Source organism: Mesoplodon mirus (genome assembly GCF_964341445.2).
Source record: "Mesoplodon mirus genome assembly, chromosome: 19".
Taxonomy (NCBI): Eukaryota; Metazoa; Chordata; class Mammalia; order Artiodactyla; family Ziphiidae; genus Mesoplodon; species Mesoplodon mirus.
This window is the reverse complement of record NC_138995.1, coordinates 59,570,975-59,693,971: the sequence shown is the minus strand read 5'-3', so window position 1 is coordinate 59,693,971 and position 122,997 is coordinate 59,570,975. Positions and strand designations below refer to the sequence as shown.

The window sequence follows — 122,997 nt, the reverse complement described above, 5'->3', positions numbered from 1 at the left end:
ATTACCACATGGTGATATTTCATGACCCCGCTTTCTAGAGAGCAGATCCAGCTCTTGCTTGGAGACAAGATTTGAATCTCATCTTCCTGTCTGTAGAGCGGGGGTCCCCACCCCCCGGGCTGTGGACGGTACCCATCCTCGGCCTGTTAGGAACCAGGTCGCACAGCAGGAGGTGAGTGGAGGGCGGGTGAGTGAACCAAGCTTCATCTGCTGCTCCCCACTGCTCCCCGTTTCTCTCATTACCGCCTGAACCATCCCCCCTCCCTGCGCCTGTCCATGGAAAAATTATCTTCCACGAAACCGGTCCCTGGTGCCAAAAAGGTTGGGAACCGCTGCTCTAGAGCATCTGGGTTTTTTTTTTTTTTTTTTAAATTGAAGTATAGGTGACTTACCATGTTGTGTTAGTTTCAGGTGTACAACAAAGAGATTCAGATTTATATATTCTTTTTCAGATTCTTTCCCTTTATAGGTTATTACAAAATACTGAGTAGAGTTCCCAGTGCTATACTGTAGGTCCTTGTTGGTTATCTATTTTATATAGAGAGTAGTGTGTATATGTTAATCTCAGACTCCCAATTAATCCCTCTCTCCTCCACCCACACCCTTTTCCCTTTGGTAACCATAAGTTTGTTTTCTGTGTCTGTGGCTCTGTTTGTTTTTAACGGTACACTCCAAATCCCCAACCTGCCTCCCACCCCACAAAAATATATACAGTGAGGGATAAAATGTGGATTGGAGGTAAGTATTGACTCGTCCACAAGGTCTGGGGCTCCTGTCTTATATGCCTCTGCCTCCTGAGTCCCCTTTATTTTTTTTATTCCGGACATAGTTTGACCTGGCTTTAGATGTGGCTGGATTTCAGGGTGCATATGATGGAAGGGCCTCTCTCTCTCCTTGCTTTTTGGTTGTGCTGTTGATGATTTGATTCAGCCTGGGTTTTGTTCTCAGATTCATACAGGTAGGAGCTGTGATGTCCACTTTGCAAATGAAGACACTGAGGCCTGCAGAGGTTAGGTAACTTTCCTTTAGAAACTGGAGTCTGGGCACATCTCACTGCCCCATGAGGTCCGGACCCTTGCAGCTGTGCATCTAGCTCAACGTCCCCTGGGGAACGTTGGTAGGGCGCCCTTTGCTGCTCATCCAGGGAATTACTGGGATCACTGCACAGATTTCCACTGCCCTGATCATCTTTTTTTTTTTTTTTTTTTTGGCAGCGCTGTGCTTATTTCCCCCGCTGGGGATTGAACCCACCACGGCAGTGAAAGCACTGAGTCCTAACCACTGGACCGCCAGGGAATATCCCAACTTTTTCTATTCATATTTTTTCACTATCAGCTGCTTCCTGATGCCTAGTTCCCACCCTATCACTCAGGGGCTAATCTATCTCAAGATTTATAGTCTCACTACATAGGTATGATAAATAGGAAATAATAACATTATTATTACTGTTATTATTAAGAGTGCTATTGTTTTTTTAATTTTTTAGTTATTTATTTTTGGCTGCGTTGTGTCTTCGTTGCTGCGCATGGGCATTCTCTAGCTGTGGCGAGCGGGGGCTAATCTTCGTTGCAGTGCGCGGGCTTCTCATTGCGGTGGCTTCTCTTGTTGCTCTAGGCACGCGGGCTCAGTAGTGGTAGCTCGCGGGCTCTAGAGCGCAGGCTCAGTATTGTGGCGCATGGGCTTAGTTGCTCTGCGGCATGTAGGTACCTTCCGGGACCAGGGCTCAAACCCGTGTCCCCTGCATTGGCAGGCGGATTCTTAACCACTGCACCACCAGGGAAGCCCCGCTATTGTTAATCTTAATCTTAATCTTATTACTATTTTCCCATTCCACTCCCTTCTTCTCTGGAAGCTGATAGGGGACCCTGACACTTACCCTCTCTATCCAGTTCTTACTGTACCCCCATGAGGATGTAGACCAAGAACGGCATTGCCGCGTTTCACAGCTCCATGGCTCCCCCTGGCGGTCGGATGCACTTGGGGTGATGGGGTTTGCCCAGGCTGGTCCACAAGGATGGGGGCTGGGGGTATTAGGACTCCACCTTGTTTACAGTTCCACAAAGATTCCGGGTTAATAGTCCTTGTGCTCTCCAGGCCTGATACATAGGTGGGAGTGGAAATTTATTAATGTCCATGCTGGCTACACCAAGCAGGACTTTGCCCTGGGCGGGGCTGTGACGTTTTGCTCTTCTGATAAGAAAGAACAAAGCTGGGCTCCAGAAAGCGATTAAGGTCTCTTCGAGACTGCTCCCCTGGCTGCCACCTGCTCCCAGGTGAGCCCTGGGGCTGGCTAAGGGGAGCTATACCTGGTATTAGCGTGTCTTTCCGGAGGGAATCAATTCCCCAACATCGGTCAGACTTCTCTGATTCCGGATGTTCAGGGGCTGATGATGTAGGAAATCTCATGCTCTTGACTAGGGTTCAGACAAGATGCTCCAAGTGATAGGGAATCCAGGATGGAATGGGCCAGGGCCAGCTCCGGCGTCTGCTTGAAGGCAGGGGAGTGAGTCTCTGGAGGCCGGGAGCTGTTCCAAGCCTGCAGTCACCTCCCGAGGGTCTCATTGCATTAAACTCTCAGGTTCGTGCGATGAACCGGAACTGGGCTCTGAATGAAACCGGTTCTATCTATCTTGGTTCCGACTCATCGGACCAGTCATCGCTGATCATGTACAGTCTGAATAAAAGGGAGGGACATTTCCCTGCAATAATTTGGCACAAAACTCTATCTAATGGGGCTGTTCCATGTCAGATGTCGCCAAAGAGGTCCGGTCAGAAGCTCTCTGTGAGAGAGGTTGCTGGTCTCCTCCTATTATCCCCCACTTCCCTTTAGTAATGAAGACCCCCTCCCCACCCCACCCCCCACCATGGACACCTGTTCCTTCCCACCCCTCTTGTATGTAACATTCAAGATGACCCGGGGCAGAATTCTGATAGCATCACAACGTGTGGGAGTTTGGTGAAACTCAACGTGAATCAAGGTAAGTGTGTTCCAGCAGGATAGGTGTTAGCTCTTCTCTAAATGTTTGATAGAATTCGCCTGTGAAGCCATCTGGTGGCATGGACATATATACACTACGAAACATAAAATAGATAGCTAGTGGGAAGCAGCCGCTAGCACAGGGAGATCAGCTCGGTGCTTTGTGACCACCTAGAGGGGTGGGATAGGGAGGGTGGGAGGGAGACGCAAGAGGGAAGAGATATGGGGATATATGTATATGTGTAACTGATTCACTTTGTTATAAAGCAGAAAATAATACACCATTGTAAAGCAATTATACTCCAATAAAGATGTTAAAAAATAAATAAATAAATAAATAAATAACTCATGTAGAAGGAAAAAAAAAGGTAAGTGTGTTCTAAGACTGAAAAAGTGGGGGGAGTGATAATGCCCCCCAGAAAGGCTATGCTTTTCATCCAAATCAGAACTTGCTTTGAACGCAGGAAGAAGGCAATGACATTCTAAGAAACACAAAAGACTGAAGAATTCTATGACATCCTTTCTTATCACATTAGTTCCCTGCCTTAGCCAACAGCTTACACTGAAAATGATGCCCTCGGAGGAAACGGAAAGACAGGGCCCCGGAGTTCTTCCCCTTCTCATCCTTCCTTTACTCATCAGGAAGCGGAAGGCAGAGCGCGTGGGCAGAACGTGCCTGTATCCGGAAGTGACATAAAAACAACGGAGGGCTTCCCTGGTGGCACAGTGGTTGAGAGTCCGCCTGCCAATGCAGGAGACGCGGGTTTGTGCCCCGGTCCGGGAAGATCCCACGTGCCGCTGAGTGGCTGGGCCTGTGAGCCATGGCCGCTGAGTCTGCGCGTCCGGAGCTTGTGCTCCGCAACGGGAGGGGCCACAACAGTGAGAGGCCCGCGTACCACAAAAAAACAAAAAACAAACAAACAAAAAAAAAACAGCTGAGGTAACAGGGAATGTTATGAACCTACTGTTTCCCCCCAACTAAATTCATATGTTGAAGTCCCAGTCAGGACCTTTAGAGACATCATTAAATCAAAATGAGGTCATTAGGGTGGGTCCTAGTCCAATGTGCCTGGTGCCCATATAAGAAGAGGAGATTAGGGCACGGTCACACCAAGAGGCAAGACCCTATGAAGACAGCAAGAAGACCGCCGTGCACAAGTCAAGGAGAGATGATGCCTCAGAAGGCACCAACCCTGCAGACACCTTGATCTTGGACTTCTAGCCTCCAGGACAATGAGGAAATAAATGTCTGTTGTTTAAACCACCCAGTCTGTGGTACTATGGTACGGCAGGCTGAGAAGACTAACACAAAACATTATTGTATAATACGTGCAGATTTCCAGTTTCAGAAGATGAAAAAGGTTTGGAGAGTGATGGTGGTGACGGTGCACGACAATGTGAATGTACTCAAGGCCACGGCACTGTATATCACTTAAAAATGGTTAAAAGAGTCAATTTTATGCTGCGTATACTTTGCCACACACACACAAATCTGAATTAGTGCAGTGCAGTGTTTCCACTATTCTGTTAAGAACAAAATACATACACCTGTACCACTGACAAATTAGGAATCGTGCAAACTCCAGGATTTCATAGATGAGTTAAATGTTCTTATATTCAAAACTGGCATTGCACAGTATAAAGACGAATGGTAAACTAATGCTAATAGTTTAAATTTTAATTTTTCTTGGAGCGACATTAAATAGAAAATATAAATTACCACGATGAGTCAAGAGAAGCACAGCAGAAAGAAAAGGAAAAGATTTATATTTTAGTACGCTTAATGACACCTTTCCCCTGATTTTTGAACAAGGAGCCTGTATTTTGATCTTGCACTGGGCCCCACAAATTATATAGCTGGACTTCCACCCATGTACATGTCTATTGATTGGGATTACTTTAAATCAATATGGAGAAAACTGACATCTTTCCAATCCTTAAACATGATATATTTTTTCATTCATTTGAATCGTCTTTAATTTCTCTCAGCAATGTTCTGTATTTTTCAGTGTGGAAGTATTGCATATATATATATATATATTTTAAAGCTGTTCCTTTATGGGTTTTGGTGCTATTATAAATGGGCTGGGGTCCACTTTTAGGACCAAGTTGATCTGCACTGAGGGTGGAAAATTTTACAGGAGTAAAATCTTATCAGAGCACCTGGCACCAAGTGTTTGCTGAACACAGGCTGGATCCCTGAGCTTTGAACAGAAAGGTCCTACTGGGAATTTCTCCTGACTCTGGAGAAAACCAGCATCAGACCTCAGTCCTTGCATGTTGGGTCCCTCCTGGAAATGCCCACCCACCTGGCCTTCACCTGCCTCTGTCTTTGAAAGCCGAACTCAAGAGGTGGCTTTAGTGCCTCATCCAGTTCTTTGATTTCTTTCCACCAAGGCTACTTTATGAAGTGATTGCTGTGATATATCCGTTTCTTCGCGTTGGTGCTATAGGTGAGTTTTGGGATCATGTTGTTTCATTCATCAGATGGACGTGTGATCACTTGGGAACCTTCCTCAGTCATTTGGTTTGTCTCTATAAGGGGGGAGATCATGAGCTGCTGCTTGACCCCCATCTCAACCCAGAAACCCACCTCTTACTCCCATTAACTTGTCCACCCTCAGTGCAGATCAACTTGACTAGATCTCTCTAAATTGGATCATATGAAGCAGCAACCATTTTGCTTTTAGGAACTTATCCCACAGACATACACACACACACATGTGAAAGTAGACACAGGATTATTCCTTGCAGTGTTTCTGTTAGTAGATTAAATGAATCCCATGATTTTCCGCTAACAGACAATACATACAAAATCAGAATCCATCCACGTGATGGAATACTCCACAGCCATGGAGAAGAAGGAGGCCAGTCTTACTACTGGTATCCATGACCTATTAGCTTTTAGGTGAAAAAACCAAGGCTCAGAGCAGCATATGGACCCTGGTTAGTTCCCGCGAGGGGACTGTGCTTCTGAGGACAGACTCTGCTGAGCATTTTGAATTTTGCGTGCTCAAAGGTACTTAAATAAACAATTGTGGGCTTCCCTGGTGGCGCAGTGGTTGAGAGTCCGCCTGCCGATGCAGGGGACACGGGTTCGTGCCCCGGTCTGGGAGGATCCCACATGCCTTGGAGTGGCTGGGCCCGTGAGCCATGGCCGCTGAGCCTGCGTGTCCGGAGCCTGTGCTCCGCAACGGGAGAGGCCACAACAGTGAGAGGCCCGCGTACCACAAAAAAAAAAAAAAAAAAGAAAGAAAGTTAGAGGTGCAGCCCTGAGAGAAGCCTGAGGCTTGGGTCCAGCTACTCCCTCTGAGCCCCCACCTGCTTTACCCCAACCCCCATCTCAGGAGGAGTGTCTCATCCCAGCCCTACCCAGGGACCTCTAAGGCCTTCCCCTGTGACCTCTCCTGGATCCTACCCGTTATCCATCACATACAAGGAGACCAGGTTAGACGTGAATTCCATTTCATTCTTCCTCTCTCTATCCTAAAAAAAGTATTTTCCATTGTCCCTCTCCTGTCATCTCTGATGTCCAGGGAGCAGTTGGTCTGGGGGTCCCCAAGGAGGAGGATTCAGCCCTGAGTTTCCTCCTGTAGTTTATGATCTGGATTGTCTGTGGCCACTGAAGCCTCCCAGTCTGTATCTTGGAACCAGTAGCCATGAACTGGGGCAGAGTCAGTCTAGCATCTCCTGGGACAGTAGGAGAGGGCACATGGACACACAGGCCCTCCTGCACCGTCACCAGCCCCTGCACCTGCAGCATGTTATCCTTCCTGGACTCCCTCTGGCCCTCGCCCCCTCCCTCTACCAGAGCAGGGCCACCAGCAGCAGCAGAAGCATGTCCGGGGTTGACCGTGCCAGGGTCCCCCAGGGAAAGTTTGTTTCTCGGGGTTCGTCTTTCAGAAACTAAATATTGCAAGATTTAGAGGAGGCCCCAGCAGGAAGATGTGGGTGAGGTCAGAACAGTGAGCCTCCTCAGAGGAGGAACTTCACAGCCAAAGACTGTTGACACCAGGAGAGCCCTTAGAGATCAACCACGCACCACCCCACGTCCACTCCTGGGGACACTGGACCAGGGAAGGTGAGGGACTTGCCCAAATTCACACCCCACGCTGGGCCTGAGCTCCATTTCCTGCCTCCCTGTCAATGCCCTTCCCCTCAGGGGCCATTTTCTGCAAAGTGAAAGTTGGTTCCTTCTGGCCAGACCCCTCGAGTCGCAGGGTGTAGTTTGTGGAGGTCGGTCCAGCCAGGGTGGGACGTAGGGACATGGGAGGTGGAGGGTGACCTCCCTCAGTGTCCAGGTGATGGGCATCCCCTCTCTGCTCATGAGGTCACACACCAGACCTAGACGCTGTCCCTTGAGTCACTGTCCAGTGGGGAGACAATAGATGTCCTAGCACCTGGAGCTGTGATGGGGGATGCACAGCGGGGTAGGGTGTCGCTGTCCCCACAGGGCTGGAAGTTGAGTGTCAGGAGGACTGGGTAGAAGGGAATCTCGGGCAGTGGAGTTGAGGATTCTGGGTATTAACACACATGGAAGACTTGGAGGGGAGGTGGGCTTTCAGGATGCCTGAGAAACAGAGCACGGTTCTCTGTACGGATTTCGAAAGGGATGGAAACTAGCCCATGTGTTGTGGCTGTCCAGGCGCCAGGATTATTTCTTCACTTCTGGTCTCTCTCATGACCACACTTCTCTTTATTACTCTGGAGTGTGGTGGGGTCTGTCAGCCTCTGGGGCTTTGCCCACGCAGGTTCTGCCCCCAGAAGTACAGGTGTGCAGGAGACCTGGAGCGAGGAACACCAGCCTGGCAGGTGCCCACCCTCGGGGATGGTGAGGATTTCATGAGAGGAGAGACATGCACTGAACTGACAGAAGATTATTTTTAACTGTGTGGCTGGGAGGAAGTGGTGGGAAGACATGGCAAGTGGTGACTCCTCAGAGCCACGCTGGGTTTTTTTGAAATATTATTGGGGAGAGATTTAAGACAACTTAAGTGATTCATCACAAAACGAACACCCTCCAAGAAATAGAACGCTGCCAGTCCCCCAGGATCTCCCTCTTGTTTCTCCTCCCCATTCCCACACCCCACTCCTTCAGTAAGCCTCTAGCCTCACTTTAGTGCTATTTGGTTCCTTGCTTTTCTCTGTGGTTTTAACATCTGAGCATGCTGCATTTAGTACTATGGCTTTACACTTGTTTTTCTTAAGACTTGGTATAAAGAGAGAAAACTGCCATCTGTTGTCTTCCATTCAGCTTCATGAATCTGCCCGTCCTATATCATCCCCTTCCTGGAACCATTACCCATAACACGGGGTAGCGTCGGTGCTGGGATAATTGAGAAGGGAAGGTGCAGGGTCTAAGCATGCATGGCACACGCACGCCATCACCAACTCCTGCATTTTCAGCTGGTATCTCATCCTGCAGCCCTATTCCCCTCCTGTGCTCCCCACCCACCCCTCCCCCGCACCCTGGCCAACTCACTGTCTCCTAGCAGGGGCAGTTACAGCATCTCTGTGCTCAGAGGGGCTGGGCTATGCCCAAACTATTTCCCATGGTCCTCAATTTGCAAAGAAAAGCAGAATAATTGGAGGAGAGACACAGGGAAGCCACAGAGAATCTAACAGTGTGCGAAAGAGGAACTTATGACCCCAGGACATCAGAGCTAGGAGGACTTTTAGCCCCACTTATTCAATTCTCAGAAGAATACACTAAGGTCCAGAGTGGGCAAGTGAATTGCCCAAATCACACAGGAGCGCTGTCTCATGCACCATTGACTGCACAGGGAGACACTTCATCAATCTTTGCCCAGGGTTCATTGGCTGGGTGATAAGAAGTGTATGTTAATATGAGAAGGAAGAATTGTCAACTCTTACAACGAGGCGAGGGAAGAAATTTCAGTCATTCATCAACCATCCACACTGTGCCTTTAGGTTTCTCGTAAAGATTCAGCTCTTGCTCTTGAGGAAAGCAGCATCTGACTGGGGGACAGGTTACCTGACAATTTCAGTGCCATAGGGTAAACGCCTGTGATGGGGGAAACAAAGGCAGGTGACGGGTGGGGCTCTTGTTCTTCTGGACTAGAAGGTGAGTTCCCAGAGAGGAATAGGCCAGGTAGACATAGTAGGACTTTCAGGCACTCACAGGGTGAGTGTGAATTCTGCAGCTGGTCCTGCACTCTCAGGCACTATGTTCTCAATCCCACTTACTCTCCCACTGTGCTGGGGATCCTTCACCAGCTGCCAAGTTCTGTGCTCTGTTTGTGACCACCCCCACCTCTGTCCCAGCCGGGGTCGGGCCTCTGCCCAAGACTTGCTCCTAGGGATCCTGGGGACCCCTGGGAAAGGGCGATGTCGCTGTCCGTGGTGCTGATTCAGAGTCGAGTGCTGACTCAAGATGTCTGCAGCTCTGGGGCAGAGGAGGGGGAGCTGATCACAAAGAACAGGGACCCTAGGTCTGTATTCAGGAGGGTCAATATGTCAGATGTGCTGGAAAGGGTCCAGGTCTACCTGGGAGGAAGCGCTCCGGGGAAAGGAAGACCTCTGTTTCTCCTCCTTGACCTTCTGGCAACCCTCAGGAATGTCCTATGGACATTCAACAACATAGGCTGTTGACACCGGCCCAAGCTCAGGGAAGGTGAAAGCTTTGTGCTACCCTTTTACAGATATGGTCCCATTTCATTTTCTGAACACCCCTGACAGAAAGGGGTAATCCCCCCAACAGATAGAGGGTGCAGGTGACAGACGGATGAGTAGCTGTAGGTACTAGTCTCCAAAGACCACTCCAAACGATCCTACCCCTGCCTTATGTAAACATGGCTATCCTTTTATTACATAATGGAATTTATTATGTCTTCCTCTTGAATCTGGATTAGGCCCATGACTGCTTTTCCCAATAAAATGTGGAGGACAAGACGTCCTGAGATTTGTATGACTCAGATATTAAGAAGGCCTGGCAGCTTCTGTTCCTGCCTCATGGATCCCTGGGTATCTGTGTAAGCAATCCAGGGGACTCTGATGGAAAGAGATGCTACACAGAGAAACCCTGAGGGGTTAGACCTTCATCCCCAGCCCCAGCAATCATTTCAACATGACTGCCTGAAAGAGCCCAAGGAAAAACTAGAAGTTGAGACTCAGGCCAGGAAGGCAGCCATATAACCTGGAGTGGTGAAAAGATAAGGTCTTCTTAACAGAAAAGGATTGGGGGACAAGAAGACCCTCTTATCAGTGGGCTGGGGTTCTCGTATTTTTCTATCTGCTTCCTAGTTCATCCTCAGGGATGCTTCTGCATGTCTGCCTGTCCTAATTGCTTAAGGGAATAGAGGACAGTGAGTCTACAGGAAAGACCATGGGGCCTAAGGTTGAGGACACTAATGGGGACCAGAGAGAGAAGGATTACAGGAGAGTATTGGGCCTTATGTAGAGAGATTGAGAAATGAAATGATAGGAACTCATCGGGGAGAGACCGTCAGTTTCAGCAAGTAATTATAATAACAGTGAGAAGTATTCATAATCCTCATTAACTGACTATTATATTTCAGGAAAAATGTTAAAATACGTTTTCTCATAAGACCTTACTAGGTATGATTTGTACTTATTAAATAGAATGTTTAGATCTAGGTTTTGGAGGGGCCAGCTGACTTTCCCTCATTCTTGAATGTTGATTGAACACCTACTCTATGCAAAGCACCATCCCACACATGAGGTTAAATGGAGTCACGGTATGGTCTATAACATCATCAACACCAGGTCCAGCTTCCCAGAGCCAACGACATTTGATTACCACCTTGGTAGACTTCCTTCTTTTTTTTCTGGGCATTCATTTTCTCTATTATATGTCCTATTGGAAGTATGATTTTATGTTGTTCTATTTTATTTTTCTGGGCAATTACCTAGTCTTCTAAATTCAATTCTCACTTTAAAAAAATATTTATTTATTTAGTTGCACCAGGTCTTAGATGTGGCAGGCAGGCTCCTTAGTTGTGGCATGCGAACTCTTATTTGAGGTACGCATGTGGGATCTAGTTCTCTGACCAGGGATCAAACCCCGGCCCCCTGCATTGGGAGCGCAAAGTCTTAACCACTGCACCACCAGGGAAGTCCCCTGTTTTTTTAAAAAAGAGGAAATGTGCTATATTTGATAAAACTTTCAAATGAGGTTGGGCATTTATTTTGCTTCCACTTTATCTTGAGGGAAAGTGCTTTTCTTTTCTTTTTTCTTTTTTTGGCTGTGCCATGCAGCATGTGGGATCTCAGTCCCCTGACTAGGGATCGAACCTGTGCCTCCTGCAGTGGAAGCGCAGAGTCTTAGCCTCTGGACCTCCAAGGGAAGTGCCCCAAAATGCTTTAAATTCACCACCTCTGGAGATTCATTTTACCAGTTCTTTCTAATTTGGCAACTGGAATAAACTTTCTAGAGCACAAACCACTCTTTGTAGGTGTTGTTAATTCAATTTGACTTCACATAAGCCCTTTAAGGCAGGTATTGCTATTATCATCCCCATTCTACAGATGAGCAAACAGACAGTGCATGGAAAGTGCTAAGCACACTGTCTAATAACTTCTGCTTGAATTTTCCCCCGATGCCCTGGCTAGCAGTGATTGAGGCTCAGCTTCCAGAGTTCCTAACACCCACGTCAAGCTTTGTCACCTGTATTAACTATGTCTCTCTCACCCCCACCAGGCAGAGGGCTCAGAGGACTGTGACTTTGCTTGTGTCACCAGAACCTAGCACAGGGCCAGCCTGGCACAAGGAGACCTCAGGAAATGTCCATTCAACAAATGAACCAACGAGCTAGTGATGACAAGAACTGGCCCTTGATGGTGACTTCATGGAGGCCATCTCATCTTAAACTAAGGCATCATGGCTCCCCTGTCATGAGGAAAACATGGCCTCCACAGTGCCTGTCAAGTCACTCGTGACATCACTCACCACAGACCCGCACACCCTGGGGCTGTGCACCTCTGTCTTGGGATCCCTGAGGCTCTGGTCCCTTCATCGTGAGGACCTTTGAGCACTAGTTTTGGGGGGATCTGGTTTGGGGACCCTGGGTCTCAGTTTCTGAGGCCCAGGATCTCTGGTCTTCTGCGTCTAAGAGATCTGAATCTTTGGTCTTCTTTGGCCCCCAGATTTCAGTTTCGAGGGCCTGGGGGGTGAAGTCTCCAGGTCTCTGGGCTTTGGTTGGGGAGAGTTGTCTCTGGAGTCCTGATTCTCTCGGCTGCTTGAAGTCTCAGGGGTCTGGGTCTCTGGGTCACAGGAACTCCGACTCTCTATGACACTTAGCCTAGGGACTAGTGAGTTTCAGGGATCTGAGTCTTTGGAATCCTCAGTCTCAGAAGTCAGAGGCTCTAGGGCTGACGCACGCGCAGAGACCTCAGCTTACACACACACTGCTCCCTCTCCCCACCCTACACGTCCACACGCACCATTACCACCCCTGCAGGCCATGCCTAGATCCATTCCGAACCCCCACCCTCAGGCTCTCTGCGCTGCGCATGCGCTGTCTCCGTTTACACCCACGACCAAACCCCGCACTCCCACCTTCAATTCCCACCCGCAGCCCCACCTCAAAGGGTGAAAATAATATGCTCTATAATCCTTCTAAAAGCCTATAATAATCCCACAAAAGCAGATAATCCGAATACAGCCATTTCGCCTTTTAAGCCTCCTGCATGGTAACAGATTACTACCACAGCGAACAGTACACGCCCCACCTCCCTGGCCCGTGCGCAGGCGCAGAAGGAAACAGGGCAGTGCATTTTGGGAGTGGTAGGCAGAGCGAAACAACGGGCCGCAGGGACTGCTGGGAGGTGAAGGCCGAGGGCCCAGTAACCACAGGTGCTTCGGGTGGAGCTGTTGCATGGGGTTCTGGGAGTCGTAGGCAAGACAGCCCCCAAGGCCTTGTGGTAGTCGTAGTCTCTGGAGCCACTTCCGTGCCGGAGTTTCGCGTGTTCGGCAGTTTGGACCGTCCAGCACCGCGTTCTACTCAGGTATTTCCTCACCAGCTGGTCGGCTCGTGAGCGCGCGCTCTTTGTTGCGGTGCCGTGTGAGGGTTGAGGGTCTCTCTGGGGGTGATGACACTCGCCTTTGATTTCCCAACGCTTGTATCCCAGAGGCCTTCTGACCGGGATCCCCACTTTGGGCACTGCGGTCCGGCCTCTTGCTCGCCCATCCCCTCCCCCAGGTTGCAATTCGACCATTTCCCTGCCCCCGCCTCCAACTGGGTACGTCCGGGAGGTCCCTACTCTGCCGTCCTTCCGACAAGGCTGCGATTCGGAGGCATCCCTGGGGGTCTGGGTCTCGTCTTCCGGGCGCATTTATTATTCCCTCAGCCTACAGATCTTTCCTGAGCACCGACCCTGTGCCAAATCCCGTGCGAGGCAGGGGAAGTCAGTGGTGGCCGAAGCAGACCCTGTCCCTGCCTTTAGTGAGCTCACAGTACAACGGGGGAGACAGGCCTATCACCATGAAGGATACCGCCATGATCCGGTTGGGATGGGGGCATACATGGGGCTCTGCGAGCCCAGAGGAGGCGCCTGACCCAGCCTGGGGTCTATAAAGTCTTCGAGGGGAAGATGCTTAACAGACACTTCAAATCTGACATGTCCAAGTGGAATTCTGGTCAGCGTCCCCTCTAAGTGGTCCCATCATCCTCCCAGGTGCTCAGGCCCAAACCTCCAAGTCATGCTTCTTTCCTCTTTCCTCATGGCCGCACCCTCCACCCCAATCCAACTCCTGTGCAAAGTCCCGTGGACCCTACCTTCAAAATAGATACAAAATCCCACCTTTTCTTGTCATTTCCACTGCCAGCACCCCAGTCCAGGCCACCATCATCTCACTGACTATTGCCATAGCCTCTTCCCTGGCCTCACTGCCGCTGATCCTGTCTGCCACGGCCTGTTCCCCACACGGCAGCCAAAGGGAAACTTTTAAAACCTAAGTCAGATCGTATCCCTTCTTCGCGCAAAACCCTCCCATGGCTCCCATCTCTCTCTGAATAAAATTAAAACTCTATCATGGGGCTTCCCTGGTGGCGCAGTGGTTGAGAATCCGCCTGCCGATGAAGGGGATACGGGTTCGTGCCCCGGTCCGGGAACATCCCACATGCCGCGGAGCAGCTAGGCCCGTGAGCCATGGCCGCTGAGCCTGCGCATCCGGAGCCTGTGCTCCACAATGGGAGAGGCCACAACAGTGAGAGGCCCGCGTACTGCAAAAAAAAAACAAAAACAAAAAACCTCTATCATGACTTATGAGCCTCTGACAATCTGCACAGACTCATCGCCTGCCAGGGTCTTCCTCACTCAGGAGGTAGACCCCTAGGACCGAGTGACCATAGATTTAGGGGGAGAAGAGAGATGAGTCCAGGGTGACTTTATGTCTTGTCCTGGGGAGGAGCTGGAAGGAAGTGGCAGTCCTCTCAGGAGACAGGGAACAGCTGGGCAAGAACAGGTTTCTCCCTGTGGGGAGCAGGGTGACTGGTCAGTTTGGGCGCCTAGGATCCCAGAGGACCAACGGGGATCCTCAGTGGGGCATTTGGAGGACCAGCCCGATGGACGTCATTATTCAGAGTCACCCACAAGGAAAATGAGCTGGGCAGGACCTGAGAACCATAAAGAGGGCTCTCCAAAAGAGACTGGAGGCTGAGCAGGAAGCAGACCAGGAGAGCGAGGGAGAATCACGTCAAAGCCGGGGGTGGGATGGGGGGGGTGGAAAGATTTCAAGGGGGCGTTGCTCAGCTGTGACGGATGTGCCGAATGGTCATGGCCAATGGGTCCTGAGGGCTGCTTACTGGGCCCAGTGGCAAGGAAGAGTACTTGGGCAGAGGGAAGAGCAGTGCTAACACTTTCCTGGGCAGGTGTTTCCTGGGGTGTTGGAGAGGAGAGGCCAGAGTGGCTGAAGGAGAGTGGAATGTGAGGTCAGAGACAAAGGGAGCCTCATCAGCCATAAGCTTTTACGAAAGTGAGATGAGATACATGGGAGAATGCAGAGAAGACACTGGGCAGGATCCCACTGGCTGTTTTGTGGAGAATTGTGTGTGTAGAGGAGGGGAGGGTGGGGCAGAGAGACCAAGGAGGAGCCTCCTGCAGTCAGAGACATGGCTCAGCTCAGACTAGGGTCGCAGTTGTGGAGATGCTAAGGAGTGTTGGGCTTCTGGATCCGTTTTGAAGCTACAAACAGGATTTGCTCCATTCTGGTTGGGCATATGGGGTTTGAGGTCTGAGGAGGATGCCCCAGGTGCATCTTCAGTGGCGCACTTGGAGGAAAGGCTGGGACTTGACATCGCAGTTGGGAGTCACCCACAGGGAGAATGAGAAGAAAGAGCAGGCTGGGTCCTGGACCACAAGGCTCCTGCCCTGAGTAGCTGGAGGGATGGAGCTGCCCTTTACCGCGAGAGAAGCAGGTTTGGGAAGGGGAATCAGGAGTCTAGGTTTTGAGATGCCTGTCAGACGTCTGGCTTGCACTGGTCCTTAATTGGTGTTACAGGCAGTAAGCATACAAGTCACATAAAATGATTCCACACATTGTGGTAAATCCTGGAAACAGGGTGGCCTGCTCAGGGGCTACTACACTAGTTCAGCCTGGAGATGATGGTGGCTTGGGGAGGAGGGGCTCAGTCTGGTGGGTTTTTATGGGTTCCCCAAGCAGGTGGGTCCAAGGAGAGAGGGTTGGAATTTTTGGCTGGGTGGGGAGGGATGAGGTGGGGGGGGGGGACAGAAATGAGTCAAAGCTGGGCTGATCCAGGTCTTGGTAAGGCCACAGAAGCTTTCGGGAGATTCTGAGACCACAGCAATCCTGGAGCACCCCCCCGCCCCCCAAACAGAAGCCGCCACAGTTGATCTCCTTGGAGGTACGACCCATGCTGCCTCTGTGTCTCCCTGGAGGAGATGACTGCCCTGCCCTTCAGAGGGTACAATCGGGACCAATGCCTGGAGACAGTATCCCACCCCCACCAAAGTGAAATCCAGTTGGTCTTTTCTGTTCATCCCCCTTCCCCTAACAGGGCTGCAGTTCCCTTGACTCCCTCTGTTCTTAGATCACTGACCCCTCCCAAGCTCTCTGAACAGCCCTGGAAGCCCAGGTCAGTGATAACCACCCTGTCCTCTGATCAGGGTTGTAAAAGGACTGGCCTCCCTGGAGACTGTGCAACCGGTCCTTAATAGGCACCTCCGTCCCTCCAAACAGAATGCGACCTAATTCTGGGTGTAACTTGCCTGTCTCTCCCCTTCCCCTCCACCTCTCCCAACCAGCTCCTTCTCTTCTTGGTGTGTAATGGGTGTAATCCAAGAAGCCTTCCTGGAGGCACTAGCTTCCTTAAACTAGAATACAGTTGACCCTTGAACAACGTGAGGTTGAACTGCGCTGGTCCCCTAATACTCTGATTTTTTTTTTCAATAAATACATACAGTACTACACCATCCGCAGTTTGGTTGAATCCGCGGATGCGGAACCAGGAAGGCCGACTGTAAAGTTATGCGGATTTTGGCCGCGTCCCTGGCCCCCGTGTTGTTCAAGGGTCAACTGTCTACGTATAACCCTCCCTTACTCTGGAAAAGGCGTACTCGGCCTTCACTAATCCTGGCAGAGACACTACGCAAGCAGCCTCTCTGTAGGCAAGGACTCCTGCAATCCGGAATCCACGTGTAACCCGCCTCCCCTCTCCACCCATCCAGGAGAAGCCGACCCCTCCCGCCTCGCCAGGAACCCGCGATGCCCGCCCCGCAGTGCGCCTCCTGCCACAAAGCGCGAGCCGCCCTCCGCCGTCCGCGCTCGGGCCAGGCGCTGTGCGCCACCTGCTTCTGCGCCACCTTCGAGGCCGAGGTGCTGCACACGGTGGTCGCGGGCCGCCTGCTGCCGCCCGGCGCCGTGGTGGCCGTGGGCGCCTCGGGCGGCAAGGACTCCACTGTGCTGGCGCACGTGCTGCGCGAGCTGGCCCCGCGCCTGGGCATCTCGCTGCACCTCGTGGCCGTGGACGAGGGCATCGGCGGCTACCGGGACGCGGCGCTGGCGGCCGTGCGGCGGCAAGCAGCACGCTGGGAGCTCCCGCTCACCGTCGTGGCCTACGCAGAGCTCTTCGGGGGCTGGACGATGGACGCCGTGGCCCGCAGCACGGCCGTCTCCGGCCGCAGCCGCTCCTGTTGCACCTTCTGCGGGGTGCTGCGACGCCGGGCACTAGAGGAAGGGGCGCGCCGCGTGGGAGCCACGCACGTCGTGACGGGTGAGCGCAGGCGCGGCACAGAGGGGCGTGGTGGGAGGAACGGGCGCATGCGCGGGCGAGGGGCGGACACTGTAAGGCCACTGAGGCGCATGACGCAGAGGTCGTAAAGGAGACTGCGTATATCCTAATTGGGAACTTTAAACAGGGAGGAGGGGATGTGTATGCACACTGAAGGTTCATAGTATGTGCGTGTCCTTAGGACGGGCATGGTAAGCTCTTGAGTCACTGCCATCAGCTTTGTACACACACGCTGGCAAATAGAGCGGTGACAGGGTACTCTCTAGGGGCTAGGGCTGTGGTTCTCTGCACTTTTTTTTTTATGACATTCATTGTGTCCCTTGTCACAAAAGGAGGGGTATGAAGGGGCATCTCCCATCAGAAGCATCTGTAGTCTGAACGCAACTGTGTCCTTTTCCCTATTCGCTTCTCCTCTCTGATAACACTTTCTCTGTACCAAACAAATAATTTGTACCAAATTGGTAATTACCAAATACCAATTATTTGTACCAAACAAATAATTGTTGACCATTTATTGTGTGCCAGATGCAAGCTATATGGCCTAGAACAAACTACCTAACCTTGGTTTCCTCTTTTATATAATGGGGATATTAATACTATCTAGGTCCTAGAGTTACTGGGAATTAGATGAATTATGGGAATTACGTATGAAGCACTTAGACAAGACACTGAGAAACAGTCAACATATAAATGTTTGCCGTTATGATGATGCACAAGACAGTCTCTGCTCCTGTCCGTTTCTCACATACGTAATTATAACCTGATTATAATTATTTCCTGTGCCACTAAGGAAAGTGACACAGGAGGACCTAGTGAAGGGAGAAACGGGGGGGGGGGTTAAGGAGGCGTTTCCTGAGTGAGCGGAGACCTGAAGCCGAGTGGGTAACTAGGTGAAGGACAAAAAGGGGGTGGGAGAGGTTCTGAGCAGAGGAAACAGCTTATGCAAAGGCCCTGAGGAGGGGAAGTATGGCCGACTTGTAAGACCGGTGTTTTACTATAGGCTCAAGTATAAGATGACAAGTTGCAGAATAAGTAGAGATTTAGCTTCAAATTTATGGTGACTGTTGTGTAAATATACACTTACTTTCTCCCTGGTCCTTCTAAATACCATAATCTGCATTCCCAGAGGCACTTGTGTCAACAGCCCACTTGAGCATCTCCATCAAATGCCATTTTGATGTCTGTGCAGTCTGAAGTACACTTTACTAAGACTGAAATTATATGTGTAGCGTAAAGCAGTTTTACTCACTACCTGAAAGGGCACCGAGCACAGAGCCTGGTTTGCAATACGAGGGGGGCAAATGAGGGCACCCCAAGTTGCTCCACGGGAGCCTGGAGTGTTCCCCTCTCTTTTCTCGCGGGGTCCACCCGCAGCCTCCCCCTGGCCGCCCCACGGTACCGCGGGGTCTTCTCCCGCGGACCCGCCGGCCCCCGCGCCCCCTCCTCACCGGCTCGCGTCTCTCCCCCAGGACACAACGCCGACGACATGGCGGAGACGGTGCTCATGAACTTCCTGCGGGGCGACGCGGGCCGGCTGGCGCGGGGCGGGGGCCTGGGCTCTCCGGGCGAGGGGGGCTCCCTGCCGCGCTGCCGCCCGCTGCAGCTGGCCTCGCAGAAGGAGGTGGTGCTGTACGCGCACTTCCGCCGCCTGGACTACTTCTCCGAGGAGTGCGTGTACGCGCCCGAGGCCTTCCGCGGCCACGCGCGCGACCTGCTCAAGCTGCTGGAGGCGGCGCGGCCGTCGGCGGTGCTGGACCTCGTGCACTCGGCCGAGCGCCTGGCGCTGGCCCCGGCCGCGCGGCCCCCGCCCCCCGGCGCCTGCTCCCGCTGCGGGGCGCTGGCCAGCCGCGCGCTGTGCCAGGCCTGCGCCCTCCTGGACGGCCTGAACCGCGGCCGGCCCCGCCTGGCCATCGGCAAGGGCCGCCGGGGGCTGGACGAGGAGGGGCCGCCGGGTCTCCGCGGGAGCCACAGCCGTCCGGACCCCCGACTTCGGAGCCCATCCCCGGCTTCTAGAGACTCCAGTTCTCCCCTGGGATCCGACGACGTGGGAGTGCGGGGCCGCCTGTAAATGACCCTGTGAAGGAACCCGAGTTACCTTAGCCCGGGCTTCGGCGTGAGGTTGGGAAGGGGTCAGAACCCCTTACCTGTGGTCCTGCAGAACCTGGGGCTCTGCGCTCCTGGGGCTGCGGAGGACTCCTGGGTGTCTGGGGGACCCCTGGGCCTCAGAGAGGAGAGAACTAAACAAGTTTCCATTCCTGAGCGAGTGGGAATTAAGGGGCTGCTTGCCTGTACCTCTGTGGGGCTCTGGGCATGCTCAGATAGTCCTAACCCTTCTTGAGCGCCTACTGTGTGCCTGATGTTTCATGTTTGCGTGTAGTGGGATAAGCAAAACCATGTAACTTGATGGGCACGTCAGGTACAGCAATCGTGATGCTTCTGTGTGAGCGCTGTGTACAGGGCAGGCGCTGGATCATCTCATTTCATCTGCACCACGATCTCATTGGCTGTAGCCTGAGCCTCATAACTGGCCTGAGGTCACCTCGCTGGAGCCCCAACTGGGGGCTCACACCCAGGTCTGCTTGGGGCTCCTCAAGACAGTGTATTTAGCCCTTACCCCTCACCCCCCGCCCACCACCACCTGAATCTCTGTGTGATGGGTGGGGAGCCGCTGGGTGAGCTCCCCAGCCCTCAGATTTCTGGAGGCAGAGCTGGGTGAACCTGGGTCAGTGACTTAACCTCTCTGGTCTTCCATTGCCTCCTCTGAGAATGGAATCAAAGCCTCCCACTGAAGCACTGTTGTGAATATTTGATAAAGCGCTCAATAAATGGTGTCCGACTTGGTTGTTCGTATTAAAGTTTGGCCCCCCGGGGGGCTCTGGGTTGCAGGGTTGCCTCCCTGCCGGTCCAGACAGGTGTGAGGCTCAGAAACTTCCTGCCTGACCCCTGGGGAGACTTGGTGTCCTCAGTCCCACCTCCAAGCTGTGCTGGGCTGGTTCCCTGTCAGGAGTGCCTTCCTTTCCCATCTTCCAGCTCACAACCTCCAGGGGCCTCCTGGAAGTGTCCCTGATTCTCTCCTCCCACCCTGCCCAGCCCGGGACATTAGGACTCTCCCAAACCCCAGCCCCTGGGTCCTGTCCTTCAGCCATCCACACTCTTTGGGGCTCGCTTTTCCTAATTAGATTGGGCTGGAGGGCAGGGACCAGAGGCCCCGCCTCCTCTGTGAGTTAATTGAGCATCAGGATAATTATTCATTTGACAAACGTTTATTGAGCACCTCATCTGTGGCCCATGTGCCAAGTGCTAGAATACTGCAGTGAGCAAAAGACAAAAGCCCCTGCCCCCATGAAGTTCACAATCTGGGGGAAAGACAATAAGTCAATAAAAATAAAATGTCAGATAGTGATTAATGCAACAAGTAAAAATAAAGCAGGATAAAGAGAGAGGGAGATAGCAAGAGCCAGTGTCCATAGGCGTCAGGGCAGGGCCTCTTTGAGGAGGTGGCATTTGAGCCGAGACCTGAATAAAGCAAAGGAGTGAATTATAAAGCCATCTTGGGGGAGAGCTTTCCAGGCAGAGGGAACTGCCGATGCAAAAGCCCAGAGGTGGGAATAAAGTTGGTAAGTCCAGGGAACAGCAAGGAAGTTGGTCAGGGCAGAGTGGGCAGGGAGAAGAGCAAGAGTTGAGATCAGGTGGTAGCCGGGGCTGGTCCTGCAACATCTCGCAGAGGCAGGAGCCCATCTCCGTTTTCTAAAAATCCCTGCAGCTGCGGTGGAGAGAACGGGCTCTAGGGGGCGCAAGATGATCACGGTCAATTGGAATGATTCTAGCGCACCAGGCACTGCGGAACGCTCCTTCCTTGCGTTTTGATCCCCAATTTTACAAAGGGTAAATTTTTGACTCAGAGGGGTGAAGTGACTTTCCCAAGGTCACACAGCAGCAAATCAGTGATGCAGCTAGGGCTCTTGAACCTTTTTGCTATGCCGCCTGCTGGAAGCAAGAGGACCTGGGCCCTTGTTGCAGGTCAGCCACTGATTCACCCTGTGGTTTGGGGCAAGGGACTTTTCTGTAACCGAGTTTCTCCCGTCACACCTTCACACCTTCACACCAGGAGGTGGGTGGTTGGTTAGATTTCTCTTGTGGTTTAGAGTAGCACTATCCAATAGGAATATAATGTGAGCCATATGTGTAATTTCAAAATTACGAGTAGCCATAATTTTTAAGGGGGGGAGGGGAAACTTTAATGTATTTTATTTGACCCACTACATCCAAAATATTACTATTTTAACATGTAATCAATATTTTAAAACCTTGAGGATGGGACTTCCTGGTGGCTCAGTGGTTAAGAATCCGCCTGCCAATGCAGGGGACACGGTTTTATCCCTGGTCTGGAAAGATCCCACATGCCGCGGAGCAAGTAAGTCTGTGTGCCACAGCTACTGAGCCTGCGCTCTAGAGCCTCCGAACTACAACTGCTGAAGCCCACGCGCCTAGAACCGGTGCTCCGCAACAAGAGAAGCCACAGAAATGAGAAGCCCGCGCACCACAAGGAAGAGTAGACCAGAGAAAGCCCGCGCCCAGCAACGAAGACCCAACACAGCCAAAAATAAATAAATTAATTAAAACCTTGAGGATATTTTACCTTTTTTTGGTACTAAGTTTTCAAAATCCGGTGTGTATGTTACACTTACAGCCCGTCTCTATTCAGATTCAACCACAGTTCTGTGGCAAACGTGACAAGAGGGCCTCAAGTGGGAGCTGAGGAAAATGCTGTTCTCAGCGCCAACCACAGGGGGATCACTGTGACCACACCTTGCATCGGGTGGCCATTGCCTGAAGAGCAAAGTCTTTCTTTCTGCTGCCTGGCTGGGGAGCTTTGCACTCTCCTCCCACCTCCCCACCGGTCCCCCTGGCCTGAGCCAGCCTCCAAGGGCGAGAGACACAGTCTGGCAGAAACCTGAAGGTCCCCTGTGAACACTGGAAACCTTCCATGACCTCAAGATCCATGTGTACATTCATTCATTCATTCATTCTGCAAATATTTATTGAGCACTCAATTTGTGACAGCAATGAGCAAAACAAAAACCTGCCCTCATGGGAGAGGCCCAAAAAGGAGGAAAATAAGTAGAATATGTAGTGTGTCAGATGGTGATACATTGATTAATCGGAGGATGGGAAGCATGCCACACATCTAAGTAGGGTGGATAGGGCAGCCCTCGAGGAGAAGATGACATTTGAGCAGAGACCCACACAAGGTGAGGCATGGGCTCTGCAGATTTGTGGGAAGGGCGATGCTGGCCAGGGAACAGCGTGTGCACACGCCAAGGGAGGCAGGCGAGTGGTGGAGCGGGTAAGTGGAGGAGAGAGGTAAGAGGGGCCAGACTGCACGGACGCAGCTGTGATTTTGAGGCAGAAGCCACGGAGATTTTGTAGCAGAGGAGAGATAGGGATCATCCCTTTATTCACAAAGCCAACTTTGCTGGCACCTCTCAGGAGCCAGGCCCTGCACGGGGCACTGGGGAAACAGCTGGGTCAGCCCCAGTCCCTGCCCTCAATGGGCTCTCTGTCTGATGGGGGAGGCGGCACGGACCGACACTGGCAAATCAAGACCCAAAGGGATACGTGTCACGGTGGAGGTTAGTAAGGGCACAGGGGAGCCCAGAGGTGGGGCGACCAACTTAGCGTGGGGCGTCATAGAACGCTTTCTGAAGGAGGTAGTGTTTAAACAAGGCCCCAGAAGATGAGTAAGAATGAGCACGGGGAAAAGGGTGGAGGAGGACAAGTGCACCTGCGGCCCAGAGAACAGCAGGTGGAAAGGCCTGCAGGGAAGGACACACTGTGAACCGGGCGGAATGGTTGCTTCTGGTGCAGGACGCCTGGGTAGGAGCTGGTGAGGGCGGCCAGCGTCCCCCCACCCCACCCCCAAGAGGGTCAGAATGCCATTGCACAAGACAGATTTCCCGCTGGGGTGATGGGGCACCAGGAAGGGTTTAGAGCAGACAGGCCTCGCCCCGGGTGTCAGAAAGAGCCTTCTGGGTCTGTGTCTAGGAGGACTGTGGGGTGGGGATGGAGGAGGGGGACTTAAAGGCCAGGAGGCCAGGAAGAAGCCAAAACCATAAGGGGGTGGGAACGGTGGGAACAGAGATGAGGGCTATTTAAGAAGTCTGGAAATCCTACTAAACTCTAGGGTGTGCTTTGTAAGTGTTAAGAGCTCCTGCCTAAACCCCCAAAACTGTAAATACAAGAGAAACCTCTCCTAGACAGGCTGAACAAAAATAAAGATGTTTGCCACTTAGGCAGACGGCCGTGGTGAACACGGGAGAGTCTTTCTGAGGGAGAAAGTCATGGCAAACAAGGAGGGTGGGGCACGGGTGTTGCCCAGGCAAGAAGCAAGCCTAGTCATCATGGAGCAGGGCTTTGGCTGAGGCGGAGGTCACGAGATTTTTGAGCAAAGGAGTGATAAGGAACATCCCTTTATTCACGAAGCCAACATTTGCTGGCACCTCCCAGGAGCCAGGCCCTGCACGGGGCACTGGGGAAACAGAGCTGGGTCAGCCCCAGCCCCTGCCCTCAGTGGGCTCTCTGTCTGGGAGCCCATGGGCCTTGGTGAAGGCAGCCCTTACCTAAACACAAGGGGTCCTTTATACTTATCGAATGTCTGTGAAAGGACCAGGACTGATGAGGCAGGAATCCCCACGCCTTAAGGTACCATCCCCTGGAGTCAGAAGCCTTCTTCCATGCAAGGATTTGGAACCTAATCTCAGAAAGATGGGCTTCTCCATCTTCCCCCCGTGTGTGCTCTCCCAGGCCTGGGTAATTAGAGATTCCTGTCAGGTCTGAAGATGTAGAGGTGTTGGGTGCAGAGATTCTGGGGAGAGGAAGGCTCTCAATAATCTCACTCTCATTCAGCCTGTTTTCATAGAGCCCCTGCACATGCCAGGTACCAGAGTGGGCTCCAGGGATTCAGCAGTGAACACCTTAGACAAGGTCCCTGCCCTCATGAAGCCTCAGTCTGAGTGAGAGAAATGTTTCTTCATTCCATACATGTTTACTGAGCACCTACTATGTGCCAGGGAACAGAAGCCAAGAAAGCAGGCAAAACCCCCTGCCCTGTCAGAGATGGCACTCAAGTTGTGGGAGATAGACTACACAGAAAAGGAGATAAATAAAACATGAGGGACATCCAATGGTGATAAATGCCATAGAGAAAAACCAGCAACAACAATAAAAAAGGAAGCAAACACATAAAGCAGTTATAGATTGAAAGGAGGCATAGAAAGGAAACCAACAAGGGGCTGAGATAGAAACTAGAAGGGAACGTCTACTCTAGAGAAGGTGATCAAGGGGAGAGTGGTGGGACGCGTGTCCCAGGCAGAGGGAACAGCAAAAAGACAGGCCCTGAGGTGGGAAGGCACCTACCATGTCAAGAAAGTCAAGGAAGTCCTGGGTGTTTGAGGCACAGTGCAGGACAGAATGGTGAGGCTGGAGAGGCGGACATAAAGGCAGACACAGAGTGCCTTGGAGGTGTTTAGGCTTTATTACAATTGCAGTGGGAAATCATAGATGGGCTTTAAGCAGCGTTTAATATGATACTCTTTTATATTTTAAGAACACATTGGCTGCCAAGTGGAGAATGAACTTAGTGTGGGGTAGGAGTGGGGGGAGGTGGGAACGGGGTTGAATGTGGAAGCAGGGAGACTAGCTTGGATGCTCTTGCACCTGTCCAGGTGAGACATAAGGGTAGCTTGGACAAGGGTGAGTGAGAGGAAGTAAGTGGGTGGATTTAGTGTCTATTTTGGCACTAAGGTGACATGAATTGCCCAAGTAGGAAGTGGGAGTGAGGGAGGGATGAAGGACCACTCCCAGCTTTTGACAGAAGCAACTGGGGAGAGGATGGTGGCACCACCAACAAAGGGAAATAAGAGATTGATGATGGAGAGGGAGGGAGGTGGGGCAGAGATGTTCGCTGGCTGTTGACGGGGCATCAGGGACACCCAGGTGTGTATGCAGAAGCTGCCTGGCATGTAGCAGATTCAGGTGCTGACTCAGAGCCATCTAAGAGATTACCCAGAGAGAGTCTGGGTAGTCAAAGAGACACATGAAATCAGCAGCAGAGGAGCATGGAGTCAGATGCACTGGGGTTCCAGTCCAAGCTCCACCACTTGCTTGTTGGGCAATTGGCCTCATTTCTCTCCGTTTCCGCATCTGTAGAATGGGTGTGATTGTGTGCACCTCACAGGGCCAATGGGGGAATTAAGCAAGACGTGACACTTAGGAGGTACTAGAGAAATTGCCAACCAAGAGCTGCTGGGGGACAGAAGACACAGGTGAGGGCCCGTTGGTTTTTTGTTTGTTTTGTTTTGGGGTTTTTTTTTGTTTGTTTTTTTTTGTTTTCGCAGCCTGCGGGATCTTAGTTCCCTGACCAGGGATCGAACCCATGCCCCCTGCAGTGGAAGGGTGGAGTCCTAACCACTGGACCGCCAGGAAATTCCCAAGGTGAGGGTCCATTTGCACACACCAGAAACATTCTTTGCACCAACTCTCAGACACTGGGGCTGTTCCAGAAGACGAGGATCCAGCAGAGAACTCCCCGCCCTCGATGGCATGGAGACAGATTTGGAGGCAGAATGGCATGGCATTTAACAGCCAGAGGACCCAGGTTCCAATCCCGGCAAATGCCATTTGCACAAGTGACTTCTGCCTGAGACCTGGTTTCCTCATCTCTACTGGGGTACTAACCCTAACCCTAACCCTAACCTCATAAAGCTCTTGTGAGGATTAAATGTGATAATGTATGGAAAGTCCTTGACAACCTGCCAGATTTGTATTATAAATGGAGATAAAGACAGGCATTTGCTGACAGGGAGTCAGGAGCCCCCAGGAACCCCCAGGAGAGAGGACCCCCTGGCTTCACAGTCCCTCAGCCTCCAGGTGGCCGGAGACCACCTCCCCCATCACCCATTCCCACAGGTATACCCTGGCCCCTATATCCATCAGAAGAGCTCCACCTCTAAAATCACAAAATCCCACATCCCACTCCCTGACCACAGCCTCCCATGCATCCAGAGCTCTGCCATACCTGTTCTTCCACCTCCAAGACACCCTGACCCTCTTTGTGCAGCCCTCCCTCCACCAAGGCCCTTCCTTCTGCACTTCCTTTACCCCTACCTTCCGCCCCTTTACCACACCCCCTCCCACTGTCCTTTGCTGGAGGAAAACAAAACAAAATCATCCAGCTGCTCAGAGGACGCCTCTTTAAATTCCTGATCACCAACCTCACCTGGGAACCTGCTTGCCATCCTCACCTCCCCAACCAGGTGCCCGTTGAGATGAGTTGGCCTGGGCCTCCTAGTCTCCCTGGCCCAGCCCTCCCTCCACTTCTGGCCACCCGACCCACACCCCACGTGCAAACTCCCCCACCCTTTCCTTCTTCCTTCCTGAGCAGGGGAAGAGGTGTCTTTCCTTTGGTCTGGGGCTAAACCCACCACTCGGCTGGGCAGTTGCACCATGCACACCTTTGTTTTCGGGCATCCCTGAGGTTGTTAAGAGCTCTCTGCCTGGGTCTGTATCATGGTGCCACCACTCAGCTTTGTGTAACCTTGGATGGGCGTCTCCACTTCTCCTTCTGCACGTGGAGAATAATAAGTGTACCTTTCTCACCAGACCCTGGGAAGGGTTGGATGAGTTAACTTACGAAAAATGTGTTAAAACAGTGTTGGACACACAAATTAGTGCTCAGATGGAACTGAGGCTCAGATCGCCTCGGAAGAGCATAGAGAGGATTCAGAGAGTCCAGGAGTTTGTACGCTTCCTCCTGCGCTTACCAGCTGGATGACCTTGGACAAGCCACTTCCCCCTTCCCCCAGCCTCCGTTTCTCAGACTGTAAAATGGGCCCAAGATAGTCCCTAGCCCATGGAGCCTGGACTTTCCACGACCTCACCACCCTCACTTCCTTCTATTTTCTTCCCTGGCTCATGCTGCACCAGCCACACTGGCCTCCTCACTGGTCCCCAGACACATCAGACCTCCTTCCACCTCAGGGCCTTTGCATGTGCTGCTCTCTCTGTCTGGAACAGTCTTCCCCCAGTATCCCTGACAATCTGCAGGTCTTTGCTCAAAGATCCCCTCAATCAGGCCTTCCCCGGACACTGACCTCCTCCCTGCTTTCTTATTCTTCTTAGCACTCATAACTTGTAATCGTGTACATTGTATTTATTTAACTTTCTTTTGCTTGGTTGCCTTTCCTTCCACAATGGAAGCATCAAGAGGGTAGGGATCTCCGTCTATTTTGTTTACTGCTATATCCTCAGCACTTACAACCATTCCTGATACCTAGTAGGTGCTCAAGAAATATTTGTTGAATGGAAGGAAGGATAGGGAGAAAGGGAGAGAGGAAGGGAGGGAGGGAAGGAGGAATGAAAGAAGCTAACCCACATAAAGAAGTTACCTGGATACACAAATTGTGGCGTATCCATACGGTGTTGTATGATCCAGCCTTAAAAAGGAAGGAAATTCTTGGGACTTCCCTGGTGGTCCAGTGGTTAAGAATCTGCGCTTCCACTGTAGAGGGTGCAGGTTCGATCCCTGGTCTGGAAAATAAGGTTCTGCATACCGCATGATGCAGTAAAACAAAGTATTAAAAAAAGGAAGGAAATTCTGACATGAACCTTGAGAATATTACGCTCAGGGAAATAAGCCAGACACACAAAACATAATCACACAATTACTACATGATGGCACTTATATGAAATACCTAGAGTAGTCAAATTCATAGAGACAGAAAGTAGGATGAAGGTTACCAGGGCCTGGGGGAGGGAGGATGGGAAGCCCGTGTTTCACGGGGACAGAGTTGCAGTTGGGGAAGATGAAAAGGGTTTGGAGTCGGATGGTGATGGTGGCACAACCAAGTGAATGTGCTTCATGCCATTTAAAAATGTTTTAAGGGGCTTCCCTGGTGGCGCAGTGATTAAGAATCCACCTGCCAATGCAGGGGACACGGGTATGATCCCTGATCCCGGAAGATCCCACATGCCGCGGAGCAACTAAGCCCGTGTGCCACAACTACTGAGCCTGCGTTCTAGAGCCCGTGGGCCACAACTACTGAAGCCCACGTGCCTAGAGCCCATGCTCTGCAACAAGAGAAGCCACTGCAGTGAGAAGACCGTGCACCGCAACGGAGAGTAGCCCCTGCTCACCGCAACTAGAGAAAAGCCCGAGCACATCAATGAAGGCCCAACGCAGCCAAATATAAATAAATAAATAAATAAATAATTTGTTTTAAAAAATGTTTTAAATGGTAAGCTTTATGTTATGTATTTATTATATTTATGTATTTATTATATTATGTATGTATTATACTTCACCACAGTAAAAAATTTTATTTTTAAAAAAGTTTTGAACATTAAAAAAAAAGCAGAAAGAAGAACATAACACAGCACCTGGCTGAACCAAGACCTCAGTAGACGTGTGGGTTTTGTTTTTGGTTTTGTTTTTTGACAATTTAAAGCTGGAAATTCATTTTTTTTAACTTTTAATTTTGTATTGGAGTATAGTTGATTAAAAGTGTTGTATTACAATGTTCATTGCAGCTCTATTTACAATAGCCAGGACATGGAAGCAACCTAAGTGTCCATCGTCAGATGAATGGATAAAGAAGATGTGACACATATATACAATGGAATATTACTCAGCCATAAAAAGAAACGAAATTGAATTATTTGTAGTGAGGTGGATGGACCTAGAGTCTGTCATACAGAGTGAAGTAAGTCAGAAAGAGAAAAACAAATACCGTAAGCTAACACATATATATGGAATCTAAAAAAAAAAAAAAAAAAAAAAAGGTCATGAAGAACCTAGGGGCAGGATGGGAATAAAGATGCAGACCTACTAGAGAATGGACTTGAGGACACGGGGAGGGGGAAGGGTAAGCTGGGACAAAGTGAGAGAGTGGCATGGACCAAATGTAAAACAGATAGCTAGTGGGAAGCAGCCGCATAGCACAGGGAGGTCAGCTGGGTGCTTTGTGACCACCTAGAGGGGTGGGATAGGGAGGGTGGGAGGGAGGGAGATGCAAGAGGGAAGAGATACGGGGATATACGTATATGTATAACTGATTTACTTTGTTATAAAGCAGAAACTAACACACCATTGTAAAGCAATTATACTCCAATAAAGATGTTTAAAACAAACAAACAACAACAAAAAAGTTATGTTAGTTTAAGGTGTACAGCAAAGTGACCCAGTTATACATATACATGTATTTTCAAATTCTTTTCCCATTTAGGTCGTTTTATAATATTGAGCCGCGGTACCCAGCTTAGACAGACCGCCCTCTGGAAACACTGTCCCCGCCCCTGGGGCTTCATCAGGCCCTTCAACACTGCCACCCCACCCCACACCACACCCCCATTAGAGCACACATCACACCAGCCTGAGTTTCCTGTTGCCTTTAAGGCCTTTCCTGCCAGACGTGAGTTTCTTGAAGGCAAGGACTGTGGCCATATGTTCCTTCATTCATTCATCATCAAATATTTTTTGAGGACCCCTGTCATGGCAAACAGTACTGTGGCGGGTGGAGTAGGGAGCAAGGCAGCCCAGAGTGGAGTCTGACGGGAGGGGAATGAATAGCCTGGCAGTGACCCTGAGGGAACTGGGGGCTGGGACGGGGAGGATAAGGCAGTTAACTGAGCACTCCCTGGGGTTTGCCGGGGCCTTCTGCTTAAGCCAAGTGCTCTTTCTAGGAAGAGGGAGATCTCAGGGTTACCTAGGCCTTCTAGCTCAGCAGAGGGTCCCCATGAGTCCCCCAAATCACAGCCTTCTGCTCAAATGGAGGGGGGCAGGGCTTGTGCTTACCAGGAATTTGCTTTGTTGTTAATTCTTTATTTTGAAATGATAGACTCACAGGAAGTTGCACAGAGAGTACAGAGTCCCAATACCCTTCCCCCAGCTTCCCCCAGTCGTGACAGCTCAGATAACTGCAGTCCAAAATCAGAGTCGGGAAATTGACGAGGGTACCATGCTACTGACCAGACTACAGGTCTCATTCGGTGTTCATTGTTTACGCGCATGTATTTGCCTGTGCACGTATGTGCACGTGTGTTTCTGTGTAATTTTATCCCAAGTGTAGATCCGCGTTACCACAATGGCATCAAGATGCAGAACTGAACGCTCACAGAGCGGCTGCCTGTGCCACCCCACGCCTTCAGAGGGGTTTCTGTTTGTGCATCTCGCCCTTCTGGTTTACCAGGGCCTGAGCCAAGACCTTCAGTTCAAAGCAGCGACGCCCCTCAGCAGAGCCAGTTCACGGGAAACAGACACGCACAGGGGGCTAGGTGGGCATGTGGATTCAGAGGCACAGAGGGACTCCCTAGGGGTAGAGACCAGCCCAGGGGGAAAGGGGAGGAAAGTGGTTTGGCAGCAAGCGCCGGGGTTGGTGAGGGAGGGAGAGCGCAGAGACGTGGCCTCCTGAGTCGCTGCATGATGGTCCAGATGGGCTGCCCAAGCTCAGAGACAGATGCAGTCATTAGGGAATTTAAGAGGCTGGGGGAGGGGCTGAGGCCAGCGAGCCCTGCCCAAAGTTAGGATGAGTCCCCCAAACCCAGGCCCTCCTCTGTCTGCCTGCAACCATTCCCCACCTCATCACTCTGTCTCTCCTGCTCTCTCTGGGTCCCTGTCCCCTTCTCTGGGTCCCTGTCTCCCTCTCTCTGGGTCCCTGTCCCCCTCTCTCTGGGTCCCTGTCCCCCTCTCCCTGGGTCCCTGTCCCCCTTCTCTGGGTCCCTGTCCCCCTTCTCTGGGTCCCTGTCCCCCTCTCCCTGGGTCCCTGTCCCCCTCTCTCTGGGTCCCTGTCCCCCTCTCTCTGGGTCCCTGTCCCCCTCTCCCTGGGTCCCTGTCCCCCTTCTCTGGGTCCCTGTCCCCCTCTCTCTGGGTCCCTGTCCCCCTCTATCTGGGTCTCTGTCCCCCTCTCTCTAGGTCCCTGTCCCCCTTCTCTGGGTCCCTGTCCTCCTCTCTCTGGGTCCCTGTCCCCCTCTCTCTAACTCCTGGTCCCCCTCTCTCCGGGTCTCTGTCCCCCTCTCTCTGGGTCCCTGTATCCCACTCTCCCCTGACCTCTCTGCAGAGCCTGAGTTGGGGGGCACAAGTTCTGCCCTGAGCCCCCGCCCTCACTCCCTGCCGGGGCCCTTGCTCCCCCACCTTTCAGGACTGTGAGGACCACAAAGTGAGAAAGCCTAGGAGACAGGACCACCTGGCACCAGTTGCCTCCAGCATCTCCAGTCTCCTGCCAGCTCCCGCCCCCACCCCCTTCTCTCTTCCTCTGCGGCTGTGTGTCCTCTGTGTCCCCTCTCCGTCCATCTCCCCATTGTCCTCTGCCTGGGCCTGCATCTCCGCCGCACTGTTCCCCGTATCACCACTTCCTTACTTGTCATCTCTTGGCCTCCTTTCCTCATCACCGCTATTATTCTGTACGGGTGCGTTTGGAGTTGGGGTGCCTCTGCCTCTTTCCTCTCTCTCCACTTTTTTCTCTTTCTCTGTGTTTCTATTCTGCCTTCCCTTCTTCCCTCTGTTTTTCTGTTTCTGTCTCTCACTTTTCCACCCTCACCTCTCCATGAGTGTCTGTCCCTGGGCCCTGCCCCCATCTGTTTTGTCTTTTTCTATCTGCCTCCCTTCCCCACCTGTATTCATCTCCTGCTCTTTCTCCACCTCCCTAAATTCTCTCTACCTCTGACTCTTCTCTCTCTGGCCTGTATTTCTCTTACTCTTTCTCTGCCTCTCTACCTTCATATGCTACTTCTCTCACATTTCCTAGACTCTCTCTCCTCCCATGGCAGCCCCTCTCTCCGCCTCTGTCCCTCCCTCTCTCAGACCCTCTCCCACCCCCACCCCGTCCACCCAGCCCTGGGGTCCCCCTCCCTGGATTCCTTCCAGATTACAACACCTTCACCTACCAGGCAGGCAGGTTCTCATTAACAATTGTGACTACTTCTCTGGTGAGAAGAGAGAGGGAAGAGATGGGACATGGATCCTGGAATGGGTCGTAGGCAATTAAAAAAAAAAAAAAAAAAGCCAGAAGGGTGGAGGAGAAGCGCCATCTACTCAGACCAGAGATAAAAGGCCTCCGTGAGTGACAAGGAAGCAAGACATCTTCCCCACTCCTCCAGACAGGAGACATCAAGGCAGGACCTGAACCCTTCTCAGCATCCTCTCTCCAGCCACCAAGGAGCCCCCGGACCCTGCCCTCCTGGTCTCTGGCCTCTATTCTGTCCCTCATCCATGTCCCTAAGGGTCTTAGTCTCCATCTAAGACGCTCTCTCTGCCTCTGACCTATAACTTCTGGGTCTCTCGCAGCCTCCTTAACCCTCACTTTCTCTCTGCATCGGCCAGAATCCAGCTCCCGACCCTCAGAATGTTCCTCCTGCTGACAGCACTTCAGATCTTGGCTGTAGGTAAGACAGCAGTGGGGCCTGGACTCTGAGAAGAGATGGGGAAGGGTCCTGGGGACCCGATGTGCTCACAGATGACCTGGTGAGAAGGGGCAGGGAGTCATCTGGGGACCATGGCTGAGGAGCGTGCTGGAGGGGGCGCCTAAGTTCTAAGTTGTGGAGGTATTAGGAGATTGCAGGGTCCAGGGGGTGGTAGGAGGTGGGGAGAAATAAAAGAGGAATTGAGCAGAACTATCAGGTCTTGACTGGGTCTTATTAGAAAGGACAGCAGGACACTTCTTGATTGTGTTAGGGAAGAACTAATACGGGAAAGACAACGTGTTGCCAGAAATGATGGTGGGAATGACGGTGGGGTGGTGAGGTCCTGGCAGGGAGGTTGGTGTGGCACGCAGAGTGGGTGTGGGGAGAGATCGTGGATCCTGGGGGGTCACATTGAGTGAGAAGTTTGCGGAAGGGACAGGGAGCTCCCTGAAGGTGTTGGAGGATTACTGGCTGGAATTGTGCTGTATTGTGAAAAGTGATGACAGAAAGTATTCATGGAAAAGCAGAGTCAAGCATAGTAGCTGTATCAGGACCCTGGATGAGGTGGCCCTGGGATCCAATAATAGATACTATGGAGGTGCCTGGGCATGAGGCGGTGTCAGAAAACTCCCTAGTTATGTTGGGACAATAATGGGGGCAGTGTTGGGCATATCTCATACAGAGTGGGGTAGATAAAGGTGGGTGGTTTAAGGATTAGGCAAAAAAGGGGGGATTTGTGGATTCCAGATGTCCTAGAGAGTTGGGGGTAGATGGTGAGCATTTGTTCATCTACTTTCCCCACTCCACCTCACCCTTGCCTTCTCCTAGCCATGGCACAGAACCAAGGGAACAAGATAATTGGTGGCTACAGATGCATCCGGAACTCCCAACCATGGCAGGCAGCCCTACTGGCAGGTCCCTGCCGTAGTTTTCTCTGTGGAGGGTCCCTGCTGTCCGACCAATGGGTCATCACTGCTGCTCACTGTGCCCGTCCGTGAGTGACCCCCTCTTTATTCTTCTGCCAAGTGAATTCCAGAGTCTAGCCCTGTGTAGAACCCAGTGTAGTAGCTGGACCCTGGTTTGGGGTCTAGATAAGAGCTTAGAACAACAGACCCGGCTCAGAACATGGAACCCAGCCATAAATCTTGAACTCAGTTTAGATTCTAAAAGCAGATCACCCATTTAGAACCCATACACAAGCTTAGAGTCCCACACAGAATCTAGAATCTAACACATAACCTGAGATCCATCCAGAGGCCAAGCTCTACATAGAGACTAAGATTAGGGTCTGTTCCAGAGTAGTGGTTGAATTCTGCACACAGTCTACCTTCAGAAATTCAGGACCCCCCTCAGAACACTGCCTGGAATCCAGAGTCAGGTTCAGAACCCACAGTCCAGCCATAAATCCAGAAACCTGCTTACAGCTCAGAGCATAAGATAAAGACAGAAGCTGAAGCTTGTTCTAGATCCAGCATTTAATCCAGAGTCTAGTCTACAGCTCCTCTCTGAGCAGCCTAGAACACAGACCTCAACCCGCCATCTACATCCCAGAATGAAGACCATGATCTAAAGCTTCATATCGAACCCAGAGCCCTTCTCAGATTCTAGACTGAAACCTGGACCTCAGACCCCAGACTAGAAGTCAAAGTCCAGATAAAAGCTCATCCAGTGCCCATAAACCAGATCTAATGCCAAAAACTAAAGTTCAGTGTAGAACCTAGGGCCCAGAGTCTAGAATGGAAACCAACATCTAGAACATGGGATCCTGACCATAACCTGGAGCTCCATCTAGAACCCAGGGCCTGGCCTGAGGTCAAGGGCTCAGACCAGAGTCTAGAACCTAGAGCCCAGGCTATCACCTGTAATTTGATCTAAGACAGAACCCAACCTAGAATCAAGAATGCAGACCAGTGTTTAGAGCCCTGAGCCCAGCTGGAGCACAGAGCTCAAACCGTTGTCTACAACCCAGGTCATAAACCAGAGCTTAATCAAGAACCCAGAACTCAACCTAGAAACTGGAGCTCACACCGGCATCTAGAAGTACGCTATCATCCAGATTCAATCTAGAACACAGCTCCTAGCTTAGAGTCAAAAGTGCAGGATGTTTAGAGTCCAAAGGCCAGGCTAGAACTGGAATGGAGCCTCCCTGAAGCAATGGAGTAACTGGAATGGATACTCCAGAATATCAATTCTGATCTAGAGCCTAGAGCCACAGCCCAGAGTCTCACTTAGAACTCAGAGTATTGATCCAGGTGCAGACCCTAGGACAGAGCCAAGACCGTTCTCAACCAACCATCACCTTATACCCAAGTCAGAAGGCAAAGTGCAGCCCACAAGGGGAAGGGGAGAATGGTAAGATTGGGTCCAGAGACAAAGCCCAGGCTGGGGGAAAGTGTACAGGATGCCAGGAAACACTCAGCCTGCAGTTAGAGGAAGGGTTAGACTTGAGGAAAACTCATCACCAGGGAAGGGAGCATCCCTGGAGGGTGGGGAGAGGTCTCCAGGTCAGATCCTGAGCAGCGCTACTCTCGGGGGTCGTGGGCCAGGATCCTTCGAGTAGCCCTGGGCAAGCACAACCTGAGGATTTGGGAGGGCACACAGCAGGTGCTGCGTGTGGTCCGCCAGGTGCCACACCCCCAGTACAACTCCCGGACCATCGAAAACGACCTGATGCTGCTGCAGCTGGAGCGGCCTGCTCGACTGTGGAGGGCAGTGAAGCCCATCACCATGGCCAGCTCCTGTGCCAGCGCAGGGACTCCCTGCCTTGTGTCGGGCTGGGGCACAATATCCAGTCCCACAGGTGAGAGTCCTGCATCAGGAAAGAGAGTCTGAGTCCTGTGTCTGAGGGAGGAAGGGCTAGGGGCCTGGACCCCTGCGTCTGAAGGGGGAGGGCCTGGGGTCTGGATCCTGGGTCTGAGGGAGGAGGGGCTGGAGGCCTGGATCCTGGGTCTGAGGGGGGAGGGGCTGGAGGCCTGGATCCTGGGTCTGAGGGGGGAGGGGCTGGAGGCCTGGATCCTGGGTCTGAGGGGGGAGGGGCTGGGGGTCTGGATCCTGGGTCTGAGGGGGGAGGGCCTGGGGTCTGGATCCTGGGTCTGAGGGAGGAGGGGCCGGGGGCCTGGACCCCTGGGTCTGAGGGAGGAGGGGCTCAGGCCCTGACTCCTGGGTCTTGTTGGAGGGTAGACTCCATTGTAACCCCTCAGTGCCCCTGCAGCCAGGTTCCCTAACTTTCTGCAATGCGTGAACATCAGCATCTCCTCGGATCAGGAGTGTCAGTCGGCCTATTCTGGAGCCGTCACTGCTGGCATGGTCTGTGCAGGGGTCCCCCAAGGTGGGAAGGACTCTTGTCAGGTGAGGCCCAGGGAAAGCATGGGCAGGGGGATTGTTTGGAGCAGAGACTTAGGTACAAAAGGACCACAGGAACATGACGATCAGGGGAGCCCCACCCCTCCACACACACAGAGAACGAGAGAGGTTGTAATAGCCAGGCTGCCTCCACGCTGTTCGCCCTTGGGTATTGGACCTCAGTTTTCTCATCTGTCCCATGGGGGTAGCAGGTCTTAGTCGGTGGAATGAGATGAGATAGTCCATGGAAAGAGCACAGAGCTCTGATCACCACTGTCATTGCCATCATCACATACGGGTACCTGGAAAGCCGGGCTTAGGTCCTCTAGAGATCTTAATCCATCCCTGAGCAATGGCTCCAGAGACAGGGGATGTGGAAACACACACATAGTTTTCTAGAGACAGAGCTAAGATGAAGAGGGGCCCAAGGGACAGAGACAGAGTGGGAACCAGTGACCCCAACGCCCAGGGGCTGAGATCTCCAGAGCCCCTGCCCAGGGGTCTCAGCCCACCCCCATCCCATCTTTGCCTCTCGGGTTCTCCATGCCCACGGCTCTGGCCATCTCTCTGTGGATGTCTCCATCTCTGTCTCTCCCCCTCAGGGTGACTCCGGGGGACCCCTGGTGTGCAGAGGAGAGCTCCAGGGCCTCGTGTCCTGGGGGATGGAGAACTGTGCCCAGCCTGGTTACCCCGGCGTCTATACCAACCTGTGCAAGTACCAAACCTGGATCCAGGAGACCATACAGAGCAGACCATAGCCGATATTACAGAATATCACCTGCCCACATGCTCCCCAAAACCCTGCTCTTCTTTCCCAGAGCAGTTCCTTCAGGGGTTCTCTCTGCACCCCACAACATCCCCGTCATTATTCAAGGTGCCCCTGAGACACACAGAGCAGGAGCGTGAAGGCAAAGGTGCTGCACTGGCACCATATTCCAAAGAAGACAATTTTCAAGACTCATAGTGTCTGTAAAAACCAGACTAATAAAACTTTAACAATCCTAAATTCCATTCTCCATTCATTTAGTTCACCCAACAGATATGCACACAGAGGTCCAATCATGCCCAGCCAGGAGCCAAGCTCCAAAGTGCATGGTGTCCCCTGGGGGTCTGCCCCCTCACCATCCACTGTACTTGGTGTGGTAGAAGGAAGCACCCCAGCCTTGCGCTGCGACCCTGAGCAGGGACTGCTGAGGTCCCGGACAGGGAGGGCAAAGACCTACCTTGTTTCCTGGAAGACACTATGGAAGTGAAGAGATGCTCTTTTCCCTGATCAGATCTCAGGTGAGGAGAGTTGAGTTAATCACACTCAGGTCCTGACAGAGCTCTGCTCTCGTTTTACTTATTTCCATTTGTCATCCCTGGCTCTGGTTGCCCTCCCTCCCCAAAGGCATCAACACAGATGGCCTTGAATACCCTGTATCCTTGGAACACATGCATTGTCACATTGTGTTGCTTCTAATTTACACAAAATCATTGTGTTATGAATCTCATTCTTACTTTCATTCAAGAACGATTATTTATCGGGCACCTACTGTGTGCAAGGCATTGGTCTACTTATTGTGCACCTACTATGCACCAGGCATTGGTCTATTTACTGGGTACCTACTATGCGCCAGGCATGGTTCTAGGTACTGGAGGTAGGGCTGCGAATGAGCCAGACAAATCTAAATGCTTCTCGTCACAGAGCTTGCATTCTAGCAGGAGGTCACAGACAAGAAACAGTAAACATAATTTAAAAGCAAAGTAGAGTCCCTATGAATAAAAAAAATCATTAAACTTGGGCTGGGTGGCAGCTCTTTTGCATGTGCCAGAGCCAGTTCATACCAGCCCATAAGAGCCTCTTGGCAAATTTTCAGGAATTTTGAGAGCCAGTTGCTAAACACAGCCATTATTAAAAATTAAATTACATAAACTTACAATTAAGTAATTTATACTTTTTAAAAGTCAATACTCAAAACTCATCAATTCCTAATTATTTTTACTGATATCTCTGCTTGGAGGCTGTTTATGTCTGTCACATTCCATCTGTAATGGTGAGCATCTGGGCATCCCTTCCCGATTCCATGTCCATCTTCTCGTGGTTCTGTGCCTGGGTACCGCAGAGCTCAGATACGGTTCACCTGCCACATGTGTTCACCTCCTCTGTTGGGGAAAGCCCAGGATCAGAGAGTTCTGAGGTGGCAGGTCTGGAACCCGCCTCACTACAATAGCTCAAAAGCTTGGTGGGGTGAGGGCTTCCCTGGTGGCGCAGTGGTTGAGAGTCCGCCTGCCGATACAGAGGACACGGGTTCGTTCCCCAGTCTGGGAAGATCCCACATGCCGCGGAGCAGCTGGGCCCCTGAGCCATGGCTGCTGAGCCTGCGCGTCCGGAGCCTGTGCTCCGCAACGGGAGAGGCCACAACAGTGAGAGGCCCGTGTACTGCAAAAAAAAAAAAAAAAAAATTGCTGGGGTGAATATAGCCAATATTTTATAAAACTATAAATGGAGCATAACCTTTAAAAATTGTGAATCACTATATTGTATACCTGGAAATTATATAATATTTTACAGCAACTATACTTCAATTAAGAAAAAGAAAAAAGAGGTGAAAACAAGATTGCTGGGGGGACTTCCCTGGTGGCACAGTGGTTAAAAATCTGCCTGCCAATTCAGGAGACACGGATTCGATGCCTGATCTGGGAAGATCCTACATGCCGCAGAGCAACGAAGCCCCAGGGCCACAACTACTGAGCCTGAGCTCTAGAGCCACGATCTACAACTATTGAAGCCCACATGCCTAGAGCCCGTGCTTTGCAACAAGAGAAGCCACGGCAATGAGAAGCCCATGCACCGCAATGAAGAGTAGCCCCTGTTCGCCACAACTAGAGAAAGCCCGGGCGCAGCAACAAAGACCCAATGCAGCATTAAAAAAACAAAAAGAAGATTGCTGGGAAGTGGAGACTGCACCTTTTGTCATGGTGATACAGACACACCTTGGCTCTCCTGTGTGGCAACCTCACGAGCTCTGTGGAGGAAAGGAGTTGAAAGCAGCTGTGTACTTGAGTAGCTCTGAGCCCCCAGAGAGATGAAGACACGGACCATCCTGTAATTCTTGGCCTGCATCCTACTATAAAGCTAAGTAAAAATAGTTTAGATTAAAGTAATCTTTAATCTGATTTCCAACTCATATTCCCAGCTGTGATGGTTACGTACCCTATTTTATTTCTTCTTAGATGCACATCCCTCTCCCATTTTTACAACCTCCGTAAGTGGGAGGCATCTTATAATTAGCTGATGGTGTTATGTCTTAGCATTATGCCCTAATTTCATCGATGGCTCCTTTTTCTTTCTCAGTGGTATACAAAATAATAGTGCCAGTACAACTGAGGCATTTTAGATTGATGAAATGGGGTATGCAGGCAGGTGGGTGTGGGTGAGGAGTCAGGGTTCAGTATTAAATAGGCGATCTTATTCCACCAAAGATGGTGTGACGTTATTTCACACCAAAATACTGTGTTAACAGCCTATACATGTTACTGTCTGCCCATCTGGTTTATTACTGCTCACTGCCACGGTGTTGGTGTTTTCTCAACCTGTGTTGTCCAAGATGGTAACCACTAGCCACATGTGGTCATTTAATTTTTTTTTTTTTCTTTTGCGGTACGCGGGCCTCTCACCGTTGTGGCCTCTCCCATTGCGGAGCACAGGCTCCGGACGCGCAGGCTCAGCGGCCATGGCTCACGGGCCCAGCCACTCTGCAGCATGTGAGATCTTCCCGGACCAGGGCACGAACCCGTGTCCCCTGCATTGGCAGGCGGACCCCCAACCACTGCGCCACCAGGGAAGCCCCTGGTCATTTAATTTTTAAACTAAAATTATCTACATTGAATATGCATTACAATTCCATTCCTCAGTCACACTCGCCACATTTCTGATGCTCTATAACCGTGTGTGGCTGGTGGCTGCCATATTGGACAGCACAGATAAATAGATTTCCATCATTGCAGAAAGTTCTGTTGGATAGGACTGCTTGAGTCTATACCCTTGCTCCTAGTGTGGTCCAGGGGACAGCAGTATCAGAATTATCTGGGGCTTATTAGAAGTCAGAGTCTTGGATCCCACCCCAGACCAACTGAACCGGAATCTGCATTTTAACAAGACCCCCAGGGGACTCAATGCTTATTAGAGTTTGAGAAGCACCACTCCATGGTATACATCCACCAGGTTTAAGGACCCAGTCCCCCAGTGATGGACACCTAGTTTCCTTCTACTACCCAAGCAATACTGCAATGACCATTTGGGGTCAGGCCCCTTATATAACTATAGAAGACTTCTCTGGAATATCACAGGAGCAGGAACACTGGGCCAAAAGCCTTACTTTTAATCAATTTCACCAAGTACTGGCAAGTTTTTGCCCGGATAAGAAGGATTCATATCTCTCCACACCCTCAAAAATGCCTGAAGTTCATTCATTCATTCAGCAAATATTTACTGAATCCTATTATGTGCCAGTTACTGCTCTAGGAACAAAGCAGCTAATATTGTTGCCCTCGGGGAACTCACTTCTGGAGGTGAGGCAAACAAGGGACAAATAAATGAGTAAAACATGAAATATTGGGAATTCCCTGGCAGTCCAGTGGTTAGGACCCAGCACTTTCACTGCCATGGCCCAGGTTCGATCCCTGGTCGGGGAACTAAGATCCTGCAAGCCTCACGGCACTGCCAAAAACAAAACAAAACAAAACAAAAAAAAACCATTAGGGGCCTCCCTGGTGGCGCAGTGGTTGAGAGTCCGCCTGCCGATGCAGGGGATACGGGTTCGTGCCCCGGTCTGGGAGGATCCCGTATGCCGCGGAGCGGCTGGGCCCGTGAGCCATGGCCGCTGGGCCTGCGCATCCGGAGCCTGTGCTCCGCAACGGGAGAGGCCACAACAGTGAGAGGCCCGCATACCGCAAAAAAAAAAAAAAAAAACCCATTAAATATTACAGATGGGAGTAAGTGCTTTGGAGAAAAATAAAGCAGAGTAAGGGGATAGACAATGTCAGAGGAAGGTTATAATTTTAAGTGGGTTATACAGTGGGTGGTTAACTCAGCAGGGCTATGTTGTCCAAACCCTGCACATTACAAAAAAAAAGTTAGGCCCTTGCCTAACATCTGGGAGATAACCTCTAAACCTTTGTAATATTCTGCCTCATAACAGTGTCTTTCTTTACCTGGGGACCTTGGGCCACGCCAGATAGTCTATCCTAATAGGATGATTTGTGATGGAGGTCTTGGAGCATATTTGACCTGAGGAGGAGCTGGAGACTAAGGTCAGCCATGCAGGCAGACAGCCATGTGCCTATGTGACTGACCCCCAATAAAAAACATAGACACCAAGGCTCAGGTGGACTTTCCTGGTGGGCAATCCTTTGTACATGTTGTCACACATTGTTGCTGGGCAAAGTAAGTGCTGTCTATACGACTTCTCTGGGAGAGGACAACTGGAAGCTCGTGCCTGGTCTCTCCTGGACTTGGCCCCCTGTGTCTTTTTACTTTGCTGTAATAAACCAAAATCATGAGTGCAGGAGCTTTTCCGAGTTCTGTGAGCCCTTCTAGTGATTCCCTGAACCCATCTCAGGGATCTCCAACTACAATGGTCAAGGAAGTCTTCATGGAGAGGATGATAAGAATGGAAGAGGGCCTCCCTGGTGGCGCACGGGCCTCCCTGGTGGCGCAGTGGTTGAGAGTCCGCCTGCCGATGCAGGGGATACGGGTTCGTGCCCCGGTCTGGGAGGATCCCACATGCCGCGGAGCGGCTGGGCCCGTGAGCCATGGCCGTGGAGCCTGCGCGTCCGGAGCCTGTGCTCCGCAGCGGGGGAGGCCACAACAGTGAGAGGCCCGCATACCGCAAAAAAAAAAAAAAAAAAAAAAAAAAAAGAATGGAAGAAACCAGGCAGACATCTGGTTTGGAAGAGGGGTCCAGGAGTGGGAATTAAAGTACTAAAGTTCTGAGATGGGATTGTGCCTGGCATGAGAGGGGCAGGAGAAGAGGAAGCGGTAGGTGACATCAGAGGACTACTGGGGCCAGATGGTCTAGAGCCTTGTTGGCCACCATAAGGAAACCTGACTTTCACTCTGAGTGAGGTGGGAGGCACTGCGGGCTTTCCAGAAGAGGTGTGGCCTGCCCTGACTTACATTTTATAACAAAAGGTCACTCTGGCTGCTGTGTGTAAACAGTGTAGGCAGACAAGGACAGAAACAGGGAGACCAGATAAGAAACTTGCAATAATCCAGATGAGAGATGATGGTGGCTGGGAGGGACCAGGGTGGCGAGGATGGAAGATGTTGAGAAATGGTCCAATTCTGGATCTCTTTTGAAGGTAGCGCTGGCAGGGTTTGGTAACAGAATGGATGTGTGGTGTGTGAGAAAAGGAATTCAAGGGCGAGACTGAGGTTTTGGCTGAGGAATGAAAGGACGAAGAAACTATTTACTGAGAAGATCAAGCCCATCTGGAACACGAGAGAGGTGAAGGACAAGAGTTTGGTTTTGAACGTGAATCTATTGAGTAGGCAGTTGGGTGTCAAGTCAAGAGTATAAGAGCGAGGTCTGGCTGGAGACATAAAATTTGGGAGTCATCAGCATGTAGATGGTATTTAAAGCCACAGGAGCAGGTGAGATCACCGGGGGAGTGAGCATAGACAGAGCAAAGAAGGGGGCCAAAGGCTCCAGCGTGTAGAGATCAGGGACGTGAGTAGGAAACAACACCAGTCACGAACGAGAAGCAGTCAGTGAGTTATGAGGAAGACCAGGAGGAAGGGAGTGTCTCAGAAGCTGAGGACAAGTGAACCGCTTGTTAAATGCTGCTGATAACTAAGATGAATCCCAAAGGGCTAGCCACTGAGTTCAGCAACATGGACCTTATTGGTGCCCTTAAAAGAGGCACAGTTGGTAGAGCGGTGGGCGTGGAAGCCTGCATGGAGTGGGCTCAAGAGAACAGGAGGAGAGGAACGCCAGACAGGACGTGTAGCCCACAGTTTGGAGTATTGCAGTCCAAGGGGGCAGAACGTGGGTCAGGGGCTGAAGGAGAGCACAAAGGTTGAGAGAAGGTTTTTTAAAAATTCTTTTCACGGAACATGGGAGAAATGGTAGCATGTTTGTATGTTAATGGAGAAGGAAAAAATGGATGATGCAGGCAAGGCGGCAGAGGGCTGCTGGCCGGAACAGTGTCCTCGAGGAGGTGAGAGGGCAGGGGGCACCTCGCACGAGTGGAGGTGTCTTTCTTAGACGGAGGTGAAGATTGTTCATCTGTAGAAATGGGAGAGGAGGCGGAGCCCGTGGGCACAGATGCAGGTGGGTGGCAAGACTGACCTTTCTTTCTAGGGTTCGTTATTCTGATGGGTGAAAAGTGGTATTTCGTTGATGTGTGAGAAAGATGATGACTGGGACCAGCATCCTTCATAACATGGATCCAGCTCTAAAGAAGGAGTCACGTGTCTCAATTTCTTGTGCATCTTTCTCTCCAAAAGACCATGTCTGATTTCTCCCCAGGCGTCTCTCTTTCCACCTCTTACGTCCTCTTGCCTTTGTCTCTCCCTGCATTTCCTCTGCTCTCTCCCATCCACCTTGTTTTTCTGTCTCTGTTATTTATCCCTTTGGGTCTTTCTCAGTCTCCCCATCCCTTCACATTTGCATCAGGGCCTCTGCTCTGGGCATGGGTGTAGGGCTAACTTTCTCATCCCAGCCAGCACTTCCAACCAGAACTTCCAGTTCCTGCTTGACAAAGTACCTCATTTTGAAGCCAAGCTATAGGGTGGGGCCCCCGGGAACCTCAGACTGCCTCCATCTCCAGCTTTACTTATTTAACGAGCATGTCTGTGGCCTTTGGCTCGTGTCAAACTCTCCTCTAAGCATCTTCACATATTAGCTCATTTAACCCTGCTCTATGAGGCGGTTGCTATCGATAGTGCCAGTTTACGGGGGCACAGAGTGGCCGTGTCACTTGAACTCAGTTCTGAACCACTAGGAACACTGTCTCTTTTTCTAGTCCTTTTTCTTTCTTTCTCTAGCCCTTCTCTCTGAGGGGGACAGACCCTGATCTATGAGACAGTACCCCTGGATTTGGTCTACCTGGCATGTGACTTTCAGCTGCTCACTGAACTCCCTGGGCTCCAGTTGCCTTACTGATCAAGTGGGGAGGTAGAATACCCCCAATTCTTGGTGGGTCCATGACCTCACTTCAACAAGAGTCGGCCAGTCATAAACCCTAATATCAGTGTTGACCTGGCACTCACCCCTCAGCAAATACCAAAGACAGCCACCCCACTCCAAGTTCCAGCCGTTGCCAAGGGGGAAAGGCTTTTTCTGGAAGTGTGGACCTGGGCCACAAGAGAGCACAGGTACCCCGACTTCCCACACACACCTGTCACCTCAGTTAACCCACATCCTCCCTCCTGCCACTCAGCCTGAACACAACTCAACTCAAAAAGAGTGACCTCGGTCCCTACTCTGGGTCCAGTCCTGGGAAGTGGGGTAATTCCAAGGTGGGGAAGGACAGTAGCCTTTCTGTCACCTTGAGAGGCACTCACATCTATGACCCAGCCCACTCCTACCAAAACCCTAGCCTGACACAGATACTCGACCTCACATCTAGTGTTCATTTCAATGTCAACGCACACCACCAACTCAACTGTATTTCAACACCTCCCCATCCAAATACTCAATTTTGGCCTCATCTCCAGCCCCAACCCAACTGGACTCTGTCAACAACATTATCTCCAGATCCCTCCCATCTACAACTTAATTCTATCCCCCAAACTAACTCCAACCCCATCCTCACCCTAGGTCCATTCTCTTCCCCAAACCCACCTGCATTCCCAGTGCAGTCATCAGAGCCCCTCCCCCAACACCAAACACCATCTTAAACCCGACCACAAACTTTTCTTCCTAGTGTAGGGAAAAACTGTGAAAGACTTTATGATGGACCCAACAGAGGTCATCAATGGAAAACGAGGTGGGTTATCTGATTCTATGGGGTCTCAGCTTCTTTTACTGTCTTTGAGCTACTTTACAACTCTGTAAATGATAAATAGTGGATAGTAGTGCAAATAATTCTTGTCCATAACCGTGCAAATGAGTTGTGTCAGGTGGAAGTACAATTCTCTCCCCTCCATATAGAATAAGCCAGTTTTGCATCTATTTGTTAATTCATGTTAGCGCTTCTTATCGTCTATACATGTGTGGTTCTTTGTAACATCTTGCTAGCTCCATCGCTTATTAACAAATCCAAATAACATCTTTGACATATGTTCATTTTTTAGATGCAGGGGAGTCACGGTTAGATACTTTAAAAAACAAATTATGGGCTTCCCTGGTGGCGCAGTGGTTGAGAGTCCGCCTGCTGATGCAGGGGACACGGGTTCGTGCCCCAGTCCGGGAAGATCCCACATGCCGCCGAGCGGCTGGGCCCGTGAGCCATGGCAGCTGAGCCTGCGTGTCCGGAGCCTGTGCTCCGCAACGGGAGAGGCCACAACAGTGAGAGGCCCGCGTACTGAAAAAATATATATATATCTTTTAACGCTAGATTTGACCCTTATATCCAAACTTTAACTCCCCGATATGGACCACACCAGTTTTGAGATGAATCCTCACTCCATCCATCTCAACCCCTTCTCCTTATCACGACACCATGGCTATCTCTCTTTCCAAATATCATCTGGTCCCCATCTCTGGCTTTCTTTCAAATTCTGACCCCACCTCTGTCCTCTCTAATCCCTAGTCCTACCCCCCTCCACCCCCTAGGATTAGCTCATGTCCCCACCCAGTAGGAGACGCCTACTCATTCCTAAAACACTCTTCCTCCTTCTTCTTCCTCATCCTCTTGTCCCCAGAGCTTCCTAACTCCTGCTTCTCCCTCCTCACCTAGGTCCCCATGGACTACCTCACCCCATCTGGCCCTGCTCTTAAAAGGCCATTTATCCAAAATATTGCTTTCCCAGGTCCAACCCCTGCCCACAGCCAAGTCTAAGTTGACTTTCTATCCACCTATCTGAAGATTCCTTTCTTGTGCCTGACTGGGGGAGGAGGGAAGGGTAGAATAAATTTGGGCATCCCTGTGTTTTCCAGAAGAAATAGGGCTGGAGATGGAGTTGGAGCTGGAGATGAGGCTGAGAACTGGAACTTAGATGTGTTGAGTTTGCTGTAGAGAGATAAACTTGAGATAAGGCTGTTGATGGGAATGGGTCTGAGGGATAGGCGGACGGTAAGGGGAACCGTTAAAATTAGCTGGGAGGTGGGAATAGAGTGGAAAATGGCCAACCAGGAGCTGATGTATATTAAGAATATGTATAGGGTTGGAGGGGGGATGAGAGAGTGGCATAAAAAATGGGTTGATGTTAGGGAGGGCCCTAGGGATTTGGGCTGGGCCTGGAGAAGGGATTGGGCTTCTCCCTTCCCTCCAGGTGGGTCTTGCTGCCTGAAAGTTCACAGTGGGTTCAACTTGAGCTTGGGTGGAGCCAGATCTGAGTCCTGGCTTGTCCTGGTAGCTCTGCGCCATACGATGGGCCAAGCCCAGGCGGGGGTGGTGGTGGGGTGCATGGCGACAGCCAGCTGAGCCATTGGGGGTGGAGAGGGGACGGCCAGCACCAGGGAAATGCTGAAGGCGCTAGGGGGAGGGAGTTCAGGGGTTAAAAGCCATGGGTCGAGGCTGAAGTTTGAGGCAGCTGGCCGTGGAAGCTCTTCACCGGGGCCCTTACCCAGGAAGGGTGAGCCTAAGGTAGGGGCAGGAGCATTGGGAGCGGGGAGGGTAGGGGAAAGAGGGAGGCTGCTGAGTCAAGGAGATGGAGCCGGAAGCTGGAGGCTCAGGTATAGAGACAGAATCTGTGGAGATGTTGAGAGGGAAAGCAGCTGAAAGATAAGATGATCAGTTTTAGACCAGGCGCCTGGGGCCCACCCTGAGAGGGGAGAAAGGACACGGGGAGGGTAGAGAGGGGCGGGAGGGTGCACCAGGGGCCTAGCTCGCTGGAGGGCAGGGATGGAGGGACTAGCCCCCTCGTGTGAACGGCTGCAAGCCAGAGCCCCGGCGGGGGGAGGTGTGCAAGCTGCCCCGCCCACCACGTTCCTGGGACTCGCCCCCCACCCCACCAAGAATGGACCTTGGGGAGGGGCTTGCAGATTCCAGCGTCAAGGTTTTCAGAGTAAAGGAGAGGACATTCAAGATTGGGAAACAGGGTGGGTAGGGAGTGTCCAGAGATGGGAGTTCAGGCCAGCTCTTAACACCCTGTTCAACTTCTCAGGCTCCGCCCGCCCTGCCCCCCACCACAAAGTCACCACGTGGCCCCTGGCCCCCGCAATCGCTTTCCTGACGGTGGCCTTGTCAGAAGGTAAGAATGCGCGGGGGTGGAGGCCGGGTGGCCACTCCAGACCATGGTAGGAGGGGTGGGAGGGGACGTGGGAATCGTGAGCTCCGCCCCCCGCCCACTAGGGGGCCGGGTCCCACCGGGACACATGAGAGCTTCCTGCTTGTCCCTGCGTGACCTGGTGTCCCAGTTGGGGTCAGTCCACTCTCCCCACCGACCCCAGACCCTCTCCCAGCTCAGATGGGCTCGCCCTATTTTTTTTTTTTTTTTTTTTGCGGTATGCGGTCCTCTCACTGTTGTGGCCTCTCCCATTGCGGAGCATGCGAACCCATGTCCCCTGCATCGGCAGGCAGACTCTCAACCACTGCGCCACCAGGGAAGCCCTGAACCATACACTTTAAATGGTTAAGTGTACAACATGTAAATTTCAACTTAATTTTCTGAAAAAGCTATATGATAATAAATACAGTAGCAAAAGATACACAACAATAAAGATAATTAAAGGATACACAATAACAAAAATAATAGCAAAGGATACACAATAATAAAAGCAACAGCAAAAGATACATAGTAACAGAAATAATAGCAAAAGATATACAATAATAAAGACAACAGCAGAAGGAAATGAAGGTAAAAGGAAATAAAATAAAGAAGGAAAACAAAAGAAGGGCCTTGGGCTTCCCTGGTGGCGCAGTGGTTGAGAATCTGCCTGCCAATGCCGGGGACACAAGTTTGATCCCTGGTCCGGGAAGATTCCACATGCTGCGGAGCAACTAAGCCTGTGAGCCACAACTACTGAGCCTGCACGCCTAGAGCCTGTGCTCGGCCACAGGAGAAGCCACCGCAATGAGAAGCCCGCGCACCGCAAGGAAGAGTAGCCCCTGCTCGCCGCAACTAGAGAAAGCCCGTGTGCAGCGACGAAGACCCAAGGCAGCCAAAAGTATATAAATTAATTTTAAAAAAAATAAGAAGAAAGGCCTTGTGCTGATGATAAGGTGCCACCAACGAATTCAGTTCCCTCCATCTGAGGATTAAGAAGTCTCTCAGTAAATTAATAAACTTAAAAAAAATAGAACCTACTTCAGAGGGCTCTTGGGAGGATCGAGGTAATACGTGAGAGTGCTCCCTGAGAAGAACACCTGGTACTGAGTGAATGCTTACTAAGTGGTGGCTGTCACTAGTATTATTGTTCTTTTTTTTTTTTTTTGCGGTACGCGGGCCTCTCACTGTTGTGGCCTCTCCGGACGCGCAGGCTCAGCGGCCATGGCTCACGGGCCCAGCCGCTCCGCGGCATGTGGAATCTTCCCGGACCGGGGCGCGAACCCGTGTCCCCTGCATCGGCAGGCGGACTCTCAACCACTGCGCCACCAGGGAAGCCCTCAGTTAGTCATTCTTTTGCTCATTCACATATTTGGAGAATGATGAACAATACAAGTTCTGGAGCCTGTCTGCCTCAGTTCAAACTCCAGTTCTGCCTCTTACCAGCTGTGTGACTCTGGGCAAGTGGCTCCATCTAGCTGTGTCTCAGTTTCCACACCTATGATGGTATCCATGCCCTGAGACATCACCCCATGTGTTGGGATGCCTGAGTTGTCTTTAGGGAATGGGCTTCATAGTGAGCTTATGATGACGCCCAAGAGTAAAGCATGAGGTACAGGGACTTGAGCGCTCCAGGGGCTCCCTGGATGAGGTGGCAAAGGTGCTCAGAGCTTTTTCTGAAAGCAGGAGGTCTGTTGTCTTTGGGTCCCCAGCTACAAAAAGGGATTGACTTTATCCAGAAGCCACAAGCTGCAAGTCTGTGTGTCAAAAGAGAACCACTAAGCAGTCATTCCCCAGCCCCACTCCCTGCCGCCCCAGGCAATCACTAACCCGCTGTCTCCACCAATTTGCCTTTCCTGGATATTTCATATAAATGGGATCATACAGTTTGTGGGCCTTTGTGACTGGCTTCTTTCACTCCACATAGTGTTTTCAAGGTTCATCCATGTGTAGCACACATCAGTACTTTGTTCCTTTTATAGCTGAATAGTAGTCCATAGCATGGATAGACCACCTTTTATTTGTCCATTCATCATTTGATAAACATCAGTTTAACGGGTATGGGGTCTCCTTTGGGGGTGACAAAAATGTTCTGGAATTAGCTGGTGGTGATGGTAGCATAACATTTTGAGTGCAGTGGAGTTCACGGCATTGTAGACTTTAAAATGGTTCGAAGGCTGGATCTTATGTTATATACATTTTACTTCAAAAACAAAAACAAAAAGATAAGAGGAGAAAGAGAGAGATTCTGTCCTGAATCTCTTTCACTCTCCCTCTCTGTGTTTCCTGTCCCCTCTTTCTTTCTCAGTGGAAGTCCCTATGCAAAAAAACTTTCATGGAGTTAGATAAATCGACCTCATATATAATAAGACCTGTGCTCTGAAAGCGGGCAACAGAGTTGATCGTGCATTTAAAAACTTCAATTAGAACCAGGCTTCCTTAGATCCCAGTTTGGAAACTCCTCTGTCTCCCCTATTTTGGAACCTCTTCCCTTTCCTCCTCTTCTTTCTCAGGCTCTCTCTGTCCTTGGTTTCCTTGACTCTCACTTCCACCCTCTTGCCCCTTCCATGAAACACTCAGGGAAGAGTCCCAGGTGTCTACCTGCCCCACCTCCCTGAGGCTTCATTACTGGAGTTGGGGAAGATCTCAGATCACCTTGAGTCATTGGCCTCGGGGCTACAGGCTAGTTTGCAGAGGACAGGAGAAGGAGAGGGCCTGGGTCTTCCCTCCAGAGCCATACTGCCCCCCCCCATTTAACTGTAAATCTCATTAAGTGTCATTAGCCAAGAAGAGTTTCTACGGGATTAGAGGGTGCCCCGACCCATGTCTACCTTGTCTCCTTCCCTCAACCCATAAATCGCATGAGCTGGGACAAAGAGAGTTAAAAGCTGTATCAGCTGCTGGTCTGGGACAGACAGACGGGAGGAAGAAGACAGGTGGTGCAGCATGACAGGTGGCTGAGAGGCCAGGTGAACAGTAGGAGAGCTGACTGGCAGGGTGGCTGGCAGATGAAAAGACTAGCAGGCAGGTGGCCAGACAGATAGCGGAGAGACCGACAGGCCGAGACTGCAACAGTTAGTTACATGGAGGAACCGGCAGGCGGAGAAACAAGGTGAGGAGAGGGCAGGCCATCACCAGTGAGGGGGTAACACTCGGGGGATGGGCACAGAGAGGGATGGGCCTGTGGACCATCCCCTCCTCGTGGAATTGCTGGTGGAAGGGGAGGAGAAAGGGAGGGTCCACTTGACAGGGAAAAGGAGGGTCCAGTTGCCATCTCTGAGATGCCTCATCTTTTCCCCAGAATCTGGAAGTGGACCACCATGGTGTCCAGCATCTTTTTTCTCCTGTGTTTTATTGGTGAGCTCCCCAGAAGGCAAGGAACCCTCATGAGGATGCCTGACCCTGAGGAGGGGAGGGAGGCTGGCTGACTCTATGCCTCCGTTCACCTCCATCTCCAGGGGTCCTATGCACCTCTCTCTCCCTGTATCTTACGATCCATCTCCCCTCTGTCTCTCCCTGTCACTATGTCTCTGTCCTTTCTCTCTCTGGATCTCTGTTTCGCTTATCTTTAAGCATCTCTCTTCCTCTTTGTGTCCTTTGGGTGTTTCACTGTGTCTTTATATATCACTGGGTCTGTGTCTCCCTGCCTGTGACTCTCTCTCTCTCTCTCTCTCTCTCTCTCTCTCTCTCTCTCTCTCTCGGTTTCTTTCTTTTGCCTCTTTCTTGCTCTTTCTGTATCTCTCTTTCTATCTGATCCACAGTCTCTAGGTTCCTGACTCTGTCTCTCTGGCCCATGCCATTGTCCTCAGGGCTCAGCCACGAGGACACACAGAAGATTTTTAAAGGCACAGAGTGTATCCCTCACTCTCAGCCTTGGCAGGTGGGGCTGTTTGAAGGTACACAGCTGCGCTGTGGGGGAGTCCTCATTGACCACAGGTGGATTCTCACAGCTGCTCACTGCAGCAGCAGAAGGTAAGCCCCCCACTTGGGTCCCTGCCTACTCAGGGTGGGAAGGGAGGGTGATGGGGAGGGTAGCACTGGGGGGGAGGGGGCTCACAGGAGTAAGGAGATGGTCCTGCAACAAGAGGGTCTGAGGTTAGACAAGAAGTAGGACTTCTTCACAATGGGCCTGGGGTGGACTTGGGTGGGGGTCGGTGGGGTGGAGGGCAGGGGAGGGTTCTGGAATCTGCCCCCCCAATGTTCCCTCATGTCCCTCTTCCTTCCCATATGGTGTCACCAGTCCAGCATCCCCTGACCCAGTCTGAGCTGTGGACCCATGTCTGACCCAAACTTTTTGTGCAACTTCAAAGGTTACACCTGGTACCTCTCTGGGCCTCAGTGGTCCCATCTGTAAAATGAGGGGATTGGGCTTTGTAGGTCTGATGCTCTGGATTTTTTTTTTCCAAGAGGGAAGTTTCAGACATGGAGAGACAGAGATATTTGGGGACAGGGAGGGACACCAGCAGGACAGAGTCCACTCATTATTCCCCCATTCGTTTAGTTGACAGTGTTGATGGCCCAGGCCACCTTCTGGGTGGTGGGAACAGGGCAGTGAATAGGACTAATGGATGTCCCTGCCCCCATGGGCATCACCAGCTAAGAGAATCAGAAAGTGACACAGACGCAGTAGCATGGAGAGGAGAACTAGGACCAACGCTAGAAATGGAAAGATGGCAATGGAACTAGAGACCAAGAGATGGGAAGAGACAAAGAGAATGAGAGCAAGGGACTGAACAGCCATCAAGGTGCAGAGCAGCGGAGAGAGGCAGGCGGGTCTGGGAGCCCCAGGCCAGCCCACCCTGCCCCTGCTGAGCCTCTGTGACCCCCAGCAGGTACTGGTTGAGCCTGGGGGAACACAGCCTCAGCCAGATGGACTGGACCGAACAGATCCGGCACAGTGGCCTCTCCATGACCCACCGTGGCTACCAGGCAGCCCTGTAGAACCATGACAATGACCTCCGGCTTCTGCAACTGGGCATCCCTGTCCTCTTGACCCGCAGCATCCAGCCCCTGCCCCTGCCCGCGACCTGTGCAGTGGCTGGCACCAAGTGCCACACTTCAGGCTGGGGCACCACCAACCACCCAGGGAGTAAGGGGGTCCCGAGGTCAGGGGTCAGGATTGGCAAAAGTTTGCAGTATAGGGTGAGAGGTCAGGAGTCATGCCACCTCAGAGGAAGGATGGGTAAAGTGTCACACATCAGGATTCATGCTTTGGGGTCTGAGATCATGGTGCGTCGGGGTCTTGGGAGTTAAAGAGGTTAAGTGGCTGTGTATGGAGTTAGGAGTCATGGGTCAGGGATGTGGTTAGAGGTCAGAGTGATGTTATCGGACTGGATGGAGCAAAAGACATATGTAAACAGGATCTTGGGGTCATGGGTCAGGTACTCTGATGTTAGTCATTGTAATCTTTTTTTGTGTGTGTGTGGTACGCGGGCCTCTCACTGTTGTGGCTTCTCCCGTTGTGGAGCACAGGCTCCAGACACGCAGGCTCAGCAGCCGTGGCTCACGGGCCCAGCCACTCCGCGGCATGTGGGATCTTCCCGGACCGGGGCACGAACCCGCGTCCCCTGCATCGGCAGGCGGGCTCTCAACCACTGCACCACCAGGGAAGCCCTGATGTTAGTCATTGTAGAGTTGAGGTCATGGGATCCAGATGCTGGCCACAATCCGAGGATGGAAATTGGCATTCGATCAAGGATCACTGGTCTGGTACAGGAAGCCACAGGGCTTGGTGTGTGGAGCTAGAGGTTAGGGGTCATGGAGTCTGGAGTCAAATAAACTAGGATCAGAGGTCACTTTGGAGGATTCAGAGCTGAGGTTGGAGGTTAAGGTGAAGACAAGGAACATGGGGCCAAGAGACAGAGAGAAGACATGAGGCCAAGTTGGGATCAAAGGGCAATAAGATTGAAGGTCAAAGGTCACAGTAGCTGGGATTGAAGGAGAAAGTCAGGTCTGGATTCATTGTGTCTGAGTCGTAGGCTAAAGGTCAGGGAGACTGGGCCAATGAATTGAAATCAAGAGCTACTGTGTTCCTGTTTTACCCCTAGGTTCTTCATGACATTTTTTCCCTTAAATTCCATATATATGTGTTAGCATACGGTATTTGTCTTTCTCTTTCTGACTTACTTCACTCTGTATGACAGACTCTAGGTCTATCCACCTCATTACAAATAGCTCAGTTTCGTTTCTTTTTATGGCTGAGTAATATTCCATTGTATATATGTGCCACATCTTCTTTATCCAGGAATAAAGACACAGACCTACTTGAGAATGGACTTGAGGATATGGGGAGGGGGAAGGGTAAGCTGTGACAAAGCGCGGAGAGGCATGGACAAATATACAGTACCAAACGTAAGGTAGATAGATAGTGGGAAGCAGCCGCAGAGCACAGGGAGATCAGCTCGGTGCTTTGTGACCGCCTGGAGGGGTGGGATAGGGAGGGTGAGAGGGAGGGAGACGCAAGAGGGAAGGGATGTGGGAACAGATGTATATGTATGACTGATTCACTTTGTTATAAAGCAGAACCTAAAAAAAAAAAAGAGCTACTGTGTAATCAAGTCATAATCTGAAATTTAGAGCTTGGAGGATTGTAGTGGAGGTCACAGGGAGGGGGTGGGGTATAGACATGTATTGGGTTTCCTTGAGAAGAGGGATGTGGCCTCTTTGGGGAGATGAGGGAAGCTTCGGGGGATCCTGCAGCATCCATCTTCCATCCCCAGACCAGTTGTCAGACCGACTCCAATGCCTTAACCTCTCTATCGTCTCTAATGCCACCTGCCGGGCAGCGTTCCCCGGGAGAATCACGGACAACATGGTGTGTGCTGGCGGCGTCGCTGGGGAGGATGCCTGCCAGGTGAGCGACTGCAGGCAACATCCAGGACAGAAAGTAGGGGAGGGAGAACTGGGGAGGTGGGAAGGAGGAGAAGGCAAGTCAGGGAAAGGAGATGGGGAGAGAGATGAGGTCAGGAAGAAGGAGAGGCACAGAATGCGGGAGGAGAGCCAGGGAGTGGAGAACGGGGCGGGGGGGGGGCAGAAACAGAGAAGGAAAGATGGGCGGGGCACAAAGGGAGGGAGAGGGAGAGACAAAGACAGACGACGGGGGAGGGAAAGAGGCAGCGGGCATTTGGAGCTCAGGCAGGTAACCGGCTGTCTCTCCAGTTCTGAGTTTCCCCATACCATCCAGCTGGTGCTGGCCCAAGTACGAGTAAGACATTCCAGGATGGAGGAGGAAAGGGGGCTGGAGGACTCTCACCCTGTAATTCTGCTACCTTATCCTCTTGGTCCTTCACAGAGGAGGCTGCCCCTCCCTACTGGCCAGGGCCCCAGCCACTGTCTTGGAGAGAACTCTTAAGGAGTCCCGCCCTCCTTCTCTAGGATTGGTCACTGGTACAGGTGCTCTCTTCCCTCATTGGTCAGGGCCCCAGCCATTTTCCTTGACACGGAGTCCCGTCCTCCTTCGCTGGGATTGGTCATTGGTGCCTGTGCTCTCTTCCCCCATTGGTCAGGGCCCACCCATTGTCTTTGAGGGAACCCTCTACCCAGCATAGAGTCCCGCCCGCCTTCCCTGGGCTTGGCCCCTAGGGACAGTGTGTTCTTCTCTATTAGTTAGTCATTGCTGTTGTCCTCTGGGAACTTGTGTGTTCTTTTTTCTCTGCTGACGAGGCTTGGAGCCACGGTCCTCAAGGCCCAGGAATGGGTGAGGGGGCAGGAGGCTGTGGAGAGGAAAACTGGAAAAGGATTTCTCCCATATTCAGACCATGCTCCTTCTCCTCTGCCTTCCAGGGTGACTCTGGGGGTCCCCTAGTATGCGGAGGAGTCCTTCAGGGTCTGGTGTCCTGGGGATCCGTGGAGCCTTGTGGGCAAGAAGGCATCCCAGGGGTCTACACCAATATTTGCAAATACGTGGACTGGATCCGGATGGTCATGAGGAACAGCTGACCTGCTCCCTCCACCTTCATGCCTCAGCTTGGGGGCCACTTTGACCCTCAGAGCGCCAATACCTCCTCTATCTTCACCCCCAGCTCCCACTCTTCTTGGACTGGGGATCTTCTTCCTGGAACTCCAACTCCAGCCAGCCCTTCTAAGACCCATGGTTGGGGGAGGAGGGAGTATGCGACTATCTGGAATAAATATAACTGGAGGAGGGGCTGTGTCTGTCTGTTTGATCCCCCTGCTGGTTGAGATTGGAGGGAGAGTTACCCATCAGTTACCCTACCCACAGGTGTAGAAATAGAGATCAGGGAGTGTGAGGGTTTTCCCTCAGGGGCCACACAGGAATGGACTAGAGAAAGTTACTTATAACAGTAAAAAATTAAGGCCGTTTTTCTCTATCTGCCTCAACAGGAACACTGCCTAGAGCTTATAAGCTGAAATGGGGGAGGGGTGTGTGTGGACAGGATTGTTGGCTCCAAAATACCAAATGAAAACTGCAAAATCAAAATCCACTACCATTTAGTTAAGTGTCTATAAAACGTAACATTCTTCCAACTAGCCGACTGCAACTTGGCTCAGCTGGAGTTGAGCACGTGTTATATTTAATGTGGGTGCGGGTTTGTTTTAATACATCTGCAATGATGGAGGGTGGGGTGCAGCCTTGGAAGGCAAGAGGACCCAGCCTAGGTCTTAAAATAGTTCTGCCCACCTCTCAGGTTCTGTCTTCACAGCTTCTCCAGGAATTGGAAAGAGAATGTCTTCTCCGCAATGAATGGAAGGGAACTTTGAGGTGGGAGAGGGTGAGGGGTGACTATGGCAGCTGTGGGAGCATTTGCTGACTGCCTATTGTACTTGGCTCTCCTGGAGTCCTCATCCCAACCCCCTGAGGCACGGCTGTCACCCCCATCTCACAGATGAAGAAACTGAGCCTCGCCGGGGTGGAGTCTCTCGTCCCACATCACTGTGGTAGGAAGAGGCAGTGCCAGGGTTTGGGGCCAGGGCTGGCTGCTGTCAGAACCCAGGCCTACCCCGTAGTCTTTTTTTTTTTTTTTGCGGTACGCGGGCCTCTCACTGTTGTGGCCTCTCCCGTTGCGGAGCACAGGCTCCGGATACGCAGGCTCAGCGGCCATGGCTCACGGGCTTAGTTGCTCCCCGGCATGTGGGATCTTCCCGGACCGGGGCACGAACCCGTGTGCCCTGCATCGGCAGGCGGACTCTCAACGACTGCGCCACCAGGGAAGCCCCTACCCCATAGTCTTGCTTCACATCTCGTTAGGGGAGAGAGGAGGGTAAGACAGAGGGAGAACTAACTGATAACAAACAAGCTGGGAGAAGTAGGGATCGTCACTTGAGTTTTGCAGACGAGGAAATTGAGTTGGCTCAGATTTGGGAAGTCATCGGACCTACGTCACAGAGCAAGTAAGTGCCACAGTGGGATTCTGAGGACCCTGGGGTTCCTGGCAGCCTAAGAGGCTGGCAGAAGGGAGTGGAGGGAAGGGTCGGCAGAGAAGTGAAGCCCCAGAGGAACGCTGGGGGTTGTGGTACCTGCCCAGGGCTGACTTCCCTTTCCTGGGCCTTGAATCCCACAGGCCCCAACCTGCCTTCCCCACCCTCCTGCCTGCCCCTTCAGCGGGCAGCAGCCCCACCTGTGTGACGTCGCAGTTCCCCAACCCTGCTCCTTGGAATGATGAAGGGAGGGGCCCAGAAGGAGCCAGGGTCCCACCTGGGCTCGGGCTGTGGGGACGGAGGGGCTGGGACAAGAGATACAGAGAGACTGGGAGATGAGGAGGATGGAGAGGGATTTAGACACAGAAGTGGAGGGAGGGAGAGAAAGAGACAGGGATGGAGGCAGGCGAGACAGAGACACAAAGAAAGATATAAAGAATTAGAGGAGATGTGCAGAGAGACACTGGGAGAGAAGAACAGAGTTAGACAAAGAGAAAAAGGCCCAGAGATACATAGGAACAGAAAGAAAAACGACACACACACACATACACACAAGGAATTATAGAAATGTGGGAGAGGTAAAGAGAGACAGGGAAGGATGCAGACAGACGGACGGACACAGAGGTGGGGGGAAACAGAGAAGCAGAGAGAAGAGGGGCTTGGGGAGGTGACAGTGACAGGTGGGCAGCACCTCCAAGGCCCAGGGCTGGCCTGGGGAGGGCTCCCACACATCCCGCCCCCAGGGCAATAAGGCAGGGTTGGGAAGCCCAGTCATCCTGGGCCTGCTGGGGAGGCGGGTGTGTGGTGAGGGGGCACCCCTGCCTGCTCGCCTTCCTGGTGCCTCCCGCTCCGAAACCCAGCCTGCCGCATCTGCAACCACTGCCAGGCCCCCAGAGCCCGTGAGTCCAGAAGGGAAGGGAGGGCTCCCCTCCAGGCACCTGCCCTGCTGAGTGTGCCAGGCCTCTGCCCCGGCATCATTTCTCCTTGTGCTCTGTACTTCTTGGGGTGGGGGGATTGTGTCTCTCTGCCTTGATCTGCATCTCCAGCAGCTGTCCCCCAACCTCAGTGTCCTCCACACCCACCTTCGGTCACTGATTCCAACCCTCCAGCCCCACTCCCGCTGGCCAGGGCAGCTAAGGGCACTGGCCCTTCAAGGGACCAGCCCTGCCCTGCTCTTCCTCACTGTTCTTCAAAGGGGCAGGGGTTCAGCAGGGTGGGGACCAGAATGATGTCCCAGGCTGAGCCCCCTACTGTACCCCAGGTAGCCTTCAAAGGGCTCCTATCACCCTGGCGTGGTTACTGAATGGACCCTTGTTCCTTTATCCTCCCACCCCAAGTTGCTGGGCCCCAGGTCTCAGGTGGGCAAGAAGGAAAACATTCTCCAAACCGCACCTACGAGGTCCCGTGGCTGACTTAAACAGAGCCAGCCTGTCGCTTGCCCTGGGCAATGCCTTCCCAGCAGCTTGGGCATGAGAGGTTCTAACTGGGATTAGGCCCCTGCAAGGCCACCCTCCATACCAAAGATTTATTTTAAAAGTTTGGAGGTTGGATGCTGTGTGAACCAAGGGATTCCTCACACCTGGCTGTTTCTCCCTGGGGGGAGCCAGAGCAGGCATGGGGGAGAGAGAGGGCGTGAACCAGCCCTAAATCTCCCCAGGGAGTGATTTGGCCCCTTGTCCCTCCTTGCTCCCAGAAGAACCTGGGGCGTGCCCTCCCCCCTTCCAGGCCATGGTGATTCTGCAATTAATCACGTTTGCTCTGGTGACAGGTACGGTGGAAGACGGGGATGGGCAGGGATCTCCCTCTCAAATCTCTAGGATTCCCAACCCTCTATGTCTAGACAATGACGGGGCTGATATTAAAAATATAGAACAACCACAGGGCATCTGAATGGATATGTGAGCCATAACAAGGTCCTGGATGCCCCTTGCCTTCTAAAGGTGTAATCTCTTTAGAGTTAGAATGGGGAGAGGTCAAAGAGGGTCCCAGAGGAGAGGCTGGGGCAGCTGGGGTGGTGTGGGAGGCATTCAGAGAGCTCAGAAAAGTGGCTACTGACTAACGGGTGTGGAAGGGTTTCAGTCATTTAATCCCCAGCCTGTCCATTCAGTGCATCCCCATAGGACACCAGGCTATGGTCCTCCTCCCCCATTTCTGGGAGCCGTCTCATGCCCGAGCCGCCTCTTTTGCCCTCACCCTCCCTAGGGCATGTAGAGGGAGAGACCAGGATCAACAAAGGATATGAGTTCTCTCCTCATTCCCAGCCACCCTGGCAGGCAGATTTGTTCCAGAAGACAAGGCTGCTCTGTGGGGCAACCCTCATTGCCCTCAAATGGCTACTGACAGCAGCCCACTGCCACAAGCCATGAGTGCAGGGGCAGGGGCGGGGCTGGGAGGGGGCTGGAGATGGAGAGGTGGATAGAGAAGGGCTTGGGGATGGGGAGAATGTGTATGGGGTAGGGAAAGTGGGGTCAGAGATGGGCACTGATGATGGGGATTGGGTTGGGATTGAAGATGGAAGGATGAATGATGTTGGAACTGGCATGGTGTTGGGAATGGGGTTGGATTGGGCTGGGGATAAGGTTTTGGCGGGAGATGGGGATGAGTTTGGAAGTGGAGCTATGTTTCTTCATTCTCTTCATCTCGCCCCTCCCCCCCATGTCACTCTCCATTTCCTGTCTCTCCTTCCCCTTCCATCTCTGACCACCACCTCTCTCACTTCAACTGATATGTAGCTCATCTGGGAGAACACAACCTCCAGTGACGGGATGGCTGTGAGCGCACCCGAGCAGCCACTGAGTCCTCCCTCCGCCCAGACTTCAACAGTAGCCTGCCCAGCAAAGCCCACTGCGATGACATCATGCTGCTGAATATGGTGGCCCCAGCCTTCATTATCTGGGCTGTGCGACCCACAGTGTGTCATCACACTGTGTCACTGCTGGCACCCGCTGCCTCATTTCCGACTGGGGCACCACGTCCATCCCCCAGTGTAGGGGCTCCGGAGAGGAGTATGATGGGGGGTGGGGTGGGGAAGGTGTTTATGATTGTGGAAGGAAATAGGGAACCAGAGGAACCTTCAAAGATGATATTCATAGTGATACAAGAGGGCGCTACCTGGAGGTATCAATAGTGGGATAAGTTGAAAGGAAGAGTGGAAAAGTAAGGGCTGGGGAGGGCGGAGACCAAAGTTTGGGCCTTGGATTCAGGCAGACATGATGTGCAATTTCAGATCCACAACCTGCTCGTTGTAGGTCCTTAGGCAAGTGGCTTCACCTCTCTGAACCTTGGTTTTCTTCTCTATAAAATGAGAATAATCACATCCACCTACTAGAGCTGGATTAGACATAATGTTTATAGAGCAACTGGCATAAAGAATTTTACTTGATAGCGTTACTGTTGCTATGGTTACAAGCAGAGAGGTGAGTTGACTGCAAGCAAGAAGGACAGGAACTGGATTTAGAGCAAGGTCCCTGGTGCTCTGCTGGGTTCAGAGTAAGCCCTGCAGTGTGGGGAAGGGGAACAAAGGGATCTAATTTTCTGTATCCCCTCATGTCATTTCTACAGTGCACCTTCCCCACACCTGGCGATGTCCCAACATCACCATTGTCGAGCACAAGGAGTGTGAGGTCGCCTACCCTGGGAACATCACAGACACTGTGGGATGTGCCAGCGCTCGAGAAGAGGGCAAGGACTCCTGCCAGGTCAGAGGGCAAGGCCTGGGTCTCCAAACACATTTCCACTCCCATCTCCAACCTCAACTGTGTCTTCATCTACATCCACAATCTCATCCCCAACCTCAACACCACTTCCCCCTGCAACGCCCAATCCATCTCCACTCCCAGGTCCCATGTCTAACATAAACACAATCCCCAGCTCCATTCCAAGTCCCACCCCTATTTCCAACCCTAACCATCCCCAAATCAATTTTCGACCCTAGCGCCATCTTTGTTCTCACCCAAAACTCTAACCTCATCCTCAATCCCATTGCCAACCCCATCTTCAACCTCCACCTCACTTCCAACACATTCCCCCCTCCTCCCTAACACCATGTCCAACCCTTTCCCCTCTCCTGAGGCCTCCCCTCCTCTCTGACTGGTTCTCTTCCTCCCCATCTCCAGGGTGATTCTGGGGGCCCACTGGTCTATAATGGGTCTCTTCAAGGCATCATCTCCTGGGGCCAGGATCCATGTGCTGTCAGCAGAAAGCCCAGGGTTTACACAAAGGTCTTCAAATATGTGGACCGGAGCCAGAAGCCTATAGAGAACAATTAGCCAGGACCAGCTCATCACGGCCCAATCCCCTGATCCCTACTTGGTGCTGTGGTACCTGTTCATTCTGTTAATAATGAAGCCTGAGCCAGGACCCCTTTATATACTTTTCTGGGGGCCTTGTTGACTATGAGAGATGCTGTACCTTAATAATCAATTTGTAGTTTGGAGTTAGGAGACCTGGGTTCTACTCCTGCCTCCTGCTAACTTGTGACTCTGGGAGTGAAAATAGTCGTTTGGTTCACTGTTGTACCTCCAGTCTCAAACACAATTCCTGGCACACACCAAGGTTTCAATAAATATTTACTAAACAAATGAATCTTTTGAATGCTTACTACGTGCCAGACCCTGGTCCAAGGGCTTTTAAATGTATCGACTGACATAATCTTCACAAAACCCTACAAGGTTGCTACTATTATTATTATACCCATTTTGCAGCTGAGGAAACTGAGGTGCAGAGAAACGAAGTCACCCATTCACGATCACACAGCCAGCAAGTAGAAGAGCAAGGAATCTGAAGCAAGGTGACTTCTTAACTGACAAGCAATACTGCCTTGATTAAGGCTCCTTTCCTTGGGACTTCCGTGGTGGCGCAGTGGTTAAGAATCTGCCTGCCAATGCAGGGGACACGGGTTTGAGCCCGGGTCCGAGAAGATCCCACATGCTGTGGAGCAACTAAGCCCGTGTGACACAACTACTGAAGCCCGCATGCCACAACTACTGAAATGGGCGCGCCTAGAGAGAGAAGCCACCGCAACGAGAAGCCCGCACACCACTGCGAAGAGTAGACCCTGCTTGCCGCAACTGGAAAAAGCCCATGCATAGTAATGAAGACCCAACGCAGCCAAAAATAAATAAATAAATTTATTTTTTTTTAAAAAAGACTCCTTTCCTTATCTGTAAAATAGTGCATGCAAAAGTATGATAGCACACAAAGTCAGTCAGCCGGCCCATAGCTAAGACCCAATAAAAGGGAGCTATCATTGTTTTCTTTCCAACCTCTGCAATAGGTAATAGGTAGTTCATCAAGACCTGAGCAGGTCAATACAGTAGCCACTAACCACATGTGGCTATTTAACTTAAAACTGCCTAAAATCAGAAATGTAATTCTTCATCTAGACGGGTGGTATAGGGAGGGTGGGACGGAGACGCAAGAGGGAGTGGATTTGGGGATATATGTATATGTATAGTTGATTCACTTTGTTATACAGTAGAAACTAACACACCATTGTAAAGTAACTAAACTCCAATAACGATGTTAAAAAAATTTTTTTTAATTCAAAAAAATGTAATTCCTCAGTTGCACTCGCCACATATCAAAAGCTCTATAGCCACATGTGGCTGGTGGCTACCGTGTTGGATAGCACAAACGAAGCATTTCCATCACGGCGAAAAGTTCAACTGAACGGCGCTGTGCTGGACAACCTCTAGAGTTAACTGCCTTCTCGCTGGAGAAGATGCTTCACAAATAGTTCAGAACTCAGGGTCTCTTCTGATGTTCTGCTCACCTTGCAGGGCAGGTAGTTGGCATGAGCAGAGCTGGAACTGGGCCTCTGGGTTGGGAAATGGACTTGCTGTGTGACCTCCTGTGAGGCACTGCCCTCTCTGAGCCTGCCATCCCTCACCTGAAATGAGGGAGCTGGCTGAAGTGACACTGATGCCCCTTGTAGCTTTTGGCCTCCTGTGATTCACGGGCCTGTGTGTCACATGGAGACATGCAGAGGGCAGGAAGTATGTGAAGTGACCACACATGGGCTAGTTGCTGGGACACACAGGACGCTGCTCTGGCCGTGGATGAGGGCTCAAGCACAGAGCATCCCTCTGGGTCTGCATCTGCTGCTTCCCTCTCTGTGTTTTCTTTCCCTGGTTTGTGCGCATCTCTTGCTCCTACTCTTTCCTTCCGTCTATCTTATCTCTCTGCCTCCCTCTTTCAGGGTCAGCATTCTGGCTTTTCTCATTATGCCACTCTAGGTATGCACGTCCCTGTTTATTTTCCTCTCTCTCGCTTACAGTCATCTGTCTCCGACACTATCCCCGCGATCCCCACGGCCCCTGGGGATGTGGCACCCTCTTTCCTCATCTGCGAAGACTTCTTGGAACAGGGACCTGGGGAATCTCCATGAAATCCATCTCTAAAAAGGGTGTTTCGGGCACTGGGAGAAGCCTGTATTCCCGGGCCCCTCCCAGAGCAGGAATCTGGGGCCCAGGTTGGGTGCCAGCCTCTCCCAGGGTATAATTAGGAAGAGGGAAAGGGAGGAGGTAAATCCCTGGGGGGAGGGTGGGGAAACGGGCTCTTCGGCGTTAAAAGGGAGGGCCCGGAAGGGGTCCCTGGGCAGAGGATTCCGGCGGCCCACACGGCAGGACTGAGGCACTTCTTCCCCTCCACGACTCCCAGGTGAGCGGCGTGCACCTCACCTTGGTTGGGGTGGGTCGCGAGAGCACAGGTGGGGACCGTCGGGTAGCGGGCAGGAGACTTGCTCCAGCCTTAGTTTCCTTACCTACGGGACGCACTTCGGAGCCTCGAATGCCCAGCCCACCTGTGAAGGTAGGCGAAACCCGAAGCACTGAGAGGCTGGCAGCCGGGACAGCCCCGGCCAGGAGAGCGCTCCCCTCGGGCGTAGGGACAGCAGGAGGACGCCAGAGAGGCGTCATTAGGGTATTTGCGCCCATTACGCCTGTTCAGGCCCCGATCGCACGTCTGCCCACCCCTGCGTTTGTCGGCCGCAAGTTAAACGGGTCCCCGCGGGTTGGGGTGGCCCAGGATGGGCGGACGGGCGTGGCAGGCTGGGGTCTCTGACCCGGCAAGTGTTTTGAACCGTCCCCCGGCCCTCCCCCCCAGCCTAGGTCCTGGCCATGAGACCCTCACACCTCCACCTCTCCGCCGCCTCCGGCCCTTGGGGCCTCGAGAACCTTCTGCTGCCGCTACTGATGGCGCAACTCTGGGGTAAGGCCGGGGACAGGGCCCGGCGGGAAGCGCCGGACACCGGGGGCGATGGCAGAGTGGGCTTTTATCACCAAGCCCCGCACACTTCTCCTCCCCTTGGGACCCCAGCACTCACCCACAGGTCCGGAGAAGCCCAGCCCCAAGTCAGACCCGCCCCTCTTCTAGCTCCGCCCTAGGTATCCCGCCCCCTTCACTCTTCCGGGATCCGTACTCCCCCTTTCTCCTCGCCGCGTCCTTTCCCCGCCCCTTCTTACTTCGCCCGATTTTACCCCAAGTCTTGCCTTAGCGTCCTCTGCCCTCGCCCCTTCTTCCGGCGAGTTGCGTTATTCCCACCCCTACTTTCACCCACCAGGAGCTGCTTTCTATCCCCGCCCCTTTCCGCCCCGCCCGCCTTAGCCCCGCCCCCTTCTGCCCCGCCTTGTTGCCTTCCTGACCTCGTGAAGCTCTCTGCAGCGTCCCTGCTCCTCCAGACCTAACCTGTTAGGCCTCCTTACTCCATTCTTATCCCCGCCTCCTTGCCCTTTCACGCCGTTCTTCTCCGCCCACTTCCATTCGGTTCCTTCGGGATCCCCAGTTTCCACACACACCCTCGAGTTAAGGCTGTGCCCCCCCGAAGCCCCGTCCCATAGCCCCACTCGGATCCCACACCCAGTGCTTGCCCTGCTGTCCTGCCTGCTCTGATCTCCACCTCTTTTCTTTCTCCAGTCGCGGAGGCTCTGCTGCTCCCCGGAGCCGACACGCCCTCGAGCCCCCTGGCCTCCGGCGCCCCTTGCCCTCACAGGTCGCAGCCCTGGCAGGTGTCCCTCTTCGATGGCTTCTCGTTCCACTGCGCCGGCGTCCTAGTGGACAGGAGTTGGGTGCTCACGGCTGCGCACTGCGGGAACAATAAGTAGGAAGAGCTCCTCAGGGACGCTACGGAGGGGCTATGGAGGCAGGCCCCGGGGAGGGGGCAGGAAGGGCTGGGGTACTTGAGGGTATGGAACTGCCAGCTCGATGTGGGGTCGGTCCTGGAGGGCTTCCTGTAAGAGGAGAGGTGGGGTTGTGCTGTGGCCACGAGGGGGCAGTGTGGTCTTTCTCAGCGTTTCTGGGCCCATCCAGAGCCACTGACCAGCTGATTCTGCTAGGGTTCCATTTAGCTGTAGATAGTTGTGTGCAGCAGATAGAAGTCAGGATCTGGTGTGGTTAGGACTTCAGAACTGAAAGAAATTGTTCTTCTCGTGAGTCCCCACTGAGGGAGGAAGAAAAGGGTAGGTTTACCAAGGTAGACCCTCTGCTCTCAATTCCTGCAGAACTTAGGGACCCAAACACCTGATCGTTCTTCCCCATGTTCCCCCAGATCAGGTCTCCAGCTCCTTCTCCCCTACCCACTCCCCCCTCAGACCCAGGAGTCTGGGTCCCCAGCCCTCTCCTCGATCAGATCCAAGAATCTAGGCCTCCAGCCCCTCCTCCCTCAGACCCAGGAGTCCCAGCCCCCAGGTCCCTCCCCTGCCAGGACCCAAGTGTCTATCCCCACCCCACTGCCTGTACCCTCCTTCCCAGGGACTCAGGCTTCAGTCTCAGTCCCAGTGAAGGCTTTGCATCCATAAGACTCTTCCCTCCCCAGGCCTCTGTGGGCTCGAGTTGGGGATGACCACCTGCTGCTTCTCCAGGGGGAGCAGCTCCGCAGGACCTCTCTTCCTATTATCCACCCCAAGTACAAGAGCTCGGGCCCCATCCTGCCCGGGCGAACAGATGAGCATGACCTCATGCTCCTGCATCTGACCTGGCCCGGTGTGCTGGGGTCTCGAATCCAGCCTCTACGCCTGCCCGATCGCTGTGCCCAGCCCGGAGACCAGTGCCAGGTCGCTGGCTGGGGCACCACAGCCTCCCGAAGAGGCAAGAGCTGGGGGCCCTGGGGCCTGTATCCTGGGGAAGGAGGATGAGGGGCCTGGACTCCTGGGCCTGAGGGAGGGGGGTTTGGGAACCTGAGGCCTGGGTTGGGGACAGTCTGGGTATCTGGGCTCCTGGATCCTGGAGGATTGGGGGCTGGACCCCAGGATTACCTGATGTTTTCTCCCATCAGTGAAGTACAACAAGAGCCTGAGTTGCTCCACGGTCACTGTCCTGAGCTCCAAAGAGTGTGAGGTCTTCTATCCTGGCGTGGTCACCAGCAACATGATATGTGCAGGACTCACCAGTGGTCAGGACCCCTGCGTGGTAGGAACTGGCCAGAGGGTGTCTCTGACTCATGGGAGCAGCATAGGGAGGTTATGGGAAAACAGACATCCCCAACCCCATAGCCACTCCCAGCCCAATTTCATCCCCACGTCCAGCACTATCCCATTCCTCCCCCAACATCAACCCCATGTCCAACTCTACCTCCTTGGGTCCACCTTCTCATGCCCAGCCCTGTCCCCAAGTCTACTCTCAAGCCAATCCCCAGCCCTAAACCCCCTTCCCACCCCATCCTCAACCACATTCCCATCCTCAAGCCATGCCTAAACCCCTACCCCAGCCCCATCTCTAGATCCAGCTCCACCCCTCACCTACCAAGAGCTACAATCCCAGCTCCATCGACTCTCCATTCTCATCCCCCACCCAATGCCCCCAAACCCCAAGTCCACCTCCATCACACCCCCACGCCACCCCCAACCCCATCACAACCCCATCCCACCCCCAACCCAGCTCCAACCCTACCCAACACCCCCCTTCCCCATCACTACCCCAGACCCCCAAGTGGCAGCCTTTCCACTGGTGTATTTATTTGATCTCTCCTTCCTCCCACCCCCAGAGTGACTCAGGTGGCCCTCTGGTCTGTAATAAGACCCTTCAGGGCATCCTTTCATGGGGCGTTTACCCCTGCGGCTCTGCTCAGCAACCAGCTGTCTACACTGAGATCTGCAAATACCGCGACTGGATAGAGAAAACCATCCGCTCCAAGTGACCCAAAGGCCCTGCAACTGCTTCGCCATCTGCCCTCTTCCTCCTTCCTCCCCTCCTTCCCCCCGCAGACAGCTGGACACTCCCCCTCCCCCACTCAAACTTCTGTCGCCCATCCACACCTATTAACATCTCTCGTCTTCCCTCATGCCTCCTGCCCACTGCTGTTCTCTGCCCGCGTTGAAGCCAAGATGCAGAAAGTGGTGGCAAAGTTTTGTTCATGAGAAACCAGGAAGCCGGTGGTCACTAGTCTCTGAGAGAAGTTATCAATCACCCAACCTGGCTTCCTCCACCACTCCCTGCTGTGTGACTTTGGGCTAGCCAAGCATCTTCTCTGAGCCTCAGTTTCCTCACCTGGAAAATGGGAACAATGAAGTGTGTACCTCATAAACGTGTTATGAAGAGACTATAACGTGTGTGTGTAGATCGTTATCGTAATTGTCATGCAAAGTACTAACACAGTGGGTAGTGAGTTCTGATTAAATGGCAACAGGTCCTGGTGGGAATGTGTGTGATTTTGTGTCCTGGGGAGAAAAGCACAGGGGTACCCTACAATCCCAAACCCCCATACCATCCCCATCCCTCTGGGCTGATGGGAGAATTACATTCCTCACCCTCCTGTCAAGTTCCATGAAGCACCTCTTAACCACTTCCTTCTTCCCTCCCACTGTTTCCCATGTCTGGGTCTACCCAACATCTGTTCCTTCTGTCCCAGGAGGAACTGGGCTGTCTCTGAGTCATCTGGTACCTTCTGTGCCTTCCTGGGGCCACTGGAACTCAAGGGACCTCACCCTGCATCCATCTCAGCCTCTAAGACCAGAGCACCTCACCCCACTTCAGTTGCTAAGTTTATGCAAAGAAGCCCTCTGAAATTTAGAGGAAATTTTTTGGTTTCTTTGTTAGATCCATCCCCATCCCCTCACCTACTACCGGCTCCAATTCCAGCTCTACCACATCTCCATTCTCATTCCCTGATCCAACACCCAGACACCCTAAGTCCAACTCCATCCCCACCCCCATTCCAAATTGGCTTTGAAATTTTGTCCTGAAAATTAGGAGGAGGGGTTCTTGTCCTCTCCCTGAAACTGTCCCTGTGTAAATATTCCCATGCTAGGGGCTATTATACACAGAATCCAGGCAAAGCTAACAGAAGTGTCAGTGGCTCCACTTAGCCCAGACTTTGGAGTGGTAACATAAGCAGAACACATGCACAGTAGAAATTTTCCATCCAGCACAGGTTGTTTTGTCCACTCGCCCCCGCCCCCACTTTTTTTTTTGGTGAGGCTTGTGGAATTTTAGTTCCCTGACCAGGGATCAAACCCGGGCCCTTGGCAGTGAGAGCGTGGGGTCCTAACTACTTCCCTGTTTCCCCTTTCAAACACCAATTTATTTATTTATTTTAAAATACAGTATTTCAGTTTCATTTTATTAGTTTTATTTTTAAATATTTATTTATTTATTTATTTATGGCTGCGTTGGGTCTTTGTTTCTGTGTGTGGGCTTTCTCCAGTTGCTGTGAGCCGGGGCTACTCTTCGTTGCGCAGGCTTCTCATTGCAGTGGCTTCTCTTGTTGAGGAGCATGGGCTCTAGGCGCGTGGGCTTTAGTAGTTGTGGCTCGTGGGCTCAGTAGTTGTGGCACATAGGCTTTAGAGTGCAGGCTCAGTAGTTGTGGCGCATGGGCGTAGTTGCTCTGTGGCATGTGGGATCTTCCCAGACCAAGGCTCGAACCCGTGTCCCTTGCACTGGCAGGTGGGTTCTTAACCATTGGGCCACCAGGGAAGCCCACACCAATTTATTGAGCACCTGTTGTATGGCAGGCCCGATGCTGGGCACCGGGAACACAGTGGTGACCACAAGGTCCCTGCCCCACAGAGCCCACAGAAGACTGGGGCACAGGGTTTGAGCAGAGACTACACAGCTCTCTTCTGCTGACTATCCCCCCACTCCTATTAGCACACCCAGGAAACATCTATCAGGTTTATCAGCTGAGTTCATTATGCAAGAATCAGAAGTGAAGTAGGAACTTCACTAAGCGAAGTAGGAATTCAAAAACTCGATTCATTTTTTTTTTTTTTTTTTTTTTTTGCGTTATGCGGGCCTCTCACTGTTGTGGCCTCTCCCGTTGCGGAGCACAGGCTCCGGACGCGCAGGCTCAGCGGCCATGGCTCACTGGCCCAGCCGCTCCGCAGCATGTGGGATCTTCCCAGACCGGGGCACGAACCCACGTCCCCTGCATCGGCAGGCGGACTCTCAACCACTGCGCCACCAGGGAAGCCCTCGATTCATTTTTAAAGGCAATTCACCCATTCCTTTAGTCACATCATAAATGTTTACAGAGTCATGTCCTATTCCAGGTCTTGGAGATGAATCAGAGTGAGCCCTACCTTCAAGAAGCTGCTAGTCAGGTCAGGAAGCCTTAAATTCTTGTCATTCGGGTCTCCATTTAAAGGTCACTTCTTCAAGGAGGCCTTCCAGGATTGCCCTGGCTAAAGGGGTCTCCCCCTGTACTCCTCCTCCATGGCCACTAATCCATTGCTCTGTTTATTTCTTTTGCAGCAGTTGTTATAGCAAAAATGATCTCATTTATCTGTTTACTCCATAATGGTCTGTCCCCTACTTCCCCTCACCCAGTCAATGTGGGCAGGGACTCTGATTTATTCACTGTGGTTTTCTAAGCACCCGGTCTGATGCTTGACACACAGAAGGCATTCAACACATTGTTGAATTAACAAATAAAACAAATTGATCAGTGCTGTAACAGAAGGAGGCATAGGGTGCCCCAAGAGAGCCTAAGGACTCCTCCTGAAGGAATAAGGGAAGGCTTCTCAGGTGAGGGGATATATGCATGGGGTTTTAAAGGATCAGTAGGAGTTCACCAGGAAGAAAATATATTTCTGTAACTCACTGTGTGACTTGAGCAAAAAGCTTGAATGCTCTCTCTACCACAGTTATCCCCACTATGAAATAGAGATTGGTTAGAGAATTAAATGAGAAAGCATACATGAAATGTTTAGCCAGCTGCCTGGCACAGAGTAAACAGTCAATAAAGTTAGCAATCAAAATGTTCTATAGGGCTTCCCTGGTGGCACAGTGGTTGAGAGTCCGCCTGCCGATGCGGGGGACACAGGTTCGTGCCCCGGTCCGGGAAGATCCCACATGCAGCGGAGCGGCTGGGTCCGTGAGCCATGGTTGCTGAGCCTGCGCGTCTGGAGCCTGTGCTCCGCAACGGGAGAGGCCACAACAGTGAGAGGCCTGTGTACTGAAAAAAAAAAAAAAAAAAAAAAGTTCTATAAAGCAGTTAGTATGGCACTTAGCACATAGTGGGTATTCAGTCCCTGGTCTCGAGGACTTCCCAGTCTGCAGAGGGTATAAGGCAACTTCAGCCATGGATAATATGTATTATGATGGTGGCAGTGCAGGGCTCTATAGGTGAGGGACAAACATATTTATTGAATGCCTACCACAGTTGTAAGTGCTTCATATGTGTTAATTCACATAATCCTCCCACAACCCCAGTTATTATTGCTGCTTAATAAATGGAGCAACTGAGAGAGGTCCAGTGACTTACCCAAGGTCACACACTTAATAATTAACAGCATTGAGCTTTGGACCCACGTGGTCCAGTTCCACGGTCCATGCTCCAAACCACTAAATCACGGTGAGTTGTACACATTCAAGGGGAGCCCAGACCCAGCCTGATAACCAGGCTTACAGCAACAGAAAGTGGAAGAAGCCTGGAAGTGCCCAGGCTGGAAAAGATGGACTCTGCCTGGAGAAATCAGAGAAGGCTTCCTGGAGGAAGGGGCATTTAGGTTGGATCTTGAAGAATGAGTTGGAGTTCACTGGAAAAAGAAAGATGTGGAGAAAGACATTCACTCATTCAATTGACATCTCCTGAGGCCCCCCCATGATCCCAGCCCTGAACAGGGTGATGTGAGGGACACAGAGATGAGTCAGATCTGGGCTTGGCCCTCCAAGGGTTGCCCATCTGGTGAGAAGGAGGGATGGGGGGAGAGGCAGGAAAGATGAGGTGATGGGAAGGACAGTGGAAGGGAGGAGATGGGCGGAAAAAACAAGACCATGTTCTCAGGACTTAGTCAAGATATGGTGGCATTAAGAGAATGGGAAAAGTGCTTAGTTCCACCTAGGTTGGGCACCTGGATCCTTGGAGTGGTGAGGATGTGAAAAAGGAAGTAGGTTATGACAAGAATGAGTTAACCCTTGGAAAAAAAAAAAGGAGAGAAAAGGGGCTTCCCTGGTGGCGCAGTGGTTGAGAGTCCGCCTGCCGATGCAGGGGACACGGGTTTGTGCCCTGGGTCGGGAAGATCCCACATGCCGCGGAGCGGCTGGGTCCGTGATCCATGGCAGCTGAGCCTGCGCGTCTGGAGCCTGTGCTCCGCAACGGGAGAGGCCACAACAGTGAGAGGCCCGCATACCAGAAAAAAAAAAAAAAGAATGAGTTAACCCAGTTGGAACCGTGCTAGGAGAGGCCTCTGTCCTCACGGAAAGGGGCCCAAATCCCCAGTGCAGGGAGGGTTCTGTGGGTGTGTACACATGTGCAGCTCTCTTTGTGGTCTCTGCCACTCCAGACAGTGCTTCTGTCTCTCTTTCCTTATCTCATCCGGCATCCTTCAATGTCTTTTTATCTCCCTGTTTTGTTTTTTGTTCTTTCTCCCTCTTTCCCTGCCTCACCCCATCCTGCCTTCTTGCTTGCCTTCTTTGCTCTGAGTCCTGACTCTTTCTTCCACTCCTTGCCTGATTTCTGGGAGGTCTTTCTGTGTAAACCTCCAGCCTGCCCAGTGCCTTGGTCCCAGCCCACTGCAGCTACATTCAAGATAAACTTGCTTCCACCCCAGGACTCCACCGTAGGGATCTTCCTCCTTTCCCTCTTCCTCCTCCAGGCCACAGAATATCCTGTATGTAGATGCTGTAACCAGAAGTCAGGGTTACTGAGGGCCCCTTCCTCTGGTGAACCCCAGAAGGACTATACAACCCAGAGCCCCTCCCCCATTTAGCAGGATCCCTGAGCCCCTCCCCCATTTCGCAAGATTCCCTGATGCTGCAGGCCACCAGCTCATCCCGGCAAGTGGCCCCTCTGTACTGTCTTCCTTCCCAAGGCCCCCAGTCAAGGCTCTTGGGCTTCCCCCTCCCCTGGGGTATTTCCCAACCCAGATTAATCACCGGGGCAGCCCCAGGGAGGAGGAATATAGTATGGTATACCATAAAGAAGCACGGACTTGGAGAGCAGGCTCGAGGACCAAAGCACCCTGGAGGTCATGAGGCTGGGATTCATCTGTGCTCTGCTTTCTCTCCTGGAAGGTGAGGTTCCTGCTGTACTGCCATCATGCTGCCCCTCCATGGCTCCCCAGCGCCCCTCTACCATGCTCTTTGTGCCCCCAGGCGTCCACTCCTGCCCTCTAGGCATCCCAGCATCTGTCCCCAGCCCTCCCACCTGGCTCTTCACCAACCCTTCTGCCTCTCACCCCCACCCCAGGGCAAAGCTGGGCAGACAACCGAGCCATCGGGGCCAAGGAATGCCGCCCCAACTCGCAGCCCTGGCAGGTTGGGCTCTTCTTTCTCACCCATCTCTTCTGCGGGGCGACCCTCATCAGTGACCGTTGGCTGCTGACAGCTGCCCACTGCCGCAAGCCATGAGTGACCTGGGCGGGCCACTCTGGGGAGGGGCTGGAGGTCAGGAAAGGGAAAGAAGGCAAGGAGCCTCGTAGAGGAGGGAGGGAGCTGTGGACAGGAAGGGCTGAGCCTCCATTTCTGTTCCCCAAAGTTCAACTCTTTAGAATGACAAAATGCCCACTCTCCAAATTCTAGCGTCCAAAAGAATCTGTTGCTAAGAGTGTAAATTTTGCAACTTAGACTCTTAGAAGCCTAGACTCTGACCCAGAAAAATCCAGAGTTGTAGAACCCTAAAATCTTGGATCCAGGAGATGTTACATTCGCTTCACTAAATTGTAGAATCCTAGATTCAGAGACTGGTAGACTCTGAGAAGCCTGGAGCAGTGCTGTCCAATGGAAGTATAGCCCCAATCACACAGGAAAGTTTACGTTTTCTAGTAGACGCATTAAAAAAGGTAAAAAAGAGATGAGTAAAATTAATTTTAATAATAGATTTAACTTGCCATCTCAAAACATTATTTCAACATGTAATTATCAATTTTTAAATATTTATGAATGACATAGTTTACTCTTTTTTTTATACTAAGCCTTCGAAATCAGACATGTATTTTACAAGTACGGCATAGCTCAATTTGGACTAGACAGATATCAAGTGCTCAATAGTTGTGCTGGATAGCACAACCCTAGAATCTTAGATTCAACCTGTTCTAGCTAGGTTCATTGAGTACAGAAGCTCATATCTTAGAATCTCTGAATTACAGTATCCTAGAATACTGTGATCTGTAGAATTCTAGAATCTTGAACCAAGAGAATTCTAGAAGCTTATATTCATACATGTCTAGAATCTGGTGGATTTAGTATCCCAGCATGCTATCATTCAGGATTTCTAAAATCCCCAAAGTTTTAACCAAGAGAATTCAAGAGTTTCAAACTATTCGAATCCTAATCCTTACACTTCTAAAATCAAAGATTTCTAGAATTCTAGAATGATGAAATTCTTGTCTTATTATCCCAGAATATTAGAAGTCTAGGTTCTTTGTTTCCTAGATTTCATTCAGATAATTTAAAAATCCTAGACATTTATTTATTTTTGGCTGAGCCAGGTCTTGGTTGAGGCATGAGAGATCTTCGTTGCAGCATGAGGGATCTTTTTTTTTTTTTTAGTTGCAGCATGCAAACTCTTAGTTGTGGCATGCACGTGGGATCTAGTTCCCTGACCAGGGATCAAACCTGGGACCCCTGCACTGTGAGCGTGGAGTCTTAGCCACTGGACCATCAGGGAAGTCCCCAAAATCCTAGACTTTTTGATCCAGAGAAATCGAAAACATTAGAATCTCAAATTCATAAGATTCTAGAACTTGAGCTTCATAGAATTCTAAGATCGTGGATTTCTAAGCTGTTAGAATCTTAGAATTCCAGAATCTTAGATTCTGGGCATTCTAACAGAATTCTAGAATCTACCTGATGCAGAAATCCTTTTTATATTATCTGGGGAAAGGGGCCATCCCTCCTGTTTGATATTCTTCCCTCTAGGAATGAAGCACAGAGGCTATACAGGATGCTGTGTGAGAATTTCCCATCACGCATCACTCTATGCTGGAGCCTCTTTTAGCTCAGGCCTCTACATCAGGCTAGGAAAACAATGTTCAGATTTCAGCCCCAAAGACAAAGAAGGGGAGAAGCAGAAATATGGAGGTACAAGAGATTCAGGAACAGGGACAAGTTGGGGCTGGGAGGTGGGCTTGGGACTGGTTTCCCAGACACAGAAGCAAGGCAACAAGTTGACAGAGAGGGAAAAGGTAGAAATAACCCCTCATACTCTTCAAACCCTGAGTTCTCAGTCATTAGCCTCGTCCCTAATGTTAGAGCCAGAGTCTGGGGGATGGACATATAGACCCCTTGAGGGTCCCCAGCTATCCAGGGCATGAACCCAGAGTAGAACAAGTGGACTGGGACTGCAGTGAGAGGGCTTGAGGCTAGACCTCAGGAAGAAATGCATTGAGAGATGAGGGATTTGGCAGACAGGGAAAGCCTGAGCCTACAGATGACCCCCAACTTGGGGATTCTCCATATCTCACCCCTTCCATACACACACACCAAAGCACACAGAGCCACTCCCTACAGAAACCACCAGACCTGTGGGGGCAGGGGGTGGGTCTGTTTTTGGGTGGTAGGTGGAGCCTCCACCTGTCTCCATGGTTCCAGGGGACTCAGGTCACCACTAAGGCTCCAGGTGGGGCAGAGAGGAAGGTGTTTTACTTGACATGGGGCTAGGAAGAGGTGTGAGCTTTGGGGGAGAGCTACAAAGTTAGAGGTAGACAAAGAGATGGAGTAGGAAGCAGGGGCCCAGAGAGGGTGTGTGCCTTGCTTAAAATCACACAGCACTCTATGTCACACGAAGATAATAGGGGCCCAGAGAGGGTGTGTGTGCCTTGCTTAAAATCACACAGCACTCTGTGTCACACGAAGATGATAGGGGCCCAGAGAGGGTGTGTGTGCCTTGCTTAAAATCACACAGCACTCTATGTCACACGAAGATGATAGGGGCCCAGAGAGGGTGTGTGTGCCTTGCTTAAAATCACACAGCACTCTATGTCACACGAAGATGATAGGGGCCCAGAGAAGGTGTGTGTGCCTTGCTTAAAATCACACAGCACTCTATGTCACACGAAGATGATAGGGGCCCAGAGAGGGTGTGTGTGCCTTGCTTAAAATCACACAGCACTCTATGTCACACGAAGATGATAGGGGCCCAGAGAGGGTGTGTGTGCCTTGCTTAAAATCACTCAGCACTCTATGTCACATGAAGATGATAGGGCCCCAGAGAGGGTGTGTGGCTTGTGGAGAGTCACATAGCATCCTGGTGGACAGAAAAGAGGACAGGGGCTGAGAAGACACCTCACCTTATCCCACCTTGACCTCTGGGACCTGTCCAACAGGTTTCTGGGGGTCCGACTCGGGGAGCACCACCTCTGGAAATGGGAGGGTCCAGAGCAGCTGTTCTGGGCCAAAGACTTCTTCCCTCATCCTGGGTTCAACAAGGACCTCAGTGCCCAAGACCACAATGATGACATCATGCTGATTCGTCTGCCCAGGAAGGCTTTTCTGGGACCTGCCGTGCAGCCCCTCAAACTCAGCCAGACCTGCGTCTCCCCAGGCACCGACTGCCTAATCTCAGGCTGGGGGGCCACATCCAGTCCTAACGGTACAGCCTTGTCCACCACACACACCCTATGTTTCATGCCAGGGCTCTGAATCCCCTCTCTTTTTCTGTCTCTGCTTTTGCATCTCTGTGTTCTATCTATCACCTATCTATCTATCCATATATTTCATCAGATCTAAATGCTATAAATTATAAGATGCATCATTATTCTACAACCTGCTAAAAACGAGAAAAGGAAAAAAGAAGGTCCCATCTATGCTTGTATGACATCATTTACTCAAGGCACATCCTGATTTCAGAGATGTTTAAATGTGAAAATATATGCATCTTAGAATTGAAATAAGGTCTACGTCACTCAGAATCAGCAAATCCATTAGTCAAATTTGGCCCCCCTGGCTTCCCTGGTGGCACAGTGGTTAAGAATCCACCTGCCAATGCAGGGGACGTGGGTTCAAGCCCTGGTCTGGGAAGATCCCACATGCCGCGGAGCAGCTGGGCCTGCCTGTTGTGCCACAACTACTGAGCCTGTGCTCTAGAGCCCGCGAGCCACAACTACTGAGCTCACATGCCACAGCTACTGAAGCCTGCGCGCCTAGATCCCGTGCTCAGCAACAAGAGAAGCCCATGCACCACAACGAAGAGTAGCCCCTGCTCGCCACAACTAGAGAAAGCCTGCGTGCAGCAACAAAGACCCAACGCAGCCAAGAATAAATAAATAAAATAAATAAATAAATAAAAAAATTGGCCTCCCACAGCAGTACTGGTTTTCAAAATGTCTTGAAAAAAAGAAAAAACCCTCAGTTTGTTGCTGCCAACATTTAAAACCTGAGAGATTTTACATCAAAGCCAAGTTTCTGGATTCGCTTGAAAAATTCAAGACTGGCAATGCTGGGTTCATATTTCTAAAATAACGACCATTATTGGGTAGATTCAGTGGAGGCTGCCCCCTTCAAACAAGATACGGGTTCTGTGGTCCACTGCAGTGCACCCCAAGGGCTGCTGTTTCCCTACAAGGCCTCCTCCCCCCACTTTCCCTCTATTTCTATCTAGTCTCTCTAAATCTGTATCTCTGTCTCTGTCAGTGACCATCTCCCTATAAATGTCTCCTCCCCCTTTATCTCACTGCTTCTCCCTGGATATCTCTGGGTCTGTTTCTCCCTATTTCTTCATTTCCTCCTCTGAGAATCTCTTTCCCCTTAAGAGGTCTCTATCTCCTGCCAAGGTCCCTCTTTTTCTCTGTGTGAGTTATGTACGTATCTCTCCTTGTCTCTCTCTTTTTTTTTTTTTTTTTTGCGGTACGCGGGCCTCTCACTGTTGTGGCCTCTCCCGTTGCGGAGCACAGGCTCCGGACGCGCAGGCTCAGCGGCCATGGCTCACGGGCCCAGCCGCTCCGCGGCATGTGGGATCCTCCCGGACCGGGGCACCAACCCGTGTCCCCTGCATCGGCAGGTGGACTCCCAACCACTGCGCCACTAGGGAAGCCCCTCTCCTTGTCTCTTGACTCTCTGCATCTTTCTCTCTCTCTCTCTGGCCCTCTCCCCGTCATATCCATCTGTTTCTCTTCCATGCTGTGATTCTGTTGCTTTGTCACTTTCTCTTGTTTTTGTCTTTGAGAGTCTTATGCTGTGGCTCCATGGTTCCATCTTAGGAAAGTGGGGGGGGGGGGCGGTGCTGAGTGTGATGGAGACAGCTGCTGACCTTTTCTGGACCTCCTTCCCCAACAGTGCAGTACCCACTCACGCTGCAGTGTGCCAACATCAGCATCCTGGAGCCAAAACTCTGCCATCGGGCATATCCAGACCACATCTTCCACCACATGCTCTGTGCTGGCCTTTGGGAGGGTGGCCGGGGCTCCTGCCAGGTGAGACCTCCTCTGGGAAGGAGAGGGATGGGTATCCAGGGTCCTGGAGGAGAAGGGAGTTGGGGCCCCAGACTTTCCTGGATCAGAGCAAGGAAGGAGCTGGGAAACCTGGGTCTTGGGAAGGGGTGGGACCAGGGCCAGGATTCCTGAATCTAAAGGAGGAGGGGACTGGGGGTTGGACTCTATGTCCTGGGGAAAGAGCGGTCCACATTGCTGGGTCCTAGGGGGAGGTGGGGGCTATGAGCTTTTACTCCTGGGTCTGAGGGAGGAGGGACTGGAGACCTGGACTCCTGGGTATTGTAGGAGGAGGGAAGTGGGAGCTTCCTGAGAGGGAGAGAGTGCCTTGTGTCCTGTCCTGAGTAGACTGGCCTAACAGTTTCTCTGCTTTTCCTCCGCGCACAGGGTGACTCTGGGGGCCCCCCGGTTTGCAATGGGGCCCTGGCGGGTGTGGTGTCTGGGGGCTCGGAGCCCTGCTCCAGCCCCCGGCGCCCTGGTGTCTATACTAGTGTGTGCCACTACCTGGACTGGATTCGAAAAACCATGGAGGACAACTGAGACCTCGCGCCTTGGAGGAAGGGAGGGTGGGCGCAGGGTAGGAGGGTTTGCAAGACTCCAGCCTCAATGGTCTCCGCCTTTGGCTTCGGCTGGCCTGGAGACGCCTTCTGGATATTCAAGTTCCCAGCTTCTGGATATTCAGACCCTGGCCCCCGCGAACTATAGAGCCGCGCCCCCTTGAAAGGAGAGGAGGGACACCTCCGCCCCTCTTGGCCCCATATCTATGACGTCACCAGAACTGCCACCGCCCCCATGGAACGGCATCACCTTTGGCTCTACCGCAGTAAAGACATCCACTAAATAGTTCCTCCCTTCCGAGCTTTGCCCAATGAGATTTCCCCTCTGGACGCTACCCCTTGTGGCCACGCCTCCTTCGTCATAGATCCAGCCTCGTGATTTCACGGGAGGGTAGCTTCCCCACGTGGAACTCAGGCAGCGTGTCTCTGCCCAGCTCTGGCCCCGTTCTAGGCGTGTCCAGGGTTTGAACCGGTTCTAGGCGTGTCCAAGGTTTGAATCCTGGCGGGGGCCTGACCGGGAGAAGTTGAGAGAGATTCTCTGTCCCCTCCGATCCAAGGGATGATTTTACATTAAACGTGCGGAGCCGCGCCTTCCTACTGCCTGTTTTGTGAGCTAAAGGATGGGGAACGGGTGGGCGGTGGAGGGCAGAGAGGGAACCACCACCGCGTTGCAATTCCCCATAAGCCCCGAGCAGGTCCTGCCTAAGTCTGTCTCCATCAGCCCTATTGCAGCAAGGCTCCTGGGTTCTGCTTGGGCTGGTCCCATCGCCCCCATGGGAAGGGGAAACCAGGTCACAGCGCCTCCCAAACCTGCCTTTCCGGAATCTGGACCTCTCAGGGGGTGGGCCGGGCCAATCCACCCTCAGAAGTCGGGACCAAGAAGACTGGCTTGTCTTCCATTCCAGGTTACTGGCAGCTCCCTCCTCCCACAAAAACCCAGGCTCCAAATTACTCCTTCCAAAAAGACTTAAGAATCCAGCTGCCAGCCCCTCCTCCCTCGGACCTCAAATCCGGGCCGCAGCCCCCTCCCCGCTCAGAGCCGGGAGTCAGGGGCCCTCACCCGCTCTTCGCTCGGACCAGGACGTCTGGGCCCCCAGCCATTTCTGTTTCAGACCCAGGAGTCACAGCACTAAGCTCCTTCACTCCCAGCCCTCAAGAGTTAGAGATTCCATAGTGGCTGTATCAATTTACAAGTATAGACACCAAGGGGGGAAGAGGGGAGGGTGGTGGGATGAATGGGAAGATTGGGATTGACATATATATGCTAATATGTATAAAATAGATAACCAGTGAGAACCTGCTGTACAGCACAGGGAACTCCACTCCACTTCGTTGTACAGTAGAAACTAACACAACATTGTAAAACAACTATACCCCAATTAAAAAAAAAAAGTTAGAGATTCCAACCCCTCCTCCCTCAAGATTCTCCGTTCAGCCCCTGAGCCTCGCCTCACTCATAACCAGGGTTCCAGTTCCCTGCTGCTCCGCCAGCCCCCAAGTGGGAGGAGATGGTTTACGAGGCTGGTGGTCCCAGTTAAAAGGTTCCAGAATCTTGTACCAGGCAGGCAGAGCTGAAGTACGGGGTGCTCTTCCTCTGGATCCGAATCAGTAGGTAACCCCGCCCCCTGAATTCTGTAAGGTGAGAGGGTAAAGTTCTCAGACACAGGCATCAGGCCCCTGAGCCCCCTCCTCCAGGGCCCAGGACCTCAACCTCAGATCCCTTCCTCCTTTGAGACCGAGGACTCAGCACCCCAGCCCCTGCTCTCCAAGACTGAGGAGTCCCAGCTACCAGTTCCCTTTCCCTTCAGACCCGGGGGTCTGGGGATCCTAACTCCCTCCTTCCTTGGAATGTAGGAATCCAGCCCCCGAGCTCCCAGCTGCTCAGATTCAGGAATCTGGGGCCCCAGCCCCTTCCTCCAGCGGGACCCAGAAGAACTGCTCCAGAAGCTCTGCTTCCTCCCCAATCCCAAGATCCCTAGGATTTTGGTCTCCCTCCTCCGCTCAGCCCTGGCCTCTCTGTCTCCTGGACCCCACCATGGGACATCCCACACCTGCTGCAGAGTCTGGATCTGGATGTTCCCGCTCTTGCTGTTGGAATCCCGGGCTGGTGGGGGGCGGGGGGGTGCCCAGAAGTCATCGGTGGAGCACCTGAGCCTGTGGGAATACCATGGTGGTGGCTAAGAGGGTGCATGTGGTGGCATGTGGGGAGATGGGAAGCACGCAGTTACATGTGGGAGCTTCTGTGGGATGGCGGGAGGCACGGGGCACGTGGCAGCAGGTAGGAACGTGTGGAGTTCTGCTGGTATCGCGTGAGTGCACTAAGCCAGCAGGGCTGCCTGCTGAGGGGCACAGACACACACAGGAGTATACGGGGCATCTGGACACATGCTCAGGTGTGCGACTCTGTGTGTGGTGGCTCATGGGCTTCCATGAGTGTACATGTGTATCTGTGCAGCAGCATGCGCAAGCTGGGAGGCAAACACCGGAGGGGGTGTGCGTGTGTGTATCCCTGGGAAACCACTGTGGCTTTCCTGGCCCCTGCACTGACCCAGTGGATGGTGATCCAACCCTCTCCCTCCTGCTGAAGGACACTTGGGAGCACAGGAGACCGAGGTGCTGGAGGGCCAGGAGTGCAGGCCCCATGAACAGCCTTGGCCGACGGCCTTGTTCCAGGGTGTCCGGCTAGTATGTGGGGATGTTCTCATAGATGACAACTGTGTCCTCACAGCAGTCCACTGTAAAAAACTGTGAGTGGATTCCGGGGGCAGAGGTAGGCTGGAGCCTGGGGAAAGAGGGGGCTGGGGCTTTGCCTCAGGAGGTGAGAGCTGGGGACAGGGTCCCCGAGAATGGAGGTCTGAGAGAAGAGGGGACCTGGACTCCTGGGTCTTAGAGAGAAGGGGCCTGGGAGCCCTTATCTCTGCCTGCGTCCCAAACTACCTCCATCATTACAGGAAATACACAGTCCGCCTGGGAGATCACAGTCTGCAGAATAAGGATGAGTCAGAACAAGAAACGGCTGTGGCTCAGTCCCTCCCTCACCCCTGCTAAACAGCAGCAACGAGGACCACAACCGTGATCTGATGCTCATTTGACCGCGTGATCGGGCATCCCTGGGGCCCCAAGTGAAGCCCATCCGCCTGGCCGATCGCTGCCCTCAAGTTGTGCACTATCTCAAGCTGGAGCTCTGTCACCAGCCCCCAAGGTAGTGGGAGGGAGAGAAGGAGCTGGTTGGCCCAGTGGACCCCAAGCCATTGGCAAAGCTTTGCCTGGAGAGTAGATAAAGAAAGGAAAGTGATTGTGACGTTGAAGTTCACAAGTGGTCCATGTTAGAAACCTTAAAGACCAGAGTATTAACAGGAGTGGTGGGAGAAAGGAAACAAATTAACAGGTTGTTAACAGGGCTCAAAAAAGTGGATGGATGAATGAATGAGTGGATGAATGAATGCATCCCTCCTTTAAGGTGGAGAGTTATAAGACTTTTTATGGGTACAGGATTTTACATAGTCTTCACAACAGACTTAGGATACATGGGCTCCTCAGTGGCCCAGGAAAACAGGCTTCCTCTTCTCCCTCTTGAACCCAAGATTCCTCGCCCCAGATCCCCTCACACCCAGGAGTCCAGGCCTTTTCTCCTCCAGGACTCACAGTCTAAGTCCCCAGCTCCCTCCTCACTCTGGACCCAAAAGTCTGGACCTCCATGGAGGTCCTCCCTCTGGGGCTTCAGAGTTCAGGTAGCCCCTTGCCCTGCTTCACAATGAAAAAATTGGGGCTCAGCTCAAAGAGGTGATGTGGTTCACCAGGAAATCAAAGTCAGGATTCAGGTCCCTGCCTGTCTGACTTCTAAGAAGACAATGGGATGCTGTGGAAACCTAGCTGCTCATGAATCAGGCAGGTCATTTCGAACCACGGCTCTGCCCATTTTCTCTGGGCAAGTCCCTTCCCATCTCTTGTCCTCACTTTCCTCACCTACAAAACTGGGATAATTATCCAATAGATTTTTAAGCTCCATGAGGGCTCAGGTTATATCTATTTTCTTCATTGTGTGTTCCTAGTGCTCAGGGTGGTGACTGGTATACAGTATGTGTTCAATAAACATTTGTTGAAAGAATGCATGGATGAGAGAATGAAAGCATCCCTCCTTCAAAGAGCTGTTGTGAGGGTTAAATGAGATTGTGGGCCTCTAGCTTCTGACACGTAGAGGTACCAGACAGAATCGTTTCCCTCCCAAGTCTATTCTTCAAAGGTTAATAAGAAAGATTAATTCCACTGTCAATCACCAACTCAACACTTATTTTGTGAGCATCTGATATGCCCCAGGTACTGTAGTGTACAAAGCTTTATGGAGTTGCATGCTAGGTGGGGAAATAGACAATAAACAAATACATGTAAAACGAAGTATTAGGTAGAGTCAAGTGCTATAATGGAATATCATAGGGGGAAGAGAATAGAGAGTGATGGAGATGTGGTGTTTTGGGGGTTTTTTAAGATTTTTTTTTTGATATGGACCATTTTTTTGAAAGTCTTTATTGAATTTGTTACTTTATGTTTTGTTTTTTTTGGCCCTGAGGTATGTGGGATCTTAGCTCCCCGACCAGGGATCAAACCCACACCCTCTGCATTGGAAGAAGTCTTAACTACTGGACTGCCAGGGAAGTCCCGAGATGTGTTGTTTTAATTAGAATAGTCAGGGAAGCCTTCTAGGAAGAGGTGACATTTGGAAGAAGTAGGATTTAGCTGAGATTGGAGACCTGGTGGTCTGGGAATGGAAAGATTAGAAAGGGTCAGAGGTGTCCCAAGGGGGCACATCCATGTCCCCCAGTCACCTGATCCTTAATTTGAAAATAGCTCAGGGCAAGAAACAAAAGGTAGGGTCCAAAGGTCCTTCTTTAGGTGGAGAAAAAGAAACAGCAGGGGCCATGGCTTTGTTTCATGTGGTGAGAAGTGATGTGCCCTGTGAAATGTTTCAGAAAACCCTGTGCAGCTGTGGCTACACAGAAGGGAGGTTAGATACAGACAGGGATGGAGGGGAAGGCGTTGCTGTCTCTGGGAACTTGCAACCTCGGCCCCCTCAGAGAATTTTCCTGACACCCTCAACTGCACAGAAGTAAAAATTATTCCTCAGAAGCAGTGTGAAGATGCCTACCCTGGGCAAGTCACAGATAGTATGGTCTGTGCAAATGAAAGCAGTGGGGCTGATCCATGCCAGGTGAGTGACTTCTGAAACTCTCTTCTTCCCTCATTCACCCTGTAGAGACTGGAGGCTTGGCAGTGGGGTGATCCCCAAGAGTCAGCACCCCTACCTCTACAGAGTGGGAAGCAGGTTCAGAGAAGGCACACTCCCCCTGCAGGTTACACAGCCCAGGAATCAGAATAATTGAATTGTCCTTGTTGTTTTCTTGAGAACGCTTGCCTGCAGGGTGGGGTGCAGGGACAAGGTGGGGATTAAAGGGAGTGAGAGGATAAGTCCATGAAGGAGAGAGTCTGAGTCCAGAGGGTACGCAAGCTCCCTGCCCTCTTTCTCAGTGTCAGTGCCTGGAATTTGTGCTGACTTTACTGATGATCAGGTAGTCAGCTATTTTTCTTCGAGTCCTGACTAGTTTCCCTAGCATGATTGCTTTCTCCTATGATTTTGGTTCCTTGGGGAGCAATGCTGTCTTCCCAGCTGTCCAGGGAATGGCGCCATTGACTTCAATGCTCCCTCAGTGAGCTCCCCAACCCCAAGGTGACACATCTTGAGATTTGCCATAGATATAACACTCTTTCCTATTGGCTGCAACTTCAGTCCTCACGGCTCCCCTTGGATTTGTCCCCTTCATGGAAGCCCCACCCCCTTTGCTTATGATTGGTCCCTGAAGACAATGCTTCAACGCTTCCTTTTCTATTGACCAGGAATAGGATCATTTCCATTAGTGATCCGGCCATGGAATCTAATCTTTCTGGAGGATTCCCTGGAGACAATGGTTTCTTCCCACATACTCCCGCCATTGTCCCCTGGGTGTGTGTGTATCCAGAAGAACACTGCTCCTTTCTCCTATGTTTTGTAACTGGATTCAATGATCTCTTCAAGACTGGCCAGGAATGGAGGAACTCAGTCCCTTGCATGTAATTCCTACTTTCTTCTCTCTGGATTGTACCCTCCAGACAGCATTCTCTTCCCTCATTGGTCAGGATTTCCTCCATTGCCCTTAGACATCCTGTCTGCATCCCCTGCACATGGAAGCCCCACCGCTCTCTCTCACCATTCATCCCAGGATACAATGCTCTTATCCCAAGAGACCCAATCACGTTAAAAGCTGGTACTAAATACTGGTACAGTAGGGCATCTTAGGTGAAAGTCTTCTATTCTCACCTTCTAGGGAGATTCACTGGTATGTGGTGGTGTTCTCCAGGCATCACATCCTGGGAATCAGACCTCTATGGGCGGCCTGAGAGATCTGGCATCTACATCAACATCTGCCACTACCTGGACTGGACTAAGAAGACCATGGGCAGCAAGGGCTGATCCCAAGATGAGCTCTAGATCTCCCTCAGTAAACTCACAACATCAGCCTGGCTCCTTGCCTGTGTGTGCTTTGGCCCTCTTGAGAGGGGTGGAGGAGTGGAGGGTCTGAACCCTGCTGGGAGGTGTGATGGGAGATCGAGAGAGACCAGGACCTGCATGGCCATTCGGGCCATCACCACTGGCCAAAGTCATCCCTTTTTTTTTTTTCTGGAAAGACTTGGAGGAATGGGAGGTTAATTTCAGGGGAGAGAAGACATAAGGATTTTCAAATATCCAATGAGCTAGCCTGTAAAAGACATAGTTGAACGGGTTTTTGTTTAGTTTTTCTGAGCAGCTAAACTGTATCTAAGCTTTGGGGGGGAGATTTCTCCTTAAAAACTGTGAGATATGGGGACTTCCCTGGTGGTCCAGTGGGTAAGACTCCACGCTCCCAATGCAGGGGGCCCGGGTTTGATCCCTGACCAAGGAACTAGATACTGCATGAATGCCACAACTAAGAGTTCACATGCTGCAACTAAGAAGTCCACATCCTGCAACTAAAGTCCACATGCCTCATCTAAGACCCAGTGTGGCCTAAATAAATAAATAAATATTTTTTTAAAAAGATACTTTTAACAAAAAAAATTTTTTAATAAAAAAATAAAAATTGTGAGATATGCAGAGTAAGGTGCAGGAAATATAGAAATAGCTTAAATATGTACCTGTGAACATCCATGAAACTGAGGCAGGAGACAGAAGGGCCCCAGGCTGAGCCACTGACGATAGCAGGAGAGAGGAGCTGAGCCCTGCCCAGATAAAAGATAAGGAGACCACATCTTTCTCATTCTCGAGGTCAAGGAGACCTCCCAACTACACATGTACAGAAAGGCTCCTTGGAGGTTGAAAAGGGAGGGGGCGCCACCCCATAATAGGTGGTGTCGACCTTCCCACAGGCCTGTGCGCTGGAATCCACCTTGGCTAAGAGATGCACACACACAGGGGAGGACCCTGAATTAAATCAAATATGGACTCAGAGCCAGACAAAGCAAGATGATTGGCCAGAGGAAACTCAGAAGAACTGCCCCATATAGGTGATTTAAACTACCACGAAGGCGTGACTCTTTCTCTGAGCCTGCCTGTGTGCATCTATTCACATGTACTTTTTTCCTCCCGAAAAACACTTTACTTAATATCCCAGTACCCAACTGATATTTAAATATCCCCAATGGAATGTGAACCCAGAAAGGATTTGAAGATTTATTTATGGCATGAAGGAGGAGGGCGGCTGAGGTCAAGGAGGGGAAAGGACTTGTCCAAGGTCAACCAGAAATTCAGGAATAGTATCATGGGTTGTGGAGTCTGGCAGGAGATCACAACACCAGTCATGCACAAAAGCTGGAAGGACCCACCTATATCAGGGAGCTTTTGTATACAAGTGGCAGAGCCCCAGTTCAAACTGGCTTATGCGTAAAAGGGGATTGGTTGGTGCAGGTGCCTAGGCAGGCCTTGGAGTTGATTCATAATGTTAGAAGAAGTGACATGGGTATGAGTCTCAAGTATGTGTATTGGTGACTTAAGCCAATCATCTCTGTCTCTCTGTGACAATTTCTCTCTCTGTCACTCTGCCTGCTTCTCTCTGTCTCTGTTTCTCTCTCTCATATATGTGAACTCTTTCTCATCTCTGCTTGTCTCTTTCCTTCTCCTATGGATCTCATTCTAGCCTCTGTAGACAAACTTCTTCAGGTGGAGGGAACATAGCAGCCCAGTTAAGCAAACCCAGCAGAAACAAAGATCTCTTTTCTCCCAACATCTTGATATTAATCCCAGGGAAGAATTCTGATTGGTCCAGCTTGAAATGAGCCCACCCACTGGATTAATCAGTATTTCTAGGGAGGAAACCATGATCTTGTTGGCTTGACTGGGTCATGCGTCCATCCCAGTGGGTGGGAGGGTTTGGAAAACTATGATTGACAGTTTCACCAGATCTATATGAAATGAGGGGGCGGATTCCTGAAAGAAGTGGGAGCTGTTCTTGAAAAAAGGGGGGAATGGAGTCCTGGAAGTCAGAAACAATGGGCCTTCAGAACCCAAGGAGCTGAAGCAGGAGGTTCCAGAATCGCAATGTCCAGGATCCCTCAGAGTAAGGCACAGATGCAGGACAGCAAGATACCAGTTCTCAGGTGTGATCATGAGCTGGAAGATGAGTCATCTGGCAAAGGATCAGGACATAAGTCTGTGTGCAAAGAAAGTATGAAGCTGGGTGTCTGGGTGGGACTTAGAAACAGGATTAAACCCAAAGGGCATGAGAGGGCTGGGGATTTGGGGCTCTCGTCAAGGTGGGGGCATGCATCATTAATAGTAAGCCTATGGGGTTCCGAGTTCATTTTTAGCCAAAAGAGATTCTGAGCATATGTGACAGTGTCCCAAGGAAACTTCCTTCTCAGATTGTGGGTTTGTACAATGATTAGACTATGGGCAATCCTCAGCATTCGAATTCTGACCCTTCTGACTCCTTAGCTGTTGATTTTGCACAAGGGTTCTAACTTCTTTTAAACTTCCCCTTTTTCATCTATAGAATGGGGAAGGCAGTCCTCGTTTGGTCCCATGAGGCGAATAGAGATGTGGTTTGCAGAGCATCCGACACATCACATCGTAGATGCATAAGAAATGGAAGCTGCCTCATTCCTGGTAGGATGAGGTAAGGCAGCCAATATTATTTAATTCTTTCACTCGCCTTGAGAAGTAGAGTTTGCTTTCCTCCACTTTAGAGAGGGACAAAGTGAGGCTTGGAAAAATTAAATCACTTACCTGAGATCATGAGGAGGGCAACTAGGGTTGGTCAAACCTGGGTTTGTCTGACTTGTAGGTCAAGTTCTTCCTATCACGCCCTGTTGCTGAATGGCTCAGGGAACAAGGAAGGACTGGGTTGTTGACTGTTCTGTGGATGACAGTGGTTTGCAAACTAGTATTTATTTAAGTACCTCCTACGCTCCCTGGTTTGGGCTGGGTGCTTATAAAAACACCTTTGAACACCAGACACATGTCCTCTGCTTGTGAAGACCAGTGTTTAGCAATAAAGTCAGATTAAATAGTCAAGAACACAGGAAGACAGGGATTTCCCTGGTGGTGCAATGGTTAAGACTCCACACTCCCAATGCAGGAGGCCCAGGTTTGATTCCTGGCCCGGGAACTAGATCCCACATGCATGGCACAACTAAGGAGCCTGCCTGCCGCAACTAAGACCCAACACAACCAAAAAAACCCCACAACAACAGAAAGACAGATATGCCAGACTTCTCTGGGGGCACAGTGGATAAGAATCCGACTGCCAACGCAGGGGACATGGGTTCTATCCCTGGTCCAGGAAGATCCCACATGCTGCGGAGTAACTAAGCCCGTACGCCAAAACTACTGAGCCCACACGCCACAACTACTGAAGCCCATGCTCCTAGAGTCCGTGCTCCACAACGAAGAGAAGCCACCGCAATGAGAAGCCTGAGCACCGCAATAAAGAGTAGCCTCTTCTCGCCACAACTAGAGAAAGTCTGCTCGCAGCAACAAAAACCCAACGCAGCCAAAATAAATAAAAAATTAAATCTTAGGGCTTCCCTGGTGGCGCAGTTGTTGAGAATCTGCCTGCTAATGCAGGGGACATGGGTTCCAGCCCTGGTCTGGGAAGATCCCACATGCCGCGGAGCAACTAGGCCCTGAGCCACAACTACTGAGCCTGCGCGTCTGGAACCTGTGCTCCGCAACAAGAGAGCCCGCGATAGTGAGAGGCCCGTGCACCGCGATGAAGAGTGGCCCCCACTCGCCGCAACTAGAGAAAGCCCTCGCACAGAAAGGAAGACCCAACACAGCCATAAATAAATAAATAAATAAATTTTTAAAAAAATTAAATCTTAAAAAAAAAAAAAGAAAGACATATATGCCAAGCACAGCAGAAGAGACATTCTGGTGATTTAGGAGAGAATAGCAGGGCCCCAGGGTAGCGTAGCTGCTTTCCTCTTTTTAACAGTATGCTGAGGAGGCAGGGGGCTGAAGAGAGAATCCAGGAATGAAGATTTGGACAACAGATAACAGATTGGAAGTCGTCCCAAAATTCCTCTGTTTGGGAAGCCAGGTGGGAAAGATACAGATTGCTGGCTCAGGGTGCTGTGAGGTCGAGTGGCCTAGCATCTGCCCCTACTTGATTTGGGAGCCCAAGTCAAGACGGTTGACACACCTCACGGCCAGGGTCCCAGTGTGGAATTAGTGGGGTCTGGGGTCCGAATTCTGGGGTCTGATTTGGGATTTGATGAGAGTAAGTGTCTCAGAAGTTTTGGGGACTTCACTTGAATTTAGTCAGTGTGGGATCAACTGTATGGTGTTAAGTGGTGAACTTTATTTGAGTGTGTGAAAGGAAGTATGGAGTTGGGTGGGGTATGGAGTTGGAAAAGTGAAGATGGGGTGAGGGAAAGAGTTTGGCATGGAAATGGGATGGGATCTCATTAAGAAATTGGGTTGTAGATGAGAGTAGGGCCGGGACTGGAGTCAGAGTGTTGGGATTGGTGTGAGCTGGGGATGGGTTCATGGGGAGGATGTCAGTGTGGTCTTCCTGGAATATGACAGGGATGAAGACTATAGTCTGAGCTGTGCATGTGGTCAGGTTTGGGACAGAGGCTATGGTGACATTCAGTGTTTGGGTCAAGGTTGAGTTTGGGTTATGGTTAGGGATCCAGGGTTTGAGTCAAGAGTCAGGGTTAAGGTTGATTGAGGGGTGAAGTCTAGTCTGAGTTGATATTTGGAAGCAGGAACTTGGTCAGGAGCTAGATTCCAAGTTGAGGTAAAAGTTTAGAATTGGTCAAGGATAGAGCAGAATTGAGGGTTAGGGTTGGGTACGAGTTAAGGTTTCGGGTTAAAACTCAGGCTTGCATCAATATTGGTGTTGAGCCTTTAGTATATGTGTCTTCTACCATCAGGTACCAAGCTTGGCCAGCATTCAAAGTGAAACCTATGTGTTACCTTTTTAAATTTCTATAATTTGACTGTATCCTTTATCAGCGTTAGGGGTGGATGAGAAGATAGATGACCATCTTTCAATATGCTTATTTATTCTGTTTCCCATACAACACTGTTTAGTTTTGGAATATGTGTCAGGTGATATTCAGGCTTATAATAAAATAATTGTATTATTTAAAAAAAAGATTGGTGTTGAGAATTGTGTCAAAGTAAGGATTGGAGTTAGAATTATGCATGAAGTCCCTGGATTCTCTCTTCAACCCACTGCCTCCTCAGCATTTTGTTAAAAAAGAGTGGGGTCTTTTTTACTCTGTCATAGGCACTTGATCATATCCAGCCGTGTCTTCTCAATGAATGGTACCACCATCTTGAAGAAGAAAAGAGAATTCTTCCGGTGTCTCTTTTTGGAAATAAGAAAGCCTTTCCGAGAAGTGCCCCAGTGGTCTTCCCCCTCATTCCCCATTGGACAGAACTGCATCACATGTTCATTTCTAAACCAATCCCTGGCAGGCAGAAATGGCTTTTCTGCTTGGTGCAGTAACGTTTACAATCATGATGAGGATAAAAGATTATCCAAACAATGGGGAATTCCCTGGCGGTCCAGTGGTTAAGACTTCGCCTTCCAATGCAGGGGGTGCGGGTTCGATTCCTGGGCAGGGAGCTAAGATCCCACATGCCTTGTGGCCGAAAAACCAAAACATAAAACAGAAGCAATATTGTAACAAATTCAATAAAGACTAAAAATGGTCCACATTAAAAAAATATATATATAAAAAAAAAAGATTATCCAAACAAAATTGGGGTTCTGATAGAAAGACAGAAGGAATGAATGTTTGAGTAGGCAACAATAATGTCTATTATGGGCCAAACTATGGGACAAAAATAGAGTTGGGTAGGGGTCAGGACTGAGGTAAGATTTGGGCTCAGAGCTGAGGAACAAATCACATTTTTGGGGTCTGATTTAGAAGTTGGGGTCAATTCTGCTTTTAGGAACGTGCCTTCAAGTATAATGGTTCCCATCTCACTCAAGGTAAACACCAAAGTCCTACACTGATCTTTAAGGTCCTATGTCATCCTAGTCCTATTACCTCTCTGACCTCATTACCTGCCCTTGTCCCCCTGCTCATTCAGCTCCAGTCAAAAGGGCTCCCCTGCTAGAACATTCTAAGCATGTCCCTTGCCTAACTTACCTGCCCATTTGCTCTGCCTAGGACTCACTACCTCCAAGTAGCTACATGGATCAATCCACCATCTCCTTTAAGATTTTGTTCAAATGTCATCTTCATGTGGACTCTTCCTAGTATTATAACCCCAGGGGGCCCTGAGAGTGGAGGAAACCAGTAACTCCCTATCCCTCTTCCCTGTTCTTTTTTAAAATTTTATTTATAGAATACAGTAAATTATCCTTGGTTTAGAACGGTGCCCAGATAATTAAGAAGCCAGGAGCCACTCTAAACCTATCACTCAGCTTTTGAAGGCACACTATGACTCAGACAATCCCCATGATATTCTTTCTTGTTCCCAGGTTCTCCACATGACATTTCTGCTTTTTTCCTTTTCAATGCACATTTCTCTCAGTCTTGTATTTTTCAGGCAGAGCTTTTGCTTTGAAAAAGCACAAACTGCAAACAAAGCAAGTCGATACTACCTAAAATATTTGACGTGAAAAATAATCATGGATGACTGCTTGGTTTACCTTGAAAATATACTGAGAATAGAGTTCTACTTTCTGTTCATTATTAGTTGCAAGGTGACTGAAATAAATACAGGTCTGTTGCTTTCTCATACAGTCTGGTGGTGTAACAAAGATGCTTTTTGACCTTCTGATGCATAATAGTAAGTTGCAGGCACATAGGAATTATAAAATATATTTATTAAATGATTGTTAAATGGCTGAATGGTGGCAATGATTTAAATACCCTCCTCCCTGCTTTTATTTTTCTCTGTAGTACTTACCAACGTCTAACAAACTATATATTTTATATATTTATTTTTGTATTCACAGTCTCCACCCACTAGAACAAGAGGCTGCATGAAGAAATTTTTGTTTGCTTTGTTGACCACATTGTCCCCAGGAACCAGAATAACTGCTGGCACAGAATAGTTGCTCAGTAAATATTTCTTGAATGAACACAATTAGCGAAGATGAAAGTACAAGGAAGTTCAACCCAGCATTATTATAATTAAAACTATCCAAAAATCCTCCAATTTGAAACAGATTACATAAGTCAGGGTACAACTATAGTATAGAATGTTATGCAACCATTAAGAAGGAAGGAGAACCCATTTAAACACATTAAGAGGAGAGACTTCCCTGGTGGCTACTCTGAGCTTCCAATGTAGGGGGCCCGGGTTTGATCCCTGGTCAGGGAACTAGATCCCACAGGCATGCCGCAACTAAAAGTTCACATGCCACAACTAAGGAGCCTGCCTGCCGCAACTAAGACCCAGCACAACCAAATAAATAAATATTTCCAAAATTTTTTAAATAGATAAATATACTAGGAGGAAAAATTGTTCAAGATAATTTGTAAAGAAAAAGGTTATATTAGATAATGTTTAGTACAGACGTTTTTGTTATAAATACATAATATGTATAGGAATCTCTGCATAACACGAGAACACAGACTATATTGATAACAGTAAGCATTTCTCAGGGTGAAGTGAGGGAAAGCCTTTTCTTTTTCGTTCATACCCTATATTAGGTTCAAAAGACATGACTGGGTTCCAGCCTGAGCAAATTATCACAAGCTCGTCAGAATTACCGTATGGGCTCTAGGTCATCCCTGAGAGGGGATTGGGGCAAGGAAATGGCCCCAAAGAAGGACCCAAGTCAAAGCGCATTTCCTGAGCTCAGCCGCTCCTTGAATCTGCCCCTCGGAGCCAGAGCACCTGTGGCTCCCGCCTCCGTAGCGGCCACCGGGGATGCTGGGCCCAGAATGCGCAGGGGCGGGAGGGTGGAAAAAGTAGACTGCTGCCAAGTGATTTAGCTGCCTCGGGAGTTTGAGATAACCAGAAGCGCAGGAAGAGTGTGTCTCAGAGCCTTTTCCACCTGCATACCAGGGCGCTGAGGGCGGGGGCGGGGGGGGGGCGGGGGCGGGGGCTGGACGTGGTATAAGACTGCCGCCCTGGTCAGGTCTGGAGAAGCTTGACTCCCAACCGAGTCTGCGCCCCACGTCAGATCAGGCCCTCCTGAGGTGAGAAGGGGCCTCATTTAGGGTGGGGGAATGAGGCTGGCTGGACAGCTGAGTCCTGTTCCCGAGGGGAGGGGGCAGTGGGGAGGCTGGACGCCTGGCTCTGACAGATGAGGGGCTGGAGGTCTGGAATTTTGGGTCTCTTAGGGGAAAAGGAACTAGGGATACAGACTTATGGATGGGGAGAGCTGGGAGTCCAGATTCCCGGGTCCCAGGGGGAAGGACTCCTGGGTCTGAAGGAGGAGGGGGCTGGGGGCCAGGACTCCTGCTTCCTGAACTCTGTCCTTCTCAGCCCCAGCAGAAGAGACCCCTCCTCTGCCCGGCACATCCCCTGAGCGACTCAGAGAAGCCACAATGGCAGGATTTCTTCTTCCACCTCTGCTGACCCTACTGCTGTCCTTAGCTCTGGGATCTGCTGCACAGGAAGGTGAGGACCAGTCTGGGAGGGCTGCCCTAACCCTTGGACCTCCCATCATCGCCAGTGACCCTCTTCAAGGGCCCCTCTCTCCAAGGGGTCCCTGAGTCAGGACCTCCCTCTGCTCCAGCAGCTTCCTGCCTCGGAAGACAAGACTCTTCTGCCTCTTTTCTTCCTGCTTCCTTCTGACTCCCGGGGTCTCTGTGTCCCCCAGGCCCTGTCTTCTGCACTCAGGGTCTCTCCTCTCAGCTTCTGTCGTCCCCCCCAGACAGACAAGATGCTCCTCCTGGGTTTCTGAGTGGGCTGCCTCTGTCTCTCTCCATCTGCATCTCCTGCTTTCTCTGCACTGTTCTCCATTTCTGCCTCTGCATCTCGCCCTGTCTCCCTGTCTGTCTCCATCTCCGTCTCCAGATCCCTGTGCTGCTCACTCAGCCCTCCTCTGAGGCTTACTACCCATGTTTTTCTCCATGTCTCTATCCAGCCCAGGTTCAAGGCGACCCAAAGATTATTGGGGGAGTCCGATGTGGAAGAAACTCCCAGCCCTGGCAGGTGGCCCTGCTCAGAGGCAATCAGCTCTACTGTGGAGGCGTGCTGGTCAACGAGCGGTGGGTGCTTACCGCCGCCCACTGCATGTTGAGGTACGTGGACAGGGCTGCTCTGAGCACTTCCAGCTCTCCCCCTGGGTCCCTGCCCCCCCCCAGTCTCTGTTCCACCGCCCCCCGTCTCTGCCCTCCCCACTCTCTGGGTCTCTGTCGTTCCCCCCCACCCCCGCCCAGGATCTCTGTTTTTCTCTCTCTGGGTCTCTGTTCCCCCTCTCTCTCTAGGTCCCTGTCCCACTCTCTCACTCACAGTGACTCTATGAATGTTGCTCCCTTCTCCCAGTGCGTACAACGTGCATATGGGCAGTGAATACCTGAGAAGAGGCCAGAAGATCAGAGCCACAATGTCATTTCGCCACCCCGGCTACTCCTCAGAGAGCCAGGCTAATGACATCATGCTGGTGAAGCTAGATAAGCCGGCCAGGCTGTCATCCAGCGTGAAGAAAGTCAACCTGCCTTCCCGCTGTGAACCCCCTGGGACCACATGTACCGTTTCTGGCTGGGGCGCCATCACCAGCCCTGTTGGTGAGGCTCCCTCAGTGACCCAGAAGCCCCAGACCCTGACCCCCTCCTCCCTCAGACCCCGGAGACCAGGAATCAGGATCCTAATGTTGAGCGCCCCAGCCCCCTCCTCCTTCAGGGTCTAGGATCCTGGACCCCCATCCTCTCCCCATCAGGACCCACGGGTCCACAGTCCCAGGCCTCTGACTGACAAGCTCCCCCACCCTCATCTTGCAGTGACCCTTCCAGTGCAACTCATGTGCACAAACGTCGACATCGTCTCCTCTGGAGACTGCAAGAAGGTTTACGAGGACTTGCTGGCAGATTCCATGCTGTGTGCTGCCATCCCCAACTCCAGCACCAATGCCTGCAACGTGAGCCCCCCTTCCTTCCCTGCCCTGGGTCCCTGGCTGCTTCGTCCCAGCACAGAGCCCCATCCTCCCCCTCTATCCAGAATCTTTGCACCTGACCTTGGCGTTGAGCATTCCCTCATCAACCCCCGCCCCACCGTAGGCCCAGCTTTCCTAGCTTTCTCTACCCCATTCTCTGCTCAGGTCAGTAGTGGCGGCCCAGTGGGGGCTGGTATGGCCCTGAGGATGAGGCAGAAAGGTGAATGGGAGGGGCTGGGGATGGGCAACCTGCGGCCAAGATTAGGGGAAGGCGAGTGAAGCCTTGGCTTCAAACCCAACCTTTAAAGGGGAGGGGGTGCCCAGAAAACTCAGTAATCAAGATAAATCACATTCTAATGCAATATTTTTCAAAAAATCTATGCAAAAGTCCACGATGAACAAAATGTCAGAATTTTCAATAAAGAGCCATCGGTTTTACTGAATTTCCCACTTACCTCAGGCTTCAATCAGTCTCAGCACAGCCCTGTACTGACCCTTTATCTAAAATTGGGATACTGTGTTCATCATGGACTTTTTCATATTAAATTCAATGTTAAGGTATTGCAGTAAAATACGGTTTATTGCAATTACTGAGACTGTGTGCCCGAAGTTAACGTCTCACTCACCTCCCTTGGGTCCTGGTCCTGGGCCAAGAACTGTCTCTCCCTCCTCTTTGTAACCCCCTCCCCGTCGTCTCTCAACATTATCTGCCCACATCTCCCTTTACACCTGATTTCATTTCATTCTTTGCATCAGTGTGGCCGCCCACCCCCGCCCCCATTGGCTGTCTGCTTCTGTCACTCTTTTTTTTTTTTTTTTCTTGCGGTGCGCGGGCCCCTCACTGTTGTGGCCTCTCCTGTTGCGGAGCACAGGCTCCGGACGCGCAGGCTCAGCGGCCATGGCTCACGGGCCCAGCCGCTCCGCGGCACGTGGGATCTTCCCGGACCGGGGCACGAACCCGCGTCCCCTGCATCGGCAGGCGGACTCTCAACCACTGCGCCACCAGGGAAGCCTGTCCCCCTTTTCATTTGTCCACCTCCCTGCCCCTTTCTCCAGCCCCTGCACTACTGTTTCTCTGTCCTCCTTCTCCTCCTGCACCGTTCTTTTGTCCATGCTTTGCTTTACCTCTCCTCCTCTTCTCTGTGACCCTTTCCCTTTCCTTGTCTCTCTCCCCGGACCTCCACTCCTTTTGCTCTCACCTGCATCCTCAGCTGTCAGGGGTGGTGGGAGGGTAAGTGTTAGGGATGGGGTGATGGGACAGGAGTGTGTGTCCTAGAGAATGGGGCATCCTTCTCTTCCCCGCGTGAGGGCCGGCTTCATGAATGTGCAAGCTGTACAGTGACACAGGGTCCCACGCTCAGGAGAGTCCCACCCTTGGTTTAAAGCACTCCTGTTGCTGTCTTGAAATTCTTAATACTTTCTGAGCGAGGGAGCCCACCCTTTCATTTTGCACTGGGCCTTGTGAGTTGTGTCATCGGTTAGGCCCCTGATTTCCAAGACCACCCTGTCCCTCTTTCATGCCCATGTATCCATTCCCTGGAGATAGGGCTCCTTCTTCCATGGGCTTGGCGCTGAGTCCTCAAAGATGGGGAAGAAATGGGGCTCTGACCCCCTGGAAGCCCTGCCCCTTCCCTGTGATTGGTCCCATTGGCCAGGGCTCAAGCCAATGTCTTCAGAGAACGTGGTTTGTCTTCTCCATGATGGCCCTAATTCCTGCTCTACTATTGGTCCCCAGAGACCATGAGTCTCTCCCCATTGGCCAGGGTGGAAGTCCAGGGTCTGGCAAGACAAAGGCTGACAACCGTGGGGGTGTATGAGACAGAAGTGGGGGCGGGACTTCATTCTGAAGCTGAAGCTAATTTGCTTTGTCTCCTCCAGGGTGACTCAGGGGGACCACTGATGTGCAATGGTTCTTTGCAAGGCCTGGTGTCCTGGGGAGTTTTCCCTTGCGGCCAACCCAACTACCCAGGTGTCTATACCCAAGTCTGTAAGTACATCGATTGGATAAACGACACCATGGAAAAGTATTGCTAATCGCTCCATACTCCCATCTCTCCATCCCTACACCATGAAAAGGACATTCACAGAAATAAAGATATCGATGATCTCCAGTCATACTTGACTTGACTTTTCCTCGAAGACATATCAAAACCTCAACAATATGCCATGTGTGTAAGTCAGTCAGATCAGCAAGAACTTAAAACCAAAACAAGAAACACAGAAACCTCAGGGCTGGTAAAGAGGGAGTGAGACCAGCACTCTCGGCCACTGAAACTGTAAATTCATACGATTCTTATGGAAGTTGATTTGGCAACGTGAATCAGGACCCTTGTTCTCCACTTTTGACCCAGTAATTCTAGCTCTAGGAAGAGACTACTAAAAAAAAAAAAAATACAAAATGTGGAGCAAGGTTTGAATTTATCACAACATTATTTATCATAGCAAAACAGTGGAAACACTGAATATGTCCAGAATCAGTGGAGTGTTTAAGTAAACGATAGGCTAGCTTGAGACAAGCATATTATGAAGCTGCTCAGGATAATAATTATGCAGAATTGATAGTGTTATGCAAGGATGTCTATGCTATGTGATGTTAAATGAAAAAAGGAAGATACAGAAATACATGTGTATGTGAGCCTTGCTATGTAAAATGAAAATATTCACAAAATAAAACCTGAAATCATGTGTACCAAACTGCATACAGCGGTAGTCATGGGAAGGTAGCCTGCTTCCTTCCATTTACTTTTCTGTGGGTATGCACTTTTATAACCTGAAAAACAACAGTGGAAAAGCTCTGGAGATCTAAGGTGGAGGAGAGGAGACCCTTAGAGAGGAAGACAGGAAAGAAAAATGTATCTGATTTTTGGTCCCTTGCCTTGCCTCCCTGCCCAGTGGCATATTTTTCTCCATTTTCTGGGTCTCAGTCTTCCTCATCGGTGAAATGGAGAAGAGAAAGAGGGAAAGGGAAGGTAAAGAGAGTAAAAGGGAGGGAAGAGAGAATATGTCTACTTCCTCAGGGCGGAAAGGGGTGTGAAAGTGTTTCTGGACATGTCAAGGGTGACAAACTAGGAGAGAGGGAGAAGGTTTGGGAGAAGCATAGGGCTGGCAGGAAGACAGGACACCTGGGTCCCACAGGGGCCCCCCAAAAGTGAGCCCCCAGCCTCCTGGATGCCAGGGGAGGCCCAGGGGAGGCTGGGGGCTGGGAACCCAGGTAGGTGGTCTCCTGTCCTCAAGAAGGCAGGGAAGGGGCCTCAGAAAGGGTGGAGGTAGGAGTCCCAGTAGCTCAGCCTGGCCATGCCCCTACTCCTGCCACCCAAGTCTCCCAGTCAGTCATACCTCAGAAGGTGCTGACAGAGGGAGCCTCTCCGATGCCCAGGACTCACCTCTCCTACCTGTCTTTCCAGTTTCTCCCCCAGAATTCTTGACTGGTCAACATTCTCTTCTTGTTGAAGCTCCACCATCTTCCCCACTCTCCTAGCCTCCTATTCTCCCACCCTTCTTCATATTGCAGGAATTCTGTAGCCACCGTGGAATTTCTTAACTTCCTCTGGTGTTCCTGTGCACAGGAAGCTAAGTCCCCTCCTCCCTCAGACCCAGGAGTCCAGGCCCCCAGCCCCTCCCGCCTCTGGATCTGTGTCAAGTTTAAGGAATGTCAAGAGTATTTGGCCACCACCCTCATGAAGCTCCATCAACTTCCCCTCTCTCCAGCAAGCCACCCCAAATCCATATTCAACCTAAAAATTTAAAAAGTAACAAAACATCACAGTTGCACTAGGTCAGCCTATAGACAGTTGGCTATGCCTCTTGGCAGCTCTTGTATACACGTCTGGAGGTGGATTGGTTTACAATGACTTGAGTTCTTACTCTTGTTGAATTTTTTAAAAACAACTTCCTTTTTCTTTGGGTAGCTGATAAAGTGTAATAGTTAAAGACACTGACTCTAGAAACTGCGCTTTTTGGGTGCCAATCCCAGTTCTGGCAGCTGCAAGCTATTCACCTTTGAGCACATCACTTCCCCACCCTTGTTCCTTCATCCTTGAAATGAGAGAAATAGCACCTATTTCCCAGGGCTGTTATGAAGATTGTATAAGTTTAATATTCAGAAAGTGCTAGAACATTGTCTGACACAGAATAAGCCTGCAATGAGTGTTGGGCTTTTTTTGTTTGTTTGTTTGTTTTTGGCTGTACCATGTGGCATGTGGGATCTTAGTTGCCCAACCACGGATCGAACCCGCGTCCCCTGCATTGGAAGCGTGGAGTCAACCACTGGACCACCAGGGAAGTCCCTGAGTGTTAGTTTTTATTGTTTGTGACTTCTGGCTCTCTTCCCTGCTTACACTTTTCATAAAGTTTTCTTGTAAAACATTTTCTTTATTGAAGGCTTTTGCAGAGCATGTCACTTTGGAGAAAAACATCCCATAAATAAGCATGTGGGGATGGCAAAACCATGAAGGCCACTGGCAAATGCCTAGAGTTGGGGACTTCATTCTCTCTCTTAGAGGTTCTTCCACTCCCCACTGCCTACCACCTCCCTCCTTTCCCACAGGGCTCTCAATAACTCCTCCCAAATCCACCCATCCCATATTATAGTAAGGTGGAACCAGAGGGGGCCCCAAGAGATGGGCCATGTCCACCGCCACGTTGGACGTTGAGTTCCAATTCCGGCTCCACCGTTTCCCGGGTGGTTGAGGTTGAGCAATTAAATTCCTTTCTCTGAGTCTCAGTTTTCTTTTCTGTAAAACAGGAGTGGAAGGAATGAAGTCATTTAGTCATTTGGTCGACATTTCCTAAGGCTTCCTCTGGGCCAAGTCCTGTGCTGGTGCTTGGGACATAGAGGTGAGTGAGAACCAGTGCCTGCCCTCAAGGAGCTCATGGTCCAGTGGGGGAGATGGATGTGGATCCAGATGGTCACCATCCAGCGTGACATGAAGGAGGCACCTGCTGTGGAATCTTAGATGAGAGTGACTAACCCATCTGCAGAGGGTTGGAAGTTGGGTGGTGTTCAGGGAAGTCTTCCTGAAGGAGGCAATGTTTAAGCAAAGACTTGGAGGACAAGTTGTTACCAGGAGAAGGTGGGAAGAGCATTCTGGGAGGCAGGAATAGCATAGGCGAAGGCCTAGAGGTTAGAAGACATGGAATGGTTCAGGAAAGCTTCAAGTAATCTCCATGGCTGGAGCGCAAGAAGACAAGTGGGTAGAGCTGCACTGAGAATATGGCAGCCACTCGCCTTGGTGGCTCCTGACTCGTGAACTGTGGCAGCTCCAACTGAGTTGTGCTGTAATTGTAGAAGACACATCGGATTCCAAACACTTATCATGCAAAAAATAAGAAAGCAAACCACCTCTTTAAAACTGTATTTTGGGGACTTCCCTGGTGGTCCAGTGGTAAAGAGTCCGCCTTGCAATGCAGGGAATGTGGGCTCGATCCCGGGTCAAGGAGCGTCAAGTTGCCTCGGGGCAACTGAGCCCATGGGCCACAACTAATGAGCTCGCGCGCCTCAACAAGAGGCCCTGTGATGCAAACTACAGACCCCACGCGCTCTGGAACCCGTGCGCCACAACTACAGAGCCTATGCGACCTGGAGCCTGAGCGCCACAACTAGAGAGAGAAAACCCTAATGCCACAACTAGAGAGAAGCCCGCGCACCACAACGAAGAGCCCGCGTGCTGCAACGAAAGATCCTGCATGACTCAGTGAAGATCCCGTGTGCTGCAACTAAGACCCGACACAGCCCAAATACATTAAATAAATAAATAAATAAATAAATAATAAATCTTTAAAAATAAAATTGTATTTTGATTTCACATTGGAATAATATTGTTTTGGATGTATTGGGCTGAATGAGATGTTAAAATGAACTCTTGTTTTTTGGGTTTTTTTTTTTTTTTTTTTTTTTTTACTTTTTAAAAAAATTGTGGCTACTAGAAAATTTAAAAGTGCATGTGGGGACTTCTCTGGTGGCGTGGTGGTTAAGAATCCGCCTGCCAATGCAGGGGACACGGGTTCCAGCCCTGGTCTGGGAAGATCCCACATGCTGCGGAGCAACAAAACCCGTGCGCCACAACTACTGAGCCCGCGTGCCACAACTACTGAAGCCCGCGAGTCTAGAGCCCGTGCTCCACAAGAGAAGCCACCGCAATGAGAAGCCTGTGCACTGCAATGAAGAGTAGCCCCCACTCGCCGCAACTAGAGAAAGCCCGCACGCAGCAGTGAAGACACAATGCAGCCAAAAATAAATAAATTTATTTTTAAAAAATGCATGTGTACCTGGCATTATATTTCTTTTGGCCAGTGCTGCTCTAGATGCTGAAGGGCTGGGACTTTGTCCTGGAGATGCTGGGGGACCCAGGCCAGGGCTGTGAGCCAGACAGAGGCAATGTCAGCTCTGACACAAGAAGATGCCTCTGAGGTCAAGTGAAGGATACAGAGAAGGGGAAGAGTTTGGGGTAATGGACCAGGTGGGAGAGAAGCAGGTCTGAGGTGGGACCAGGGACGTAGGGATGGAGAGAAGGGACCACACAGAGAGAGGAGGCAGTGGGATAGGACTTGGGGATCAATGGGCCATGAGCGGTCCAAACTGGTACCTGGGAGGAAGGTGGGTCCTGAGAAGAAGATGCTGAGTTCAGTGGTGAGATGAGTGAGAAGGGCCTGGGGGAAACTGGGGGGCAAGGGGAGCAGCCCCAGAGAATATATCAAATGCCAAATTGGTTTTCATCCCAGGAGTGACAGGGGACAAGCAAAGGTGGTAGCAAGTAGATTTAATGCAAGAATTAAATGCTACCCATAGTGCCGGGCCCAAGCTGGTGCTGAGGTGGACATTATTCATATCAGTTGTACTTATTGCTCAATGACTTTCCCAAAAGCTTCCATTTCCCATCTTGCCTGTCCGTGTGATCATCACACCCATTTCCCTCCAGGCGCCGCACGTACACCCATTCCTCCAGCTCATGCCAGTCTGCCATTTCCCTGCATGCACCAGACCCTTTAACTACCTCTCTCCTCCTGACTAAAAAGCCCAAGTTTAAAGACACCTCTTCAAATCTGCCTGGATCCCCCCATAGCTTCCTGGACCCCCGTTTCTCATCACACTTTTCCTGCATTCCTGTTTATTTCTGTGTCTCTCTGTACACGTTAAATCTCATCAACAAGTCCTGAGATCCTCCTGGGTCCCACTAGCTTCCCTGCTGCCTTCTCCCATGCCATCCCTTCTGCAGGAGCTAATTCCCCTCTGTGCCTACACACGCTTCTCCTGGAAACGCAGGTGGAACCTAGGAGAGGTAAGAAGAGAGATTTAGAGAGTGTCAACGGAGACATGGAAAATCAAGGAGAAAGACAGAGATACAGAGAGAAGTATGGAGACAGAGGCAGAGGGGTGGAGAGACACAAACAGAGGCAGACACGGAGGCACCCCCCGCCATGGCCAGGGAGAGCGCTGGACACCGAGAGACTTGGAGGAGGGGGACCAGGAGGGTCAAGAGTCCTGATATCCGGGCAGAGGTGGGTGGACAATCAAAGGACAGCAACAGGACTTTATCTCAGATAGAGATAAAGGGAAGCTATTGATGCAGCTGGCCGTCCACCTGCCCGGAAGAGAGCTTGAGAAATGGAACTGACAAGAGCATGGCACTGGGTGCTGGGGACAGACAAAGCCCGATTGTTCGAAGGCCCTTTCCCCACAGTGCCTGGGTCTGCACCACAGCCTGGGGCAGGGGCGGGTACCAGCTTGGTGCCACACGCTTCCTTGCTGGCTGGTTTTGCTGTGTCTTGCGAGGACGCTGAGTTTCTCCAGCATCCACAGAGGGACTTACAGGCAGGTGCGTGAATCACCCCAACCCCACTGAACCCGTAAGGCCTGGTTCCCAGTGCCCAAGGGTGCTGAACCCAGGAGTGACAGCCTGCAGGCCCCAGAGCGCTCACAGAAGAGGTGGGAGGACAGGGGGTTCTGTGTGTTTGCCTGGGACGCAGGCATTTGGGTCCTCAGATCCTTTCTTTCTTGCTTTCTTTTTAAATTAATTAATTTATTTTTATTTATTTATTTTTTGGCTGCCCTGGGTCTTTGTTACCGCCCGCGGGGTTTCTCTAGTTGCGGCGAGCGGGGGTTACTCTTTGTTGCGGTGCGCGGGCTTCTTATGGCGGTGGCTTCTATTGTTGCGGAGCACGGGCTCTAGGCGCGCGGGCTTCAGTAGTTGCAGCGCTCAGGCTCAGTAGTTGTGGCTCACGGGCTCTAGAGCGCAGGCTCAGTAGTTGTGGCGCACGGGCTTAGTTGCTCCGCGGCATGTTGGATCTTCCCGGGCCAGGGCTCGAACCCGTGTCCCCTGCATTGGCAGGTGGATTCTTAACCACTGCGCCACCAGGGAAGCCCCTCAGATCCTTTCTTGCTCAAGGGCCCAGAAGTCTCGGAACTGAGGAGAACAAGCTCCTGCCTTTCCTTCCTTTAGATGCAGGTGTGCAGACTCCCAGCTCCTTTCTCCTTGAAGGTCCAGAATACTCAGCCCCCAGCCCCCTCCCCCCTCAGACCTGGGAACCCGGGCGCCCAGTGCACTCAGGGACCTGCACTGCCCTCCCTGGAAGCCGGGGTCAGGGGGGCCGCGAGGCACGGAGCTGTGGGAGGAATATGCGTGGGAGGCCTGGGTGAGGAGGAAAAGGGCGGGTCTCCCTCCTGCCTCGGGGACCTGGGGAGGCAGAGGTTAAAAGGAAACACCAGGAGCACCTGAGGACAGGAGCAGCCTCTTCCAGGGGGCGCCAGGGAGCTCAGGGTGTCTGTCTGCCAGGCCCTGGGCGCCACAGCCCCTACATTCTCTGCTTTCTGCCCTCCGTCTCTGACTCTTGAGGCATCCTCTCTGTTTTCAGCGTCCCTTCTCTCCCCGCGGTTCCCTGCATTTCTGACTCTCTGTCTGTCTCCCTTTCTGTCTGCCCGTGACACGTACTGTCCCCGCCCCCAACCCAAGAGTCGACCCCCAGGCAGCCGGCCCCCAGCAGGTAAGATCACACCTCCCACCAGAACCTACAGGTGTGGGGTTGAGCAACAGGTAAGCCCAGAGCCAAGGGGAGGAGGAGCGATCCCACGGAGAGGGAGGAATGTCAGGGGCCCTCCCTCCCCCTGTTACTAAGAGGCCAACTAGAGGCGAGCATAGAAAAATAAGCACAGTGAGCAGCAGATGCTGGGTCCTCCCTGGCACCCGCCTTCGTGGGACCCTCTGATGCAAGACATGGGTCGGGGAGACAAGAAATCAGGAGGCTAAATGGGAAAGACAGAAGTCAAGGGTCAGGAGAGCAGGGCAGGCCAGGGAGGAAGGAGAGGATGAGGAGGGAGAAGAGGGAGGGGACTGGGCGAAGTCTGAGGCTGGGACTGATCCAGCATTTGGCTTCCCCTCTCAGGAATGGCCATGAAGAGGCTGATTGTAACACTGATTCTGGTCGCTGCAGGTAGGCACAAAAGGGCGGGGCAGGGGGCTGTTTGGGCATGGGGTGGGGGTTGTTGATGGGGAAGAGATTGGAACTGGGATGGGGATACACATGAGGACGGAGGGGGGTGGGTTTCAAATGAGGAAGACACAGGGGTTAAATGAGGGATGAGGGATGCAGATGGGGAAGCAAGCGGTGGGAGGTGGCCTTGAAGATGGGGAAGGGTTTGAGGATGAGCTTGGTTTGGGAGATGGGGTTAGAGACGGGGAAATTGGTTGGAGGTGGGTTTAAAGATAAGAACGCTTAGGGATGGATTTGGCTTTGGGGATGGGGATTGAGTTGGAGAAGGGGTGGGTTTGAGGAGGAGTTTGAGGATGGGGCTGGTTTGGGACATGGGGATGGAGATGATCCTGATGATTAAACAGCAATGGGGTTCACCTTGGGGGAGGCACCTGATGTCTCCAGACCTTCTCTCTGACTCAGACGCTCCCTCCCTCAGCCCAGACAGAGGAACAGAATAAGGTGCTGCATGGTGGACCCTGTGAGCAGACGTCTCACCCCTACCAAGCTGCCCTTTACAGCTCAGGCCACTTGCTCTGTGGGGGAGTCCTCATTCATCCACTGTGGGTCCTCACCGCTGCCCACTGCAAAAAACCGTGAGTCTCCACGCTGTGAATGAGGAGTGGTTGCAATTAGACCCTGCGGGAGTCTTGCACACTTCACACGTCCGCCTGTCCGATCATGAGGCCATCTGATAATCAGGCTCAACTGGCCAGTATTTAACTGATGACTAAATACATGTCAGGCAGTGTTTGGGGCCCTGGGGATATCACAGTGAAGAAAACAAGCAAAACTGCTGCTTTGATGAACTGACCTTCTACAGGGCCCTGTAGGCAGCGACGGATTTAATTCTAAGTGCTGGGGGAAGCCACACAGAGTTTTAATCAGGGAAGCAGCATGATCTGATTTACATTTTTAAGGGCACTCTGGAAAGTGAACTGGGCGGGAGATGAAGGGATGCATGTGGAGGCTGTTGCCATTGTCCTGAGACGGACCAGGATGGTGGCCCTGGGGATGGAGGGAAGTTGAAAACCTGGGGAAGTGTTCTGAGGCTGAGTCAGCAGGACTTGGTGGTGTGGAATGGGAGAGAAAGAGAACAAGCAGGGCTGACTTCCGGGGATGGGACTGGAACAACTGGCTGTTTTGATGTGTCTTTCTCTGAGTCAGGGGAGAGGGAAAGAGGAGCAGTTTGGATATGGGTGGCGGAGTCTCAGACATTTTGTTTTAGCCTAGGTGAGTCTCAGGTACCTGGCTGATGTTCAAGAAGGATGCCAGGTTGGCTGCTGGTGCTCAGGGGAGAGGCCAGAGATGGAGGTAAACATTACGGCTTTAAATACCACACACAGGTGGTATTTAAAGCTACGGGATGGGATGAGATCATCCAAAAAGTGGGCATAGATAGAGGACCATAGAGGACCCAGGACTAATCCTCAGGGCACTAATCACCGCTAGTTTGATGAACAACAACCACCAGTTTTTTCAGCGCTCACTATGGGCCACGTACCCAGGTAGGCAGTTTCTATACCTTTCCTGGAATCCCCCACAATAAGGGACTCTTTGATTCGGAGGAAACTGAAGCTCAGAGAAGTAGCAAGTGACAAACCAACAGGTGCCGTATCCCAGTGGGAGCGGGGAGAGACCCCAACAGGGGTCTCACCTTGCAGGGTCATGGACACAATGGACCTCCCAGGGTGGTCTCTCCCAAGCGCTGGTAAACCTGGCATCACTCCCACCATCCTCATTCATTCATTCAGCGCACATTGATCAAGAGCACCCACTAACAGCCAGATTTGAGCTGGGCAGTGGGAATTCAGCAAAGACTGAGACGGGGAGATACCCAGAGTCTCTGCCCTTGGGAACACAGGAGCAGAAAGGTGCAGGAAGACAGTTATAGAATCCTCGAAAAACCATACATTTACAAATTACTCTAAGTCCAATGAAAGCAAAAAAAACAGGGATGGCTCCATGAGAGAAAAGAACAGAGGTACCTGCTTTAGATGGAAGAAGGTGTCAGGAAGGACTTTCTGATGAGATGAAATTCAAACTGAGGCATGGAAAATGAGAAAGGGTAGCCAAAGGAAGAAGCGGGCAGAGCATCCAGGGCAGAGGAGATGCAAGGACAAAAGAAGTGGGAACAATCTGAAGAGTTCTAAGAAAAGAAAGTTACTGGTTCACTGAGGGTCAGAGGATAGTGGGAAAAGGCACTTGGGCTTTATTCTGAGGGTAATGGGGAGCTATGGAAAGTTTCTGAGCAAGGGAGTAATGCTTTGATCCATTTCACAAATATTTATTGAACATCTATCATATGCCAGACACTGGTCTAGGCACCGAGGAGGATGTATCTGACTGATACAAAAATCCCACCTTGATATTCTAGAACTGTGCCATCTGATGCAGTAGCCATTAGCCACATATGGCCAATTAAATTTACATTAATAAAAATGAAACGAATTTCCAAATCCACTAGCCACACTTCAAGGGCTCAGTAGCTGCCTGTGGTCAGTGGTCACTGTTTCAAACAGTGCAGATAGAGAATATTTCCATCCTTACAGAAACTTCTATCGAATAGCACGGCCGTGGCAGAGGGAGAGACGGTAAAAGAAGTGAATATTTAACAAAACATATATAGTGTGTCAGCTGGTGATGTTAGGTTCTCTGGTGGAAAGGAAATCAGGAGAGGGAGCTAGGACTTGCCTGTTGGGGTGGATACTTGCATTTTAATTGGGTCTTCAGGGAAGGCCTCACTGAGAAGGTGACATTTGAAGGAGGTGAGGGAGTGAGGCATGCAGATATCTGGGGGAAAGAGTTGCTGGCAGAGAGAACAGCCAGTGCAAAGGCCCTGGGGTGAGAGGATGACTATTGTGTTCAAGGAAAGGCAGGGAAGCCGGTGTGGCTGGAACAGAAGGAGAAGGGGGAGAGCGGGAGACAACTGACAGGTGATGGGGACGGATCGTGCAGGACCTTGTAGGCCACAGTGAGAACTTTGGCCTCTATTCTGAGCAAGATGGGAGTCACAGGAGGGTTCTGAGCACAGGAGGAACAAAGCTGGCTTATATTGCTAAAATAGCTCTGGCTGCTTTGTGGAGGACAGACCATAGAGGGGCAAAGGTAGAAGCCAGGAGTCCAGTGAGACCGTAGTCCAGGTAAGAGATTATGGTGGCTCAGACCAAGATGGCAGCAGTGGGAGAGGTGAGAAGTGGTCAGAGTCTGGGTATGCTTTGGAGAGACAAAAGGATTTCTGGACAGCTGGGAGGTGAGTCAAGAAATAAAGAGTCAAGAATAGTCTCCAGGTTATTCTGGAAGGATGGAGCTGTCATTTACTGACCTGGGAAGACAGTGAGGGGAGAAGACCGGATGGTTCATGGTGTTCCAGGCTACCCCACCTCCCACCGTAGCCCCCTCTGGAGTCTCAGCTGCAGCCCAAGGGCTCCAGGTGAGACCCAGCCCTTCTCTTTCCCAGGAATCTTCAGGTCTACCTGGGGAAGCACAACCTTCAGCAAAGGGAGAGTTTCCAGGAGGAGAGCTCTGTTGTCCGGACCGTGGTCCACCCTGGCTACAACGCTGCCACCCATGACCAGGACATCATGCTCTTGCGCCTATCACGTCCAGCCAAATTCTCTGCACACATACAGCCCCTGTCCCTGGAAAGAGACTGCTCAGCCAACCACACCAGCTGCCACATCCTAGGCTGGGGCAAGATGGCAGATGGTCAGTAGGGGGAAAATGATGCAGGTGACCCATGATCAGTGGGTGATGGGTCATGGGGAGGTGGGTTAATGGTGAGAATCAATGGGGTAGTGTATCAGTGGGTGAAAGTTCAATGGGGAGGGAGGGCAAATATGGGAGTTGGGCCAATAAGTGAACAGCCAATGGAGAGAGTAGATCAACAGGTGAATGGTATGGAGATGTGGGCCATAAGATGAAGGGTCAATGAGGAGGGAGGGTCACTGTGGAGATACTAATCAGGAAGGGGGCCAGTTGTCAAAAGGGTCCAACCAGGATGCCCTGATGATCAATAAAGGATAAATGGAGGAGGGGCTAATGGAAGAAGCAGGGGAGCCAGCTGAAGGATGTGAACTGAGAAAGCGAACAGTGTAGAGAAAGCTAATGGGGGAAGGGTCAATTGAGAAGAGTCAGTGGTCAAGAGGGGTCACTAGAAGAAGGACTAGAGGAAGAATCAATAGATCAGCAGGAACCACTGAGGGTAGGCCAGTGAGTGAAGGGCCCAAAAGGAAGGGAGAACCAATGCGGGAGGATGAGGCCATTTAGGAAAGAAGCAGTGAGGGAGTAGACCTTTGGATGAAGGGCCAATAGAAGGGAGAACCAATGGGGAAAGAAGGGACCAGTTAGGAAAGACCCAAAGTCAAGTGGTGACCAATCAGGATGAGCCAATGGGCAAGAAGGGTCCAATGAAGGAGGACGGGCTATAACAGAGGAGGGACTAAGAGAGGAAGAGAGTCTAGAGGTCAGCTGAACTACTGAAGAAGGTGGGACCAATGGAAGAGAGACAAGTGAAGGCAGGAACGAAGAGAAGGAAAACCAATAGGAAATGAGAACTGGTAGAGAAGGGGTAATTAGTGAGGAAGACAGGCCAATGTGAGGGAAGACTGACGGAAAGAGGGACCAATCAGGAGTCAGGCGATGGAAGTGGGTTTTGAGAATGAGCGACAAATAGGAAAAAGGGAACCATTGGGAAATAGGGTCCAGTAGGGGAGGGAGGATTTATACGTGTTGGAGGATCAATGGGAAGGGTGGGTTGTGAAGTGATCCTGGCCCATCTGTCTTTGCAGGTGATTTCCCTAACATCATCCAGTGTGCATACCTCCACCTGGTGCCCCATGAGGAGTGTGACCGTGCCTACCCTGGCCAGATCACCCAAAACATGGTGTGTGCTGGGGATGAGAAACACGGGAAGGACTCCTGCCAGGTGAGGACGCCAGGACCCACCAGTTACATAGCCAAAGACAGAGATGGGCAGGAAGAGACAGGCACACACAGACCAAACTAGAGCTTCACAGAGACAGGCTGGGTGAAAATCAGAGGCATGATAAGGGAGAGAGACTCAGTTTGACACACAGAAACACAATCAGGGACAGGCAGAGATAAAAAGCCAGTCAGCAGAGACAGGAAATGCAGAGACAAAGATGGAGATGAAGAGATCAAGAACCACAGAGACACAGTAGGGAGGCAGATGGTGCCAGGAGACTGTCCCTGCTCCAACAGAACCCCCACAAGTTCTGCTTGGAAATAGCCACACTGTGCAGAAGGGGGACCATAGCTGGGGAGAGAAGGGGCTCCATCCCCACTCTCAAATACTCTTAACTTGGGTTTCTGCCACCATCGTCCATTGGATTTCTCCTTTTGATGCCAAAACTGAACCCTGTGCATTGAAGGATCTGCAGAGACCAGCCAAGAGGGAGAAAGAGACAAAGATAGAGAAAAGTGACACACAGTGAGTTGGATGCAAAGAAAGGGCAGGAGATGAGCCCCATTTCTGAGACCATCTGTCCTCTCTTTAGAGATCTCTGTGTTTCTGAGTCTCCCTCAGTCTCTTCTATTTCCCTATCTGTGACTTTGTGTCTGTCTGTCTCTCTCTCTGTATGTGTGTCTTTCTCTCCATCTCTGAGTGTCTTTCCCCCTCTCTACATGTCTCTGTGTCTCCTTCTGTCTGTCTTTCCTTCTCTGCGAGTCTGTATCTGACTCTCTCCCTCATTAACCACAGGGTGATTCTGGGGGTCCGTTGGTGTGTGGCGACCGTCTCCGAGGCCTTGTGTCATGGGGTAACATCCCCTGCGGATCCAAGGAGAAGCCAGGCGTCTACACCGACGTCTGCAGATATGGCCACTGGATCGGAAAAACCATTCAGGCCCACTGATCCTGATATGTGACCTCCACTTCTTGACCTTCCCCCTACCTGCCCAGACCCGACCCTTAATGCTTAATAAAAGTGGTGACCCCACAGCACAAATCCTCCCTGATTTTACCCCAGCCCCATCCTTGCATCACCAGGAGTGATGGGAACACCAGCTAAGGTCCCAACCCCGCCACTAAGAGAATACAGGAAAGTCCCTTCCGAGCATCTCTCCCTCCCCAGTTACTCCATGGGCTCGACTTCTTCCTACAGAGAAGTGGTCCCAAGTCTGGCCAAACCTGAGCTGGGCTCCCAGCTCCCCCACTTGCTTAGCCGTGCAACCGCGGGAAGCGCCTTCCTTCAGCGTGTAGATTTTCTCATCTCTAAAATAAGGATAATAATTGTATATCCCTCATAAGGCGGTGGCTATGTTGTTGCGGAGATTCAAGGCTGTAAACATGTGAAACACATACACAGCAGTGCCTGGCACACCCGTGTGAACAATAAAGAGTGAATTTTATTATTAGTGGTACTTTTGGCTTTTATCCCACCTCTGCCTCTCTGCAGCCCAGATACCCTTAGTTCCCTTTTACAGCCCAACTTGATTTTTCTCCTCCCTGGGAAGACCTCCTTGTCTCCTCCACCTAGCTAGCCCTGAGGGGTGGCTTTCTCCACTAAACTCCCCCTGTAGCAGCAAAAGCGGGGAGACGAGAGGGCTGGGAGGCCACTGTGTGTGGGTAAGAAAGATGGGAGATACAGAGAGCAGGGACCAGATCCCAAAAGACCCCAGACCCCAGGTTGAGAGGCTAGGGCTTCTCCTGAGAGCAGAGGGGAGCCATGGAAGGGATGAGAGCAGAAGCAGCTCTGGGGCCATGTGCAGGATGGACCAGAAAGAAGAGACCAGAGGCCAGGGGGGCGTAGAAGTGATGGCGCAGGGAGAGAAGATGAGGGCTGAGCAGGGGCTGGGGCTGGGACAGCTGGAGAGGGAGGCTGAGTATGAGCTCACCGTGTGCAGAAGTGTGGGTGGGTGGCATACTCAAGATGCTAATGGCCTGCAGAAAAGTCTGGGAGTGTGAGAACATCTGCTGTGTTCCGGAGATGGCAAATCATCCAGGTTGGTGGGGGCTGGGGTTTGAGGCCAGAGAAATAGGTGACATGGCTGGGAAAGTAGGTCACTGGAAGATGGCGTTGGGCCCTGAGTACAAGGCAGAAGTACTTGACCTTGATCCTGAGGGCCTTGAGAAAAGGAAGGACAGGGTCAGATGTGGGTATTTGAAAGATCTCATTACAGTCCATTTGAGGAGAGGGGGATGGGCAGGGAGGTGGAGAGACTGGAGGCCCTCCCCGAAATGAGGGGGGCAGGCAGAACTGGGTGAGGACCCAGGCTTCTACATGCTTTCTGGGGTTCTTCCACCCACATGCACCGCGCGTGATCCCGCACTGATGCGCGCACCCCTATCCCCAAGCCCCAGGTCAGTCCCTGTCCTCAGAGAGGCCATCCTCTCTTGACCCCCACTGCACCATCTCCAAGAAAGACAAAACGACATCTAAGCCAGGCATCCTCCCAGGAAGATGAATGGGACAGTAAGTGGCTCCCAGGAGAAAGGGAAAAGAGGGTCCAACATGGGAGCTGAAGTTTCGAGAGCAGAGAAATATTTAGGAACAGAGGGAGGATCAGGCACAATGGTCCATTTGCTTCACAAACATTTATCGCAACCTTATTTTTGCCCAGCATAGAGTAGAATGAAGTTGGAAATTGTTACACAGAGCGGCCACACCATAGGAGATATTCAAAGTCAGTCATGTGTCATTTTATGATAGAAGAGCTATGTGGTCCAGAGACAGAGGCAGTATATGAAAAGAGCAGTGTCTCTCGAGTCTAAAGATCTTTAGATTTGAGGAAAAGCACACTTAGATGTCTCAAGAACCAAAGAAAGGTGAAATTTTATCAAGGTGAAATTTACCAAAGGTGAAATTTTTGCGATGGGAGGGAGTAATTGACTTTTTATGAGTGCATGAAAATATCAAGTCACGTGATGGCCCGGGTCCACCTTGACCAGCCCCTTTTAGAAGTTATGGAGAATAAATAAGGGCATGAAATTCACTGGGGTCACCAGGAAGAACCCAATCAATGAACGTCCAGACCAAAATCAACTTCAGTTAACTGAGAGGAAATCATCTTCCTTAATGGATACTGACAACAATAACAAGCAGAGAGGTAACGTGGTTCACCCAGAGCCTCGAAGACAGTAAGTGGTCAAGTCAGAGTTGAATGCCGGGGGGCTGGTGCCAGAGTTTGGGTTCCTAACTGCTCGGCTATATGAACATCTTCTTCCAATTCTCATATGTTTTCAAAATGAGCATAGAAACGTTTGAAGGCTCAACCCTTAACATGAATATTGTTGGAAGCAGAATCTCTGCACGTTTGGTGTTTAAGGTGTTCGTATGTCTACTAGAATTTTATCTACTGTGGGGATAGTCTTGTGACTTCAGCTTGGAATGGGTCATTGCTCTGTGATTTTTTTTTTTTTTTGCGGTACGCGGGCCTCTCACTGTTGTGGCCTCTCCCGTTGCGGAGCACAGGCTCCGGACGCGCAGGCTCAGCGGTCGTGGCTCACGAGCCCAGCCGCTCCGCGGCATGTGGGATCTTCCCGGACCGGGGCACGAACCCGTGTCCCCTGCATCGGCAGGCGGACTCTCAACCACTGCGCCACCAGGGAAGCCCTGCTCTGTGATTTTTAAGTTAGAGTGATCCCAAGTTTATATTCAGTGTTGAGATACTTGACAGAATGCAATGTTGATCATATTTTTTTAATATTTATTTATTTACTTACTTACTTATTTATTTCGTTGTGCCGGGTCTTAGTTGTGACATGCAGGCTCTTGATTGCAGCAGGTGGGATCTAGTTCCCCGACCGGGGATCGAACCTGGGCCCCCTGCACTGGGAGTGCAGAGTCTTAACCACTGGACCACCAGCGAAGTCCCAGGTGATCACATTTATAAGTAAAATATACATAGATGTATAAATTTATTTACATGCTCTGTAAGGTTTGCCTAAAAACTGAAGGACTTCCAGAAGAGATGGAGTGTGTTGGTTTTAGAAATGTAGTTTTTAAATGTTTGAAGATATTTAATTAACTTAGTATGTAAATGGGACCCAACATTATTATAAAGACTTAACTCATTTGCTGTGCAAAAGTTTTTAAGTTTGATTAGGCCCCATTTGTTTATTTTTGTTTTTATTTCTATTGCCCTGGGAGACTGACCTAAGAAAACATTGGGGGCTTCCCCGGTGGCTCAGTGGCTAAGAATCCACCTGCCAGTGCAGGGGACACGGGTTTGAGCCCTGGTCTGGGAAGATCCCACACACTGCGGAGCAACTAAGCCCATGTGCCACAACTACTGAGCCTGTGCTCTGGAGCCCGCAAGGCACAACTACTGAGCCCACGTGCCACAACTACTGAAGCCCGTGTGCCTAGAGCCCGTGCTCCACAACAAGAGAAGCCACCGCAATGAGAAGTTCGCGCACCGCAACGAAGAGTAACCTCCGCTCGCCGAAACCAGAGAATGCCCGCGCGCAGCAATGAGGACCCAATGAAGCCAAAAATAAATAATAAAGAAAATAAATAAATTTAAAAAAAGACTCAGCCATATCCTTATAAAGATAAAAAAAGAAAACATTGGTACGATTTGCTGTACAGCAGAAATTAACACAACTTTGTAAATCAACTATACTTCAATTAAAAAAATTAAAATGCAAAATGAAAACAAAAACCAACAACAAAACCCTTCCTGTAATCAAAACACGTATTTGGAATAAAAAGGTTTGTAAGCTAAACTTAAAAGACTGTAGGCTTAAAAGAAGTAGGCTGCTGGATTTGTCACCTTAATGCATGAAATATTCATTGCAATAGCCAAAACAAACCTCAGAATTTTATGTTTTAAAGTTTTTTTCCCTATTCACTGAAATGAGTCTCAGGGCTCTAAAACCTCCCATTCAACAGGTGCTGGATTACAGAAGTGAACAAGACAGCTTTGTTTTTGCCCTCAAGGAATGTGAGCTCTGCAAAGGCAGCATCTCCAGGCATGTTTGTCTATTTTTCTTCACAGACAGATCTGAGTCTGGCACACTGTAGATGCTCAGTAAACAGGTGTCAAATGAGTCTTTGGCTCTTATATTCTAGTGGAGACAGAGACTTGGAGACACAGTTAGAGGTGGATGCATAGAGCTGGGGGCAGACAGAAAGAAGAGCTGGAATGGATAAGAGGTCAGAAGAGGCAGCCCTGGATGGCCCAGGAACCGGGGAGGGATGAGGCACCTTTTGGGTTCCCTACCCAGTGCCCCATTTCCCAAGAGGCCGGGAGCCACCCACCCCCTAGCCTGGCCTCTTGGCCTCTTTCTCCATTGACAGGTGGCCCTGCCCAAATCTCACCCACGCCTGGCTGTGCCACGCAGGCTGTGTAAGGCACCTGCGGGGTGCCTAGACTGGATCCCCGCCCCTTTCTGCCCGGTCGCCCTGGTCACAGGATGAGGGGCAGAGAAGAGGTTGAGAGGGGTCCCTCAGCAAAGTGGCCAGAGTCTTCCTGGCCCAAATGGAGGGTGAGGGAGATAGAGGAACAGAAAGACACAAAGATACACATACTCAGAGCCAGTGACAAAGGCTGGGGGGAGGAGAAGGAGAAGAAAGAAGATGGAGAAGAAGATGATGCAGGGATAGAAACAGAGAACAGGGAGACAGAGAAGGGTAGTGTCACAGAGAAAAGAGAGACAACAGGAAAGAAAAGATACAGAGAGAGACCCAGGGGTGTGGAGGAAGAGAGACGAATGGAGAATCACAGAAACACATGACGGGGCCCAAGGAAACTTTTGGGGTGATAGTTCATTATCTTGACTGGGGTGATGGTTGGAAGTGTGTGGGCCAAACTCATCACATTGTACACATTAAATTTGGTATATTTATTGTACCACAGTTTTACCACAATAAAGCTGTAAAAAAAAAAAATACAGCAGAAAGAGACACTGAGTGGGCGCCTTATACTGAGAGAGACTCAGAAAGATTCCGAGGGAAGCGGAACACAGAGAGAAGCAAAGATGAGGAGAAGGGGGGCGGAGGGAGGTAGAAACGAGTGAAGGCGCGGGGAAGACAGAAACACACTTGCGCCAAGGGCGCTCCAGAGCCGGTGAGACGCCAGGCCTCCGGAGACCCCTCCCCATCCCCGGGCCAGGGAGGTAGGGAGTGGCCTTCGGGACTGGGTGGGGGTGCTCTGGGGGTGGAGATGGGGGGAGGCCGGAGGAGTGGTTGCTAAGGCCCGGCAGGGCGCCTCACTGCCCGGGAATGCGCCCCAGTGGGTCGTTGCAACCCAGGCCGGGTGCTGGGAGCAGAGGCGTAGCCGGCTGCAGGACAGCGGCGGCGGCGCTGGGAGCGGGTTCCCCACCCCCTACCTGGAGGACGTGGCAGGTGAGGGCTGCGGGGGGCGGGGGGGCGCATAGGAAGGGAGAGATGTCTTTGCGTTGGCTCTGGTCTGGGGTGCATCTCCCATCCTCTCTCCATCCTCTCTCGGAGACTGGAGGATGCTGGATGTTGATTCCTCTGACGCCTATAAGCCCTGAGTCTCAACTCATCTCAGCGCTCTGGGTGGGCCATGTCCTCGTGGTCCCTCTCTGCTCTGAGAAACAGGGGAGGGAAGAAGGTGGGGGTGGGATAAGGGTTCCCAGAATCACCTGGGCCTCCCCACTCTCTTTTCCTCCCCGCCCCACCCCCGCCAGGTGCAATGACCTTGGCTACAGCTGGACCCCTGGGCGCGGATGCTCGGTGCACTGATCCCAGCATTGATTCTGGGGGTGACAGGTACCAAGAATCCCAGTGTGTGCACGCAGGGTAACTGTGCCTCGTGGGGCTGTCGGTGGCTCTCTATGTGGCACTGGGGGACACATGTGACTAGTTCTGGCTCCAAGGCTGGGTGAATGTGAGTCCGTCTTTGCTTGTGATTGTGTGTGGCTGTATGACTGCTACCGTGTGTGTGTGTGTGTGTGTATGTGTGTGGTGCCTTTTCCCATACTGAGTGGCCATCTGTGACAGGTGTGACTACTCTTTGAGGCTGTAGATGTGATTGTGTGACCGGGTGTTTGTGCATTTAGGATGGTGTGTGTGTATCATTGGGTGTGAGTGTTACTGTGTGTGGCTGCTTGGCTTTGTGTATGTATGACTGCTGGTTTCTGTCCCTGCGTGACAGGATCGTGTATGATAAAAGTGCTTGGCACCATGAAAAGGTGCGGCTAGGTGTCTTCGGGTAGCCGTTTGTGATTGTGTGATTGTGGTTGGGTGCAGGATTTTGTGTGGCTATCTTTGCAAACATGTGACTGCTTGAGGGTCTACGTGTGGGTGACTGTGTGACTGTGTGGCTGCAGGGGCTGTATGTGTGATGGTGCAGCGCTGTGTGTGTGTGTGGAGTGCCCACGCCTCCTGTGACAGACTGAGTGTGCAGAAGAGGCTGTCACCACAAGACAGTGGCTGTGTGCAGGTGGATGATGCTAGGTGACTTGCCCTGTGTCATGCTTGGTCCACTGAGTCTAACCTTGTCACATGCCACCATGCTGCGTGCAGAAGTGAGTGGCAGTCTCCACCTGTCTGCACACGAGGCATATATACACTGGTCACTAAAACACTGTGTGTCAGTGAGTGAGATCATGTAAGGCTGCCCCCGAATGTGTGTACCTGGGAAGCGTGTGTATCACAAGGCAGAGCTGTGTGTGTAACTGTCCCTATGGAGACGACGCACGTCTCCCTGTGTAACTGTGCGTGTGCACGTCTGTGACAGCCGTTGTGTGCCTATTTCTTGGACTCTGTGCATAAATGAAGACAGCAGCGAGGGTTTCACTTGTCCGGGTCCTCAGCAAGAATAAACAAGTGAACGCGTGAACAGACGATGGGGGAACCGGTGATGGGGTAGGATATCTCGGCCCCTATCTGCAGGTCTGTGCGAGGGAGAAGGCTCTTAGCAGGACAATTCAGGAGGCACGTCTGTGTTCGAGAATTCGTACAATAGCTCTGCTCTCCACCCCCCACCCCACGGGAGCCCCACCCCAGCCTGAGCACTTTTCCCGGTTCTGCTTCTCCAACCCTGGCCCAGCCCACAAGCTCTGACTCTGCCCCTTTCCCCCATCCATACCCCAAGTCCAGACTCTATCTACAGTCAGGGATCCTTGAGCTGTGCCCCTCCCCCAAGAAAGGCCCAGCCTCTTTGGCTCTCCTCCTTTGGGCCAGGCTCCCCCTCCTATCCGGACCACAGCTCCTAGAACCCAGGCCCTGCCCCTTCTCCCAAAGTCAGGGCTCTTTATAGGACCGATTCCTCCGCAGGACTCTGGCCTTGGCCCTGCCCAAGTCGATTTCAAGCCCCTCCCACATCTCAGGCTCTGCCGACTCTAGCCCAGACCCCATTCGCTAAGGCTTGATCCCCCCACCCTCACTTCTTAAAACCAGGTCCCGCCCCTAGAGTCCTGCCTGCCCGCCCCCGCCCCCCACCCCCACCCCACCCCCACCCCCGCAACAAAAGCGCCCCTCGGAGATCAGTCTCGCCTCTTGATTATAAGCCCCGCCCCCGAGCTCCATTTCCGGCAACAACCCTCCCCATTTTCTGCCCCCAGAGCATGTTCTCGCAAATGACGTTGCTTCCTGCGACAACTCCTCTGCCGTCGGGCCCTCCGGGAGCACCCAGGACCTCGGACCTGGGGCACCCGGGCGTCTGACGGCACCAGCAGCCGCCTCGTGAATGGGACCGACTGCGAGAGGCACAGCCAGCTGTGGCAGGGGGCGCTGTTGCTGGGACCCAACAAGCTCTACTGCGGGGCCGTGTTGGTGGACTCGCAGTGGCTGCTCACGGCTGCTCACTGCCGAAAGCAGTGAGTGGGGGCTCCGAGAGGAGGGCTGAGGGGGGAAGGTTGGATGGGGGATGGGGCATGGAGGTGGGGGGGGGATGGGACGGGGATGAGGAAGCAGGGGGAGGTAGAGCTGGGGATGGGATTTAGAATAGAGCTGGGGAGGAGGGTTGGGTGTTGGGTTCACAGATATTTATTATTTGTTGAAATGAATGAATGAATAACTAAGTAAAATAAAAGAGGGTCATGCATGGATCAGTGTTTTTTTTAAAAAAAAGACATAAGCTGAAACCTAGCAGCTGGGTTTTCCTGGGACGCTTTTGTTTTGCTGATAAAAGGGAGAGCGTTATGTTTGGTCCTTCCCTCTCTTCTCACCTGGCATGTAGGTGCCCGAGGTAGACCAGCCACTTTGAGGATAAAAGCCACAAATAAAGATTCGATTGTGGGGTTTCCCTGGCAGCGCAGTGGTTAAGAATCCGCCTGCCAATGCACAGGACACGGGTTCGAGCCCTGGTCTGGGAAGATGCCACATGCCACGTAGCAACTAAGCCTGTGCGCCACAACTACTGAGCCTGTGCTCTAGAGCCAGTGAGCCACAACTACTGAGCCCACATGTCACAACTACTGAAGTCTGTGCACCTAGAGCCCGTGCTCCACAACAAGAGAAGCCACTGCAATGAGAAGCCCACACACTACGAGGAAGAGTAGCCCCCGCTCGCTGCAACTAGAGAAACCCACTCAGAGCACCAAAGACCCAATGCAGCCAAAAATAAATAAATAAACTTATTTTTAAAAAAAGATTAGATCGCAAGAAGCAAGAGGAAGCCTGCATTGTTGGCGACTTACTTAAGTGCCTGCTCCAGGCATGGACTTCCAATATCTGGGCTCAAAACAGAGAGAATAAAACCTCAAGTGTCTGGGCTACTGGAGTTGGTTTTCAGTATGCTGATACAGAGGAAGTGGTGGGGGAAATAAAGTTTCTAGGAACTAAATGCTGAGCTAAGACACTGTGCAGATTTTCCTTGGCAGGTGCGACTTTCTCTTCCTGGATGAAGGTGTGTCTTTTCCAATGAGGAGGCTGGCTCCAAAAGCAGGATTGGGACAGATGTCAGTAAATAGCTTCCATTAAGGGTGGAGAGGATCAGTGTGTTTCCTGCATGGTGATGTAAGCCGTGAGAATAGGGCTGTGGTGGTGCAAGAAATAAGCTTCTTACCCTACTAGACATTAAGACATACTACGAAACAAAATTAATGTTTTGGTTTTTTTGTTTGTTTTTTGTTTTTCTTGCGGTACGCGGGCCTCTCACTGTTGTGGCCTCTCCCGTTGCGGAGCACAGGCTCCAGACGCGCAGGCTCAGCAGCCATGGCTCACAGGCCCAGCTGCTCTGCGGCATGTGGGATCTTCCCGGACCGGGGCACGAACCCGTGTCCCCTGCATCGGCAGGCGGACTCTCAACCACTGTGCCACCAGGGAAGCCCAATTAATGTATTTTTTAAAGTGAGGTATTAGTGCAAGAACAGACAAATGGATCAGGGACACAGAGCAAGTGCTCAGAAAGAGGCCCATGGGAACTCAATGTAATTGTATATACTCTATATAAAATATGCTAAAGTAACAACTCAAAGTAATGGGGGAAAGAAGGTACACTTAATAAATGGTGTTGAGAAAACTGGCTCACGGGACTTCCCTGGTGGTGCAGTGTAAAGACTCTGAGCTCCCAAGGCAGGGGTCGGGGTTCGATCCCTGGCCAGGGAACTAGCTCACATGCATGCCGCAAGTAAGAGTTCACATGCCACAACTAAAGAGCCAGTGAGCCACAACTAAGGAGCTCTTGAGCCACAATGAAGGAGCCCACGTGCCGCAACTAAGGAGCTGGTGAACTGCAAAAGGAAGAAAGAAGGAAAGAAAGAAAAAAAACTGGCTCACTGTGAGGGGAAAATTCAATGCAGATTCCTATCTGACACCACACATGAAAGTGGACTCTAGAAGTATTAAAGACCAATATGGGAAAGATACACTTATAAGGTCAATAGAAAAAAAAATCAAGGAGAATATCTTTGAATCTCTGTGACAGGGAGTGACTTCTTAAGACTTCAAAAACACAGATCGGGGCCTCCCTGGTGGTGCAGTGGTTGAGAGTCTGCCTGCCGATGCAGGGGACGCAGGTTCGTGCCCCGGTCTGGGAAGATCCCACATGCCGCAGAGCGGCTGGGCCCGTGAGCCATGGCCGCTGAGCCTGCGTGTCCGGAGCCTGTGCTCCGCAGCGGGAGAGGCCACAACAGTGAGAGGCCCGCATAGCGCAAAAAAAAAAAAAATTACACACACATAAAAACCACACTATATATTTTGTAAGACTGAGGGAGGGTGGGAAGAAGGAAGGGGGGGTGTGGAAAGGAAGGAAGGATAAAAGAGGGACTCTGTACAAACCAGTGATGATAAAGTTGATAACGATGCATAGATGATATTCAACCTCTGACCTGAGGTCCAAAGGGAGTAAAAAATAACCTTGTCAAATTGTCGAGCCACATCTTGCATGAACACTGTCCAGGGGCAGAGCCCCTTCTGCAAGGCTAGGGAAGTTGTGTGTTGTGTGTTTATCCTCACTGTGGCCACCTTCTGATATTATTGTATATCCCTAACTTGTTAAATCAGATGCTTTATCTAACCCGACACGGCTGATTCTTGCTTGATTGCCCCCCAAAACACACACACACCAAATGCACAGCATTGGCTCAGGATATCGGAGAGACCGAGACTAAGGGCGAAAAGTGTCATTGGGTATGTCTCAGAAAGCTGGTGTGTCCTCCACGTGGTGTCCTCACTCTTTGAGGTGCTTGATCTTATCTAGAAACTGAGGTCAGGGTGTGGCCCCAATGTTGGTGTTGGGAGGATTCCACACACCAGATGAGCATCTAACTGTTGGCGACAGAGACGCTGGCAGTGGGTTACCTTTTATTAGTAATAATAATGATAATGATGAGGGTGACAGCTACCATTTATTGAGCACTGGATACCTCACTGCATTCACTGCATGCCTTGTCTATCCGGTTCTGACAGGAGCCTCTCAGGAGGGAGGCTCTCAACAAGTCAGAAGGCTGAGGGGCAGTGAGGTTGGATGAATTTGGCCCAATTTCTGCAGCTGGTACCTGGCAGAGCCAGGATGTGAATCAAGGGAGTAAGAGTCCTAAGGTGATGCCTGAAACCTCAATGCGCGTGAGCCAACAAAAGCAGAGGGACATAAGGCCAAAGCAAGGGAGAAGTGTGATGATGGCAGGGGGGAGGGAGGAAGCTGGAGGTGGGGGAGAGAAAGAGGGGAGGGGGGAGAGACTGAGAGCTTTAAAGAAAGAGAGGCTAGAAGAGATTTAAAGACAGATATACACAGATTAAAGAGGAGAGAGAGAGAGAAGCCAGCCCTTTGGGGAACCTTAAATAGAGACTAAAACAGAACTACAGAGAAAAGTCCTGAAGAAGGACTTAGGGAGATGGAGAGACAGTCTCAGTAAGATAGAGATAGATGATAGATAGATAGATAGATAGTGGATAGATAGACAGTAGATTGACAGACAGATGATGGTTAGTTAGAGGAAAGAGACAGAGACAGACACAAAGAGACAGAGACAGAGAGAAAGGTAGGAAGTATTCCTACAGTGAGAGTTTTAAGGATGGGGGCAATCCTGGACCCCGGATTTCCTTTGCTGACCCTGATCTAGCTCTCCCTGCACTTCCAGATGCCTAAGTGCCCCCCGAACCCTGTGGCTTTGCCGCCAGACTTCCAGAGCCCCCACCTCTTTTCCCCCAGGCCCTGGGCTGAGTACCCCATGGGTAGTGTTCGTCCCGCAGGAAAGAGGTGACGGATGCTGCAGATCTGCATCTGCTTCCTGTTCTGTACCCTTGGGACTATCTCATAGGGCTACCATGAGCATTAAAGGAGAGAATGCACATAAAGACAAGTGCAAAGAGCCTGGCACAGAAGGAGCATGTAAAAATAGTTGTTTCTGTAATGATTATAAACATTACTACTGTTGTCCTGGAGTTCCCTAAGCTGCCCACACAATTGCAAAGACAGTCATTGATGCTTAAGCCCACGCCTCTCAGCATCCCCTGGGTGCTGTTCTAAGAGTAAATTTTTTTAAAATAACATCTTTATTGGAGTATAATTGCTTTACAATGGTGTGTTAGTTTCTGCTTTATAACGAAGTGAATCAGCTATACATATACATATATCCCCATATTTCCTCTTTCTTGCGTCTCCCTCCCACCCTCCCTATCCCACCCCTCTAGGTGGTCACAAAGCACCGAGCTGATCTCCCTGTGCTATGCGGCTGCTTCCCACTAGCTATCGGTTTTACATTTGGTAGTGTATATAGGTCCATGCCACTCTCTCACTTCGTCCCAGCTTACCCTTCCCCTTCCCCGTGTCCTCAAGTCCATCCTGGGCCCTCCTCAGACCAACTGAATCAGGAGTTGCAAGTGAGCAACATCGCCTGGTGATTCATGTGCGTGATCAAGTCTGAGGTGCGCCACCAAGCTTCCAGGAAGAAGGAATTTTAAACCCGAGGTATTGTAATCCACCATTTGCTCCATGGCGCCACCTTCAGGCCCATTGAAGAACTGACTTGGGAAAGCCGTGAACGTGGCAGGACATTTGGCGTCCCACCACCCTGGGTGCCAGTTTCTGGGCTAACTTTGAGCAAGTTACCCGACCTGTCTGAGCCGTGGATGGATCAGACTTCTTACGTGTATCACCGAGATGACAGTTCCTCTTGCACAGTGCCTGCCCCAGAGTTGGTGCAGAAAAAAGCATTCTACCACTTTGAGGATGCATTCCTGTTTCCAAGACAGAGCCTAGACATAATGTAGGAGGCAGGCCACTGAATCCATAGTATTAGGGTTAAATTGTGTCCCCCGCAAAAGATAGGTCGAGGTCCTAATCCCCAGTACCTCAGAATGTGACTGTATTTGGAAATACAGTCCTTGCAGATGTAATTAGTTAAGATGAGTTCAAACCGATGTAGGGTGGACCCTAATCCAATATAACTGTATCTTTATAAGAAGAGGGAAGATGATGTGAAGACAGACACACAGAGGAGAATGCCATGTGAAGACGGAGGCAGATGTTGGAGTGATG

At 51.3% G+C, this 122,997-nt stretch overlaps 7 protein-coding genes and 1 pseudogene across 8 annotated transcripts; all 8 read left to right on the top strand.

Moving 5' to 3' along the window:
- Positions 1-12,877: 12,877 nt before the first annotated feature.
- CTU1 (cytosolic thiouridylase subunit 1) lies at positions 12,878-20,050 on the top strand. Its single transcript, XM_082607139.1, has 3 exons — positions 12,878-12,964; positions 16,646-17,190; positions 18,678-20,050. The coding sequence occupies exons 2-3, from the start codon at positions 16,683-16,685 to the stop codon at positions 19,274-19,276; spliced, it is 1,107 nt and encodes a 368-aa protein (XP_082463265.1). The 5' UTR covers positions 12,878-12,964; positions 16,646-16,682; the 3' UTR covers positions 19,277-20,050.
- Positions 20,051-32,340: 12,290 nt separating this feature from the next.
- On the top strand, positions 32,341-36,761 carry KLK14 (kallikrein related peptidase 14; the record flags this gene model as incomplete). The annotated part of the gene is made up of 6 exons (XM_082607854.1): positions 32,341-32,441; positions 32,582-32,643; positions 33,490-33,655; positions 35,208-35,461; positions 35,873-36,009; positions 36,606-36,761. The coding sequence occupies exons 2-6, from the start codon at positions 32,604-32,606 to the stop codon at positions 36,759-36,761; spliced, it is 753 nt and encodes a 250-aa protein (XP_082463980.1). The 5' UTR covers positions 32,341-32,441; positions 32,582-32,603.
- A 10,043-nt stretch (positions 36,762-46,804) lies between these two features.
- Positions 46,805-55,300, top strand: LOC309795491 (kallikrein-12-like; the record flags this gene model as incomplete). Its single annotated transcript, XM_082607853.1, is given in 7 exon segments — positions 46,805-46,829; positions 47,261-47,347; positions 51,172-51,334; positions 52,195-52,300; positions 52,304-52,451; positions 54,082-54,215; positions 55,145-55,300. Coding segments are annotated over 7 exon segments (819 nt in total).
- Positions 55,301-58,468: 3,168 nt separating this feature from the next.
- On the top strand, positions 58,469-61,008 carry KLK11 (kallikrein related peptidase 11; the record flags this gene model as incomplete). The annotated part of the gene is given in 8 exon segments (XM_082607834.1): positions 58,469-58,508; positions 58,943-59,101; positions 59,104-59,106; positions 59,473-59,498; positions 59,502-59,646; positions 59,649-59,726; positions 60,302-60,438; positions 60,856-61,008. Coding segments are annotated over 8 exon segments (741 nt in total).
- A 2,850-nt stretch (positions 61,009-63,858) lies between these two features.
- Positions 63,859-66,872, top strand: KLK10 (kallikrein related peptidase 10; the record flags this gene model as incomplete). Its single annotated transcript, XM_082607830.1, has 5 exons — positions 63,859-63,949; positions 64,655-64,838; positions 65,553-65,824; positions 66,012-66,145; positions 66,720-66,872. The coding sequence occupies 5 exons, from the start codon at positions 63,859-63,861 to the stop codon at positions 66,870-66,872; spliced, it is 834 nt and encodes a 277-aa protein (XP_082463956.1).
- Positions 66,873-72,144: 5,272 nt separating this feature from the next.
- LOC309795461 (kallikrein-9-like) lies at positions 72,145-78,078 on the top strand (the record flags this gene model as incomplete). Its single annotated transcript, XM_082607833.1, has 5 exons — positions 72,145-72,187; positions 72,363-72,519; positions 75,439-75,704; positions 77,387-77,523; positions 77,926-78,078. The coding sequence occupies 5 exons, from the start codon at positions 72,145-72,147 to the stop codon at positions 78,076-78,078; spliced, it is 756 nt and encodes a 251-aa protein (XP_082463959.1).
- Positions 78,079-78,301: 223 nt separating this feature from the next.
- LOC309794814 lies at positions 78,302-110,015 on the top strand (annotated as a pseudogene). The gene is made up of 13 exons: positions 78,302-78,361; positions 80,101-80,202; positions 80,683-80,842; positions 81,047-81,297; positions 83,168-83,301; positions 102,375-102,489; positions 103,191-103,306; positions 103,624-103,654; positions 104,054-104,101; positions 104,580-104,736; positions 107,601-107,848; positions 108,931-109,067; positions 109,863-110,015. The product of its transcript is annotated as an uncharacterized misc_RNA (transcript).
- On the top strand, positions 92,743-97,346 carry LOC309795460 (kallikrein-7-like). The gene is made up of 6 exons (XM_082607832.1): positions 92,743-92,774; positions 93,064-93,198; positions 93,668-93,824; positions 94,069-94,310; positions 94,524-94,660; positions 96,554-97,346. The coding sequence occupies exons 2-6, from the start codon at positions 93,126-93,128 to the stop codon at positions 96,707-96,709; spliced, it is 765 nt and encodes a 254-aa protein (XP_082463958.1). The 5' UTR covers positions 92,743-92,774; positions 93,064-93,125; the 3' UTR covers positions 96,710-97,346.
- Positions 110,016-122,997: the final 12,982 nt, after the last annotated feature.

Bases quoted from the DNA above. Each gene is read 5' to 3' on its own strand.
- CTU1 (XM_082607139.1), top strand. From the start codon at position 16,683: ATGCCCGCCCCGCAGTGCGCCTCCTGCCACAAAGCGCGAGCCGCCCTC. The intron at 17,191-18,677 runs GTGAGCGCAGGC...TCTCTCCCCCAG, and splicing joins AGCCACGCACGTCGTGACGG to GACACAACGCCGACGACATG.
- LOC309795460 (XM_082607832.1), top strand. From the start codon at position 93,126: ATGGCAGGATTTCTTCTTCCACCTCTGCTGACCCTACTGCTGTCCTTA. The intron at 93,825-94,068 runs GTACGTGGACAG...CCCTTCTCCCAG, and splicing joins GCCGCCCACTGCATGTTGAG to TGCGTACAACGTGCATATGG. The intron at 94,661-96,553 runs GTGAGCCCCCCT...TGTCTCCTCCAG, and splicing joins CCAGCACCAATGCCTGCAAC to GGTGACTCAGGGGGACCACT.